Source organism: Oncorhynchus keta, chromosome 30 (genome assembly GCF_023373465.1).
Source record: "Oncorhynchus keta strain PuntledgeMale-10-30-2019 chromosome 30, Oket_V2, whole genome shotgun sequence".
NCBI lineage: Eukaryota > Metazoa > Chordata > Actinopteri > Salmoniformes > Salmonidae > Oncorhynchus > Oncorhynchus keta.
In genome coordinates this window covers 22716248-22829829 of record NC_068450.1, presented here as the reverse complement: position 1 = coordinate 22829829, position 113582 = coordinate 22716248, and the positions used below count along the sequence as shown (strand labels likewise).

The following is a 113582-nucleotide window of genomic DNA, read 5'->3' as shown; positions in this document are numbered from 1 at the left end:
CTAAGATCTCTCTTGTTCTAATTCTCTCCCCGCTATTTTCCAGTGTTTTACCCTGCAACCAGACGTTCTATTTTTCAAATGCAATTCCCATTGAAGTTCATTAGAGCTGGACTATTATTGCCCTGCCACAAGTATTTGGGTGGACATTTTAGTTAAAAGTGAGGTTGCTTGTAAGTTGTGTAATTGTTATTTGAACTGTATTGAGGTGGGGTGTACTAATGACATGTGGCCGAGAAGATTGTGGACATTTTTAAGGCCTTTGTGTCTATGAAGGGGGAGACACTCTACACAACTGTTATTATTCTGCCCTTTGTTTCATCACAGAAGCTTCCTTCTCAGCATAAGAGACTTGTGCGCGTGCTGCGTCCGCCTTGGCACGTGCTTTGATGGCTGCAGAACTCACCATTGAGGATCTGCTTGACTGTTTTGATGACCTTGATCTTGTAGATTGAGACTTGGTCCCAATGTGCTGAAGAGGCTCTTCCATCTCTCTCTGTTGAACACCTGGCTCTGGTTGTTGCATCGTAGACTGCTGGTCTTCCCTAGGATAAGAGGCTTTGTTGCCTGATGAACGTAGAAACATAACCACCGTGTGCAGTTATTCTTGTGCTTGAGCCCACTGTGATGATGTTTTTTCACTATTCTGCCCTTGAGTTGCGTTCCCATGCAAAACTAGACAGATAGCTAACAACTAAGTCTTCAATAAAACTCCCAAGGCGTGACTTTTCTTGAATGAATATATTGAAAACGTTTATGTTGTGAAACTGCAAAATACAGAAAAGAATATACTTTAGTATTCAATTCACACCGACATACTGTAGCTGTACATTAAACATTTGAAGTTGCATAAATACAAAGCACACGCTAAGGTACCATGCATCTGGCATGATGCCAAACCATATAGCTAATTGTTAACCATATGGTAATTGGCTCCTTTCATTACTCTAATAATGTATAACCATCTATGTAGAATAACAAAGCATATTACACTAGACACAGTAACAAAACTACAGTATTGTATATTTTACAATTCGTTTGCATGACGCATGAGCAAAGTAATACAGCTAACGACATACATTAAAGGCATTGCAATTTGTGAGTAAATGCAACCAACATTAATATGTAAGCAACTCTATCAATAACAAGATTATCATCATTAGCTAAATGCTTGACTCAAACTTACAAACAAATATTTTTCCAAGGCTGAAGCATGACAAGAAATAACTACATTGAAAGACCTGCACCGTAGCGTTGTTTGTAGCTGTTTCTATGCGTGCAAAACAAATTCTGTACTTCCTGTTTGCGTGGTCTTTCTAAGTACCAGAAAGCGCCACTAGGGGACAAATAAACACCATTGAACACAATGAAAATCCAATTTAACCATTGTAATAAAATAATCTGTTACCTTCTAACAGGATGGCAGCACAGTTATAGACCTATAACCATCCTGCCCTACCTTTTCTAAGGTCTTCGAAAGCCAATTTAACAAACAGATCACCGACCATTTCGAATCCCACCGTACCTTCTCCACTATGCAGTCTGGTTTCCGAGCTGGTCATGGGTGCACCTCAGCCACGCTCAAGGTCCTAAACGATACCATAACCGCCATCAATAAAAGACAGTACTGTGCAGCCGCTTTCATCGACCTGGCCAAGGCATTCGACTCTGTCAATCATCGCATTCTTATCGGCAGACTTAATAGCCTTGTTTTCTCAAATTACTGCCTCGTCTGGTTCACCAACTACTTCTCAGATAGAGTTCAGTGTGTCAAATCAGAGGGCCTGTTGTCCGTACCTCTGGCAGTCTCTATGGGGGTGCCACAGGGTTCAATTCTTGGGCCGACTCTTTTCTCTGTATATATCAATGATGTCGCTCTTGCTGCTGGTGATTCTCTGATCCACCTCTACGCAGACGACACCATTCTGTATACATCTGGCCCTTCTTTGGACACTGTGTTAACAAACCTCTAAACAAGCTTCAATGCCATACAACACTCCTTCCGTGGCCTCCAACTGGTATTAAATGTTAGTAAAACTAAATGCATGCTCTTCAACCTATTGTTGCCCGCACCCGCCCACCCGACTAGCATCACTACTCTGGACGGTTCTGACTTAGAATATGTGGAGAACTACAAATACCTAGGTGTCTGGTTAGACTGTGAACTCTCCTTCCAGACTCACATTAAGCATCTCCAATCCTAAATTAAATCTAGAATCGGCTTCCTATTTTGCAACAAAGTCTCCTTCCCTCATGCTGCTAAACATACCCTCGTAAAACGGACTATCCTACCGATCCTTGACTTCGGCGATGTCATTTAGAAAATAGCCTCCAACACTCTACTCTGCAAACTGGATGTAGTCTATCACAGTGCCATCTATTTTGTCATCAAAGCCCCATATACTATCCACCACTACGATAGTGGTATGCTCTAGTTGGCTGGCCCTCACTACATATTCGTCGCCAAACCCACTTGCTCCATTTCATCTATAAGTCTTTGCTAGGTAAATCCCCGCCTTATCTCAGCGCACTGGTCACCATAGCAACACCCACCTGTAGCACACACTCCAGCAGATATATTTCACTGGTCATCCCCAAAGCCAACACTTCCTTTGGCCGCCTTTCCTTCCAGTTCTCTGCTGCCAATGACTGGAATGAATTGCAAAAATCACTGAAGTTGGAGTCTTATATCTCCCTCTCTAACTTTCAGCATCAGCTGTCAGAGCAGCTTACCGATCACTGTACCCGTACACAGGCAATCTGCAAATAGCACACCCAACTACCTCATCCCCATATTGTTATTTATCCTCTTGCTCTTTTGCACCTCAGTATCTCTACTTGCACATCATCATCTGCACATCTATCACTCCAGTGTTAAAACTAAATTGTAATTATTTCGCCTCTATGGCCTATTTATTGCCTTACCTCCCTACTCTTATACATTTGCACACACTGTATATATAATTTTCTATTGTGTTATTGACTCAACATTTTTGGGGGTAACCGTGTTGTTGTTTTTGTCGCACCGCTTTGCTTTATCTTGGCCAGGTCGCAGTTGTAAATGAGAATTTGTTCTCAACTGGCCCACCTGGTTAAATAAAGGTGAAATAAATAAATAAAATAAAAACTCCATATTAATGCCCATGATTGGTAATGAGATGTTCGATGAACATGAGTCCACAACTTTTGGTCATGTAGTGTATGTTATACCCATCTAATTTTTGCCTGCTTGAATGGCAATAGCTCAGATACACATGAAAACCGAGCTGGTCATGGGTGTGCACATGACTGTAAGTCGCTTTGGATAAAAGCGTCTGCTAAATGGCATATATTATTATTATATTATATATTAAAACATGAAATTACCCAGGGAACAGGTAGAACATCGCTCAGAGATGCATAAAAACAATGGAACATTCAAAATGGGTGAACCTTTACTTTTAAGTACTATGGAAGAAGTTAGTACAATGCTCCCACCTACTGCAGAAGAACACAAACAAATAAAATTTTATTGGTCACATACACATGTTTAGCAGATGTTATTGCGGGTGTAGCGAAATGCTTGTGTTTCTAGCTACAACAGTGCAGTAATATCTAACAATTCACAACAATACACACAAACCTAAAAGTAAAAGAATGGAATTAAGGAATATATAAATATTAGGATGAGTGGCATAAACTAAAATACAGTAGAATAGAATACAGTATATACATATGAGATGAGTAAAGCAAAAATACGTAAACATTATTAAAGTGACTAGTGTTCCATTAAAGTGGCCAGTGATTTCAAGTCTATGTATATAGGGCAGCAGCCTCTAAGGTGCAGGGTTACGTAACTGAGTGGAAGCCACCTATTTATGGCTATTTAACATGGCCTTGAGATAGAAGCTGTTTTTCAGTCTCTCGGTTCCAGCTTTGATGCACCTGTACTGACCTCGCCTTCTGGATGATAGCGGGGTGAACAGGCAGTGGCTCGGGTGGTTGATGTTATTTTTGACCTTCCTGTGACATCGGGTGCTGTAGGTGTCCTGGGGGGCAGGTAGTTGGGCAGACCGCACCACCCTCTGGAGAGCATGCAGTTGGCATACCAGGCGGTGATACAGCCCAACAGGATGCTCTCAATTATACATCTGTAAAAGTTTGTCAGGGTTTAAGGTGCTAAGCCAAATTTCTTGAGCCTCCTGATATTGAAGAGGCGCTGTTGCGCCTTCTTCACCACACTCTGCGTGGGTGGACCATTTCAGATCGTCAGTGATGTGTACGCCGAGAAACTTGAAGATTTCTACTGCGGTCCCGTCGATGTGGATAGGGGCGTGCTCCCTCTGCTGTTTCCTGAAGTCCACGATCAGCTCCTTTGTTTTGTCGACATTGAGTGAGAGGTTATTCTCCTGACACCACACTCCCAGGGCCCTCACCTCCTCCCTGTAGGCTGTCACCTCATTGTTGGTAAGCAGGTCTACTACTGTCATGGGTGAATAGGGAGTACAGAAAGGGGCTGAGCACGCACCCTTGTGGGGTCCCTGTGTTGAGGATCAGCAAAGTTGGGGTCTTGTTTCCTACCTTCACCACCTGGAGGAGGCCCTTCAAGAAGTCCAGGATCCAGTTGCAGAGGGCAGGGTTCAGACCCAGGGCCCCGAGCTTATTGATGAGTTGGATGGTACTATGGTGTTGAATGCTGAGCTATAGTCAATGAACAGCATTCTTACATAGGTATTCCTCTTGTCCAGCTGGGATAGGGCAGTGTGTAGTGCGATGGTGATTGCATTGTCTGTGGATCTATTGGGGCGGTAAGCAAATTGAAGTGAGCCTAGGGTGTCAGGTAAGGTAAGGTGATATGATCCTTAACTAGCCTCTCAAAGCATTTCATGATGACAGAAGTGAGTGCTAGGGGGCGCTAGTAATTTAGTTCAGTTACATTTGTTTCTTGGGTACAGGAACAATGGTGGACATCTTGAAGCAAGTGGGGACAGCAGACTAGGATAGGGTGAGATTGAATATGTCCGTAAACACTTCAGCCAGCTGGTCAGCACATGCTTTGAGTATGTGGCTAGGGATGCCGTCTGGGCTGGCAGCCTTGCGATGGTTAACACGCTTAAATGTCTTACACACATTGGGCACAGAGAAGGAGAGTCCACAGTCCTTGGTAGCAGGCTGCGTTGGTGTCTCTGTGTTATCCTCAAAGTGGGTGAAGAAGGTGTTTAGCTTGTCCGGAAGTCACTCTCATGTAGGCCCTTTCTGCCTAAAATGTGAATGTCATATTTGAAGGTATTACTAAATAGATCAGTTGGTTGGTAAACACACAGAAGTTCAAAAAATATTTGGAACAAATACAGCCTTTCATGTAATCCAAGATAACTATTTAATACATAAAAAATGTAGGCAGTGACCTTATATATAGACAGGCTTTAATGTTATAAACATTTTCGGGAGTAAAGAGATACAAACAGGCTTGGGCTCTTCTTTATTTTCTATTTAACACAAAGGCCTCCAGTTGTTCCTGGGCAGAGTGCCAGCCGCTGAGCGACCTGCTGCTGCTTCCTCCTGATATTAAATTCCTCTGGCATGTACTCTGCCCTGGCTGACGCCAGGCCGCCACCAGGTCTCAAGAGTAAATATTTCCAGCTGACACTGTTGCTGTGCTGCTCTGGTGAGGTAATTCATACTTTTTTGTAAGGATCGTACAGTTAAAATATAGTTTTCATCATACTCATTTGGAGGCACATCTGTTTTGTTCATTTGTTTTCCTCTTTCCAACAAATACTATATTAACTGTTACTTTGTCACATTACACTGAATTATCTTTTATTGGACAATTGATGAACAGGAGTGGATCTTGAACCAGCATTACAAAGTGTCATAAAGGTCAAGACCACTTGGCAGACAGAGGTTGAAATAAACTTAAAGTTGGCTATTATGTCTCACTTTTTTGACCATGAGATTACCTTCTTAAAAATACATAATTTTCGTTTTTAATACTGAAAGAATATATTGTGGGGTTTACGGGGTTCCCAATCTTATTATATTACTAGCTTAAAGAACAAATGAATGGAGAGAGAATCATAGTTAATGCCAACAACAGCCATTTTAATGTTACACTGCACAAGGTAATGGGGAGCTGCACAAAACAACCTAACTAGCCATACCGTAACTCACAGTCCAGGGGGAAGTATCCCCCCAGAGAGATAATCACGAGAGAGCCAAATGGGGCTCTCCCCACTAGTTATATCCACACTAATTCGGGGATATTAACCACTCAAAGTTGGCCTTAGTGGGAGTGACCTACTCTGGCCCATGGTTTGCCCACCCTACCCCAGAAGGCTCGCTACAATATTTATTCAACATAACGTTTATGAACGCAGATTGGTTCTTGGTTTGGTTCTGCTAATTTATAATGCTACTGCTGCAGAGATAGGTTGACTAGACTCAACAAAATAACCTGATAAGGCTTGTGGCGGTATTTATTTGAGAGGGGTAAAGATAAAGATTTTGTTGGGCGCCAGGCAGGTATTAACCATGCCGAAAGGAAAAGAGTAGAATAAGAGAGTACCACTACCAGACCCACACACATCAGCAGAAGAGACTGCCTCGAGTGTAGCCTGAGGGCCCTGGGAGTGTGGTGTCAGGAAAATAACCTTGCACTCAATGTCGACAAAACAAAGGAGCTGATCGTGGACTTCAGGAAACAGCAGAGGGAGCACGCCCCTATCCACATCGATGGGACCGCAGTGGAGCAGGTGGAAATCTTCAAGTTTCTCGGCGTACACATCACTGACGATCTGAAATGGTCCACCCACGCAGAGTGTGGTGAAGAAGGCGCAACAGCGCCTCTTCAATATCAGGAGGCTCAAGAAATTTGGCTTAGCACCTTAAACCCTGACAAACTTTTACAGATGTATAATTGAGAGCATCCTGTTGGGCTGTATCACCGCCTGGTATGCCAACTGCATGCTCTCCAGAGGGTGGTGCGGTCTGCCCAACTACCTGCCCCCCAGGACACCTACAGCACCCGATGTCACAGGAAGGTCAAAAATAACATCAACCACCCGAGCCACTGCCTGTTCACCCCGCTATCATCCAGAAGGCGAGGTCAGTACAGGTGCATCAAAGCTGGAACCGAGAGACTGAAAAACAGCTTCTATCTCAAGGCCATGTTAAATAGCCATAAATAGGTGGCTTCCACTCAGTTACGTAACCCTGCACCTTAGAGGCTGCTGCCCTATATACATAGACTTGAAATCACTGGCCACTTTAATGGAACACTAGTCACTTTAATAATGTTTACATATTTTTGCTTTACTCATCTCATATGTATATACTGTATTCTATTCTACTGTATTTTAGTTTATGCCACTCATCCTCATCCTAATATTTATATATTCCTTAATTCCATTCTTTTACTTTTAGGTTTGTGTGTATTGTTGTGAATTGTTAGATATTACTGCACAAGCATTTCGCTACACCCGCAATAACATCTGCTAAACATGTGTATGTGGCCAATAAAATTTGATTTGTTTGTGTTCTTCTGCAGTAGGTGGCAGCATTGTACTAACTTCTTCCATAGTACTTAAAGTAAAGGTTCACCCATTTTGAATGTTCCATTGTTTTTGTGCATCTCTGAGCGATGCTCTACCTGTTCCCTGGGTAATTTCATGTTTTCATGTGTATCTGAGCTATTGCCGTTCAAGCAGGCAAAAATTAGATGGGTATAACATACACTACATGACCAAAAGTTGTGGACACATGTTCATCGAACATCTCATTACCAATCATGGGCATTAATATGGAGTTTTTATTTTATTTATTTATTTCACCTTTATTTAACCAGGTGGGCCAGTTGAGAACAAATTCTCATTGACAACTGCGACCTGACCAAGATAAAGCAAAGCAGTGGAACAAAGACAACAACACAGTTACACAAAAAAACGTACAGTCAATAACACAATAGAAAATGATATGTACAGTGTGTGCTTATGTAGAAGAGTTGGGAGGTAAGGCAATAAATAGGCCAAAGAGGCGAAATAATTACAATTTAGTTTTAACACTGGAGTGATAGATGTGCAGATGATGATGTGCAAGTAGAGATACTGAGGTGCAAAAGAGCAAGAGGATAAATAACAATATGGGGATGAGGTAGTTGGGTGTGCTATTTACAGATTGGCTGTGTACGGGTACAGTGATCGGTAAGCTGCTCTGACAGCTGATGCTGAAAGTTAGAGAGGGAGATATAAGACTCCAACTTCAGTGATTTTTTTTTCAATTCATTCCAGTCATTGGCAGCAGAGAACTGGAAGGAAAGGCAGCCAAAGGAAGTGTTGGCTTTGGGGATGACCAGTGAAATATATCTGCTGGAGCGCGTGCTACAGGTGGGTGTTGCTATGGTGAACAGTGCGCTGAGATAAGGCGTGATTTACCTAGCAAAGACTTATAGATGACCTGGAGCCAGTGGGTTTGGCGACGAATATGTAGTGAGGTCCAGCCAACTAGAGCATACCACTGTCGTAGTGGTGGATAGTATATGGGGCTTTGGTGACAAAATAGAAGGCACTGTGATAGACTACATCCAGTTTGCAGAGTAGAGTGTTGGAGGCTATTTTGTAACTGACATCGCCGAAGTCAAGGATCGGTAGGATAGTCAGTTTTACGAGGGTATGTTTGGCAGCATGAGGGAAGGAGGCTTTGTTGCGAAATAGGAAGCCGATTCTAGCCGACACTGAACTCTATCTGAGAAGTAGTTAGTGAACCAGACGAGGCAGTCATTTGAGAAACCAAGGCTATTAAGTCTGCCGATAAGAATGCGGTGATTGACAGAGTCGAATGCCTTGGCCAGGTCGATGAAAACGGCTGCACAGTACTGTCTTTTATTGATGGCGGTTATGGTATCGTTTAGGACCTTGAGCGTGGCTGAGGTGCACCCATGACCAGCTCGGAAACCAGACTGCATAGTGGAGAAGGTACGGTGGGATTCGAAATGGTCGGTGATCTGTTTGTTAAATTGGCTTTCGAAGACCTTAGAAAAGGTAGGGCAGGATGGTTATAGGTCTATAACAGTCGTGTAGAGTGTCTCCCCCAGCGAAGAGGGGGATGACCGCGGCAGCCTTCCAATCTTTGGGGATATCAGACGATAAGAAAGAGAGATTGAACAGGCTGGTAATAGGGGTTGCAACAATTTTAGCGGATAATTTAAGAAAGAGAGGGTCCAGATTGTCTAACCCAGCTGATTTGTATGGATCCAGATTTTGCAGTTCTTTCAGAACATCAGCTGTCTGGATTTTGGTGTAGCAGGGGGTGCTGGCCGGGCTAGGGGTAGCCAGGTGGAAAGCATGGCCAGCCGTAGAAAAATGCTTATTGAAATGATCGAGTATCGTAGATTTATCGGTGGTGAAAGTGTTTCAGTGCAGTGGGCAGCTGGGAGGAGGTGCTCTTATTCTCCATGGACTTTACAGTGTCCCAAAACTTTTTGGAATTAGTGCTACAGGATGCAAATTTCTGTTTGAAAAAGCTAGCCTTAGCTTTCCTAACTGACTGAGTATATTGGTTCCTGACTTCCCTGAAAAGTTCCATATCACGGGGGCTATTTGATGCTAATGCAGAACGCCACAGGATGTTTTTGTGCTGGTCAAGGGCAGTCAAGTCTGGAGTGAACCAAGGGCTATATCTGTTGTTAGTTCTACATTTTCTGAATGGGGCATGCTTATTAAAGATGGAGAGGAAAGCACTTTTAAAGAGCAACCAGGCATCCTCTACTGACGGGATGACGTCAATATCCTTCCAGGATACCCGGGCCAGGTCGATTAGAAAGGCCTGCTCGCTGAAGTGTTTTAGGGAGCGTTTGACCACGGACCCATCACGCACACAGGCAATGAGGCAGTGATTGCTGAGATCCAGGTTGAAGACAACAGTGGTGTTTTTAGAGGGCAAGTTGGTCAGGATGATATCTAAGAGGGTGCCCATGGTTACATATTTAGGGTTGTACCTGGTAGGTTCCTTAATAATTTGTGTGAGATTGAGGGAATCTAGCTTAGATTGTAGGACGGCCGGGGTGTTATGCATATCCCAGTTTAGGTCACCTAACAGTACGAACTCTGAAGATAGATGTGGGGCAATTAATTCACATATGATGTCCAGGGCACAGCTGGGGGCTAAAGGGGGTTTATAACAAGCAGCAACTGTGAGAGACTTGTTTCTGGAAAGGTGGATTTAAAAAAAGTGGACTCTTGAATTGTTTAGGCACAGACCTGGATAGTATGACAAAACACTGCAAGCTATCTCTACAGTAGATTGCAACTCCTCCTCCTTTGGCAGTTCTATCTTGTGGGAAGACGTTATAGTTAGGGATGGAAATTTCAGGATTTTTGGTGGCCTTCCTAAGCCATGATCCAGACACGGCTAGGACATCAGGGTTTGTGGAGTGTGCTAAAGCAGTGAATAAAACAAACTTAGGGAGGAGGCTTCTAATGTTAACATGCATGAAACCAAGGCTTGTACGGTTACAGAAGTCAACAAATGAGAGTGCCTGGGGAACGGCAGTGGTGCTGGGGGCTGAAGGGCCTGGATTAACCTCTACATCACCAGAGGAACAGAGGAGGAGTAGGATAAGGATACGGCTAAAGGCTATAAGAACTGGTCGTCTAGTACGTTAGATTCAAGGCATAATGTACATACAAGGGTATGGTAGGATGTGAGTACAGTGGAGGTAAACCTAGGCATTGAGTGATGATGAGAGAGGTTTTGTCTCTAGAGGCACCAGTCAAGCCAGGTGACGTCACCGCATGTGTGGGTGGTGGAACAAAAGGGCTATCTAAAGCATATTGGGCAGGACTAGGGGCACTACAGTGAAATAAGACAATAATCACTAACCAAAACAGCAATAGACAAGGCATATTGACATTAGGGAGAGGCATGTGTAGCCGAGTGATCATAGGATCCAATAGTAGCACTAGATTAGTCAGGGAGACAATACTGTAGTCGCTGCTATGCTAGGCGAGCTAGAGACACGGCGATTCAGACAGCTAGCGGACCGGGGATAGCAGATGGGCATCCGGCGACATCCCAACGGAAGAGCCTATTGAGACCTTGGCCGGCTACATCGGCAGACCAGTCGTGATGGATTGGTAGTAAAGGATACAGGCCAATTGGCAAAAGAGGTATTGTAGCCAAAGAATTGGCTGGTTGACCTCTTTTGCTAGCCGGGAGATGGGCCTAGCACGAGGCTAGCTCCAGGCTAACTGATGCTTGCTTCGGGACAGAGACGTTAGCCAGGAGTAGCCACTCGGATAGCAGCTAGCTAGCTGCGATGATCCGGTGTTAAGGTAAAGGATGGGACAAGACAAGACAAAGAAACACGTCCGACTGCTACGCCATCTTGGAAGACCCATGAGTTGGTCTCTCCTTTGCCGCTATAACAGTCTCCACTCTTCTAGGAAGGCTTTCCACTAGATGTTGGAACATTTCTGCAGGGACTTGATTCCATTCAGCCACAAGAGTATTAGTGTAGTTGTGTACTGATGTTGGGTGATTAGGCCTGGCTTGCAGTCGACGTTCCAATTCATCCCAAAGGTGTTCGATGGGGTTGAGGTTAGGGCACTGTGCAGGCCAGTCAAGTTCTTCCACACCGATCTCGACAAACCATTTTTGTATGGACCTCGCTTTGTGCACGGGGTCATTGTCATGCTGAAACAGGAAAGGGCCTTCCCCAAACTATTGCCACAAAGTTGGCAGCACTGAATCGTCTAGAATATCATTATGTTGTAGCGCTGAGATTTCCCTTCACTGGAACTAAAGGGCCTAGCCCGAACCATGAAAAACAGCCCAACAGACCATTATTCCTCCTCCACCAAACATTACAGTTGGTACTATGCATTTGGGGAGGTAGCGTTCTCCTGGCATCTGCCAAACCCAGATTTGTCAGTCAGACTGCCAGATGGTAAAGCATGATTCATCACTCCAGAGAATGCATTTCCACTGCTCCAGAGTCCAAAGCTTGGCACCACTCCAGCCGACACTTGGCATTGCGCATGGTGATCTTAGGCTTGTGTGTGGCTGTTTGGCCATGGAAACCCATTTCATGACGCTCCCGACAAAGCTCCCGACGTTGCTTTCAGAGGGAGTTTGGACCTTGGTAGTAAGTGTTGTAACCGAGGACAGGTGATTTTTACGCACTTACAAGCTTCAGCACTCAGTAGTCCCGTACTGTGAGCTTGTGTGGCCTACCACTTTGTGGTTGAGCCGGTGTTGCTCCTAGATGTTTCCACTTCACAATAACAGCACTTAAAGTTGACCGGGACAGCTCTAGCAGGGCAGAAATTTGAGGAACTGACTTGTTAGAAAGAAAAGCAATGCATGGCTCTGTTCTCGACTTTATACACCTGTCAGCAACGGGTGTGGCTGAAATAGCTAAATCCACTCATTTGAAGGGGTGTCCACATACTTTTGTATATATAGTGTTACAATGGAGGCTGCTGAGGGGAGGGCAGCTCATAAAAATGTCTGGAACGGAGCGAATGGAATGTCATCAAACCATGTGTTTGATAGTTTATGATTGCGATAAAGCCGCTCTCACTACACTTGAAGTTAATAAGAATACGACTTTCAGATCGCGAAAACGTATATCATACATAGTCAATACTGGCTGATGTCATAACGCGGGAGGTTGTCTTATCTCGAATGCGATATTCCCATCACGAAAAATGTGTAATTTAACAGAGGGTCTAACACATTTCTCCTCTCTGTGTGCCTCATCAGTCCAGGGTGCATTGCATTACCTTTGCGAATGTCAGACTACATTCGGCGAGGAACATATATCTGCAGGTTGAACATGGTGAGATTGTAGTCCCCTAAATTGATAGTGCAGTTTGTTTAGGCGATTTTAGAGATAACTAGCTACTTCACATGCTGATATTGACTTTGGTATTATTTTGTATCTACGTTTGCGAGCAAGCTTGCCAGCCCATGGAGAGAGCATTGCATTGTGGGTTTTGTAGTCGATTTAACTAACAACAGATTTCCACGATTTGTTTGCTACCAAACTTATTATAACGACCAAATTAAAAATGTGTTCACAAAAAAATATTGTTATAACATGTTAGTGTTATGTAACACTAAATGATAGGAATGAGTGGTTTTGGGTGGATTTTTCCTGGACTGTCCCCCGTTGTCTGCCCTGTTCCAAAATCTTTCTTTGCTATCTAGACACATCAAAAAAGTCTATGTTACACTGTTAGCGGTTACCATGTGCACAATAGCGCACTTAGCTACAAGTTTTGCTTGCTAAATGAAGACCAAAAATAATATGATGGGTATGCTCCCCAGCTCTAGGAGGCCTATAGCCTAGACCTAAATTGTAAGGCATACAGATTGTGATATAATACAAAAAAGTTGTTATTAAACTGAATTTATGACGATAATTATTGAAATGCAATTATAATTGTCCTTCTGTTGGCATGTCCATAAAAGTCACCATGTAGCCATGCGCGTAATCAGTGGTTTAATATGTTATTACGCACGGCGAGAGATATTTTGGGCGGTCTCTCGCTGTCGGCGGCGTGGCGACTTATCTCACCGACAAGGGCTTCTATGTAAACTGAGGCAAAACTAAAACAGATGAAACTCAGAGCACATTCACAAAAAATGCTGCCAGTTTTGATGGCTCCAGAAGACGCGGAATCCACGGGAGAAACACGCGCCTGCACATGCGGTCTATTCTTTATTTGAGTTATTTAAAGTAAGCCTGTCGATGCTTTTAATCAGAGTGCTACATTGCATAGGGATTTGTCTGGCTATATTTGATTGATTAAGTTACAATATAATATTATTGTACTTTTTCGCGATATTAATTAAGGCAGTGCTGTCGGTTTTCAATAGTGCCTTTTTGTGTAGAAATGAGGAATCCACATCTACTCAGCGATGGCTGGAAGACAATCAATGCAAAGGATTCAACTGGGAATAAAAAGTTTAAACGTAAAGGTCGGGACCCCAAACGAGTCACCAGTGATGAAGTCAAACATTTCCAATATGATTCAATAATGGACGACGATTCTATGGGGGAACTGATGGAAGAGACATGTAGAAACATTGTCCAAAAAAGACTACAGGACCCTGGTTCAGTTCTATCTGTGGAGAAATCCATTATTTCATCTGGAAACCCGAATACTGCTCTTGACATGAGGATAAATGCTTTACCATCAACAGTTACTGGGAAGCTCCCATCATCACAGTCACAGCCTTTATCCGAGTCAACACCGACAAGCAGAGACTCTTTTCTCAGCACATTCCCGCATGTTACAAGTTATGGCCATCAACAGTCATTTGGGACTGATCACACATTACAGTCCCGGATCGTCCTGTGCCAGCGCTCTGAGAAGTCCCTCTCCTCAGCCTCTCAGACAGCCTACATCAATAGCAGCGACCCGGTTGAATCGCCAAAGAAACGGCTAGGAGAAACGTCTGGCGTCGTCACTGAGATCAAAGCCGTTCAGCAGACACGGAGGCTACTGGCGAATGCCAGAGAGAGGACCCGGGTGCATACCATCAGTGCAGCCTTTGAGGCGCTGAGAAAGCAGGTATTAACACTGAATTCACTAAACAAACAATCCGTACAATGACGCCTCTTGTTCAAAATGTGATGTTCATGCTGAACTCCGAGTAACTTTTTGCACTTAAATGCCCATTTCATTATGCCACTGTATGGAGATATGGAAATTATTAAAATAACTGTGAATGTCATCATAATATATCATACTTGAGTATGAATGTAGGCTAATATATCCCACTTGAGTATAAATTGTATGGCCCCTTCTATAGATAGTTTATTAAATTAATTTTAGTGTCAACAATTTACAATTTGGTATTATTGACATTATGTTCAAAATATGTGCTCAGTTTGCTACATTAAAGATATGAGAAAGAACAGTCTGTAAGACATGTCAGTCCAAACAGTTGAATTGTCACTCTGATTCTTATTCTGTTCTACATACACAATTATTTGTCTGGCCCCCCAAAAACATGTTCCCCTTCTGCAGGCCTATGTAATAGTCTATTCATGTAATTTATATGCAATCAAAATATCAGTGAAAATCATATCCACATGACACCTCTCACAATGACAGAAAATTATGTCAAATGCATATGAAACAGGGAACAGGCTTTTTAATGACAAAGCTCTTCACACTCCAGGTAGTCCAGTTGGTCTGATACTTGTAGGTGTACTATGAAATATCAATATCAAATAAAACTAACTCTTAGTTGACCAAAACCAACATGGAATATCTATCCTTTGAAAACTAAACTAGAGAAGCTGTTGTGAACCATTTTTACTGGGTCATGTCATTACCAGCTGTTTTGGCACTTAGAAAGATATGTTGGAAAACTGTCACATGACATCACCTGACACCGGCAATTGTATCTAAAGAGCATGCATACCGTAGCTTAACTGAAAACTTCCTCAACTTGGTTCTACCATCCTCTCATATCAATCAGTATGATGGGCCTCCTTAGCCTAACCAAATGTTAACCCTATACAGGTGCCCTGCTACTCCTATGGACAGAAGTTGTCAAAGCTGGCTATATTAAGAATCGCCTGTAACTACATCCTGTCGCTAGCTCAGCTGGCAGACCTGGACTACACCCCAGATCACGGCAACATGAGCTTCAGAGAGTGCGTGGAGCAGTGCACCCGCACCCTGCAGGCCGAGGGACGCTCCAAGAAGAGAAAGGTAAATTGGATCTAGGGAAGAGGAGGAGGGAGGGTGATGCAGTATTTAGGCTACTGCCCTACGACGGTCTGACCTGAGATTTTATCCCGTGCATGTCTTCTTTGGCTGAAGGCCTCATGTTGCAATGACTAGGTGGGGTGAGACATTGACATGGAAATGGACTCCTGCAAGTGAAATGTATTCAAGCACACGTTTGGAGACATTGCAATAAGTTTATTTAAAGTTAAAGGCTATCAAAAGAAGAGCATGGCCTCTGAGGCATCAGTAGTTACAGAGAGGGAATGGAAAGCCAAGTCAAAGCCAACTTCTCCTTCAAATGTGTTTATTGCAATATAGCATATCAATAACATGAAACATATTTCAGTGGATTCAACTATGCTTATAAACAAGGCCGTTGATAAAGAGCAACCGGTGACCATACAAGGCCAATTAAATCATTGGTCATGGATATTTGACTTTAAAATAAAGCTACATGAATGGAGGTTTTCTTTCTGCTCATTTAACATCCTTCCTCCTACACTGTCATGTCACATTCTAACAAATCTATCAGACATTTTAGAAGGACTGGTAAATTGATGACATCATAGCATTGAAAACTTAGCAGAATCGCATTATTGATTTATTTTATTTGACATTTTGCAGGATGAAATCTCTTGACATGCATTCTCATTTTCAAGTGTCCAAATGAAAAAATAACTAAACAAACTAACAACACTTAGTCACAAGAATAATATGGCAACTACTGTCTAATAATAATAACAATGAAATAAGAATGAAAATAAAACTTATCTTAACAGTATAAAAAGTTGTTGTACAACTACTAATAGGCCTACAACTAATAAAAACTACTGCTACAACTGCTACTACAACTAATAAAAACTACTGCTACACCTACTAATAGAACTAATAAAACTACTGTTACAACTGCTACTACAACTAATAAAACTACTGCTACGACTACTAATACAACTAATACAACTACAACTAATAAAACTACTAATACAACTACCAATACAACTAATACAACTAATACAACTACCAATACAACTAATACAACTACTAATACAACTACAGCTACAACTAATAAGACTACCAATACAACTAATACAACTACTACTACAACTAATAAAATCTACTGCTACACCTACTAATAGAACTAATAAAACTACTGCTCCAACTGCTACTACAACTAATAAAACTACTGCTACAACTACTAATACAACGAATACAACTACAAATACAACTGCTACTACAACTAATAAAACTACTGCTACAACTAATAAAACTACTGCTACAACTACTAAAACTACTGCTACAACTACTAAAAATACGAATACAACTACTAAAACTACGAATACAACTAATAAAACTATGAATACAACTACTAATACAACTACAACTACTAATACAACTACTAATAGAATTAATAAAATTACTGCTACAACTACTAATACAACTAATAAAACTACAGCTACAACTACAGCTACAACTAATACAACTACTAATACGACTACCAATACAACTATTACAACTACAGCTACAACTAATACAACTAATAAAACTACAGCTACAACTACAGCTACAACTAATAAAACTACTAATACAACTAATACAACTACTGTTACAACTACTAATACAACTAATACAACTACTAATACAACTAATAAAACTACTGCTACAACTACTAATGCAAGTAATAAAACCTACTGCTTCAACTACTAATACAACTAATAAAACTACAACTACAACTAATAAAACTACAGCTACAACTAATAAAACTACTAATACGACTACCAATACAACTATTACAACTACAGCTAATAAAACTACAGCTACAACTAATAAAACTACTAATACAACTACCAATACAACTATTACAACTACTGCTACAACTAATAAAACTCCAGCTACAACTACAGCTACAACTAATAAAACTACTAATACGACTACCAATACAACTATTACAACTACAACTAATACAACTAATAAAACTACAGCTACAACTACAGCTACAACTAATAAAACTACAGTTACAACTACAGCTACAACTAATAAAACTACTAAAACTATTGTTACAACTACTAATACAACTACAACTACCAATACAACTAATAAAACCTACTGCTTCAACTACAGCTACAACTAATAAAACTACAACTAATAAAACTACTAATACAACTACCAATACAACTAATACAACTACTAATAAAACTAAAAAACGACTAATACAACTACCAATACAACTAATAAAACTACTAATACAACTACCAATACAACTAATAAAACTACTAATACAACTACAACTAATAAAACTACTAATACGACTACAGCTACAACAAATAAAACTACTAATACGACTACCAATACAACTAATACAACTACTGCTACAACTAATAAAACTACTGCTACAACCAATACAACTACTGCTACAACTCCTATTACAACTAATAAAACTACTGCTACAACTACTAAAACTACTAATACAACTAATAAAACTAAGTACCTATAATATATGCATTCATATTTACAAATATCTTCACATGGTGATGTTTCTATTAGTTAAAACACAGTTTGATTTTAATGCCCTGATTTCTATAGGTCAATTATTTCAATCATTTGGGCATTTGTATCCGGACGATAACCTGCTGCGTAAGTTCCCCTAACTTGCTAGTCAAAACCGGCAGATCTGCACTATCTACTAATGCAATACAGTGAAAACTTCCCTTTGACTGATCAGGAAGCTGCAAATAGAAAAACATGGGGCAATGTGACAGACAGAGAGATGGTATTTCTAACAATAACGACAACAAAAGAGGGAAGAATACACTCTCTCCAATTAAGACGGGCATTCCTTTGCCTACTAAGGATCCCATTCAATTAAATCATCATCAACTCTTGTTTGAAAGGGAACTGGGTGTTTTGCCAGTTTTTTTGTCCAGAACAGAATAAAAAGTGCCCCTGATGAATAAAAGGGGTGATTGATGCATTTGTGTTTTATGACACTGGGAGTCATGTAAACTGAGGCTGAACTTCCTCCAGCTCTCTTCTGGATCCACACATCTCCATGGCCTCTCTATAAATCAACAAGCTTTTTAATGCATGGATGAGACCCAAGTATGGAGAACGTTCATTTACACATTAACTTCTTCACACTGATCTATCAATTACTGTCCTTCCAGTTCTTAATCTGTCCCCTGTCAGTCCTCTCCTCCAGTTCTTCATCTGTCCCATCAGTCCTCTCTTCCTCCCAGTTCTTCATCTGTCTTGTCAGTCCTCTCCTCCCCCAGTTCTTCAAACTGTCCCATCAGTCCTCTTCTCCTCCCAGTTCTTCATCTGTCCCCTGTCATTCTTCTCCTCTGTCACTTAATCTCTCATTTATTCTCCAGATTCTTCTGTCACCCTCTCATCCATTCCCCCCCTTTTCCTCCCATCTTTCATGGTGAAACAACATTATAAATTAATCTAATTTAATCTATAATTGTGTAGTTAAATCAAGGTTAAATAAAACAATCTAATCTACATTTTAAACACACATTTCGTCATATCTGTAATTTAATGTTTTAAATGTCATTTAGCAACTCACCTATTGCCAAAACCCATAACATAACATAGTAACATCACACAATAGGTTGATTACCCTGAACTTAAAAACTGTAAACAAGTTGTTTTTCACTTAAAATAACTACTGTAAATCTATACATTTTGTAAATAGCAAATTACATCAAAGTTGATGCAAACATTTAAACACTTTTCTTAAAGATAAAAAAAACTTGTCTAATATAACATAATGATGAATTAGGTGTTTGTTCATAGATTACATATCCAACATAATTACATGCATACAACTTTTCCCTGCACTCCCAGTTCTCTGCTCCCTCTAGCTCTCTCTTCCTCACTGGGAGCTAATGTGTTTCCCTAGCATGAAGCACATTCAATAGCTGAGCGGTTGTTTTCCTGGCAGTCCCAGACACCAGATGTTCGTAACGCTAGTTGGGAAGTCCTGCTGGCGCCACTCAGGGCAGAGGGCAGGGTGAAGGCACGCGAGCTGGGGCCCAGAGAACTCACTCGCTACAGGAATTGGCACATTCCCCAGTGCGGTACTGGCACATTCCCCAGTTCTCCCCTGGCCATCTGTTCCAAAAAAACACTTTGAAAAAAAAAATACACTGATCATCACTCTCTCAGGATACAGCACTGAGCAGCAGCTGTTACAGAGGCCGGGGAAAGAGAGGGAGGGAGAGAGAGGGAGGGGGAGAGAGGGGTGGGCTCTGTGAAAGAAAGAAATCCCTTTGTCAGAGAGAGCCAGTGAGTCTAAGGGGAAACTTTCGAGGGGATAAAAAAACTTTTTCCCAATGCATACTTATTAGAGACATTTAGAACTTATTCCTGTGCTTGCTTAAAGCCCGGCACTCTGCTCTGAATTACCTTATTGTCTACTTGTTGGAACTCTTTTCAATAACATTTCAAATCTAGCACTTAATTAATACTTTATATTTCACATTTTATCAACATGTTATTTAAATCACTGTTTTGTGGATATTCACATGCAAACTGGAAGACCTATTTTCAGAAGTATTTGGAAAACAAGTTTTGAAAGTCAAGTCTTCAACGAACAAACATCAAGTCATAAACAAATGTTACAATTCCCTACCATGTGTTAAAGATGGGGAAGAAAGGGCTGTCTTTTTTGTAGACACATTAAGGAAAATATTTTGGTTGGTTTGCATCCAACGCTAAAGAGAGGGAGAAAGAATGTTGTTGTGTCCCACTCAGTTGTATACTACATCTGATCTGACCAAGCAGTTCCTTTACTGGTATGGGTTATATTCTTCTACCCCTTGTATTTACATAGACAACTCTGCACCTATGAAGTCATCGGATTTGCATGCTTTATTTTTACAGTTCTATTTGTACGCATCTCACCACCTCTTGATATGCACCCACAAGAGATTGTGTTTTCAATGCCTGATACATTCTTTTTTGTCTTTTATAGGAGTAAAATTCTCACAACATCGGTGGCGTGAGCCAGGCTTTATAACAAGGCCCTTGAACAAAAGAAATTCTTTACAGCTCTGTTATTGAGGTTATTCAAGGTCACACCTGGGGGAGACTACAACCAGTCACTTGGACATACAGTATGATGGACCTAATTTCATAGGCCTACTTGATACCTGTTGAGCTAGCAGAAATATCAAGAATCTCCAGTTATGGATATGTTTCTGCCTGTCGTGAGTTGGAATGAATGTCATTCGGTTGATGTTTGAACAGTTAAAAGTGGGAGACAGCATTGATGTTCTTTAAGCAAACAAGAAAACATGTCTGGTGGATGAAATCAGATTGTTCAATCATATGACAATTGGAGGCAGAGACAGCAGTGACTATAACCATTCATAACAGTGATTATAACAGTTTTATTCAACTATGAACCCCTATGCCTTTTCAATGACATACAGGTTGTTTTTCTTTAGTATGATTGGTCATTTCTGCTTGATGGAAGCTAACTAGTGAAAGCGCTAGTAACATATATTTGATTACAAGATAACTTAAAATGACATAGCAATGGTATTTTATTCAGCAACTGTTTTTATGTGTTGAAATATGAATTAAGTTACATGGGTTATTGTCTGCTACCTGAGCTCAGTATTTTAAAATATCCCAGATTGACACATTTAAGTGACCTCCCTTTCAGCTGGCCTTTTCTAATGACAAATCTCTGACTGTTGTGTGCTAATCAAGCACTTTTTAACCAAAAATAAAGGAACTGTTGTTAATTTATTTGAATGGATATGCATGATCATTAAACACCTCTAACATCTTTAAATCATTATCTCAACTACTGCCAACTTAAATCTCACACAACAATCACACGCGACACCTTTAAACAGCTTACAGCAGCTGTCAAACTTCCCTCAAAACAAAGTTGTAATTATGACTAGGATCATGAAAGAACGTCATTTCATTTTATATCTGAATCTACCTCGTGTATGTGTGTCTAAATCTTGATGTGTTCATGTGTTGTGTTCTCTTAATCCTAGACTACAATACATATTTTTGAGGCACGTCATAGAAAGGACTTGTCAAGATCACCACTGTTGGTGGCCTACAAGATAATCAATCAGTATTTTCCAGTCCATTTAATATAATTTGGTGACAGCTTAAAAATGTGTAATGGTAATTTGTATAGTCTATTTGCATAGGATACTGGATCCAAAGATGGATCCAACAGAGAGGATTGAATGATGTTGTTCTGCATTACATTACCTTGTGCCTTTTCAACAAAGTACTTACTTTACATTAACAAGTTACACATATTAAAATAACTTACTTTTCTAAAAGGGAACAAAAGTCACGATGTAATTGCAAATATATTCTAATAGATTAACTGAATGATCCTGTAATAAAGGGCCCATGTGCTGTATTATCAAGAAAATAAGTACTTAACTTTCACTTCTCATACAGAGGATAATTTGAATTAATAGTAGATATTTTATATAAATGCATAGTATATCTAACAACATTAGAAACAGGAAAACCTGGTTTTCAAGGTATTTACCCGAGCACATTGCTTTCACTGACAATCTGTTTTCTTCTAGCGTTGCTAAGCTTTGGAAGCTGGAAACCGTTCAGGCTTTTACAGTCCTTAAAATTGGGTCTGGAGCCGGAGAGGAAACACCAGTATCCTGTATATACAACTTCTGTCTGTCTGGAAAAAAAGAGGCAGAGCAAATGGAAAGCAAGCTGTGGCAGCCAGGAATCAATCTCATCTGAAAACAGTGAAAATATACAAAACCAACACATTGTTGAATGTGTAGATTTAATGTGTAGATTTAATTTATTAATGTTCCATTTTAAAGATAGTTTAACAATGTGCTCTCTTAAAAAATAAATGTCACTGAATATTCCCATCGTGATGAAGAGAACATTATGTATGAAATAAAAGGGGCCATGTTTGCTAGTTTGGGACCCTAGGGAAAACTTGACCTGAGCGAACATCCTAAACACACACATCAATTCTAATGTTAATCATTATCGACTATAGAACTAATCCTGTGCTGGTACAGGAGCTTGGGATGATGAAAACAAGTTTTTGAAGCCCTAATATACACTGCTCAAAAAAATAAAGGGAACACTTAAACAACACAATGTAACTCCAAGTCAATCACACTTCTGTGAAATCAAACTGTCCACTTAGGAAGCAACACTGATTGACAATAAATTTCACATGCTGTTGTGCAAATGGAATAGAAAACAGGTGGAAATTATAGGCAATTAGCAAGACACCCCCAATAAAGGAGTGGTTCTGCAGGTGGTGACCAGAGACCACTTCTCAGTTCCTATGCTTCCTGGCTGATGTTTTGGTCACTTTTCAATGCTGGCAGTGCTTTTACTCTAGTGGTAGCATGAGACGGAGTCCACAACCCACACAAGTGGCTCAGGTAGTGCAGCTCATCCAGGATGGCACATCAATGCGAGCTGCGGCAAGAAGGTTTGCTGTGTCTGTCAGCGTAGTGTCCAGAGCATGGAGGCGCTACCAGGAGACAGGCCAGTACATCAGGAGACGTGGAGGAGGCCGTAGGAGGGCAACAACCCAGCAGCAGGACCGCTACCTCCACCTTTGTGCAAGGAGGAGCAGGAGGAGCACTGCCAGAGCCCTGCAAAATGACCTCCAGCAGGCCACAAATGTGCATGTGTCTGCTCAAACGGTCAGAAACAGACTCCATGAGGGTGGTATGAGGGCCCGACATCCACAGGTGGGGGTTGTGCTTACAGCCCAACACCATGCAGGACGTTTGGCATTTGCCAGAGAACACCAAGAGTGGCAAATTCACCACTGGCGCCCTGTGCTCTTCACAGATGAAAGCAGGTTCACACAGAGCACATGTGACAGACGTGACAGTCTGGAGACACCGTGGAGAACGTTCTGCTGCCTGCAACATCCTCCAGCATGACCGGTTAGGAGGTGGGTCAGTCATGGTGTGGGGTGGCATTTCTTTGGGGGGCCGCACAGCCCTCCATGTGCTCGCCAGAGGTAGCCTGACTGCCATTAGGAACCGAGATGAGATCCAGAGGTCGCCAGAGGTAGCCTGACTGCCATTAGGTACCGAGATGAGATCCTCAGACCCCTTGTGAAACCATATGCTGGTGCGGTTGGCCCTGGGTTCCTCCTAATGCAAGACAATGCTAGACCTCATGTGGCTGGAGTGTGTCAGCAGTTCCTGCAAGAGGAAGGCATTGATGCTATGGACTGGCCCGCCCATTCCCCAGACCTGAATCCAATTTATCACATCTGGGACATCATGCCTCGCTCCATCCACCAACACCAGGGTGTATGTAGTGACGCCTCCAGCACTGAGATGCAGTGTCTTAGACCGCTGCACCACTCGGGAGCCCATGTATGATACTTGTAGCAGACTACTGTACTTTCCACTCCATCTAATGGAAGAATAGAATTACTGCAGGGGGAATTGAACCCCTTTGGTCTACTACAAAGGCAAATGAAAAGGGTTCTGATATGTTCCATGACAAATATACATTGTTTAAGCCTATAGTTTGATAAAGACAGGGTGGATGGGACATTTTATCACGCAAACCAGTCTCTCTACAAAGCACTAACTACCTGCATGTTAATCAACATGGTACAGATTGGTTTCCCACATTCTTGGGTGTAAAACAAGGAGATGCCTTATCAGACTGTTTGCTATGTTTATGAATGATTTGGCAAAATAAATTAAACAGTAAAATATTGGAGTAAGATATGACATCTTATATGCTGATGATATTATTTTAATGGCAGAAACTGAACAAGACCTACAGAAAATGGTATTATGTACAGTCAATTATCGCAAAAGATGGAGACGCATGATCAATCAGAAAAACATACAGATATTGCATTTTAGAAAACCGGGTACCAAGAGAAGTGTTTCTCAGGTGTGTTTTGGTGAAGAAATGCAAGGTTACTAGCAATTCTAAATATTTGGTCTTTATTTTGATGAACATATGACCTTTCTATACGGCACATCTGCCCGGGCCGACTCAGCAAGTAGAGCTCCTGGGGGAGTTCTCGGAAAAACAAAAGCAATCAAAGATATTGGTTATGCTACGTACTCCAAACTGTATCAGACATGCGTGTGTCCTGTCCTGGACTATTCAGCAGGAGTGTGGGGTGCTAAGAGGTATCTCAAAAATGAACACGTCCATAACAGAGCAGTACGTTATTTTTTTAGGTCTCCACAAGTTTGCACCTATACTGGAAATAACTGGGACATGGGCTGGGATTCCTGTGAGGTGAGATGGAAGGCGTTTATGGTGAGACTTTGGAATAGACTTTTGGATATGCCAATTGCCAGAATAGCCAGCAGCGTTTTTCAATGGGAGCTCTCCATCGGGGGAGCCTGGACAACTGAAATGTCTGACATTTTCCAACAGTCTGACTGTGAACAGTTGTACAAAAACCAAATGAAGTGAGACATAGACACTATTAAAACACAACTGATTATGCAATATGAAAATAAATAATTGGAGGAGATTAAATCATAAACCCTTTCATTAAGGGGGAATTTCTGTGTAAGAAATGTAATGTACAACCTCCCGAAAAGCAAGAGATCGCTATGTAAGATTAGGGATATTGCCTCCGCGTATTGAAATAGGTAAGATCAGGGATATTGTCTCTGTGTATTGAAACAGGTCGGTATTGTGGTGAAATGGAAGAGGAAACACCATTTAACTATTGTGACCTCAATGAAATAGAGAATTCTATTAATATGATCCTCTATGGCCCTTTCTACCACATTATGCACGTGTACTTATTCCAGAAAGCCCACCAGATATACCCTGGCATTAATGTGGCTCAGCCATGAGGAGAAAGCCCACCAAATATACCCTGGCATTATGTGGCTCAGCCATGAGGAGAAAGCCCACCAAATATACCCTGGCATTATGTGGCTCAGCCATGAGGAGAAAGCCCACCAGATATGCCCTGGCATTATGTGGCTCAGCCATGAGGAGAAAGCCCACCAAATATACCCTGGCATTATGTGGCTCAGCCATGAGGAGAAAGCCCACCAGATATACCCTGGCATTATGTGGCTCAGCCATGAGGAGAAAGCCCACCAAATATACCCTGGCATTATGTGGCTCAGCCATGAGGAGAAAGCCCACCAGATATACCCTGGCATTATGTGGCTCAGCCATGAGGAGAAAGCCCACCAGATATACCCTGGCATTATGTGGCTCAGCCATGAGGAGAAAGCCCACCAGATATACCCTGGAATTATGTGGCTCAGCCATGAGGAGAAAGCCCACCAGATATACCCTGGCATTATGTGGCTGAGCCATGAGGAGAAACTGTCCTTTGTGTATTTCCGGAATTCTTTAATAAAGCCTGGAATAAAAGAAAAATGGTGACTGATAATTAAATTATAAAAAATATTTAGCAAATGGCCCATACATTATAGTTTGTGTGTAGGCCTGCCTCCCATTTGAATCTTCTCTTTGTGCCAAAGAGTGAGAGGTCAAATACTTATTTTCCACCATAATTTGCAAATAAATTCATTAAAAATCCTACAATGTGATTTTCTGGATTTTTTTTCTCATTTTGTCTGTCATAGTTGAAGTGTACCTATGATGAAAATTGCATCTTTTTAAGTGGGAGAACTTGCACAATTGGTGACTGACTAAATACTTTTATGCCCCACTGTAAATATAATTATTACCGGCTCTCATCTTAGTCCAAGTCAAGTATTGAGAACATACATTATTATAATAAAAACAATCTAATAATTACATTAGAAAAATGTAAAAACACAACAAAATTCAGACACCTTGTGGACAAACTAAACATTCAACTTAAAATCGAAAGCATAAAAAGGGTAATGTTAATTATCTGTTGTTAGTCCATCTGTTCATTATTCACAATATTTAAGTGTTTGTACACTTTTTAGCATCAACTTTATGCTAAGATTTAATTAAGTAATTATCTCTTAATAAATACAAAAAACATTTAAGTTTAGCAGTGATAATACTTCCCTTATAGAAGGATTTAGGCTTGTCGTTTTCAACTGCACAGGGGAGAAGTGTACAGCTTCACTGTTCCCCATCATGTCAGCACATCTAGTCCATGCAGATTCAATATGCTGGCATGCACTAGAACATAGAAGAGTTTGCAGTCAAGTACCCAGATCCATAGACTCAAATCAACTTTTTGAATTCCAGGGTGAAAGGTATTGGAATGATAAGTCAGTGGAAGGTAGATCGTTGGTGTGTCGCTAGCTGCGCTGCGGGCCCAGATCAGTCTCTTTCAGCTGGGGCAGAAAGTGCAGTGCAGGCCCCCTGTGAGGTCTGATACAGTCCCTTCCTTCACCAGGCTCTGGAGGAGAGCCCTTTCACGGTCCACGTTGTGCATGTTCTGCCCCAGCATAGCGGTCATGGGTATATTGTCATAGTAATGCAGGGGCGTCTCCTTCTGGCTGAGGTTGTAACCAAAGCCTGCTAGGCTGACCTCATCACATAGGTAGGTGGCCAGGTTGAGGGCTGAGATGCCCATGGTGGGCACGTTCTGCACAAAGAGGAGAGCAAACAATGTCAAGTTAGAGGACAGTGAATACAAAATGTACACTGCTCAAAAAAATAAAGGGAACACTAAAATAACACATCCTAGATCTGAATGAATGAAATATTCTTATAAAATACTTTTTTCTTTACATAGTTGAATGTGCTGACAACAAAATCACAAAAATTATCAATGGAAATCAAATTTATCAACCCATGGAGGTCTGGATTTGGAGTCACATTCAAAATTAAAAGTGGAAAACCACACTACAGGCTGATCCAACTTTCATGTAATGTCCTTTAAAAAGTCAAAATGAGGCTCAGTAGTGTGTGTGGCCTCCACGTGCCTGTATGACCTCCCTACAACGCCTGGGCATGCTCCTGATGAGGTGGCGGATGGTCTCCTGAGGGATCTCCTCCCAGACCTGGACTAAAGCATCTGCCAATTCCTGGACAGTCTGTGGTGCAACGTGGCGTTGGTGGATGGAGCGAGACATGATGTCCCAGATGTGCTCAATTGGATTCAGGTCTGGGGAACGGGCAGGACAGTCCATAGCATAAATTCCTTCCTCTTGCAGGAACTGCTGACACACTCCAGCCACATGAGGTCTAGCATTGTCTTGCATTAGGAGGAACCCAGGGCCAACCGCACCAGCATATGGTCTCACAAGGGGTCTGAGGATCTCATCTCGGTACCTAATGGCAGTCAGGCTACCTCTGGCGAGCACATGGAGGGCTGTGCGGCCCCCCAAAGAACTGCCACCCCACATCATGACTGACCCACCACCAAACCGGTCATGCTGGAGGATGTTGCAGGGAGCAGAACGTTCTCCACGGTGTCTCCAGACTGTCATGTCTGTCACATGTGCTCTGTGAGAACCTGCTTTCATCTGTGAAGAGCACAGGGCTCCAGTGGCGAATTTGCCAATCTTGGTGTTCTCTGGCAAATGCCAAAAGGTCCTGCACAGTGTTGCGCTGTAAGCACAACCCCCACCTGTGGACGTCGGGTCCTCATATCACCCTCACGGAGTCTGTTTCTGACCGTTTGAGCAGACACATGCACATTTGTGGCCTGCTGGAGGTAATTTTGCAGGGCTCTGGCAGTGCTCCTCCTTGCACAAAGGCGGAGGTAACGGTCCTGCTGCTGGGTTGTTGCACTCCTACGGCCTCCTCCACGTCTCCTGATGCATTCATAAGTGACTAAAACATCAGCCAGGAAGCATAGGAACTGAGAAGTAGTCTGTGGTCCCCACCTGCAGAACCACTCCTTTATTGGGAGTGTCTTGCTAATTGCCTATACCTTCCACCTGTTGTCTATTCCATTTGCACAGCAGCATGTGACATTTATTGTCAATCAGTGTTGCTTCCTAAGTGGACAGTTTGATTTCACAGAAGTGTGATTGACTTAGAGTTACATTGTGTTGTTTATGTGGTCCCTTTATTTTTTTGAACAGTGTATTAGAAAACAGGCACGGCCCTCTCCTGTGCTACAGGTAAAGATTGCTGCTGGTTGCTAGCAGAACAATCATTTTACAGAAAAGGCATTGACACATTTTTTTACACCCACAATTTGAACAGTCAATATTGAGTCTCCTTTATCTTGCCAGGGGATGGCAAAGATAAACATTCTACCAACTGGGATGATTATGTGCATAGAATGTCCGACTAGTAGAGAACTCTTCCAAAACGGCCCATTATGTCTATACATCAAAGCTTTTTTTATTATTGTTCCTTTAATTTCAGTTTAGTTAGGGTATGAATCGGTTTTGTAAGTCTTCAGTGTAATGGTGTAACATGCACTGTTTAACTGGTGAAAGGTTGTCTGACCTGGTCCCAGCCCCAGAGGCGTTTCTGTGGGGAGGAGTAGGCTAACAGGTCCATCGCCATCTGCCTGATGATCTCCAGATTCAATAAACGGAACTTTGATAAGTCTACTGGAATCTTCTCTGGCACCTTCTGCCAGAAAAACAGCCAGTCCCAAAGGGACTGAAACAAAAACAAATCTAATGTTAGGTAAAGTAGTAGGCAGTGTCTGAACTTGCATTTCAAATCACTCAGCCATGTCTGTGCTTCTTATTAAAATTTCAACAACTATGCCTACACATTACCTAATTTCATTCTCTTTAAATTAATATTTTGTTCATGTTTCTGGTGGTGGGCTTTACAACTCACAACTTTTTGTCTGTTGATCATTGCTCTGATCCACTTGAAGTCTACAGCCTTGTAGACCACCGCCACAAACTGCAGCTCAGGGTCCACATCTTCCCAGACCTTGGGGCTTCCCTCTGGGTAGCTCATCCGGATAGAGGTCCGGTTCCCCACGTCTTTACTGTAGTTCCTCAAAGGACCACTATTGAGCCTGTGGTGCAGTGAACAGAATGTCAACGTGACACAGGTCCACTCATGTAACCAGTCACTCTTTGGATGAATCAACAATGATATACTATAACAGTTCTACCCTTCTTACTTAGAAATGTTATCATTATAGTGATGACTTCTGTTCCACAGAAAATCTCATCCTGTTGATAAGCAGCAGGGGACGGCAGGTAACCTGATGGTTAGAGAGGCGAGCCAGCAACCAGAGGGTTGCTAGTTCGAGTTCTGGGTCAAAAGTGGAAAATCTACCGGGAAGTGAGCTGGCAACCTGAGGGTTACTGGTATCAAATTCTAGATGCCATTGCCTACCATTGTGCCTTGAGCAAAGCACTTAACCCCCCCACAACAACTGCTCCCCGGTGCCTAGTGTGGCAGCTCTCCAAACCTCTCCAAAGCCTGTATATGTACATGTATGTGTGTCTTACGGAGGGGTTGGGTTAAAAGCGGAAGTTATTTCAGTTGGACCTTGTATGCATTTGACCAATAAAGTGACCGTAATCTTAATGTGCGACAATAAATTGCCGGTCAAAGGTGAATTCACTGCCTGGTCTAGAGATAAGCCATTTGAAAATCCAGGTACACAAAGCAGGTATAGTCTCACCTAATGACAACATCAAACTGGTCAAGCAGGGCGCCCAGCTCAAGGCCACGGAGGATTCCTCCATTTCCCAAGACCACACAGCGTCTGCACCCTTTCTTCAGCTGCTCTGGTTGAGCAGGGAGGAGGTTGAGGACATCCTTCAGTTTGCCATGCATGTCACGGAAACCGAATGGTGGGGGGTACTTGAACATCTCTCGAGTCAGCAGTGTGTCCCGCCACAGGAAAGGATCAGTCACATGACTAGAGCTCTGGAGCCTTGCTTCTACTCCCTTTCTGGCAAAGGCTGGTCTGCACTGGTTCAAAAGAACACCCCGTACAAAAGAGTGCACAAGCTGGAAAGATCATATAATTGTATCAAATGCACCACTATAAATAAACACATTAAAAGAAGCTATCTACAATTGATAAATCCATTTTTGGTCTTTTCAATTCATGATAACGACACATTGATTCTTGAAGAATAACTTGTAAATGCCTCATGAGCTTAGCTCAACTGTACTATACACCCCATCAGAACTCAAAATATAAGCTTGTTTTACTCCATTGTTTATAAACAAATACGGTATAGCCTCAAAACATATAATTTTAACAACATGAATGGTTAGTCCTTGCACCCATATGGTTACATTTCTCCAGCCCCATCCCTGTGTTGTTTGAACAGCAGATTACCCCTTTATTTTGGGGCTCCTGAAGTTGCGCAGCGGTCTAAGGCATTGCATCTCAGTGCAAGAGGCACTGAGATGCCCTGACCTTGGTTCGTATCCAGCCTGTCTCACATCCGGACGTGATTGGGAGTCCCATACGGCGGCACACAATTTGCCCAGCGTCGTCCGGGTTTGGCCGTTTGTAATGTTCACATTGTAATAAGAACTTGTTCTTAACTGACTTGCCTAGTTAAATAAAATGATTATAAAGTCAACGCTGAACGGTTACAAACATCGATGAAGAGTCTTACCTTTCGGTGGTTGGGATCCACGTGCCATGCCAAAGGCATCTGTGATTCAGTCTCAAACCAATTAAGGGTTACAACTGCCAATAAGATCATCAACCCAAGGACCAGCAAGGGCAACAACAAACGTCTGCAAGAATAATATGTTCACTGTTACACAGTGAACAATGCTTCTTTATATATAATATCATACATGATCATGACGTAATGCCTCCAGGACAAGTTATGTACAGTGTGCTTCTGAGCCAGGTAAGGAAATTAAGCTAGTATTTCTAAACAAATTTGTGGCTGCATGATGAAATGCCCATGAGCTCTTTCCTGACACAGGGTCATGCAAGCATTAGTAGCCTAATAATAACTGAGTAACAACTGAATAACTTATCAAGTAGGCAGTTGGAACTCTGTAAAACAGGGTTTCAATAGAGTCTTCATTTAGCTAGTGATTATTAATAAATAGGGTAAACAAGCTAACAATATGTACCTGTTGGAGCCACAACGCTTTGAAATCCTCATCTTGTTGTTGTCAGGAAGTTAATGTGCCTCCCTCTGTCCTTAGCGCTGATTAGCCTGTTCCTCATGGGACAGTTCCTACACCCAGTAGCAGGTCAAAGGTAATTCAGCACAGCCAATCCAAAACAGTACAGTATGTGTATGGGGTAAATCCATTAGAATTCAATCACTTTTTGAAAGCATCCCTTCGAATTTGAACGAAAGTTTCCATACGCATTTGCCCATTGTAGAAGTGCTCAGAAAGTGACTCTTTGGACCTCAATGCAAAAACATTCAAGAGATAAAGGTGCTCAAAGTTTACCTATTTTGCATACCCCACCATACCATCTGACATCCATATCTTCATCGCTGGAAAAAATAAACAGTTCAGATTTATATCACTTAAAAGTTTACAAACAATGTTATTCAACTATTTTATTATATATTTGAATAAAAATGTTTTTTTGTTATATAAAAAAAAATGCATAAATGTCATTTTTTTTGTGTCATATTCGCATATGCTGTAGCTTAAACCCTATTTAAAATCAGCTGAGGTTTTTGTGTTGTGCCTGCCGTCGGTTGAGACACAACACCCTCTTGAATACAGGGTGGGTGTCATGTTTTGGCTGATAAAATGTACTAAAAGGGGAATACAATTGAAAAAAAAATGTCTACTTTGAAATGGTACCACAAAGATGGTTGGAGGTCCACACATAAGAGAATGTTGACTTGAATGGGAACATCCGTTTTAAATTATACTGTCAATACTCCATAGGAAAAATATTGAAATATAGATAATAGAATATAGAAGACCACTTAAGTTTACATTCGACAGTGGGTGGACCAGCGGCCATCTTTATGCTAGAGATTACAAGTAAAACTGTCCATTCAATTTCAAATGGTGCACCAGCTAAATTGCAGTGGTCTTAAGGGATAAGTCCATTCTATGAATTATATTTATATGATTGAAATGACACTATATTGGATCACTCCAACATGGTATCTTTCCATTCGGCAGGATACATTCCGAGTAAGAATTTCAGATTAGTCCTGTGTACCGGGTAGTGCTGCGGGGGAGTGCCGCCGCACTCCTTCCACCTCTTCCTTTTCATGGCTCATTACAGAGAGGATTTACTTGGTAAGAGCTCTGTTAGAGTGTACAGTGCATTCGGAAAGTATTCAGACCCCTTGACTTTTTCTACATGTTGTTATGCTACAGCCTTATTCTAAAATGGATTAAATTGTTTTTCCCCCTCCTCAATCCATCTACACACAATACCGGATAATGTCAAAGCAAAAACAGATTTGTAGAAATTTTTGCAAATGTATAAAAAAAAAACAGAAATATAATATTTACATAACTATTCTGACCCTTTACTCAGTATTTTGTTGAAGCACCTTTGGCAGTGGTTAGAACCTGGAGTCTTCTTGGGTATGACACTACAAGATTGGCACACCTGTATTTGTTTTTTTTTCCCATTCTTCTCTGCAGATCCTCTAAGCTGTCAGGTTGGATGGGGAGCGTCGCTGCACAGCTATTTTCAGGTCTCTCCAGAGATGTTCGATCGGGTTCAAGTCTGGGCTCTGGCTGAGGCACTCAGGACATTCAGAGACTTGTGCCTAAGCCACTCCTACTTTGTCTTGGCTGTGTGCTTAGGGTCGTTGTCCTGTTGGAAGGTGAACCTTTGCCCCAGTCTGAAATCCTGAGCTCTCTGGAGCAGGCTTTCATCAAATCAAAGTTAATTTGTCACGTGCGCCGAATTGGGTGGTAGGACACACTGCAAATAGTCCGGGTAGCCATTTGATAACCTGTTCAAGTCTTATGGCTTGGGGACCAAAAGGCTTCTGTAGACTTGGCTCTCCGGTACCGCTTTCCACGTGGTAGCAGAGAGAACAGTCTATGACTGGGGTCTTTGACAATTTTTTGGGCCTTCCTCTGACACACGCCTGGTGTAGAGGCTCTGGGTGGCACGCACTACCCTCTGTAGCGCCTTACGGTCAGAGGCAGTAATGCAACCAGTCAGGATTCTCTCGATGTTGCAGCTGTAGAAACTTTTGAGGATCTGAGGACCCATGCAAAATATTTTCAATCTCCCGAGGGGGAATAGGTTATCATGCCCTCTTCACGACTGTCTTGGTGTGCTTGGACCATGTTAGTTTGTTAGTGATGTGGACGCCAAGGAACTTGAAGCTCACAACCTGCTTCGCGACAGCCCCATCGATGAGAATGGGGGCGTGCTCAGTCCTCCTTTTCCTGTAGTCCACAATCTCCTTTGTCTTGATCACGTTGAGGGATAGGTTGTTATTCAGGCACCACCCAGCCAGGTCTCTGACATCCCTATAGGCTCTTGTCGTTGTCAGTGATCGGGCCTACCATTGTTGTGTCCTCTGCAAACTTAATGATGGTGTTGGAGTTGTGCTTTGCCATGCAGTTGTGGGTGAACAGGGAGTACAGGAGGGGACTGAGCACGCACCCCTGAGGGGCTCCAGTGTTGAGGATCAGTGTAAAATAAGCAAGGAGATAGACCAGATGCTTTTCAACTTTCTGTGGAGAAACCGTACCCATTACATTAGGAAAACTGTTGTAATGAACACTTATGAGAATGGTGGACTGAATTTTCTGGACTTTACTACTTTAAATAATACTTTTAAGATCAATTGGATAAAACAATTCCTAAGAAGACCCACTTCTATCTGGAATTTTATTCCTCATGTCTTCTCTACCTTTGGTGGCCTTAACTTCATGTTGTTTTGCAATTATAATATTGACAAAATTCCAGTGAAACTTTCTGCTTTTCATCGGCATGTTCTCTTGTCATGGTCCTTAATTTATAGACAATTTGTCCCCACAAAGATTAATAATAATCAGAATATATTGTATAAAAATACTTTTTTGTTTTTAGAATATTGGTTCCGAAATAATATCCTATTGGTGAGCCAACTGGTAAATGCAGAGGGTCTTTTACTCAGTTGTAAACCATTCTTATCACTTTACAAGGTCCCTGTAACACCTAAAGATTTTGCAATTGTTTTAGATGCCATTCCCTCAGGTGTTGCTCTGTTATTCAGGAACGTGTCAAGACCTGACCCTCAGAGCCTACCTTCTATTAACCCTGTTGACTCATCCGTAGGAAAGATTTGTTTCTCTTTTGGTCCATTCAATAACAGAGCGATACATCCTTGTTTCAGCAGGTTGTTGTATACCTTATGTCATACCTTATTGGAATGGATTTATTGATAATATCTGTTGGAAAAAAGTTTGGATGTTGCCACACACATACCTACTTGTTAACAAAATTAAGGAAGTTTCCTTTAAAATTATTCAGAAATATTATCCTGCCAACCACTGTATGAATTTCTTCTTCTTCTTTACTGAAAACATCAACTCAAATTTCTCCTTCTGCAATGACCACCCAGAAACAATGTTGCATATTTTTAAGAAAACTGTGGCAAAACATCAGATTTATAATTGAACACTTTTATGAAGGTCTTACACGATTGTGGAGAGATGTAGATGTACTGCTTGGATTCTTTACCTACGATAGGAATAAGCTGAAACATTTTTATGTTTAATTCATTTCATTATTATTTTGTTCAAATTTCATATTCACAAATGTAAATTTACAAACAAAAAAACTAATTTTCTTACCCCACAAAAATAAATTGAACTGTATTTTAAGACAATTAAATACTCTACTAACAAAAAAAGCTGTTATAATTATAAGTGTATATGTCCCTCATATACTCTCTATATTGATTTGTTGTTAATGGAAGAAGAAAAAAATATGTTGAAAGATGCCTCCGGTTCCGAGTTGGATTTTCAAGTCGGACCATTCAAAACGATTTTCTCCAGTTAGAGCTTGTATTTTTTTCCGAGTTGCCGGCTTAAATGTACGATTATATGAACAAATAAGAGTTTTTTTTAGACGTTAAAAGGTTTGAATTTGTATTTTTTTAAATGATTTTCTAAATCGTTAGACAACCCCGTTGTACGCTTTTTATTGATAGCAAACGCAACCGTTTAGCTATATTTTCCAGTGATGAAGTATATCCATGTCTCATGATATGGCGGTGTATGCAAAATAAGTCAACTGAGCACCTTTAACTAATCCTGAATGTTTTAGCACGATGTCAAAAAACAATTGAATTCCAATGGATTTACCCTATGGCTTGACAGTTGGTTATCTACTGAAGCCCACAGCTAGATAACAAACGTTAACGCCCTAAAATATGTCTGGGAAGATCACGTATTTAACGTAACATAGGAAACGAAAAAGTCCAAAATCCAAGGCAACTTGTTATTCTGACACTAACGGTTACGCGCTAGCTAACGTTAGCTAGCTTTTATCATACTATCTATCACCAGCAATCGAACGTTGGATGCTTATTTAGCCAGCTACTGTAACTACTTACCCATCAGCGGACGTTTATAAGCAGTCATCTTGACAGTATAATGAATGTTAACGTTATCTGACGATATGTTATTTGATGTAGCCAGCAACACTAACGTTAATAATCATGGAAAGGACGTGGTTGTCACGAGTAGCCACAAAGTCATAATTATGACTAACCCCGTATATTTCTACAATGTATCTTCTTAAAACCGGATTTTAAAGATAAGCCTAATCACACTGCTAGCATTATGCCTAACCGTAAATTTACCCCAAAAAAGCAGTCTTCATACAATTTTACGACAGCCAATATAGCGACTTTGTAACTGTGGTAACTAGTGGGAAGTCGTACTAATCTGCATAACCAATGAGCGGGGAGCAGATTCATAATTGCTTCCGGTATGTGACCTATCCTTCAAAATAAAAGACCACCCATAGCTTCTTATACCTCAGTGACCCAGAATGGATGGTCTGTGGATGTACACACTTTCATAGAATTACATATAATAGCCACAGCCATAATAATAACCTATTAATTAATACATTTTAATAACAACCTCAGCCACGCTCAAGGTGTGAAATGATATCATCACCGCCATCGATAAGAGACATTACTGTGCAGCTGTATTCATCGACCTGGCCAAGGCTCTCAGAGCCTCTTGTCAATCACCACATTCTTATTGGCAGATTCAACAGCCTTGGTTTCTCAAATGATTGCCTCGCCTGGTTCACCAACTACTTCTCAGATAGAGTTCAGTGTGCCAAATCGGAGGGCCTGTTGTCCTCTGGCAGTCTCTATGGTGGTGCCACAGGGTTCAATTCTCGGGCCGTCTCTTCTCTGTATACATCAATGATGTCGCTCTTGCTGCTGGTGATTCTCTGATCCACCTCTACGCAGACGACACCATTCTGTATACTTCAGGCCCTTCTTTGGACACTGTTAACTAACCTCCAGACGAGATTCAATGCCATACAACTCTCCTTCCGTGGCCTCCAACTGCACTTAAATGCAAGTAAAACTAAATGCATGCTCTTCAACCAACCACTGCCCGCACCTGCCCCCTCGTCAAGCATCACTACTCTGGACGGCTCCGACTCAGAATATGTGGACAACTACAAATACCTAGGTGTCTGGTTAGACTGTAAACTCTCCTTCCAGACTCACATTAAGCATCTCCAATCCAAAATTAAATCTAGAATCGGCTTCCTATTTCACAACAAAGCATCGTTCCCTCATGCTGCCAAACATACCCTCGTAAAACTGACCATCCTACCGATCCTTGACTTCGGCGATGTCATTTATAAAATAGCCTCCAACACTCTACTCAACAAAATGGATGCAGTCTATCACAGTGCCATCCGTTTTGTCATCAAAGCCCCATATACTACCCACCACTGCGACCTGTATGCTCTCGTTGGCTGGCCCTTGCTTCATACTCGTCGCCAAACACACTGGCTCTGCTAGGTAAAGCCGAGCCTTATCCCAGCTCACTGGTCACCCAGTCTAATTTTGCCGCCTTTCCTTCCAGTTCTCTGCTGCCAATGACTGGAACGAACTGCAAAAATCACAGAAGCTGGAGACTCATATCTACCTCACTAGCTTTAAGCACCAGCTGTCTGAGCAGCTCACAGATCACTTCACCTGTACATAGCCAATCTGTAAACAGCCCATCCAACAACCTCATCCACATACTGTATTTATATATTTTGCTCCTTTGCACCCAGGTATCTCTACTTGCACATTCATCTTCTGCACATCTACCATTCCAGTGTTTAATTGCTATAGTGTAATTACTTCACCACCATGGCCTATTTATTGCCTTAAGTCCCTTATCTTACCTCATTTGCACACACTGTATATATACTTTTTCCCCTACTGTGTTATTGACTATGTTTTGTTTATTCCATGTGTAACTCTGTTGTTTTGTGTGTCAAACTGCTATGCTTTATCTTGGCCATGTCGCAGTTGCAAATTAGAACTTGTTCTCAACTTGCCTACCTGGTTAAACTTTAAAAAAAAATATATATATATATAATCTTTTATCTTTATTTGGCCCACCAAAGTGCTAAATACAATTCATACAAATAGGTTCCAATATCAACAGCTGCTTCTGGTATGGATACTACATGGCATGCATTGGTCTTCCTTTAGCCTTAGAAACCAAAGCTATTTTGACTCCACACCCAAACAGACCGTGTTATTCAAATGTATTCAAATAAAGAGGCCATACAATAACCACTTCAATATACATTTAATAGTCAAATACAAGACAACATACAGCAAATAAAAAAAACGGTCCCATTCCTCATTGTCATAACAATGGCACTTGCAGTGAACTGGTGCGTTCACTTCCTTCCTTTGAAATATCTAGACATGGAGGCTATGGGTACCTGATGCATTTAACAACATTTATTACAATGGCTGCTTCAGATCAAAGATCCCAGTCCCTCCTTTTACAACCTTACCCACCACTATGCAAGCTGAGGGAGAGACCAACTTATCACGGGAGCCTGTTGAGAGAGCAAAGATCAGACACCTCGTTAAACCAACAACTGATGAGGGGCAGACCATGTATTGCTCTATTTATTTTATGATGTATTACGTCTCCTGTTGTATTATGTGTACAGCCTACAGATGTTTTGTGTAATAATGCCTACCCAACATAGTGGCCTGCTTCAGGAACTTGTAGCTCGTCTCGAAGGTCATCTGTTGCAGTGGAGAGGAGTTGGACTGAATGGCGAAGCGGTTGAGAGGTTTGTACACGCCCTCAAAACACATGTAGTCTGCCACCAAGGATAAATGCCTGGGGTCCACCTCAATACCTGAAAAGGAAAGGATAGCAGAGACAGAGAGGAGATCACACAGCTCTCCAGAACCTGTTGTTGGGAAATGAGTAGATAGCTAAAGAAGTTGTGAGCCTGTTTCTACCGTAGACAGCGAAGACATCTTTAATTTCCTTCTCAATGACTCTCAGGGCCACCTCAATGCCGTACGTGTTTGCCATGGCGTGGACCTCATTGGAGTACAGCCGATTCACATCAAGAATCTGAGATTAAAACATCATAGAATAGAATGTATAAACAAAGATACCCACATTAAGAAATTATGTTATTACTGTATAAGTACTCTATACATGTGAAAGTTTGTGGATTTACTTCACTGTGGTTAAACAGCTCGTGCATGTTGATGCCCTCAGTTTTGAGCTCCAGCTCCTTGGAGCCATCTTTCTTAGTGACCTCACTGAGCAGACATCTGGTGATGCCCTTAGTCTCCATCACCACTGCATTTTGGGCCACGGCCACCACCAGCGACGTCAGGTCAAAGTGCACCTTGCTGACAGGCAGGATGAGCGTAACCTGACAAACAAAGAAATGCAAAAACTCCACTCAATCCACATTCAAAACATTTATATTCAAGTCAAGTACTTGGTTTCGTGAGAAACAATGTGGACCATCAATGAGGCAACCATTGGCTGAAATAAGTATTTTAGTATCTTAAACCCAGAAAGTATTATTCCAAAATCAGACAGAAGGGCACAGACTGGGGGTACATACCTCACACCAGAGACCCTGCTGGCTGTCATAGGAATAGCCCTCGATGCTGGAACTAGTTTCTAGCACAGTGTTGACCCTCATGCTGTCCTGTGTGTGTGTGCTTTTCTGCTTCGACCTCTTCCTTGCCCCAGCACCACCAGGCTCTTCAGTGGCCAGGTCACCGGGCACCTCATCAGGCACCTCTTCAGAGTTCTCCTCTGCCGGCTCCTCTTTTTCCTCCACCAGGTCCTCTCCCTCAGCATCCTCTCCCTCCTCACTCTCATAATCCACTTCTTCCTCCTGATTCTCTCTCCTTTTCGCATCCGAGGCGTCAGCATCTCCCTCATTCCCCACATCGTCTACAATCATGCTCTCCTCCTCCCCATCTCCACTCTCCTACAACAAAGAAGTGACTTAAACAAATTAAGATTGGGACAAAAGTAGCATAATTCTACATTTAAGTCACTTTGTTAATGATTAAGTCCAGGCTTTAAAGCCAAATGTAAAGTTATGGCTGAAAGGAACAGATGAATAGGGAAAAGTCCAAGCTTGTTTAACACACCTGTCTAGCTGAGGAGTCCCCTACATCCTGGTCATTATCTCGTACTGTAGCCTTGCGTGTTTCCACTGCGTTGATAGAGGCCAGCTTGGTATTGCGCTTCTTAATGGCCTCCAGTAGTAGGCGGAAGAATCTGGAAAAGACAAGGTAGCAAAGAATGCCTTACATTGGTTCAGACCGACAACACGGAAGTACATTTGTCGGACTCGTAACCGTGATCTGATTCACACACACACACACACACACACACACACACACACACACACACACACACACACACACACACACACACACACACACACACACACACACACACACACACACACACACACACACACACACACACACACACACACACACACACACACACACACACACACACACACACACACACACGGGTTGTGTTGGCAAGAGAATGTGTGGGCCCAGCGCTGGTTATAATAGCTCACCTGTTCTCCATGTAGTGGAGGATCTGATGGGGAGTCAGCATCTTGTCTTCCTGGTAGCGCTCTGGGGAAAGAAAGCGGAAGATGATCTTGAAGACGCGGTCCTTCTGTTGTTTGTTCTTCACCCGGAGTGTCTCCAGGACATCCACTTTGTGCAACACCTTTGAACAACAATGGACAGAATAATGACTCTCACTCACAATTCATTGAAACACAAGAATGGAGTGATAACCAAAATGTATTATATTTCTGTGGTAGTAACAATTGAATTACTTTGGGATGTAATGGTTCATAAACAGTAAGTAAATAGAGCCAATATAATAACCTCAGCTAGACACACGCGAGTCAGCTTCTTCCTTAGTGTCTTCACCCGCTTGATGGCTTTTTTACTGTTTAACACAGGAATACTCATCATCGGAGTCTTGATGCTGGAACTGGCAATCATCAATATTTCTCTAAGCCTGTGGGTGAAGGAGAAAATATTCAGCCACTAATGTCCAGAGTTTGTACATTTTATTCTGGCAAAGAGTCATTGCACCGTTATATTCCAGTGGAGACCATACTGTACCTTGGGATACCGAGGGTAACGTTCATCTCCCCCCTGCCGGCAAAATGGAAAGTGTTGAGGGTCATCTGGGTGGAGGGTTCTCCGATGCTCTGAGCAGCCAGCAGACCCACTGCCTCCCCTGGGTCACACAGGGCTCGCTGCCACTTCAGCTGCAGCAGATGCTTTAGTCTGCATAGACAGAGTGGAGACCATGACATAACCTAAGCACTCAGTAAAAAATACAGTAGCTACAATGGCTTCTAAAATGATGTACAACAGCCCAATCTTAGTTTCTACACCTAAAGTTTGTCATTTTTAGAAGACGTATTATTCTTTATTTTACCTTTATTTAACTCGGCAACTCAGTTAAGAACAAATTCTTATTTACAGTGATGGCCTAAGAACAGTGGGTTAACTGCCTTGTTCAGGAGCAGAACGACACATTTTTACCTTGTCAGCTCAGGGATTCGATCTAGCAACCTTTCGGTTACTGGCCCAACTCTCTAACCTGCCGCCCCTCTAAAATGTCAATTTACGTAAATGTCCATTTAGGTAAATACTATATGCAATATAGACGATCTGGATTGAAATCTCACCTTTGTGCATCAAGGTTCTTCGAGCTTCCCTCAGGTAACTGCTTGACTTGGATGTCCTTTAGATAGGACTCCACAATGCTTTCAAACGTCTCTGACACTGACCCAAATGAAATGTCAGGCCTGAACAGGCTCAGGCAGGGCTCAGGACAGTGTGAAGTCTTCTTCAGGTACTTAGATCTGCTGTCCTGGTCTAGAGAACTCCATCTATCCACCAACTAAGAAACATGGAAGGTAACATATTAGAATGTTTAACAAAACAGCAAACTACCAGAGTTTGATATGATACATTGAAAAAGTAGAACGACAAACAATACATCCCAAAAAACTGGTATATAGTTGTAGAGGGATATTTCATCTGATACCATTGCGGGGTTGCAGCAGTGTGACAACACATTACCTTCAGAGTGGCAGTATCCCTGCCATTGGCCAGGTTCTCTAGAGCCTGGCGCTCTGCCTTCTTCAGTTTCTTCTGGGAGAAGAGCAGGAAGGCCCCCTCCCTGGGAGAAAGATGCTCCCTCTTGGCTTTCCACTTCCTGATGGCTTTGAAATGGTTGGTGGCAGCCTGAGGGTCCAGTTTGGCCAGGACCTCATCCAAGCACTTGGACTTTCTGATGACCTGTGAGTAACAGGAAATTCTAAATGGGTGCTGCAAAAAGTCATCTTTAAAAAAAGAATGGATGCAATGTTTGCCATGTACGGTCTTGAAATAAAGACGTGCTTTCAGTCTCAATAAACACTTTAGAAAACAGGATCAGTTGACTTGAGCAGTGGCAAATCCTACCTCATAGTTGTCCTGTATGAAGGGAAACTGCCTTGGCTGGAGGAACTGTGTCTTGGGGACGTCCAGGCCATCCTCTCCATAGAGAAACTGGACCACGCTGCCATCACTGTCCCTCACAGTCAGGTCATACTGAACCACCAGGCCCTCCAGGTGTTTGATCACACATCTGGAACCATTCAGAAAGGGGGAAATTTAAATATTGTGTGAATCCCACAGGACTCGAAAGCTGTGTACTATATAGGGAATAGGGTGCCATTTGGGACGTAGACATTCACACTTCTGTAAAAACATTCAGACTTCTGTAATGCCAGCTCACCTCTGAAGGTACCCTGATCGACTGGTCTTAACAGCTGTATCTACCAGACCCTCCCGGCCAGCCATGCAATGGAAGAAAAACTCCTGCAACAATGAATCATGAACATTCAGAAACTTTCAATTATGAAGTGGAACAATAAAACACACAACTTGGGGCAGAGAGAAGTCATGTACCGGGGGCTTGATTCCTGTCAGGAACCTGCCAGACACAAAACCTCCAGAGCGGGGCGAACTTTCATACGGCTGGAAGCATGGCAGAGATTTCCCAGAAGGCATCAGGGGAGGACGTCGACCCTCCAGCTCAATCTGACCCAGCAGACAGGAGATCTAAAAAAACAAAAGAAACGTACTCATCAAGTTGCGATTGGTACACAGAGACAAAATGCATATCGGTTGGTGTCTTAATGGTTCGATGTCTGCTTGGTTCCTTAAAGGAGTACCTGCATGGTATTGACAGTGGAGCCTTTAGCCCCAGACTGCACCATCAGCTGGAGGTTGTTCTCAGGGAAGCTGCAGTGGAGACCCAGGGGCATGACCACCTGGCAGGAGAAACCGTACAGCAGTTAACAGTGTTTTCTGCTACCAGGAACTCCTATCAACTTTCCTATCAAAGTCCATTAGAAATATATGCAGAAACTTTAATCCAAAGCGACTTATAGTGATGTGTGCATACATTTTTTACGTATGGGTGGCCTCGGGAATCGAATCCACTATCCTGGCATTGGAAGAACCATGCTCTACCAACCGTGCTACAGAGGACCACTAAGGAATATATTCTTCTTTACAGTGATAGCCTGACATTCACACGCAAACAGATGATGACTACCATCTGATGGTAACCTCTTCACAAAACTGAAGGATGAGCAAATCAAACAATGCAAACTCCCATGTAGCTCACCTTGTTGATGTCGTTGTTGACCTGATTGGCCACCTCCTTAAACTTGAGGTCCACCATGTTGAAGTCTCTCTGGTCTGGGTTGAGGTGGGCGTCCTGCCAGCGGCCCCTAGCCTCACTCTCGTCCACGGTGTCAGGCAGGTTAAAGGCTGCCTGCAAGGCCTGGGTTACACCAGAGCAAACAACTGTTACTGCCACACTAATGCAGGTCATTCAATTTGTTTATTTGTTCCTGGAACATGGATCAACTGATTGATACTGGCATCTTTACCTTAGTCCCACACGTGACAGACTCTTTTATGATCTGCTTTCTCTGTCTGTTGGCTCCTCGTTTCACCAAGATATCCTCCACACCTGAAATGCATTCTATAAATAACTCTTCAATTTTGAGAGAGCCTTGTGATGGATCCATGAGTCTGTTCAGATAGATCTAGAACAACTGTTAGTATGTCCCTAATAGCACCCTATTCCCTATATTGGGCACTACGTTTGTCAAAAGTAGTGGGCTATATAGGGAATAAGGTTGAAGTTGGGATGAAGCCCATGCCTTACCCATAGTGAACCCCCGGTACAGCTGGAGGTAGGCAGTGAAGAGGCGAGCCAGGCAGCTGAGGAGTTTACCGCTGGTCTCTCCTCCATATAGCTCGTAGCAGCAGTGGACCAGGCCATATGCTGAGCTGCCATAGTGGGCCTTGTCCAACACCCCCACTAGCAACTCTCCCTGACGGAAGATCACCTGCAGGATCAGACAGTTAATGGCAAAGTCTAGGACTAGGTGTGCATTGCACAAAGTTTAAAAAAATGGTTTAACATACAGCTAATACAAACTATGACACTAATAATAAAATAAATCAAATCAAGGTGGGTACATGTGCAACATTGGTAAGTTGAGTAGTACTTTTAGTGAACAGTCTGACCTGGGAGTCACACATGGTTTCAGGCTTGTAGCCAGGAACACAGCGTGGAGACTCCTTGATCCAGGCCTTACTGGGGATCTTGGCCTTCCCTGTCAGGTTCAGAGGGATGTGGTTTCCTGGGATGACGTTCATCAGTAGTGTAGACACCACCTGAATGACAAAGGACACCTGTGTTATTACTTGTACAATTATGAATTATGACCTACTAAACCTCTCAACCCATGGGTAGGTCCTTCTGCACCTGTTTCCCAGTCCAGAGAGGGAATGGTTTGAGTATGGCGGGCGGCAGCAGCTTGACTCTGCCGACCTTGTCGGTCAGACCTCGGTAGACCAGCTCAGTGTACTGGTCACGGGAGAAGAAGCAGCCGCGGATGGTCATCCTAGTGCCTGACACCATGTGATCCTGGATCAGACCTGCCAGAGGCTTCCCATCCTGGGGGACATAGACAAGGCAGTGAGGCTGTATAGCAACAGTAGGTGTTGAGGGTGAGAAAACAGTAGCTTATCTTGCAAAAAAAAAATAATACATTTAGTAAGGCTGAGCAATGAGCATTCACCTTGGGCACAAGGTACTGCTGGTCAGTGCTGACAAGTGTGTAGGCCTCAGCCCTGCCCAGTTCACTCTGAGGGAAATGGGCATTCATCTCATCCCCATCAAAGTCAGCGTTGTAGGCCTTACAGTTAGCGTAGTGAAGCCTCAACACTTTCTCCCCTGGCAGGATGCGGGCGCAGTGAGCCTGGATGGACGGCCGATGCAGTGTTGGCTGCCGGTTGAGGAGCAGGACGTCGCCATTCTTGATGTGACGATTCACCTATGAGAATATGAACATTGCTCAATAGATGGCAAATATAATAGAAAGATGAAATGGAAGATTAAAATGTCACTTCATTAAAGATGATATAACTAGTGGGAAAGTATATGAGATTACAATAAAAAATGAATTAAGGAATCAAGGTTAATAAGGAATCAAGGAACCATTAGATAGGGAGAGGAAACGGCTGGTATAAGTGGTGTTAGAAAGATAGGCCTTACTATCTTCATGGGCATCATGTGCTGCCCGGTGCAGGGTGTGAGGAGCTGCTTGGCGATGGCCTCTCTCTGGGTGAGGTTAGTACTGCTCAGGATGGTGCGGGAGCCGTCCTCGTTAATGACCATGGAGGCCCCAGGGTGAACATTGGGCCCGTTCAGAACTGCCCGCCTCAGCTCCTTAACATTCCAAGGCGTCACAGGTTGGGGGTAAGTCAGCTTGGTGGCAAACACCTGTAGCAAAACAGATGGAGTTTATCATGCGAGCTCACACAATGCTCCAACTATCAATGGACATGCAGAATGCAGGCAAAGGCAATGACTTACCATGGGTACTCCAATCTCATTGGTCCCAATGTACATGTCAGGACAAATAACAGAACGTGCTGCATAGTCCACACGTTTGCCCATCATGTGCTTCCTGAACAAACCATCCTTCTTCTCTAAGATCTGAAAGAGAAAACAGGGACAGCATGAACAAAAACAATGTATGGGTTGGAAGATGAAAGTATACTGACATTTTTCACTCCCTTCGGCTAAAAGGCTGCATTTATGGAGCAGGTGGCAAGAGATTTCCATGGGAAAACATACCTGACGAATGCCAGGGTACTTCTCCGTCATCAGTTTGTCCATGTCACTGTCAAATACTATATTGACGTGACTCTGGAGCCGAATCCAGGTGTTGTAGAGTTTATCTGTGAGTGTGGCACCGGGGATCCCTGCCAGGAAGGCCTGGTCTGTCTGAGAGGGGTCGGCTTCCTGTACCTTTAAATTTAGAGTACAGAGGAATGGCAACACTTTACACACAATTGGTTAACTTTATTTCATGCAAAAGACCCAGATATATATTTCTAGGAATGTGGAGCCGTGTTTGTGTCTTGACTTAATATAATGTTTACATACCTTACATTACTCATCTCTTATGTATATACTGTACTCCATACCATCTACTGCATCTTGCCATCTTTATGTAATACATGTATCACTAGCCACTTTAAACAATGCCACTTAATATAATGTTTACATAACCTACATTACTCATCTCATATGTATATACTGTACTCGATACCATCTACTGCATCTTGCCATCTTTATGTAATACATGTATCACTAGCCACTTTAAACAATGCCACTTAATATAATGTTTACATAACCTACATTACTCATCTCATATGTATATACTGTACTCGATACCATCTACTGCATCTTGCCATCTTTATGTAATACATGTATCACTAGCCACTTTAAACAATGCCACTTAATATAATGTTTTTACATTACTCATCTCATATGTATATACTGTACTCGATACCATCTACTGCATCTTGCCATCTTTATGTAATACATGTATCACTAGCCACTTTAAACAATGCCACTTAATATAATGTTTACATAACCTACATTACTCATCTCATATGTATATACTGTACTCGATACCATCTACTGCATCTTGCCTATGCCGTTCTGTACCATCACTTATTCATGTCTTTATGTACATATTCTTCATCCCTTTACACTTGTGTGTATAAGGTAGCTGTTGTGAAATTGTTAGGTTAGATTACTTGTTGGTTATTACTGCATTGTCGGAACTAGAAGCACAAGCATTTCGCTACACTCGCATTAACATCTGCTAACCATGTGTATGTGACAAATTAAAATTTGATTTGACTTTGCTTTTGTTGTTTTTCCCAAATGTTCTGTACGTTTCTTACATTTCTTAAGACTTAGTGAGGTAAAAGAGAATCAAATCAAAATACAGTACGAGATGACAAACTAATAAAAGGTTAATTTATAGACATACATGGAAAAACAAGTGTCACCTTTGAACTTTTCATTCCCTCAAAATAATGTTTAAAGAGCAAATGCGACCCCACTCCATCAGTTCACATACCTCCTCCAGCTGCAACTCCTTTTCCTTCAGCTTCTCTCCAGCTAGAAGTGCTAGGAGCTTCTGGATAACGCCACTGTCCTTCATCACTGCCTGCATGTTAACCGTCTGGCCGTTAGTGAACATCTGGTCTCCCAGACGGTTAATGGGCCGATACCTGGGGAAAACAAGAGGGTTACTCTCATAAGTTACTGGAAAGCTTCACAACTAGGAGGTTTTTGTGATGCAATTCCAGACACCATAACTAACAGAAGCAAACAACTACATTCAAAACAAACCCACAAATTGTAAGGCTGTTCTCTGAGAGATTCCTCACCTGCATGGAGGGACCACCATAAGCTCCAGGAAGAAAAGGTCAGGGTAAACGCCACTGGGTGAGCTCTCCAACTCCTCCAGTCCAGAGAACAAGCACTTCAGGAAGAAACCTTCTTTATCCCAAAGTTTGGCGATGTGATCCCGTGCCGTGCTAGGGGTCAAGTATCCACGTTTTCCAGCCATCCCATCTTCTGAAAAAGGAGACGAGACCAAGGGCACTCATTCAAACTTTCCAATTCAGGACAACAGAGTTGCAGAAATGTCAACATCTTTTAGTCCTTTACCATATTACCAATCTTGAAGCAGAAGACTGAATGGTTTGCATTACCTTCATCGGGTCCCTTGATGGCACCATCTTTATACATAGCCGCAGGCAAGGTGACAATCAGTTTGCTGTTGTGCTCCCTGCGCACTTGTGATCGGCCACTCCTATTTTGGAATAGTAAAAATCAGCGTGAAGCTTCACACAGGGGACAGAATTGCTATGAAATAAATGGTAATTGGCCAGAATGGTATATACTTACCTGCAGTGAGGGCATTTCCTGGAGTTCATTTGGACCCTCCAGAAGAGTGTTATAAGCTTGTTCTTCTTCTCACAGATATGCTTGATCTGAGAACACAAAACATTACATTTCATCACATTGGCCTGAATTGTGATGTTCAGTTTCTATGACACATTCACAATCAGCTCTTACTGGTGAGCTGTGATCGTCGCCTGTCTTCCGTTTGTTGACATGAGCACAGTAGTCCTCTAACACCACCTGGATCTCAACCCCAGAAGCTTGGGCATTGCCTTCCAGGAACTGCAACAGAGATAGGGTCAAAACCAGTTGTGTGAGTGATTCAAACTCAGAACTTGGATGAATTTTATGAATCAAACACTATCAAATCAAAAGACATGCATACATTACCAGAAACAGGAGTGTGATTTCAGAGACATCATTATTTTTGAATATTACCACTCCTGTCTGTGTGATGCTCACCTGGTTCAGCACATGCTCCAGCTCATAGACCTCCTGTAGAGCTCCCACATCCAACAGCTTCAGCTGGTTCAGCAGGAGATGGATCGCTGCTCTGGGGCAGGACAGCATGTGGCAGTTCAGACATGACCCTCGGATCAGCAGGTACAGTTTCTGGTGCCAGAGTAGAAGTGAGAGAGGGTATTACTTTAAAAGAAGACTACCACACTGTAACTTGTAGCCTATCGACTGTGTTTTGGATCGTGTAGCAGTTTATCTGGAAACAGGCCATGTACTTGTAATAACTACTGGGATAAGCGTGTTCAATGTTGTTCACTTACATCAAACAAGAGTGGGTTGTATACGGGTAAGGGTAGCTCGATGTGCCCAAGGTGCCCAGGGCAGTTGTTGAAGTCTTGCATACAGGTGGAGCACACCTCTTTGGAATCAGCTGGGCCCAATGACAGGTCATAGAGGCCATTGGGGGCAACATTACCAACATTATCCAGGAATCTGAAGTTGGTTATGCTCTTGACACTCAACTTTCTGTGGAGAAATGGGAACATGACATGATAACGCTACAATGACTGAATGCAATATGTTATCAGTTAAAGAGTAGCATAATATCAATAGTAGCAGTACCACAAACGGACAGTCCAAGAACAGTGAACACTAACCAGTTATTAACTATAGTTAGCTAGTCCAACACACTCCAATCCAAACGCAAAAGTCATGCAGGGGCATGTTATTATGGCTTCAGAGCATATGCACTCATAACAACTTGTATTCTTACCTTATTTCTTCTGCAGTGTACATTCCAAATGTCATTCCCTCCAGCCGCCTCCATGGTACTTCTTTCCCAAAAAGCATACTTTAGAAATTCCAAGAAAAAATTGTTTCTATGAATGTATGCGTGCGTTTCTTACTTCAACTGTGTAAAATCCACATGCGCTACGAAGTTACAATTCTCCAACACGTGGGACATTCCTCTTCATGGACGGTACCATTAAGAGATAGGGGTGAAATGAAAGTACGTATTCTCATTCAACTGAAAATGTGAATACATAACCGGTTAATTGATATAAGTAATTACAAAATATGTATTGTGTCATTCACCATAACCAAAGCTACCTAATCAATCACATAATAATATCCGTTGGTGGGTGTTACTGCAGCTCCCCCCTATGAACACTTAAATCGTAATTCCTTACCATGAGCCTCCGGGGTTGTTTCCAAAATGGCGGCCCCCGGTAAACACGTAGGGCATTACATTTACAAGAATGGTCGCTTTCTTCTAAGTAATTTTGAACAATTCTGTTTTCGGAGGTACGTTTTACTTTACGCTGGCATTGCAGTGACAGCTGTTAATGTATTGGTTGTGTGTTTGTTCCGGTGACTGACAAGACAGATCATTATAATTTGCTTTGTCAATGAGATGAGGTCACATAAGTAACTGCTAGCTTGCTGTCAATGCACAACCGAACTATTTTCATGAACCTGATTCTAAATGTGTTTATATGATTGATTAATGCATCATTAATTTCAGGAACTTTGGATGGAGTGTAGTCGTTTGTCAACAAAATGCATCAACTGAAAGAGGTACATTTAAATCCAATGAATGGCACCCAGTAAAGTATCTCAAGCACAAAGAGACAGACCAGGATCATGTACTTCGTAGATGGTGTTAATTGTAGAATCCTTATTTTTCTAAATATATTATAGAGTCTGCAGAGGCAATTGTCAGTCCCAAAAAGAAAACGTGGTATGTTGTATTCAATTTATTTGAAATTACTCAAGACCGAGTTACCAATTTGATATTGTGACGAATAATAACCATTCTTGCTCTGACAGGAGCAAATGGGCTGTGCTGGAGGCTCTTGCATCCACTGTCAACAGGGTAAGAAGTCTGCATTGCATTTCCATGTATATTTTGACAGAAGTAGTAGTAGGCCATGATAGCCTAAACAATGCACAATCATCATTTTCAGGACCCCACTGCACCACATTACATGTTCCAGGATGATCCTTATCTTACTCCAAGGACGTCTGCAGAGTTTGTAAGTAATGGACAGGAGTTATTTGGAACTGTGCTGCTTCTTTTTAGCCAGTTTGCACTGATGTTTTTTTTGTCTTCTATTTTTTTGTCCTCTACAGAAATTATACTCCCTCTCCCAGGAGTCTGGCAGAATGGCAGCTAACCACATTGTCAACAAAAACCCGAAGTTCTTCCAGAAAGACTTTGCTGAACCACATATTCCAGTAAGTTTGGTTCTAGTGTGTTATTTTGAATGAGGAAATCTGCACGATGATAGATAGGTAATTGAGACTGCTGTGTGTATGTCCTACAGTGCTTAATGCCAGAGACCATGGAGCTGTGTATTGAGGAAGTGAGTGAGGCAGCGCTGCTGGAGCGCATCATGCTGAGGAAGGTGAAGGCTGCAGTAGACATGTACGATCAGCTGCTACAGGCAGGTAAGTCACCCACATTTCTATTAATTGTCATGTATTATTTACAGAGTACAATTGACATTGGGGGTGTATTAGGGGGGGGGTTCAATAAGACTGTGATTAGAAATGTTTGTTTGGCAAGTGTCTGCCTGTTCTCTCTATGCAGGCACCACCGTGTCTCCTGATGCTTCTAATGACCTGCTGGACCTTATTTGTCTCTATGGAGATCGTGACCCTGTGCAAGATGACAAGCCAGAGGCAGAAGATGTGGTAGGATATTATTTATGTGGCCTCTACTTGTTTATACTTTATTTTTTTTGCCCCTTTTTCTCCACAATTTCGTGGTATCCAATTGGTAGTTAGTCTTGTCTCGTCGCTGCAACTCCCGTACGGACTCGGCAGAGGCGAAGGTCGAGAGCCGTGCGTCCTCCAAAACCCAACCAAGCCGCACTGCTTCTTGAAACAATGCCCACTTAACCCGGAAGCCAGCCGCACCAATGTGTCGGAGTAAAAACCTGGCGATCGTGTCAGTATGCACTGCACCTGGTTTGCCACAGGAGTTGCTAGTGCTGGATGGGACAAGGACATCCCTGCCGGCCTAACCCGGACGACGCTGGGCCAATCGTGCACCGCCCCATTGGTCTCCCGGCCGCAGCCGGCTGCGACAGAGCCTGGACTCGAACCCAGAATCTCTAGTGGCATAGCCTTAGACCACTGTGCCACTCGGGAGGCACTGTTGTTTATACTTTATAGCTAGTTCTTCTGTTACAGCTCAGTGTTGTTTACCTCTGGACCTCTGTTGGTTTTCCCTCAGGCTCAGGAGGTGCAGGAGGAGGGCAGGAGGAGGAAAGGGAGGCTGCGGAGAGCCTCCGACTTAGTGAGGATAGTTTGGAGGTGAGTTGTTTGAGTGGCGTTACGTTTAGAGAGAAAACGTTGCAAGTAATGCCTTTAATGACATGCACTACCCTATAAACATATCACCCCGTCATGCAGGGAGAACAACAATGCAGAGAGGATCTTTAACCTTCTTCCAGAACGTGACACACGAGCATACTCGGCTTTGATCAGAGGCATGGTGAAGGTGCGTCAGATGTTGAATTGGACAATGTTTTCTACACAGTCGGTTTGTTTCTAAGGTGTTTCTGATTACATGTGTGCATTAAATCCCCAGTATGGAGCTCATGTGAAGGCATTCAATACATACACAGACATGCTGAACAACAGACTGACTGGTGAGTATATTTACAAAGACAACATGCCAAACAATACAACTTTATTGTCCATGCGAACAACTGAATGTATCTTCCTACTCTCATTATTCAATGAGAGAGAGAGAGAAACACTCTCTCTTTGTCTGCCATGATGGATGGCATTTACAATTCTGATTACTGATGATAATACTTCACGTGTGAATTGGAACATTTCTTGTCGATACCACCTCCAGCGGATGTCCACACCTTCAATGCTCTGATCTCTGCGGCACCAGAAGTCCGGGAGAGGTACACTGAGAAATGGGACCTGATTGTTGTAAGTGTATAGGAAGCAACTTACACTGTTGAACCTTTTCCTGTTGTCTAAGGACTGCCCTGTTTTTATGTCAATCTCATATCTTTCTCCTTTTTTTTCCTTCTCCTCCTTCCTGGGTTCTTAGGACTTACTAAATCAGATGAATGAGCAGAAGGTGAAGCCCAATCTGCTGACGTTTAATGCTTTGCTGAAGGCCCTTCGTCGCTGTGGCTCCTTAGCCAGGGCTCAGTCTCTGCACACGCTCAGTGAGATGAAGGCTATGGGCATTGGTGAGTAGGAAAATGCATCACTGACAGTAACACTCCTGAAGGAAATGAATGTCAGTATATGTGACTTATAGCAGTGTCCTAACAGATGATTTATTTTCTTTTAGCACCCAGTTTGGCTTCTTTTGACCATGTTCTGGGCATTTTCTACAAAGCAGGTGAATACCTACAGTACCAGTCAAAAGTTTGGACACTTATTCATTCAAGGGTTTTTCTTTATTTTTACTATTTTCTACATTGTAGAATAATAGTGAAGACATCACAACTATGAAATAACACATATGTAATCATGTGGTAACCACAAAAATATTAAACAAATCAAAACATATTTTAGATTCTTCAAAGTAGCCACCCTTTGCCTTGACAGCTTTGCACACTTTTGGCATTCTCTCAACCAGCTTCATGAGGAATGCTTTTCCAACAGTCTTGAAGGAGTTCCCACATATGCTGAGCACTTGTTGGTTACTTTTCCTTCTCTCTGTGATCCAACTCATCCCTAACCATCTAAATTGGGTTGTGGTCAGGTGATTGTGGAGGCCGGGTCATCGGATGCAGCACTCCATCAGTCTCCTTGGTCATATAGCCCTTACACAGCCTGGAGGTGTGTTTTGAGTCATTATCCTGTTGAAAAACAAATGATAGTCTCACTAAGTGCAAACCAGATGGGATGGTGTATCGCTGCAGAATACTGGGGTAGCTATGCTGGTTAAATGTGCCTTGAATTCTGAATAAATCACAGACAGTGTCACCAGCAAAGCACCATCACACCACTTCCTCAATGCTTCACGGTGGGAACCACACATGCAGAGATCATCCGATCACCTATTCTGCGTCTCACAAAGACACAGCGGTTAGAACCAAAAATCTCAGATTTGGATTCATCAGACCACATAATAGATTTCCACCAGTCTTATGTCCATTGCTCATGCTTTTTTGCCCAAGCAAGTCTCTTCTTACAGGTGTCCTTCAGTAGTGGTTTCTTTGCAGCAATTCGACCATGAAGGCCTGATTCACGCAGTCTCCCCTGAACAGTTAATGTAGATGGGTCTGTTACTTGAACTCTGTGAAGCATTTATTTGGGCTGCAATCAGAGGTGCAGTTAATTGGCCATTTCTGAGGCTGGAAACTCGAATGAACTTATCCTCTGCAGCAGAGGTAACTCAGGGTCTTCCTTTCTTGGGGCGGTCCTCATGAGAGCCAGTTTCGTCATAGCGCTTGATGGTTTTTGCGACTGCACTTGAAGAAACTTTCAAAGTTCTTGAAATGTCCATATTGATTGATTTATTTGAGCTGTTCTTGCCATAATATGGACTTGATATTTTACCAAGTAGGGCTATCTTCTGTATACCACCCCTTCCTTGTCACAACACAACTGATTGGCTCAAATGCATTAAGAAGGAAAGAAATTCCTCAAATTAACTTTTAACAAGGCACACCTGTTAATTGAAATGCATTCCCGGTGACTACCTCATGACGCTGGTTGAGAGAATGCCAAGATGCAAAGCTGTCATCATGGCAAGGGGTGGCTACTTTGAATAATCTCATAAAATATATTTTGGTTTGTTTAACACATGATTCCATATGTGTTATTTCATAGTTTTGATGTCTTCACTATTATTGTAGAATGTAGAAATAGTCTAAAGAAAATCCTTGAATGAGTAGGTATTGTAGATATTTTGTCTTGATTTCTATTAAACAGTTTCTTGATTGGTTTGAGGTGATATGTTAGGGGGAGAGTGGTTCCATGTTTCTGTTACTATCTTTTTCTCTCGGTTCTGTCTAGCGTCTCCTTCCCAAGGGCAGACTGATATCCTACAGGAAGTGATGACTGAGGTGGCAGGAAGGGCATTCGTTGCTCAGGATCCAGATGATGGTATTGCCTGTAGCATTTCGATCTTAAAGGCTGATAGTAGAGGTCCATACATCAATAACTTAATTGACCAAGTGATTCATGCCATTTTGAATGTAGCTTTGACTTTATTTTCCCTCCCAGTAAACTTTTTCTCCAGTGCCATGAGAATTGTAAGTAGTCTAGAATACATCTATATATGTTTTTGAATATTTTAGCATGTTTGTGGTGACTGTTTAAGACCTGATGTCTCTGTTCCCAGTGTCTGGATACCAAGGACATTGAGGCAGCTTACAAGGTGCATGACCTGCTCAGTGTGGGAGAGAACTGGAGGATGCTGGGAGATTCCTTCCAACAGAGTATCTATTAGTGAGTAAACCTTCTAAAAAACGCTTGCAAATCCACATCGGAGAATAGCATTTCTTCACCTTATTTCTGGTGGTTTTGCGCCAATACACTGTCACCTCTGACCTCTTGTTGTTTGTTCAGTGGCAGAATGTTCAACCTGCTCTGCATGATGGAACACATAGATGTGGTGCTGAAGTGGTACAAAGAACTGATTCCTTCTGTAAGCACTGACATGGCAACATTGACATGTACATTTTATTCATACTCACATTCATTCTAAGACTAATGTTCTGAACTTTTTTGGTCCATAGCTCTATTACCCCAATCCACAAGGAATGAGAGATCTGCTCCAGGCACTGGACACTGATAACAGATTGGACATGATCCCACAGATATGGAAAGGTGGGTTGGAAGTAAATGTACTGCCTGATTCATTAACTAGGTTTCCATCCAATTGGTAACAGATTTTCATGCAAATATTCCAGAATCTCCATAAAGAACATTTTCCCACCAGTGGTATGTTTCCACCAAATGGACTAAAAATCAGTTTGTGATAACGTAGAGCAAACAAAATATACATTTTTACGTACCGAATAAAAGTTCAACGTGTTTCCAATACTTTTGTCACCACTGTTGCGTTACATAGCAAATGTGCTCTACCCAACGGCTCGTTGATAGTGCGGGTAGACTGGTCTACATGAGATTATTTACATTTCTCAAATGGCAGTCAAGCATCATGTCACCAGAATAGGACCCTCGATATTTTTTGGAAAGGAGCATCAAGATCACACTGCACTTTCACCACCCTGTGAAGTTCATCATTTACTTCATCTGTAGCCTAATAAACTGCATAGTTTCCAGAGTCGTAGTGGGAGGACCACACACCATGTCATCGTGTGCCTCCAAATTTACTTAGATATGTTATTCTATCAATATTTGCCCAAAGCTGTTTCCACTGGCATTTCTTGCATAATTAATTTGAACTGAGAAAGACCACAATTGTCTTCATTCATTAAAGTACGCCGAAACTTCTTGTTGCTGTCGTGATTAAAAATATACGATATGACTTCACTCATACTGTGGATGGAAACATGTTTATAGTAGAGGAATGAAAAAGACAAAACAATAACCAACATGTGGATTGTCTGACATAAGCCGTTTGGAATCAACCTCTGCTTTGGTTTTCCCCCCACCCCACTCCAGACATCCGACGGATGGGGCATGACAACAAGTCTGATTTAGTGGATGAGCTGCTGTCACTCATGGCCAGGGACAAGCACAGCCCTGAGGTGAGGCAGACACCTAGCTAGAAAATAAACTTTTTACAGTAAAGTAAATGGTAGTCTATTCTACATTCTGACTGATCTATTGGGATTCATGCAGATCCAGGAGTCTTTTGCAGTGTGTGCGCTGGATGTTAAGAGCCTGTATGAGCAGGGGCAAGGAGCCAGGATGGCGCTGGAGTGGACAGCCACTGCCATGACCAACATAACCTCTGTCCTACTGGCAGCCCAGAAGAAGCAGCAGGCATGGTGAGTAGACCTGGACACAGAAGCCACAGAGTACTTAAGTTGGAGCCAATTGACATGAAACATTCAGTATTTTAATCCTTTTAAATCTAGGGATATGTTGAAGCTCTTCAAGACGAAAAACAGAGTTCCATCGTAAGTCTATTTTACATAGTATTCACTTACTGTTTACATTATATAGGCACCCTAGTTCTGACCCATCTATTAACTGTACTCTTGTAGTGAGGAGCTGATGGAGGAGTTCCTGGCCAGCATCAAGAGCAGCAACGACCCTCGGCACGCCATGGAGCTGGTACAGATCTCAGCTAGCTTCTGTCTCCCCAGCACCCCCAAACTGGCTGAGAGGGTACTGCAGGCGTTTGAGCTCTCTGAAGAACAGAAGTATGACTACGTAGTCGATTTTGTGTGTTAGCAACTCTTTTTGGCACCAGATGTCTTATGTCCTTGTTCCCTTTCCCATGTAGGTCTATTCTGTCCGAGCTGGAGGTCTCAACTGAAGTCAGCGAGTGATGTGAAGTCTTATACAGAATCCAGGACTTAATCTACAGGTTGAGCCAAACCTGACATCAATACCATTCTGAATGGCCACACTAGAGGTTGAAATGCAAAATATGAATTGAACAGTAACATTTAGCTAACACCAGTACTACAATTAATTCATTGTAAATGCAGAGACTGTGCTTTTGAAGCTAAGCCATTAGCTAGAAAGTGTGTGAAAATTGTGATTAAGTGTACAACAGACCACAGATTAATAAATATGTACCAACTCACGCAACAGCCTAAATTTATTGATATCCAATATTAACAGGGAGGAAATAGCATGACAATTGATTCTGCACAACATGATCAAATTGAACAAAGCAAGAAACACATTGTGAGCTGAAATGGTGAAAGAGGCTAGTGAGAGACAACTTACAGGACCACGGTTCCAGCTATCTAAACCAGTGGTTCCCAACTCCAGTCCCTTCAACAGTACACATTTTGTTGTAGCCCCAGACAAACTCACCTGATTCAACTTGTCAAGCTTTCAGGTGAGTGTCTGGGGTTACTGGAGTTGGGAACCACTGACGTAAACAGCACACCCAGTGAGGGATCTCATCCATTACACCTGCATCAAACGCATTAGTACTACTCAGTAAGTCATTTTCTTGTAGATGCTTGGGAAGGTTCTAAAGAAAGGGCATGTTTTAATACATTTCTGGGATACACCCATCAGTGGTATAGTGGTGCTTCAAAAAGATTTCCTCTATTCATAAATTAACTCCTCATGGAGAGGGCAGAGCTTGCTGTTGATGCAGATGGGGACACTCCCATGACCTGGACTCAGCTAAGGCGCCATGGTAGTGCCCAACCCCACTGCATTGGCGTATGCAGACAGGAGGCTGACCACCTGTTTCGTTTCTAGTGTGAGCCGGGCCTCTTTGAGCCAGTCCTGAGCCACCCTGCGCGACTCACCCTTCAGCTGGTTGACAAGCTTGGCGGCCAACTCCAGGTCTCCATGCTCCAGGCTGTAGGCAGCGTAGGAGAGCAGCTTGAATGTGTCGAGATCTTCGGCAGACAGCTTGGCGGGGGGAGCCTCCTGTGCCTTCTCAAAGAGCAGCATGGCCTGCAGGTAGGATAGGAAGTACTGGTAGAGGCTGTTGCGGGTCTCGTCAATCAGGGCCACACGGCGGGCCAGCTGGCGGATGGCGTAGAAGCGGGCGCGGAGAGAGGCCTCGCTGTAGACGCCTCGGCTGAGTGATTCTGAGGGCAAGGCAGTGGCCAGGGCCTGGGCAAACTCATCCTCGGCACAGCTCTCCTTGATCGCCTGCACGGCGCCCTCTAGGGGCTCGGTGGGGTCGTTTAGGGCAGCAGTCTTCAGAGTGTAGTTCAGAGCCTCCACTGAGAGCCACAGCTGATGGGCCTTACGGGCCTCCTCCTCTGCTATAACATGACCTGTAGGGTAACATGACTACACTTTAGTATCTCGTACAGAACCCACCACAAAAGCGTGTGTCTGTCTCACTCACTGTCAATGGCCTCCTCCATGCCCTTGAGCCTGGCGTAAGCTGCACTCATGTCCAGGGTGAAGCTGTCCAGTTGGTCCTGTGTCAGACGACGGTACTCTGTCTCCTTCTCCATCAACGAGCTGTTCAGGATCTGGAGACAATTAAAATCATGTTCATTCAGTATGATTTTAAGGGTTCTTAATGTTTGCATTGTTAAATATTAACAGGAAGTAGTTCAGCTGTAGCAGTGACAAGCACTCAAAACAATGAATAAACTGGTTTGTTGGATGGCTAAACTTATCTCCTGGATTTCAATATGAAGGATGTTTGATAGGCTGTGGTTATGTGTCACAGATGGGATGTTTAATATGGATATACTTGCCTCCTCTGCCTCGGAGCGCAGTTCCTGCTCCTGCACCTTGAGGACGTCACGCAGGTGGTCTGTGTGTGCTGCAGCCTGCCTACGCAGCTGGGTCCGCATCTCTGCTTCCATCACCTCCCGAGTCTCCTCTACCTGGTGATGGACACAGATGGGTCTCATTCTACTCGTGTGTCCAACAGAGCATACATTTAGCTAGATTTCCTTTCCTCGCACAGTAGGTTGTAGCAAAGTCCAGCCATCAAAACAGATGAAGGCTTCCCTGTAACAAGGCAAAGACCTTAGACAAATAAAGAAAGGCCCTTGAGCTAACCTTCTTCTCCTGCTCCAGACGCATCTGTTCTCGGTTGTGTTCCAGGGCGGTGGAGATGGCCACCTCCAGGGCCTTCTTGTCCTCCAGCTTCTGCTGCTCTAGGGCAGAGTCGATGTGGATCTGCTCCCTCACCCTCTGCTCAGCCAGCTCTCGGTTCAGCTGGTCAATGCGTCGGTGGGCATGAGCAATCAGGGAGTTGAGGTCATCTTGAGTCAGCTTCCCTGCTGGGAGACGGCCGAGGCCAGTCCGTGAATTTAAGAGCCGATTTATCCTGTGCCCCCCTCTCTCCATGGTTCTATGGCCTAAACCAGTTATATTTCCTTGCATCCTCTCATCTCAAAACTCGAGGGTGGGGGGCTTGAACCTTCTCCAATATGGTTGACAAGGAGAAGAAGAGTCGCAGAAAGACTAACTGAACCTAAGCATGTTATTGATGCTGTGCAAAGTTTTTCAAAGGCTTACTGCAAAGCCGAACTGTTAAAATGTGGGTGGGTAATGGGAGTAAGATGTAGGGGTGAAGCTGACTTACTGAGTCCCTTCCAGTTGGCCTGGATCTCTGGAGTGATGCTGTTCAGCTCCTTCTGGAACTGGGCCTTGGCCTCGTTCACCAGCTCGCTGTACTGGGACACAATCTTAGCCTCAGACTGGGCTGTCTGGACCTGCAGTAACGATGCACCATGATAGGTTAAACAGACATCTAACCAGAAAGACAAGTATGCAGAGTATGACGTAAGAGAGACAGTATTGATCATTCCATGTATGTGTCCAAAATAACACCCTATTCTTCAAGTAGTGCACTACATTTGACGCGAGTGGTGCACTAATATATATACACACACACAACAAAAAGATAAAAGCAACCATTTCAAAGATTTTACTGAGTTACAGCTCATAGAAGGACAGCCACTGGGGAGCCAGGCCCAGCCACTGGGGAGCCAGGCCCAGCCACTGGGGAGCCAGGCCCAGCCACTGGGGAGCCAGGCCCAGCCACTGGGGAGCCAGGCCCAGCCACTGAGAATGAGTTTTTCCCCACAAAAGGACTTTACGAAAGAGAGAAATACTCCTTAGCAGCCCCCCCCGACGATCCCACAGGTGACCAAGCCAGATGTGGCGGTCCTGGGCTGGTGTTGTTACATGTGGTCTGTAGTTGTGAGGCCGGCTGGACGTACTGCCAAATTCTATAAAAACGACATTGGGTGATGGCTTATGGTAGAGAAAGTAACATTCAATTCGCTGGCAACAGCTCTGGTGGAAATTCCTGCAGTCAGCATGTAAATTGCACTCTCCCTCAAAACTTGCGGCTTTGTGTTATGCGATAAAACTGCACATAGTGGTCTTGTCTCCAGCACAAGGTGCACCTGTGTAATGATCATGCTGTTTCATTAGCTTATTGATATGCCACACCTGTCAGGTAGATGGATTATCTTGGCAAAGGAGAAATGCTCACTAACAGGGATGTAAACGAATTTGTACACAAAATATGAGAAATAAGCTTTTTGTGGTTATGGAACGGGGATCTTTGATTCGATCTATTGAAAAAAATGGGAACAACACTTTCATGTTGCGTTAACTCTTTTTCAGCATATGAAATAGGTTGGAATGCAACCCATGTGTTAACAGTGTAAAACAGGGCCAGTTTACCCTGGTCACCACGCTGTCCAGATCTACCACCATGCTGTGAAGGTTCTCCTCTGCAGCGAGGATAGATGGCCGGGCTGCAGCAATCTTTAAGTGCTTGGCTCCATCGATCACTCCTCTCAGCTTGTCCAGCTCAGCCCTAAACACCAGAGATGCAGAATTAATCCCTCTTGCACAAAGCCAAACATAGAAAGCACAGAGTCATTGATCCTTTAAAAGTTAGTTTTCTGTTGTATAATTTTATAAAATAATATATACAGTACTGCAATAGTTTAAGGCAGGTGTGAAAAAAAATGGTGTAAAGAATGCTTTCAAAAATAAACATGTTAATAGATTATATTTATCAATTAACAAAATGCAAAGTGAGTTACCAGAAGAAAAATCAACATCAAAATCAATATTATTTTGTGTGACCACTTTTTGCCTTAAAACAGCATGAATTCTTCTAGGAACACTTGCACAGTTTGAAGAAACTAAGCAGGTAGGTTGGCCCAAACATATTGGCAGCCTCAGGTGCTTCTCTCTCTCTCTCTTCTAATCCCAGACAGACTCGATGTTGAGATCAGGGCTTTGTGGGGGCCATATACCATCACTTCCAGGACTTGTTCTTCTTTACACTGAAGATACAGCGAAAGTCATTAAGAACTGTTTGGGGTCGTTGTCATGCTGCAGAATAATTTTGGGGCAAATCAGATGCCTCCCTGATGGTATTGCATGATGGATACGTATCTGCCTGTACTTCTCAGCATTGAGGAGACCATTAATTCTGACCAAATCTTCAACTCCATTTTCAGAAATGCAGCCCCAAACCTGCAAGGAACCTCCACCATCCTTCACTGTTGATGGCAGACCCTCATTCGTGTACCACTGTCCAGCCCGTCGGCAAACAAGCTGCCTTCTGCTACAGCCAAATATTTGACTCATCAGTCCAGGGCACCTGCTGCCATTTTTCTGCACCCCAGTTCCTGTGTTTTCATGCATAGTTGAGTTGCTTGGCCTTGTTTCCACATCGGAGGAATGGATTTTTGTCCGCAAGTCTTCCATGAAGGTCACTTCTGACCAGACTTCTCCGGACAGTAGATGGGTATACCAGGCTCTCTCTTTGCAGTTGGTAATCAAGCCCACTACTGTTGTGTAGTCTGCAAACTTGATGATTGAGTTGGAGGCGTGCATGGCCACGCAGTTGTGGGTGAAAAGGAAGTACAGGAGGGGACTGAGCACACACCCTTGTGGGGCCCCAGAGTTGAGGGTTAGCAAAGTGGAGGTGTTGTTTCCTACAGTCACTACTGGGGGCGGCCCGTCAGACCAGGACCCAGTTGCACAGAGCGGGGTTGAGACTAGAGGTCGACCGATAATGATTTTTCAACGCCGATGCCGATTATTGGGGGACAAAAAAAAGCCGATACCGATTAAAATCGGCCGATTTTGAAAATGGCTTTGTAATAATGACAATTACAACAATACTGAATGAACACTTATTTTAACTTAATATTATACATCAATAAAATCAATTTAGCCTCAAATAAATAATGAAACATGTCCAATTTGGTTTAAATAAAGCAAAAACAAAGTGTTGGAGAAGTAAAAAGTGCAATATGTGCCATGTAAGAAAGCTAACGTTTAAGTTCCTTGCTCAGAATATGAAAGCTGGTGGGTCCTTTTAACACGAGTCTTCAATATTCCCAGGTAAGAAGTTTTAGGTTGTAGTTATTATAGGAATTATAGGACTATTTCTCTCTATACCATTTGTATTTCATATACCTTTGACTATTGGATGTTCTTATAGGCACTATAGTATTGCCAGTGTAACAGTATAGCTTCCGTCCCTCTCCTCGCCTCTAACCTGGGCTCGAACCAGGAACACAGACAACAGCCACCCTCGAAGCAGCATTACCCATAGCTCCACAAAAGCCGTGGCCCTTGCAGAGCAAGGGGAACAACTACTCCAAGTCTCAGAGCGAGTGACGTTTGAAACGCTATTAGCGCGCATGCCTCTAACTAGCTAGCCATTTCACATCACATCATTACACCAGCTTCATCTCGGGAGTTGATAGGCTTGAAGTCATAAACAGCAGAGCTGCTGGCAAAACGCATGAAAGTTCCATTTGAATGAATGCTTATGAGCCTGTTGGTGCCTACCGTCGCTCAGTCAGACTGCTCTATCAAATCATATACTTAATTATAACACACAGAAATGCGAGCCGTAGGTCATTAATATGGTCAAATCTGGAAACTATCATCTTGAAAACAAGACTTTTATTCTTTCGGTGAAAGACGGAACCGTTCCGTACTTTATCTAACGGGTGGCATTAATCAGTCTAAATATTCCTGTTACATTGCACAACCTTCAATGTTATGTCATAATTACATAAAATTCTGGCAAATTAGTTCGCAATGAGCCATGCTGCCCAAACTGTTGCATATACCCCGACTCTGCGTGCAATGAACGAAAGAGAAGTGACAATTTCACCTGGTTAATATTGCCTGCTAACCTGGATTTCTTTTAGCTAATTATTTTGGTTTAAAAATATATACTTCTGTGTATTGATTTTAAGAAAGGCATTGGTGTTTATGGTTAGGTACACGTTGGAGCAACGAGTCCTTTCTCGCGAATGCGCACTGCATTGACTATATGCAACGCAGGACACGCTAGATTAACTATTAATATCAACCATGTGTAGTTACAACTAGTGATTATGATGGATTAAGTTTAATGCTAGCAATTTACCTTGGCTTCTTACTGCATTCGAGAAACAGGTGGGCTCCTCGTGAGGCAGGTGGTTAGAGCGTTGGACTAGTTAACCCTAAGGTTGCGAGATTGAATCCCTGGGCTGACAAGGTAAACATCTGTCGTTCTGCCCCTGAACAAGGCAGTTAACCTCTTGAACCTCTGGGGGCAGTATTTCATTTTTGGATGAAAAAATATCTTGTTTAAAACGGGAACATTTGTCACGAAAAGATGCTCGACTATGCATATAATTGACAGCTTTGGAAAGAAAACACTCTGACGTTTCCAAAACTGCGAAGATATGGTCTGTGAGTGCCACAGAAATAATGCTACAGGCGAAACCAAGATGAAATATCATACAGGAAGTGAGACAGATTTGAGGAGCTGTGTTCGAATGTCTCCTTATATGGCTGTGAATGCGCAAGGAATGAGCATACACTTTGTCTTTTCCTCAAGGTGTTTGCAGCATTGTGACGTATTTGTAGGCATATCATTGGAAAATTGACCATAAGAGACTACATTTACCAGGTGTCAGCTCGGTGTCCTCCGTCGAAACTATTGCGTAATCTCCAGGTGCGTGCATTGTTCCATTTTGAACAGGTGCGTGCATTGTTCCATTTTGAACAGAGGAGAAACCAAACTGCCACGAGTGACTTATCATCGAAAAGATATGTGAAAACACCTTGAGGATTGATTCTAAACAACGCTTGCCATGTTTCTGTCGATATTATGGAGTTAATTTGGAAAAAAGTTTGGTGTTGTAATGACTCAATTTTCATTTTTTTCTTAGCCAAACGTGATGAACAAAACAGAGCGATTTCTCCTACACAAATAATCTTTTTGGAAAAAAATGAACATTTGCTATCTAACTGAGAGTCTCCTCATTGAAAACATCCAAAGTTCTTCAAAAGGTAAATTATTTTATTTGAATGCTTTTCTTGTTTTTGTGAAAATGTTGCCTGCTGAAAGCTAGGCTTAATGCTATGCTAGCTATCAATACTCTTACACAAATGCTTGTGTAGCTATGGTTGAAAAGCATATTTTGAAAATCTGAGATGACAGTGTCGTTAACAAAAGGCTAAGCTTGTGAGTGAATATATTTCTTTAATTTCATTTGCGATTTTCATGAATAGTTAACGTTGCGTTATGGTAATGAGCTTGAGGCTATGATTACGCTCCCGGATACGGGATTGCTCGACGCAAGAATTTAACTGACTTGCCTAATTAAATAAAGATATTTTTTTAAAGGAAAGGCAAAATTACCAATTGTTATGAAAACTTGAAATCGGCCGACCTCTAGTTGAGACCCAGGGCCTCCAGCTTGATGATGAGCTTGGAGGGTACTATGGTGTTGAATGCTGAGCTGTAGTCGAACAGCATTCTTACATAAGTATTCCTTTTGTCCAGATGAGATTGGGCAGTGTGATGGCAATTGCGTCGCCTGTGAACCTGTTGGGGCGGTATGCAAACTGAAGTGGATCTAGGGTGGCCGGTAAGGTGGAGGTGATATGATCCTTGACTAGTCTCTCAAAGCACTTCATGATGACAGAAGTGAGTGCTACAGGGCGGTAGTCATTTAGTTCAGTTATCTTCACCCTCTTGAAGCATGTAGGGACAGGGAGCGATTGAATATGTCCGTAAACACACCAGCCAGCTGGTCTGCGCATGCTCTGAGGACGCGGCTAGGGATGCCGTCTGGGCCAGCAGCCTTGTGAGGGTTAATGTTTAAAATATTTTACTCACGTCGGTCACGGAGATGGATATGGGGGTGTCGCAGTCCTTGTTAGTGGACCGTGACGGTGGTACTGTATTATCCTCAAAGTGGGCAAAGAAGGTGTTTAGTTTGTTCGGAAGCGTGACGTCAGTGTCCATGACGTGGCTGGTTTTCTTTTTGTAGTCTGATTTCCTGTAGACCATGCTACATGCGACTCGTGTTGAAGCAGTTTGTCACGCTTGGTCATAGTATTTTGTGTTTTCGTTATATATTTGGTCAGGCCAGGGTGTGACATGGGTTTATTTTGTTGTGTTTCGTATTGGGGTTTTGTAGGCATTGGGATTGTGGCTGATTAGGGGTGTGTCTAGCATAGGCTTGGCTGCCTGAGGCGGTTCTCAATCAGAGTCAGGTGATTCTCGTTGTCTCTTGGTTCGTGAACCATATTTAGGTAGCCTGGGTTTCACTGTGTATTTTGTGGGTGATTGTTCCTGTCTCTGTGTAGTTGTTCACCAGACAGGCTGTATAGGTTCTCGTTCCATTTGTTGTTTTGTATTTTTATAGTTATTTCATGTATTCGCTATTCGTCATTAAAGAACATGAGTAACCACCACGCTGCATTTTGGTCCGACTCTCCTTCAACAAACGAACGGCGTTACACCGTTGAATTGCGATTCCACGTTGTCCCTGTACTGGCATTTCACTTGATTGATTGCCGCGGAGGGCATAAATACACTTTATATTCAGCCATATTTCCGGACCTCTTTCCATGGTTAAATGCAGTTCGTGCTTTGCGCGAATGCCGCCATCCATCCACGGTTTCTGGATAGGGTAGGTTTTAATAGTCACAGTGGGTACATCGTCTCCAATGCACTTCTTTATAATCTCACTCACCAAGTCAGCATATAGGTCGATGTTGTTCTCCGAGGCTGAACGGAACATATTCAATTTCGCGTGATCAAAACAATCTTGAAGTGTGGATTCCGATTGGTCAGACGTAGAATGGTTCGAGTCACAGGTACATCCTGTTTGAGTTTCTGCCTACAAGACGGTAGGAGCAAGATGGAGTCGTGGTCGGAATTGCCGAAGGTATGGCCTTGTATGCATCGCGGAAGCTTGAGTAGCAGTAATCGAGTGCATTACCCCTTCGCGTAGTGCAATCAATATGCTGATAGAATTTAGGTAGCCTTGTTCTCACATTTGCTTTGTTAAAATCCCCAGCTACAATAAATGCATTCTCAGGATATATGGTTTCCAGTTTACATAGAGTCAAGTGAAGTTCCTTGAGGACCATCTTGGTATCTGCTTGAGGGGGAATGTACACAGCTGTGACTATAACTAACAAGAATTCTTGGTTGGTAAAATGGCCAAGATTTGATCGTAAGGAATTCCAGGTCGGGTGAGGACTTCAGTTCCTGTATGTTACGATTACACCATTAATCATTAAGCATACACCCCCGCCCTGCCTCCTCACAGAGAGGTGTTTATCTCTGTCGGCGCTATGCATGGCGAAGCCCGGTGGCTGAACCTATTCCGACAACATATCCCAAGAGATCCATGTTTCCGTGAAACAGAGAATGTTACAATCTGATGTCTCTCTGGAAGCAAACCTGTGCTCCAATTTAATCTACCTTGTTGTCAAGAGATAGGACATTGGCGAGTAGTACACTTGGGAAGTAGTACACTTGGGAGAGGTGGGCGATGTGCACGTCTACGGCGCCTGACCAGGAGACCACGCCGTCTGCGGTGCCTTTTTGTGTCGGCTTCTGGAATTAGATCCATTGTCCTGGGTGGTGGTACAAAGAAGATCCGCTTCGGGAAAGTTGTATTCCTGGTCATAATGTTGGTAAATCGACGTTGCTCTTATATCCAAATTTTACACCATAATTTGCAAATAAATTCATTAAAAATCCTACAATGTGATTCCCCCCTCATTGTCTGTCATAGTTGAAGTGTACCTATGATGAAAATTACAGGCCTCTCATCATCTTTTTAAGTGGGAGAACTTGCACAATTGGTGGCTGACTAAATACTTTTTTGCCCCACTGTATACCGGTACCCCAGCACATAAGACTCCATACCCCTTGTGTTTAGCCTCGCTCGTTATTTTACTGCTGCCGTTTAAATATTTGTTACTTTTATTCTCTACTTAAATAAGTTCAGGGGAAAAAAAGTGGTAAAGGATTGTTGGTTAGGGGCTTGTAAGCAAGCATTACACTGTAAAGTCTACATCTGTTGTATTCGGCACATGTGACAAATACAATTTGATTTGAAATATGCGGATTAAAATACATTTATATTGCAATACTTCTGACAGCCAACTTTCTAACTCCGCCCATAATTTAAGGACTTTATAGCATTCCCAAAAGGCATGGACTACAGAGTCATTGTTAGTCATTGTAATGTTCAATCTGGATAAGTAAATGTAAGTGGTGCGACACATCTGATTAATAAACCTAGATTCATTTAAACCATGCTGGTGCAACTCTTAGATTTTTTTTGTGGTCCACTGTAGATCACGAGTTATGCTTTTTCTTATTGCCATCATTTAATTTTTTCCACCTGCATGTTTTATCCTGAGATTTTAGGTTATCCTGAAAATATTTTTAGGGGGCATTGACTTTTCAATATTGGTCAGGTACAGCAGGAGATCTGCTAATACATTTAGTTTATATTTACTAATACCTGTTACGTTTGGTTCGGTCTAATTATTTCTGCAAGCGGTTCAATTGCCAAGAAGGGGGAGAGGGGACATTCTTTCTTGTGCCCATTCCTAAAGCAATTTCAGCAGAAAATGCATCATGTGTGTATATTTTTTCTTTAGGACAGTTATATATTTTTATACAATTCATTTCAGCTGGAAAGTTGAAAGCTTCCAAAGTTTTGAATAGGAAAATCCATTAAAGCCGGTTGAAAGCCTTTTCGGCATCAACAACCATTATTGAGATACATCTCTTGTTTTTTTAACTATAAGTTCATTTTAGTGAGCATAAAATAGTAAATACACCACTTCAAACTTTAATATCACCAAATGTATTATCAAATCGGCTGAAACAAAATAAAGTAGTGTATAGTAGTGACCACAACATAATGTTAATAAATTATCAAGCGGCTCTTACTTGGCCTTGAGGACGGCTGCTCCAGCCTCGTCTACTGATCGGCTGCGTTCACTCAGTGCATCTTCCAGGACTCTCCACTGGGTAGACTTCTTATCAGGGGGTGCCTAAAAAAAAACAAATTCACATCATGAATGATTCACAATACAAATGTTTGGATTAGGGCTGGGCAATATATTTAATTATTAAAATCACATTTATGCACATCCATATCAGGTATATTATATAGAAATAGCCATATTACAAAAGGCTGCAATATTCACTCTGCATATCTTTCCAAACATGATGCAGAGCGTAAAAAAATAATGCTGCTTTCAAATAAACAAACATACGTGTTCTGTATGATAACGTTTGTTCTTAGGGGTAGCCCCCTTTTAAATTTTCACATAAAATGAGACACCCAAATCTAACTGCCTGTAGCTCAGTCCCTTGATGCAAGGATATGCATATTTTTGGTATCATTTGAAAGAAAACACTGAAGTCTGTGGAAATGTGAATGAGGTAGAATATAACACAATAGATCTGGTAGAAGAAAAACATTTCTCTTCTTTTTCTACCACCATCTTTGAAATGCAACAGAAAGGTCCCAAATCTAGCCATCACCCTGCTTCTAATTCTGATGGTGTCAACAAGATGGCAGCAGTGTATGTGCAAAGTTTCAGACGGATAACTTGAAGAATGAGCAAACTACATGACATTTAGTGTGAAGTCACCCAGGTACATTTGGGCAAATCGTGAAGGAGACATTTACATAACATTTTTCTGCAAGAATATCGTCAAATCTGTATACTTGGACTTTGAATTAGCTTTTCCAGTATTAGTAGACATATTTTAAGTTCAACATTTGCCAAACATCCAGTTTTCATAACTCTTCATATTCTTATAATTCTTGTCCAAAAGGAAAAGGCTCACTGTCGCACAAGGTTAGCAGCTACATTTAGCCACAGATACAGGGTTTCCGGATACTCCCGTAAAGCCCAACTCATTGGCTATCTAGCTAGCTTAGTTTGTCAAATATGCACCAATCGGGTTCAAAGTTAGTCGATCAAGTGAACACCGGCAGCGTCATCAGCGTGCCATGAAAGCGTTGCTCTCTGACCAAATGTGGTGTTCTATAGGATATACTACACCCCTAATGATATAGTGAAGTCTGGTTACGTTCTAGGATCTCTGAGGAATGCATACAAATGTGAACGGTTTGAAACAACAATTAGGGTAAGATTTTCATAGATTCCTTTCTTAGAAAATTGAACGAGTGGAAATACAAAAATGATCGTGCATGCTATATGGACCTTTTTAGGATATGAAAAATGATTTAATCTAACAAAACGTCATGTTCTCTCTGGGACCCTTTGGATGACAAATTAGAGCAAGATTTGAGAAGTACACATTTCACCTTCAGATGTGAATTTATCAAACCTATTGTGGCAAAAAAATGGTTTTGTTGTTAGCGCTCCTCAAACAATAACATGGCATTTTTTTATAGCCATGATAGCTACTGTAAAATAGTCAGTGCAGTTATATTAACAAGAATTTAAGCTTTCAGCCGATATAAGATACTTATATGTACCGACGTGTGTTGTTTTTCTAAAATCTACGATCGAGACAAGGCACTGCATGATTTACAACCGTCCCGTTGACGGGACGCAGATCCCTAAAGATTTATTATCTTATTCTCTGAAAATAGGAGGTGCGAGTTGTGGTGGTCCAGATCGACTGCAGCATCTCATTTGTGCAATGCCCCATTCAGATAGGGACTGGGGAGGCATGTTGGGATGGAAAATAACTCATCCCTGCAGCATTCTCTCTTTGTCATGCCCAACAGCACTATATTCCAAGAGTTCACCCAAGCGTTTTGCAACATTGCAACTCATATCGGTTTTGCAAAATGTGAAAAAATATAATTGCAATATGATATTTTGCCTATATCGCGCAGCGCTATTTTAATGTAATGAAAAACTGCTAGACTTGAAAAGCTAGCAGAACTCCCTTTTCACACTTGAGAATATGTTCACCCCCCTCACCTCAGCCCCCTCCCTTGCCTCCGATGGCTAACAAAAAACATCTACAAAGGATTTGGATTTCATTTGGGCATCACAACAGTTTGGGTTATACTTTTTCAGAATGTGTACCCTTGTCCCTTCCTCTCCTCAGACACTGAGGCCTTCTTCAGTTTCATGGTCACAAAACAAACATTCGCAACAGAACGTGAATACGAGGCTAAAATCTTGAAAAATCTCGCCAGTTTTTTTTTATTTTTAAGATATGTCCCTTCCTCACCTCAGCCTCCATGGCCTCCCTTAGTTGGCGGGTGTGCTGGGCAATGGCCTGCAGAGCTGCCTCCTGAGCACCAATGGCCTGCAGGGTCACCTTGGCTGTGCTGCCCAGAGCATCCTCCAGATTGGATGACAGAGCTGCAACAGTACACACACACACACACACACACACACACACACACAGCCTTGTTACCTTGTTTGTCAATCATGATGCCATATAAGCAATCCCCATGTCAAACCTGCACTCCATAATGTAACAAGACCATGCATCAATGGCAATCTGCTGAAAATAACCATGCGTCCACTGTACTCATTGACTCATGTATTGCATTTGTCTTCATTGTACGTAATGTTTAAGCCAGAGTAAATGCATGTTGTTACGGTGTATCAGGCTCCACAACTCATAGCAAAAGGTGACAGGGAAAGATGAGACACCTACATGTCAGGAGGTCCTGCTCAGCCTTATCCTGCTCAGCAAGACGGGCAGCCACTTCACCCTCAGGACGCTCCTTCACTGCAGGCTCATGTTCACACTCAGTACATTTGGCTGCCGCTAGGGGAATACAGAACACACTCCGTACATTTTGCTCTGCAGACAAAATCATGGCCACAAAAACACATGCCCTACATTCCATTCACACATACATGTAGCGCTTACCTGCTACTACAGATTACACTGTACAGTCGTGGCCAAAAGTTGAGAATGACAAATATTAATTTTTACAAAGTCTGCTGCCTCAGTTTGTATGATAGCAATTTGCATATACTCCAGAATGTTATGAAGAGTGATCAGATGAATTGCAATTAATTGCAAAGTCCCTCTTTGCCATGCAAATGAACTGAATCCCCAAAAAACATTTCCACTGCATTTCTGCCACACCACAAGGACCAGCTGACATGTCAGTGATTCTCTCGTTAACATAGGTGTGAGTGTTGACGAGGACAAGGCTGGACATCACTCGGTCATGCTGATTGAGTTCAAATAACAGACAAAGCTTCAAAAGGAGGGTGGTGCTTAGAATCATTGTTCTTCCTCTGTCAACCATGGTTACCTGCAAGGAAACACGTGCCGTCATCATTGCTTTGCACAAAAAGGCCTTCACAGGCAAGGATATTGCTGCCAGTAAGATTGCACCTAAATCAGCCATTTATCGGATCATCAAGAACTTAAATTCTTGCTCAGGAATGGCAGCAGGCATGTGCATCTGCACGCACAGTGAGGCAAAGACCTTTGGAGGATGGCCTGGTGTCAAGAAGGGCAGCAAAGAAGCCACTTCTTTCCAGGAAAAACATCAGGGACTGACTGATATTCTGCAAAAGATACAGGAATTGGACTGCGGAGGACTGGGGTTAAGTCATTTTCTCTGATGAATCCCCTTTCCGATTGTTTTGGGCATCTGGAAAAAAGCTTGTCCGGAGAAGACAAAATTAGCGCTACCATCAGTCATGTCAACAGTAAAGCATCCTGAGAGCATTCATGTGTGGGGTTGCTTCTCAGCCAAGGGAGTGGCCTCACTCACAGTTTTGCCTAAGAACACAGCCATGAATAAAGAATGATACCAACACATCCCGAGAGCAACTTCTCCCAACCATCCAGGAACAGTTTGGTGACGAACAATGCATTTTCCAGCATGATGGAGCACCTTGCCATAATGCAAAAGTGATAAATAACTAAGTGGCTCGGGGAACAAAACATCAATATTTTATGTCCATGGCCAGGAAACTCCCCAGACCTTAATCCCATTGAGAACTTGTGGTCAATCCTCAAGAGGCAGGTGGATAAACAAAAACCCACAAATTCTGACAAACTCCAAGCTTTGATTATGCAATAATGTGTTGCCATCAGTCAGAATGTGGCCCAGAAGTTAATTGACAGCATGCCAGGGCAGTTTGCAGAGGTCTTGAAAAAGAATGGTCAACCCCTCAAATATTGACTCTTTGCATCAACTTCATGTAATTGTCAATACAAGCCTTTGACACTTATGAAATGCTTGTAATTATACTTCAGTATGCCATAGTAACATCTCTAAAAATATCTAAAGACACTAAGGCAGCAGACTTTGTGAAAATTAATGTTTGTGTAATTCTCAAAACTTTTGGCCACGGCTGTAGTATGGCATGAACAGGTATAGTAAAATACCCACTAACATGAACAACTCACTCATTCACAGCATATAACCTCTAAATACAACAAATTGCAGAGTAATACAGATACATATCATATGCATTACAAGCTAGTGAAATCTAGGATTAAGGGTTTTGTGAGGGGTAGTGATTAGTTTAGGGGCTAGAAGAGGACAGCATGAAGAGTCTTTATGCAGAGGTGTACAGTAAACAGAGGTGAAAGGGTGAGATGGCAAATAAAATCACCAGGAGAATAATGAACAGGAAAGAAAAACAAGTATTAGAGAAGAGCAGGCATAGAGCATGGAGCCATGCACCCTAGGACCCCCTATATTAGTGAAAGAGAGAGCGCCATGCACCCATGCAGGGGAGGCTGTATCCACCCGGTTCTGACCTGCCGGGACCCCCTTGAGGGCGGCTGGGGGAGGCACAGCCTCTGCCTCGTGGGTTCCAGGGGCTGGCACAGAGGGCACCTCGCCGATGGCTGAAAGGATTTGTGCCACTTGAGCAGAAGCTTCTGCAACAACACAGTGGAGCTCAACATCAGTGGACTGACTGGTCTTCTTGGCAAGGCCATGTTATGGTAACCAACAGGACATATGGAACTGGCACACAAGAACACAGCAGCAATACTGACTCATAGCATAGCTGTAGATAAGAAGGCAAAACTCTAAAGTAACACAGGCAAGATACCCATTATCTCACTCCAGTGATTTACACTGACAGACGAGATCGGTCACCTGATCGTCAACCGGTCTTCTCAAAGCCCACAGCAGACATGTGACCTGCATCACATTCCTCTACTTCAGTACTGAAGACTCATTAAGTTGAGATGATAGGAACTGAGTATTTCAACAGTCACGTCCTTCACTGGTTTGATGGGATCCCAATTTTATCAACACCACAGACAGACTCAAGGCCCTTAAACAAAAAATAGTTAACCTAGCTAAATAACATTGAAAGTTTTGCAGAGGTCTCATGACCACCTTGGTAAAGCCATCAGCTAATTAGGAAACTTGCCACATGTCAAGATATTGAACAATTAGCTAAGAAAGAAAATCATGAGTAAATGAAGGACTTTATCCAAAAAGATACCCATTTGAGGGGAAAACTAAGATTATATAATCACATAAATAGTTCTAAAGGCATAAAATACCATGTGATTATGCACTGTTCAGTGATTTAGAGGATGACTCTGCTAACCTGAAAAGTGTAATCATGCATCGATTGATAGCAAGAAAACTTAACAGTTCAAGTCCATTTGTATTTGTAAGAACAATGAAGTAAACCATCCCAAGTACACAACACAATTTCAGCAGATCATTTCAGTTCAACAACGGAGAGAAGACATGGGTTTGTTGTGAAAAATTTGATTCCAGAAGCATGCAACGTCTAATGGATGATATTCCCATTAAGCACCTGATCCCTCTTAATTGAATAGTCTTAAAAACAATGGTGTGCAAACATTCTTAGTACTTGACTCACAAGATAATATTTTTTCAACACCTCAGAGAGCATGAAGTACATCAGCTCTCTCAAGCACAGCTGTAACTCACCCTCTAGGGTCTCCTGAGGTGCTGGAGCAGGGGGTCCCTCAGCATCTGGCTGCTCTGCTTTCTTCTCAACCTCTTTGGCCTTTGGATGCTTCGAGTCTTTCCACACTTCAGACATGGAGGAAATCTGAACAGGTTCAACCTTTCTCTTCAGGACAGTAATAGAATAATAGTGTCAGGGAAGATTGAATTGAATGTGAACATCTGTACGTGGTTATTTTGTTAGATGAGCTAGCTTGTGTTTGACAACAAACTAAGTCAAATTTAATGACACGAATGACAAACTATGACTCCTCAAAATGTGCTCTAGAACACGGGTTGTTTGACTTACTGGTTTATTTATAACAGGTGGAGGTGCTGCTGGGCCGAGAGCCAGTCCAAACAGTTGATCTGAGTATGGTATGGATTTCTCAACATTGGCCCTGAATTTGGGATCCCAATTGGCATATAGAATTGTGCCACCAACTCCTCCACCCACAGTGAAGACACTGGCAGCTACAATCTTTCCTGCAGAAGACCTGCAAGTACAGTCAGATGTAAGATATTCAAAACACACAAGAAAGCAAACAAAGCAGCTGCCATTCAGAATGATAAAAGGGAATATCACATTGATAATGGCTTTAGTGCTTGTGTGCAGCTTTAGGGTAACTTACTCCATCTCTTAGATTTATTTACAAGCAAGGGTCAAGGACAGCTACCTTAGCTGATCTATCAATTAACATAAACAGCTCAATGCAGCATTTGGCCACTTAAGTAACTCAGCAGGAGGCAAGTCACCTACCCTGAGCCTCCTGAAGTGTAGCTACGACATTGCTGGAGGGGGTGAAGGGGGACACCATTCCCACACAGGCATTTCTATGGAAAGGAGAAGATCAGCATACACATGCACTATCCACAGGAGCACCACGTGTCTATTATGGGACCTATTAAAATAGGATACCTGACAAGAAAAGCTCATTAATCAGTTATTACATGTGTGCAATGGAAACATTTCCACAAACAAAAGCTACTTTCTTCAGGTCATTCTATGAACTAAGAATTTGCCAAGGTCATGTCCCCTTGATATGAATGTGCATTTGTCCTTTCTTTTTCAAGTAGCTAGTTGAAATTAAACGGATTGTGCTAGGAAATAGTAGCAGAGACCGCATTTCCCCTACACATTAGATACTTGAAAGTGTAGAAAAACAACTTGACTACAACATTTGCGTTATCACACATGTCCACAACATTAATACAAAAATGGATCATACAAAAACCGAGCCCCGCCTCCAATTCTACGGTGTGCATTGGTGCGCGCTCGTGTCACTCGAGTCTTTTTTATTCGGAAGGCAGTGCAGTCAATCAATAGAAATACGCCTCTTTCCACTACGTAATTACGTGATTTGCATTAAATTACAAGATTTGCGTCAAGTTACGTTCAGTAGCCTAAGTTTAGCGCAGCTTTCTTTCAATGAAGGCATTTAACATTACACTTTATGTTATGGCATTGAATTCCCACCTTTCCGTACACTATATGTTGTGAGGAGAGGTCGTAAAACATGTCTGAAGACGTAAACTGTTTATTTCTCCCAACAACAAGCACAGTGGTGTAGGCCCTGTCTCTGGGTCACTGAATGACCGCTCGGCTAGCATAGCTAGCAGGCTAGCTAGCTAGATGTTCCATTTAGAACACAGTGATTACTTACCCGCGCTGCAGAATTTGCCCCTTTCAAGCAGACACGCAGCATTGTTGTTGGTACTCCCTTTCTTCGTTATTTATGACAAACTGTTTCAATTCAGCAAAGCATGATAAAAACTGTCAATCTCAAGCATTAAAACACACGAGATACTTCCAAACACCGTTTCGCCGAGGGTGACACACAGTCGAAAGGGTGCGCATGCGCAATGGGTACGGTCATAGAGCTAGATAGAGGCCCAATTTTTATATCTGTGTCATTATGGCGTACGTGACAGCCCGGGCAGCACCATTGAAGTTAACCTCAATAGGAATCCCCACCCAGTTGACTACTCTGACTCCTGTAAAATGGCGGAAGCTTGTTTGGAAGCCCTCAATGGCGTTGCTCATGCTAAAATGGCCTTTTGGCCACTAGAGGCCTCTATTATTCTCTACGAGTACGCCCAACTGCGAAAAGAAAGCATTACGTCACGGATTCATAGCTCTTTCGTTTAAAGCTGAAGAACACATCAATATATATGCATCATATTTTTGGTTACCATTGGAACAAATATTTCACTTTTTTTTTTTTTTTTTTTGATTGCAAAGGCATATAAAGCAATGTATGACGCGTTCATAATGAGCCCTTTCCCACAAAAAATCTATGGTGTTGCAAAAGCTGTCAACATTTCGGGCTCCTGAGTGGTGCAGCGGTCTAAGGAACTACATCGCAGAGCTAGAGGTGTCACGCGGTCAGGGTATGAGGGGTTTGGCCGGAGTAGGCCATTATTGTAAAATAATAATACTTCGCAAGTCGCCTAGTTAAATAAAGTGTAATATTTATTTAAAAAAATCCCTATCATACTTGAAAAACAGAACTAGTGACATTGCAACAAATTATCTTTGGCAGAGGAATGTCGCGTTCAAAAACACTGGGAACTCGGAAATCTCTAACTTCCGACTTCAGTGCGTTCAAAAAATCTGGGAACTCGGAAAAAACAAGCTCCGACTGGGAAAATCAACCGCAATTCCAAATCGGAAACTCAGGCATCTTTCCAGATTTACGGACCTGAAGATCACTGACGTCATGAGTTTATTTTTTTTCTCCGAATTCGAAGTTGTCTTGATTGCAGCATTACTCCGCCAAAATGTCCTGGTGAGATAAGCAATTTCGTTATATGGATGCATATGAGTGTCGAATGCCATACTTATTTGATCGCACGTGGCATTCAGGTGTTTTGCCGAAAAATCTCTCCCCTACTCTTCACTCCGTTGACAGTTTAGCCTACATTTCACTGATCTTAGTAGCAGAAAGCATTTTTTCCAAAGCAGCTGTCAATGATTCCGTTAGGCTGCGTTTCATTTCTTTTTATGTCTGTTTGATCGAGGAGGAGACACTAGTTAGTAATGTCGGCATTTTTCGATTTGTTTAAAGTGTATTAATCTATAAATAAATATCTTTGCCAAAATTCGTCATCTCTCCCATGTCTTATTCGACAAGTCTGAAATGTGTATTGCTTGACTACATTTTACTCCCTCCTATAAGTTTAATATAACACACATACATTAATTATTAATTTCGGTTGCCTACGTGAAGTTTGTTCTATAGAAAGTACTTGACGCGTGATAAAATTAAGGAAATTAGAAGAGGGAAGGAGATTTCCGCAAGGCCATTTTCTTGCCTTTCGAAAACCTCCCCTACCCCCTTCTATCTTGGGAATGCAAGGGCTGGCACACTTCATATCATTTTGGTAGCTCTTGTTGACCAGTATTGTGTGCCACAGAAAGTATTTGACTCTAGCCACAAAATTAAGGAAATTAGAAGGGGGGGGGGATTTCGGGAGGCAAGAAATTGGCCTTGCCGAAATACCACCCCTTCTAATTTCCTTAATTTAATTTTGTCACTAGATTCAAATACTTTGTGGCACACATCAGAGTGAAATACTTTCTATAGAACAAACTTCGTCAGGATAGGCAACCGAAATGAATCAGTAATGTGTGTTATATTAAACATAGGAGGGAGTAAGATGTAGGCAAGCAATAAACATTTCAGTTACTAATCAAATAAGACATGAGAGAGATGATGAATTTTAGCAAAGAGATTTATTTGTAGACTAATACATTTCAAACAAATAGCCAAACCGAAAACTGTAGACATTAGTAGACATTAGGGAGATTTGGCACAACACCGGCAGCTTTGGGGAAAACTACTTCGTCGTAGCTGTTGTTCACACACGCATCTGCCCACTCATTAATCTCTCATGTACAGAAACTTTCGCAAGATAATTTTACTGCAGCGTAACGTGTTTAGCCACTCATAGTTTTTTGAATGTTTTATTTAACTAGGCCATTCGGTTAAGAACAAATTCTTATTTACAATAACAGCATACACCGGCCAAACCCTAACCAGGACGACGCTGGGCCAATTGTGGGCCGCCCTATGGGACTCCCGATCACGGCCGGGTTGTGATACAGCCCGGGATCGAACCAGGGTCTGTATTGACACCTCTAGCACTGTAATGCAGTGCCTTAGATCGCTGCAACACTCGTGTCCAACCTGATCTTGCCTGCATTCAATAATCAAGGACATGCATTTCCATTGTTAGAGTGGTCATTCAACTATCTTGTCAATATAATAGATCATCTTCGGTTATTTTGTCATGGTTAGTGCTGTCCGGTATCCTAAGGACATCCCTACCGTAAAATCTAACCATTTTACTTCAATGGGGCGAAGTCAGAGTTGGACATCCGTTTACCAAGGAACATTTTGTCATAGGCTGAGCCGAAATGGCAAACGTGTGGTCTTAACAAATGTTTGCTGGGAGATAACTGTAGTTACTTAAACTGTACAACCGGTACCTGGTTTCTGGGTTCAGGAATGGGAAATCCAGCAAATACCAACCGACAAGAAATTCCACATGAACATTTGTTGTTTATTTTAATGAGTAACATGTTACATGTCAACACTTTCAATTCTCTTTTCAAACTCCAACAACACAGATGACAAGAACAAGTGAATAGACTTGTTGGGGTCCCCTACCTACATGATGTTAATCTGTTAAAAAACACAGACAAGAGGCATTGACATGCTCCAACGATACATGAAAACGGAGTCAGCAGAGCTGCATAGCACATCGCTTCAAGGGTCATTCCATTATGAACAAAAAACTATTTCGTGCTGCAGGGTAAGAGAATGCACTGATACAATTAACCTTAAAAACCAAATCACATGCCTGAAATATAACTTTCTAAATACATCTGGGAATGATTGGCTTCAAGGCCCATATATAGAATTCTTAGGGAGTAGAGCAACTCCACATCAGATTGATACTGATCATGAATAAAGTAGACCATGTTGATAGACAAGATTGTGCAAAGAGAGGACAAAATGTATCCTACTTGGTTTCCTGGTGATTTCCTTGTTCATAACAGTTCTGAAACTTTTGTTTCTCCAAATGACTTTTTGGGGTGGGGCAAAACATCAAGATAGGGCATTAAGGTCTCTTCATGACATAGTAGATGATCAAAAATGCATTTAAACTATCTGAACAAAAGCCAGATTTAATCTATTATTTAAGCTATTATTATTGAGACTAGTAGTATTAGAAATAAATTTCCCCTTGCAACGGATATACCCTATTGTGTGTAGGTTTGGTTTACACTACCAAAATGTTTAATGAAAACCAACTACAAGGATCCAAGGACTGACGATGGACACATCAAGTATTTCTATAAGTTAAGTGCAGGACAGGAGGCAGGTTGGCAGACAAACATTCTGCTATTCCTGCTGCTCCAGTAGGTCCAGACCAGATGATCTAACTGGCTTCCTCTTGTAGGATGGCCCCCTGCACACCGGGCAACAGTGCTGTCCACCTGCCAGCCAGACAACAATGCACTGCTGGTGGAACACGTGGGCACAGGGCAGTCCCATGACAATGCAATCAGTCTCAAAGTTCTCCAGACACACAACACACTCTGTGCAGTGTATCATGTCACTGGGCCATTGGGACCAATCCGCTTGTTGCTCTTGTGCTTCCCTTTTCATGCATGGTACATCTCCTCCATTTTCAGAATGACAACATGAATCAGCGGCACAAGCTCTCTCTTTACCACAGCCATGTTCTTCATGCTCACTGTTTAAGCCTTGGGTCTGTCTTCCTGTAGTGTTTTGTATGTTGCTGTCCAGATCTCTGCCGCTGTTCTCTTCAGAGTTTGGCCCACAGACCTGTGTGCACTTGAACCTCCAGGTGGGCAGGTTGTTGATGTAGTCAATGGGGATAAGCGGGTGAAGCCAGAGATCGGGAAAGGCCAACCTCTCCAGAAGGAAATTGGGGTCATCGTCCCAGTCAGACTCATTGGGGAAGTTATGAAATGAGGTTATGGGATGGACCAAGTAGCTGGTGTACCAATCCCAGAGGCTGGACAGCCACTCCAAGTTATTGGGGTTCTCTTCTTCATTGTTGCATCTCCTCTTCTTCTCAAAGTAGTCGATGAGAAGCCCGTGTGCCAGGTAGGTGCTGAGGAACAGGGCGGGGTGGGAGGAGTAGAAGGTCCAGTCGGTCCTCACCCAGGAGGCGATGGTGGTGGTGTCTGCGTAACGCAACAGCTTGAGGCTGTAGTCATAGAAGCCCTCCAGATATGGCAACTGTAGGAACCCCAGGATAGGCAGCCAGGAGATGATGAGCAGGGAGTTGTAGGTCCCCAGCGTACTGATGAGAACCACGAAGCGCTTGATGGTGGCGCCCTGTGTTATGAACAGGTCCAACCAGGCCATGAGGTTGACCATCACTAGACTCAACACAAACAGGTCATTGACCTCTGGCTGAACAGAACGGAGGAAAGTGTCCATGGCCTGTAGGGAGATGAACTCTCCAATGCTGTTCCCATATCTGTAGATGCCCTCCGGCATTTTCAGGATGTACGATGGCAACTGTTGCACACCTATCTCTTCCAAGGAGGTTATATTGTCCCAGCTCTGCACATCTACAAAGATGAACTCGATCCGACCTGTGAACTTGACACTGAGTGCTGAAAAAAAGGCTGGAGGTTGTGCCAGCTTGGCAAATAGGAACATCTTTACTGGGTGCTTCTCACTGGGGTGCCACTCTTCAACAAGCTGCTGAGACATGCGGATGGTTTTTATACGGGACGCTACGTGTGCCGTCATCCACTTGAAGATGTGCTCTGTCTCAATGCGTCTGCCATTGTACTCTTTCAGCATAACCTTTCCTTTTGAAGCATAAGTCTGAGGCACAGACATTATAAGTGTGGATTTCATCCAACCCCGTTTACGACAATACCTGCAAGAGATAACAGGATCATCATCAAGGCTACTAATATGCAAATACTGATGTGGCCTATACCAGAATGCAACTTGAAGAATTACCATACACCTTATGGAACAGGGGACTGTGAAGCAACACGAACATAGGCAGACATGCATACACACACACATGATAACATACACACACGTACACATTAATTTTGTGTTGTAGATATGTGGTGTGGAGTAGGGACCTGAGGGCACACACCTAGTGTGTTGTGAAATATGTTATGAATATATTGCAATGTTTTTAAAATTGTATAACTGCCTTAATTTCACCAGTCCCCAGGAAGAGTAAGCAGCTAATGGGGATCCATTTAAATATATATATATATATATATGTTACTAGGCAAGTCAGTTAAGAACAAATTCTTATTTTCAATGACTGCCAAGGAACAGTGGGTCAACTGCCTTGTTCAGGGGCAAAACAGATTTTTTACCTTTTACCTTGTCAACTCGGGGATTCGATCTTGCAACCTTTTGGTTACTAGTCCAACGCTCTTACCACTAGGCTACTTAAATCTATTTAAGTATTATGCAGTTCAAGTATGCATCCAACTTACCTTGAGTCACTGGAGCAGTTAAAAGTACCAGTGCGAATGCCAAACTGAGAAACCTTTTGGACCATTTTACCCCAGTTGGCTTTGCTCAAAAGAGCATCTCTGTCTTGGGCAATTACCTACAGAAAGAGAAAGGATGATATGTTAACATTGGCGTTTAATGTAGGAATTGTATAATTTATTTCACTGCTTGATGTTTTGTGTTAATGTATCTTCATCCTCAATACATGTGAAAAGTAGCAGACATTGAGGAACAAAGTACAGTGTTTGAGTCAATACCACAATTACTTATTTTAAGTCTAAAAAATTTCAACAACATTTTGAACATTCAAAAATGTTCCTTCTGGAAGAGCTCCTACATTTCTGTTAAATTGTAGCTATGTGAGGTAATATATAAGATTCTGTATTACTTTTGGAAGAGGTCTAAAGGGGGCATGCAATAAAGCAATCATATCCACCTACCTGGACCAACCAAATGCCATCTTTGGTGTCCTCCACCAGCTCATAAAAGTGCATCTCCCCACTGAAGGTAGTGCTGGACTCAGACTGGGACTCAGCTTGCTCCTTTTCATTTTTGATGGCAGAGTACAACTCCCCTTGCATCAGGTCACCTAGAAGAATAAAACACAGTTATGCGAGGAGTACTGTTGCAGATCGTGATATGTGAGGAGTACAAGCAGATCATGATACGCGAGTACTAGCAGATCATGATAAGTGAGGAGTATGAGTGAATCATGAAACCTTCGAGACAACTATGACCCACTTTCTAGCAGCTTTCAGAATGACAAGTGCACTGATACAGTCAGACAGTTTTTCCTCCACCAATATTGATTTATTTGTACGGAATTTAAAAGAAACCAGAGTAGATCAGATCACTGTATTTGCAAGTGTTTTGATAACATTGGTTTGTCATTAAAAGCTTTACCTGACTTTTCAACTAGTTCTCTGACATCCCTCTTCTCTGCAAGCCCAGAGTATCCCAGTCCTCGACATTCTAGAATGGTCTTTAACTTATTGAAACTCAGGGTTACAGGATCAACCAACTGGGTGGCAAAAAGACCAGTTTCATACCAGACAACTGCTTCAAAAAATCTGGCTAAAACGAATAACACCATAAAATACAGTAGGAGAAAAAATAGTTTTAACCACATCTTACACTGTAAGAGGGTTACTGTCGTTACCGGTGTAAATAGCAGGGTCAGAACCCGTATCTTTTCATTGGTGTCTCCAGGTTTTGTTTAGCCTACTCGATGTAGCAGTTGTCACTCACTGCAACTTATGTTACAGTAAACAGTTAGGACAACTTCAAGGCTTATCTAGTTAGCTATATGTATCAGGGTACAGACGCTCAAAACAAGGCCGATTTTAGGCAAATACACTACCCGATGCCCTTAGGGCAAACTATTCGTTCTCGGTGTCCACCATTTTCACAAATAGTTTCGGTAGCTAGTTACATGCATCTTGAACGCTAGCAAACTAGACGTGAGAATTTCCTTAGCTAGCCAGGTATTTTCGGCCCTGACAGCACAGCAAAATAATCACGAGAAAAGCAATGTCACCGGAAGGATAAATAAAGTCCCCCACTCGTTAGCTCATTTCGCAAAACCATCTGATAGATTATGATGCAGTCTGGTGATCGCTGGAGTCCTGACGATCGTCGTCTTTACGGCCAGATCAGCTGGTGTACATAACAAAGTGACGCTATCGCTATCACTATACACGTCATAACAGTTTCCGGTTCCACCCCCACGTGCCGATTATATAACAATATCCTTGGTTCTAACTTAAAGTCCCTGTCGATAATTACAAAAACCATGGTGTCCCATTGTACCGTGCCGAAAGACTATGAATGACAGGAAAGTAGAGGAATTTAATATTTTGATGCTGTGGAAAAAAAATAGTGCTGCTGTAAATTATAGGGTTGTACTCTTATTGCTACATGACTATGGGCTACAGATTGTGCCTGGCCCCAGAACCACTAAACCCTATTCTGTTGCCATTAGATTATGTATGTGGTCCTATTGTGAAGTCATCACATCAGAAATTCTACCCCCAGAATTTGTCTGACCGTGCTGTGATGTCATCTGAATCCTTCTGGCCCAAATGCCAGTTCTGTATGGCTCTTGATACTGTTCAATACAGTATCAGAACCATCATTACAGAACTGTACAGATACCATTCATTTTGCTCATCTGGCCCAAACGGGATGTTTTTTTTTATATATCTGTTCACTTTTCCTTTGGATATGTACAATGTCATACACCCAATGGTGTCACAAACTATGTATATGACCTGAACAGAACTTTCATATTATTTCTAAGAAGGTCAACTGTGCAGTTATAATGTTCATTGTGTACTGCGTAAGAATGAGCATGTAAACACTTGAGTTGCATTCCTGATTTGAGTAATGTTACTTAGATTTCTGCAAATGAAAAAGACAAGAATTGATAGATTGACCTTTTTATTTCAGAGTTGAAACAGAAGGTCCACTGGAGTAGTAAAACATTGTTTAGGAACATTTGTGACATTTATAAAACATTTGGTTGATGAGAGAGTAGACCATTTACTATTAACTCGGTGTTTACTCCAATACTGGAGAGCTACTGTCCTTTAGGTTAACTCCACAGAAGGTTAAAACCCACAGAAGGGTAGCTCTCCAGGAATGGTGTTGGAGAGCCTGCTCTGACACAATATCCCCCATCTAAACTTGTGTAAGAAGTAACAGGTGTATAACATGTTAGAGCAGGGGAGGATCAGAAATAATAAGAATAATTCAATGTGGGGCAAGACAGGTTTGGGGGAAAGATATGAACATGTTAAGATAAAGTGAGGCACATCTTGATCAAAGCCTTTAGTCCTAGAATAAAAGGGTGAAGGCAACAACATGGAGAAAGATGGGTTGAGGAGCACAAAGTGTGGAATCATGCTTGAGCTTTAGAAGACATCTATACCCATTTATCCATATAAACAATATTCAATTTTTTACATAAAACTATTGTCATTTCAGTAGCACCTCATTGTAAGTGTATGGATATGTTACAAATGTATCCTTCAGGATTTGTTTGACTATTTGAGGTCATCAAATTCTACTGCATAATTTGAAATTATTTACAAATTAGAAAATGGAATCCTTTTCCTGTGAGGATGAGTTTCTGTTTTAGTGGCTAGGTATTGGAATACTTTTCAAGGTATCGGTCGTAGGCATCATAGATGGCTTGCCTGTAAGACAAACATACCAAATAAGTATTTCAGAATATTACAGAAAGACAACAATGGGCATCTGTCTCTTTGTGAAATTGTGGAACCATTTACTCACCGAAAAAGTCCCTGTTTGAAGAGGTAGGCGCTGACATGGCCACCGTTGAGATACCGCACCTCACAGCCTGGCCAGATCTCTTGTAGACTGCGCACACCGGTGCGTGGAATATATGCATCTTCCTTTGCCTGTATCAGAATGATTAGACTGGGATCCAACGGCACTGGAAAACCAAGACAGCCATGCTTGAGTGTTACTCAAATGAGCTAAACAAGTTCTACTGCACAACTACAGCATTTTTTGGGTCCCAGCTCTATAGGAATCTGTCAATTCTCACCTGAGAAGTTAGCGATGTGTGTGCACTCATCCATGACACCCTTCATGAAGTCCAGAGACTCAGTGTGGAGGGACTGGCGCTGCCGCCAAGTGCCCTTGTTGGTATGCTGCATGTTCACAGAGGAAAGCATCTGGTCTAGCCCATGATCGTGGTCCTGTCCATTAGCTCCTTCCCCGGCCCGGGAGTGCAGGGCAGAGGTGCGCATCCCCATGCGGTCCCTCTCGGGGGAATGCAGACCCAAGATGTCCGTAGAGAGATCCAGACCAGAAAGAGTGTCAAGTGAGCTCTTTAGAAACTCCTGACCCATCTTGAAGGAATCAACCTGAAATTAAAGGTTGTCTTGTCAATTATGAACCAATTGACTGCACTAATAATGTATCAATTATTAAAGAATTAACCAATCTGTAAAGCCATTTATGACAACTGCTGTAAAAAGGATTGATTGAATTGACATCAAGCTATAAAACAGATGGTACGATATGTATACCTAACATTATGTTATGGAATTAAGGTTTACCCCACAGTACTCCAACATTCTGATGATTTCCTGTTCGTACACAGAGTGCATTGCATACTGCTTCTCCAGTTCCCTCCAGTTCACAGCTTTGCTCAAAACACCCTGTAAAACACAAAATATGTATTGCATAGCACTCAACAAATTTGGGCAGTTTACTGATTGGCTTTTAGTTTTTAAAAATAAATTGAAGACTGAGAAATGGGCTTTGTAAATTTGAGATGGATAAAGGAATACTTACTGTTGTAAAAACATTGGAAGCTGTGGTCCAGGAGAGACAGGGAATCAGCGGTATGGGCTTTGGCCAGTTGGTTACAGCTAAGGATGCCATCTGTGAGAAGATGAGAGCTTCCATTGATTGTTCTATCTCCTTTAAGAATGAACTTAACTGATGTCTACTTTTGGTAACAGAATGAATGATTGTGTGGTGTGTACTTACATGCCCTCCCATTGAGATACCAGTCATGCCAAGGGGCCAGTAGTCCTCCCTCTCCAGCCAGTGGAGCAGCACTGCAGACTCCAGGATGAGTGCTGCTCCCATCACAAAGAGGTCAGACACATTCCTCAGGCTGGAACGACTAGACAAACAACAAGCATAAAGCACAAATCATAACGACATTGCCATGACACTCGAATAACGGTAGATGTTTTGAAAAAAACAAGACAAGGTTATGGGGATGACTCACACTTGTTCTTTTGGTTTCCGGTATCCATGTACAAGTCATAGTTAAGGAATTGGAATAAGAATATTTAAAAACAATTTACAATGTAAATAGTATATTAATACTTATTTTACTATTTCTCTAATTAAAAGGATATAATAAGGGTTTTCCAGGAGAAGTGAAGCCATTCCTGCCTCCTTTATCATGGGTCTGGCCATGAGGGTCCGCCTCTTCCAGAAGAACTGAAAATAAAGCTATTTTCTATGAGAGGTTGTACATCAAAGAAGGTTGATACCTGGTTTGTGCAGTTGATCAGGGGAAGCTATTAAATTTGATTGACAAATGTAGCTACCCTGTTAGTGCAAAGAATATTATGAAGCATTTAGTAGCTAATGTAACTTACATGATCTCCAGTCCCAGCCAAGTGAATACATACTGGCTTGTGGTTTTTCCACTTCTTTGGAACTATAAACTGGAACCTTAAAACACAAAAAAATAGGCCTTGGGATTAGTGTCTGCTTTGATATCAAAGACTAAAAATGGGACCCAATGCCTCTCTGCTTGGCTGTTTAGAGATGGATTTGTGGTGAGGCCCTGCGATAGCATCCTGTTCGGAGGGAGAAACTACCCTATGGGCTGTTCTGGCTCAGACAAGGCTTCTTACTTTACTTAAATCTGAGATCTGCATAAGGTGAAACAGCAACACTGGTCAACTTTTTGTTGTATTACTATATATTTTACAGAATTGTATTTTTTACAGGTCAGGAGGAGGATCCAGCATCATGGGAAAAATAAAATAAATCATAGTAGAATACTGTTTTTCTGTCAGTTTCACCGCTATCGATTCCAGCTTTGACAAAAAAAACTGCATAAAGTAAACTCAGAAGTAAGATCAAATTGATCATAGACTTTTCCCAAGTAATAGGAGACATGGTCTATTATTACTATATGGCAATCTGCAAAATTTGACTCATTTAGTGACAGTATTATTTCCATTACCTGGCTTTGATGGACTCTGATGGCAAGATACCAGGAACAATGTGCTCCAGAGGAGATATGAAATACCCATTGTGTATTTTGCAGTCAGACTGGTCTTCTACCTAAGACAACAGCAAAAAATTATACACAACTGCATGATGTTTCACCATAAAACAGGTTGAGTCAATGGCAATGTGCATATTGTTAAAATGTGAAATGGCTCACTAGGCTACAGACCAATGAAAAAAAAAATAGGAAAGGCACTAAGAGTTCAGACCAAAATGCATTTGTTAAGACTTTAGGGAGGGGTACCTTGTCAATAAACACAGGATAGTCCTTAGGTACCAGTTCCTTACACTTCTCTCTATTGCCAACAATTTTCCGTAACTCAAATATTCTGTGGAAATATGAAAAGGTGGTTAAATTTACACTGCCAGAAAAATAAGAATTAGGTGAAAATGTACCTAGTGATTGCCATGCCATATGACAGTGGGCATATTTTAGGCTACCTTTTCAGATCATCAGGCTTTCCCCAACCTTGGATGAAAAGCTTGGTGAGGAGAAGCTTTCTGTAAAGAACATCCAGCCGGCTCACACCCATTGACAAGGATCTCTCATCTGAATGATAAGCCAGAAAATAAACCCATTAGATTTCACTTAATGTCTACCAGAAACATTTATTCCTGAAAACCAGAAACACTGGCTCTCTCGAACCCCGTGGAGTTCACACAACAAGTGACAACAGGCACGTTTAAGAGTGTCTGAGATCCTTTGTAAGTGTAAATTCAGATTGCCATCCTAGCGTCACCTTCATGTTGGTGCTAACAAGCAGCCTAGATAGTGCTAAGAATCAATAGTCAATCCAGAAGGGGCTGGAAACTACAGTGAGCTTTGAATGGTCAATAGCAACGTGACATCCCAAAATGCAAGACAAAAGTTAAGATTTCCCCAATTTGGGTCCAGCCCTGTTCATGCTCTTTGGCCATACTTGCAGCACCCAACATCCCCCGGCCCACTTAATTGAAAATGAATGGGGCTCCGTTATTTCATAACGTCCCATGTTTTAGACCAGGGGTGGGCAAACTTTTGGGCCCCGAGGGTAAGACATTCAATGGAGGGCTGCATTTTTGGGGGGACCAAATGTTCGTTAAAAATCTATTGGTGGGGGTGACGCAGAAATCTAAGGCACTGCATCACAGTGCTTGAGGCATCACTACAGACCCGGGTTCGATCCCAGGCTGTGTCACAGCTGGCAGTGACTGGGAGACCCATGAGGCTGAGCACAATCGCGGACTGGGCGCATGCACGCTGACACGGTCGCCAGGTGTACGGTGTTGGCGTTTCCTCCAACACATTGGTGCATCTGGCTTCCGGGTTAAGCTGGCATTGTGTCAAGAAACATTGCGGCTTGGCAGGGTCGTGTTTCGGAGGACGCACGGCTCTCGAACCTCGCCTCTCTAGAGTCCGTACGGGAGTTGCAGCGATGGACAAGACTAACTACCAATTGGAAACCAAGAAGAAAAAAAAAATCTCGTCCCGCTGGCCGTACTTTGCCCCCCTTGTTTTAGACGAACGTCTAGGAGTGAGCTCTGCGACAGCCGAACACAAATGGGTTTTTACAACTAGGCTCAGACCAACATGGTAGTGTTGGCATTGTTTATACATTTCATCTTTATGTCGAAATAAACATAGCTCCAACTCCCATGTCACAAACTCAGTCCCAGAAAATAAAATGTGTATAGTAGCCTCAAATGTAACTCTATAAATGAATCGCGCCAAAGTTGGTTCCTGTTCCAGTCATGTCTTTGGTCACGTTCGCGAAGTCAAACAAAAACACCCTAATGATTGGTTGACAATAGAGCCTCCCACAATGCAGGCAACGGCTGCAGGATGAAGTTGGTAAAGAACATTTAGAGACACTTGCAGTCGACTGCAGTCTAAACTTCATGACCTTAGATCACATGATTTATGTCAAATTCATGCAGCCGCAAGTCGGACAATGGTTAAGTAATACAACACACGTAAAGCGATGACCAACGATGATTACTGACTTGACAAAAGTGATCCACTCGAACACGCCCAACGTTAGCAATCGCGAATTAACATGTCTTACCATTAAATTAATTGTTGTATGCCGACGTAACGCCTAAAGTAATCACGAGAGACAACAAAAAAAAGCACTAGAAAGAGGATATTATACCTCAAATTGAAACGGAGTGTGGTGGCCTTTCGCTGACAACTCAGTCTTGGAATTGTATGGTTATCGTAGAGGGCGAATTCCACTAACGCTGGGCTCCCCACGTCCCATCGTGCCATGCGAATTGTGAAACGGATGTAGCTATTTCTTTTTCTGTGGTGTTTGTAAAAGTCACTTGGAGATTGCTGCCACCTTTTGACAAGGAATAGTGACAAAAAATACATGTATACACTACTCATACAGAGTTTACTGGTGCAAAATAAACTGATGGATGTCAAAACAAATGATGTATTTTGATGTCCAAAAATGTTATGATGTGACGAATGATATAAATATAATTGGGTGTGATTTGACCTATTGGATACATTGAGGAGTGGCATGAACTCTTGTTGATTGTCCAGCAGGTGGCGGTAGTACTCAATATTCTGCCTGGGTTTGTGTTCACTAGCTAGCGAACGTTACATGTCAACAGAAGGCATCAGGAGACAGGAAGCTATTCGTCACTGGCTAACTAGTTGGCTTTGCTAACCTTACTGTTTGCTGACTGATGTACATTTTGAATTCGACACATAGTTGGAAATGTTACTTATGTAGCTAAGCACTTTTTTATTTTTCAGTCGGTCTGCAACACTCAGCCAGTTAGCTTACCCGAGTTGCCTAGCTAGCTAGCATTAGCTGGCTTGGTAAGTAGCTAGTTTGTTAATCGTCTTTACTACAAGCTACCATTTCTGTCACTGTGTGTACGTCGATAACTGATCATAACATGAATGTGTCAACGTGAATGTAGCCAGCTATTTCCACGAGCCAATGCAGTCCTATGTTATTGCCTCTTTCTTTCTGAATTGACTCTGGTGATTGTGGTTGTGCCTAGCTAGCTAATAATACGGCCATTGCAAGCTAAATCACAACTTTGTGATTGTATTTGTAGGGCAGTCATCAGCTGTAACAACTGTGAATACTTGTTTGACTCACATGTTTATTGTGTTTTGACTGTTTTGGGATTCTTTTCACAATGTATTCGCAATTCTGCTTGTTTCTGCCAGGTGTACAATGTCTTGTTGAAGTAAAAAAATATATATATATATTTCTCATCATACGAACATATGTTGTGCACCTGTCATTGCAGACGTACATAGCTATCTATAGTTGTAAACAGTCTGTGTTGTCTGTTCCATGTTTAGATTGCAGCAGCATCAATCATGATGAGTCCGACCCAATGGGATCTGCCCCCGGAGCTGTGCTGCCGGCCCATGGCCTTTGTGGCCCTGACTGGGCTGGATGTAACTTATAACGCCATCCATAGGGCAATATGGGATGCCTTTTGTGCCAACAGGAGAGCCGACAGGGTCCCCATCTCATTCAAGGTCCTTCCAGGAGACCATGAATACCCAAAGTGTAGGACCAAAGTAAGTGCTGCTTGATGAGGTTACCCACTTACATCATCTGTTCCCAAACACAAACATTTGGGGCGTATACACTAAAGCACAATGGTAGCAAAACTGTGTGCAATGGAAAACGTAAACAAGCGATCAGATAGTAGACGAGGCTACCTTCCTGTTTCAACCTGTATTCTTCAGTTTCATGCCTACAAGTGAATAGGACCCTGTTGTTGTTTTCTCAGAGAACCTCCTATGAGTGGTACATCCCCAAAGGGATCTTGAAGACAGGCTGGATGAACAAGCACCTGAACCTGGTGCCTGCCTTGCTGGTGCTGTTCTATGAGCTGGACTGGGATGATGCAGTTTGGAAGGAGAAGCAGTCTGAGTGTGCCACTAAAGTAGAGATAGTCAGGTACAGTAGTACTACTCCTCTTCACTGGTCATCAATGAAGATCTATAGTGGGTTTGTTGAGTTGAAGCAATGTATATCATGAATATGTCATGTCATTCACAGAACAAGCCTTCAAGGAAGAAACACCAAGGTTGCAGTTGTTTTAATTCAGAAGAAAACCCCTCTTCCTCCAGGTAATTGCATCTACAGTTATACAGATCATAGATGTTGATTGTACTGTTAGGTTTTATGATCAACATAGCCACAATATTACACCTGTAGGACTGACAACCATGTCAGTATTGTAGAGATTGTATTGTGTCATGCAATGTATGTTTAGGCTGCATACTTGGACTCTGACTGAATTTGTGCTGCTGCTGTCTGCCAAGGTGAGGACCTGGTGGCTTCAGAGAGGGCTGCTTCCCTGTGCAATGCCTGTGACCTGTCTGGGAAGTCTCTCTTCGTCCTCCCTCACACTGATCACCTCGTGGGCTACATCATCAGGTAAGTAATTCCTCTTGGTGGGACCCGGGATCAGATCAAAGGCCCTGAGCAAAATTACCGATAGCCGTGTTGACACCATCATATCTTAATATATGACATGTTTCAGTACCAGTGAAAAGTTTGGAAACTACTCATTCAAGGGTTTTTCTTTATTTTTACTATTTTCTACATTGTAGAATAATAGTGAAGACATACAAACGATGAAATTACACATGGAATCATGTAGTAACCAAAAAAGTGTTAAACAAATAAAATATAAGTAGCCACCCGTTGCCTTGATTACAGCTTTGCATTCTGTTGGCATTCTCTCAACCAGCTTCACTTGGAATGCTTTTCCAACAGTCTTGAATGAGTTCCCACATATGCTGAGCACTTGTTGGCCGCTTTTCCTTCACTCTGCGGTTCAACTCAACCCAAACCATCTCAATTGGGTTAAGGTTGGGCGATTGTTGAGGCCAGGTCATCTGATGCAGCAATCCATCGCTCTCTTTCTTGGTCAAATAGCTCTTACACAGCCTGGAGGTGTGTTGGGTCATTGTCCTGTTGAAAGACATATGATAGTCCCACTAAGTGCAAACCAGATGGGATGGCTTATTGCTGTAGAATGCTGTGGTAGCCATGCTGGTTAAGTGTGCCTTGAATTCTAAATAAATCACAGTGTCACCATCGCACCTCCTCCTCCATGCTTCAGTGGGAATCACACAGGCAGAGATTGACCTACTATTGACCTACATTGACCTACTGTGTCTCACAAAGACACTGCGGTTATAACCATAAATCTCAAATTTTGACTCATCAGACCAAAGGACAGATTTCCACCAGTCTTATGTCCATTGCTTGTGTTTCTTGGCCCAAGCGAGTCTCTTCTCATTAGTGGTGTCCTTTTGTAGTGGTTTCTTTGCAGCAATTTGACCATGAAGGCCTGATTCATGCAGTCTCCTCTGAACAGTTGATGTTGAGATATCTGTTACTTGAACTCTGTGAAGTATTTATTTGGGCTGCAATCTTAGGTGCAGTTAATTGGCCATTTCTGAGGCTGGTAACTCTAATGAACTTATCATCTGCAGCAGAGGTAACTCTGGGTCTTCCTTTCCTGTGGCGGTCCTTATGAGAGCCAGTTTCATCATAGTGCTTGATGGTTTTTGCGACTGCACTTGAATAAACTTTCAAAGTTCTTGAAATTTTCCACATTGACTGACCTTCATGTCTTAAAGTAATGATGGACTGTCATTTCTCTTTGCTTATTTGAGCTGTTCTTGCAATACTATGGACTTGGTCTTTTACCAAATAGGGCTGTATACCAACCCTACCTTGTCACAACACAACTGATTGGCTCAAATACATTAAGAAGGAAAGAAATTCCACAAATTAACTTTTAACAAGGCATACCTGTTAATTGAAGCTGGTTGCAAGAATGCCAAGAGTGTGCAAAGCTGTCATCAAGGCAAAGGGTGGCTACTTTGAAGAATCTCAAATATAAAGGATATTTTGATTTGTTTTACACTTTTCTGGTTACTACATGAGTCCATGTGTATTATTTCATAGTTGTGATGTCTTCACTATTAATCTACAATGTAGAAAATAGTCCAAATAAAGAAAAACCCTTGAATGAGTAGGTGTGTTGAAACATTTGACTGGTGTTGTATGTTACCCTTATCACGAAGCCTCCCTAGTATGTGTTATGTACTTATTTGCAGGCTGGAAAATGCGTTCTATGAGCATGCACAGACCTACTATTACACAGAGATTAGGAGGGTCAAATCCCACAAAGAGTTCCTCAACAAAACAACCCATCAGGTGAGACATGACAGAAATAATGTGTATGTTTTCCTGGTTCCCTATGATCTCCACACCCACTATGTTAATCAATGACTCCTCCAAGTCTCTCTGTGTCATTTTTATTTTAATGACTTAATTTGCAGCTAAGCTAATGCTGGTTATATCACTGCAATGTCATCAACTGGTGCATGTTGTTGTTGCAGTTGCTGTTTGTGAGACACCAGTTTAAGATTGCATTCTTCAGTGAGCTCAAGCAAGACACACAGAATTCCCTAAAGTAAGTTCAACACAGCTCTACTGGCTTGTGTTGTGTGTGTGTCTATATATGATTGGTCTTAGAATGCATCTCTCTAGTGCTGTCTGTCTGTCTGTCTGTCTGTCTGTCTGTCTGTCTGTCTGTCTGTCTGTCTGTCTGTCTGTCTGTCTGTCTGTCTGTCTGTCTGTCTGTCTGTCTGTCTGTCTGTCTGTCTGTCTGTCTGTCTGTCTGTCTGTCTGTCTGTCTGTCTGTCTGTCTGTCTGTCTGTCTGTCTGTCTGTCTGTCTGTCTGTCTGTCTGTCTGTCTGTCTGTCTGTCTGTCTGTCTGTCTGTCTGTCTGTCTGTCTGTCTGTCTGTCTGTCTGTCTGTCTGTCTGTCTGTCTGTCTGTCTGTCTGTCTGTCTGTCTGTCTGTCTGTCTGTCTGTCTGTCTGTCTGTCTGTCTGTCTGTCTGTCTGTCTGTCTGTCTGTCTGTCTGTCTGACTGACTGACTGACTGACTGACTGACTGACTGACTGACTGACTGACTGACTGACTGACTGACTGACTGACTGACTGACTGACTGACTGACTGACTGACTGACTGACTGACTGACTGACTGACTGACTGACTGACTGACTGACTGACTGACTGACTGACTGACTGACTGACTGACTGACTGACTGACTGACTGACTGACTGACTGACTGACTGACTGACTGACTGACTGACTGACTGACTGACTGACTGACTGACTGACTGACTGACTGACTGACTGACTGACTGACTGACTGACTGACTGACTGACTGACTGACTGACTGACTGACTGACTGACTGACTGACTGACTGACTGACTGACTGACTGACTGACTGACTGACTGACTGACTGACTGACTGACTGACTGACTGACTGACTGACTGACTGACTGACTGACTGACTGACTGACTGACTGACTGACTGACTGACTGACTGACTGACTGACTGACTGACTGACTGACTGACTGACTGACTGACTGACTGACTGACGACTGACTGACTGACTGACTGACTGACTGACTGACTGACTGACTGACTGACTGACTGACTGACTGACTGACTGACTGACTGACTGACTGACTGACTGACTGACTGACTGACTGACTGACTGACTGACTGACTGACTGACTGACTGACTGACTGACTGACTGACTGACTGACTGACTGACTGACTGACTGACTGACTGACTGACTGACTGACTGACTGACTGACTGACTGACTGACTGACTGACTGACTGACTGACTGACTGACTGACTGACTGACTGACTGACTGACTGACTGACTGACTGACTGACTGACTGACTGACTGACTGACTGACTGACTGACTGACTGACTGACTGACTGACTGACTGACTGACTGACTGACTGACTGACTGACTGACTGACTGACTGACTGACTGACTGACTGACTGACTGACTGACTGACTGACTGACTGACTGACTGACTGACTGACTGACTGACTGACTGACTGACTGACTGACTGACACATCATTAGTACTGTTTCTGATGCAGGTACTACAGGACTGCCTACAGCCTTGTACATGAGCTGAGAACCCACGAGACCAACATGCTGGAGATAAAGACCATGGCTGGATTCATAAACTACAAGGTGCTTTTGGATCATAATGAACTGGAATGCAGACATTGCGCTCCCAACATATAGACTGTGCTGTATACCCTGTTGAGTTACATGTGTAACAGAAAACCTCCTTTCAGATCTGTCGACTATGCTTCCAACACAATACACCTTTGGATGCCATTGCTCAGTTCAGGAAGCATATTGATCTGTGCAAGAAGAAGATTGGTAGTGCAGAGCTGGCATTTGAGCACACAGCATGGATGTCCAAACAGTAAGAAGTCAATACCCACTTCCCTACCATTCTTCCCTGATGCCATCCTTGATAATAACCAATCTCCACCCATTTTCTCACTCCCAGGTTCCAGTCTTTTGGTGACCTGTTTGATGAGGCGATCAAGCTGGGTCTGACGGCCATCCAGACTCAGAACCCTGGCTTCTACTACCAGCAGGCTGCCTACTACGCCCAGGAACGCAAGCAGCAAGCAACTCACCTGTGTGCCCATGAGGTACAGCAATGCATGTGTGACTCAGACAGCTGTCTTTCACAAGACTGCAGAAGCTTGAGAGGGAAAAATGTATATAGAGCCACTATTGCTGCACTTCCAACTGAGACTTACCTCATACTGGTGTGCCTCAAGGGTTTTATGTTAATGTCAGCGTTAATGTAATTGTGTGTCCATCAGGAGTGTGACACTAAAGACTTAGGGTGAGCAGAACCTCTGCATCATCAAGACAGTAGTTTTGTGAGAAGGTGTTAGAGTTCACAGTTAGCCATTGTTATGTAAATGACAGCGTGTCAGAAGGCCTCTATGCCCCCTCATGGCATCCCCCCCATGACCGTTATCACATGTTGATGGACCGTCACTGTATTTCCCTTTCGCAGGCCAGTGTGTGCTACCCCACCCCAGACCACCTGGAGACGCCCAGCGGGGCTCTGGACTTCTATGGGCAGAGAGCCTGGAGACAGGGCCACCAGAGTGAGTATGCCCTTCTCAACACTAATCTTTCAGCATTAAAAGTAGCTTTTACAGTGGGGGGGGAGTATTTAGTCAGCCACAAATTGTGCAAGTTCTCCCACTTACGATGAGAGAGGCCTGTAATTTATCATAGGTACACTTCAACTATGACAGACAAAATTAGAAAAAAAATCCAGAAAATCACATTGTAGGATTTTTTTATGAATTTATTTGTAAATTATGGTGGAAAATAAGTATTTGGTCAATAACAAAAGTTTATCTCAATACCTTGTTATATACCCTTTGTTGGCAATGACAGAGGTCAAACGTTTTCTGTAAGTCTTCACAAGGTTTTCACACACTGTTACTGGTATTTTGGCCCATTCCTCCATGTAGATCTCCTCCAGAGCTGTGATGTTTTGGGGCTGTTGCTGGGAAACACGGACTTTCAACTCCCTCCAAATAATTTCTATGGGGTTGAGATCTGGAGACTGGCTAGGCCACTCCAGGACCTTGAAATGCTTCTTACGAAGCCACTCGTTCGTTGCCCGGGCGGTGTGTTTGGGATCATTGTCATGTTGAAAGACCCAGCCACGTTTCATCTTCAATGCCTTTGCTGATGGAAGGAGGTTTTCACTCAAAATCTCACGATACATGGCCCCATTCATTCTTTCCTTTACACGGATCAGTCGTCCTGGTCCCTTTGCATAAAAACAGCCCCAAAGCATGATGTTTCCACCCCCATGCTTCACAGTAGGTATGGTGTTCTTTGGATGCAACTCAGCATTCTTTGTCCTCCAAACACAACGACATGAGTTTTTACCAAAATGTTCTATTTTGGTTTCATCTGACCATATGACATTCTCCCAATCTTCTTCTGGATCATCCAAATGCTCTCTAGCAAACTTCAGACGGGCCTGGACATGTACTGGCTTAAGCAGGGGGACACGTCTGGCACTGCAGGATTTGAGTTCCTGGCGGCGTAGTGTGTTACTGATGGTAGGCTTTGTTACTTTGGTCCCAGCTCTCTGCAGGTCATTCACCAGGTCCCCCCGTGTGGTTCTGGGATTTTTGCTCACCGTTCTTGTGATCATTTTGACACCACGGGGTGAGATCTTGCGTGGAGCCCCAGATCGAGGGAGATTATCAGTGGTCTTGTATGTCTTCCATTTCCTAATAATTGCTCCCACAGTTGATTTCTTCAAACCAAGCTGCTTACCTATTGCCGAGTCAGTCTTCCCAGCCTGGTGCAGGTCTACAATTTTGTTTCTGGTATCCTTTAACAGCTCTTTGATCTTGGCCATAGTGGAGTTTGGAGTGTGACTGTTTGAGGTTGTGGACAGGTGTCTTTTATACTGATAACAAGTGGAGGACAGAGGAGACTCTTAAAGAAGAAGTTACAGGTCTGTGAGAGCCAGACATCTTGCTTGTTTGTAGGTGACCAAATACTTATTTTCCACCATAATTTGCAAATAAATGTATTAAAAATCCTACAATGTGCTTTTCTGGATTTTTTTCCCCTCATTTTGTCTGTTATAGTTGAAGTGTACCTATGATGAAAATTACAGGCCTCTCTCATCTTTTTACGTGGGAGAACTTGCACAATTGGCGGCTGACTAAATACTTTTTTGCCCCACAGTATGTGTTTAGACTTGTGTGTACAGCTCAAATCAAATGTTATTTGTCACATACGCCAAATACAACAGGTGTGGTAGACCTTACAGTGAAATGCTTCCTTACAAGCCCTTAACCAAACATGCAGTTTTAAGAAAAATACAGGCGTTTAAACCAAGAATGCTGTTTTGATCAGTCTTTCAGGTTCTAAATATTGATTGAAATGTCTTATTTTGTATTTGCAGGTATCGATCCCCCACACATGGAGAAGGAGAAAGGAGGGATCCTGGCGCTGCAAATGAAGGAGAAGGATGTTCCCCACTCTGTTAGTCCACATTCACTCACTCATTCAGCACGACACAGCCATTCTCATGTTCTACTAACGCTGAAGCGTCTTTCAGTGCATGAAGGCGAGATTGCTACACAGGGTTGGGCCTGCGCATTCCATGAGTGTAGACCTATAGTAGGTTAATGGATAGCAAGCTCTCACCCTCATGGTAAATTGTGGAAGAAGGCCATGCCAGGTTTTCAGGTCAAAGGAGGTTCAGTTTTATGGTGTATGATGGTGAATAAAACCACTAAGCAGATCAAAAGTGAATTCTGGATTTGGATGATACTGCAACATCACAAACTGAAATGACCGATTTGCTCCATGAACAGTGAGGATGGAATATTTATTAACAGAGTTACCATATTGCCAGGTCTGTTGTTCAGTGGACGTTCATTTGAAAGGGCAAAGTTCCTACTACGTAAACAGAAGGTTCAGTCTTGTGGCATCCTTCACTAGTGATGTAGAGCAGTATCTGGTAATATATGATTCATTACATTTACATTTAAGTCATTTAGCAGACGCTCTTATCCAGAGCGACTTACAAATTGGATCACTTTTAGTAAGAATACCATGAGAACCGCACCAGAGTTTTCTGCAAAATACTGATTCTTCTTGGTTTAACTTGGTTTATTATGCCAAACGTGTGTGAGAGAGAGTCTCCCATTGTTCTGTTTGCTGTATTACAGGAGCTAATCATTGCTCTGCTCAGCAACGCTGTGGCTCAGTTCAAGAAATACAAGTGTCCTCGGATGAAGAGCCACCTGAGTGAGTTTTACCATGAGCTGAAGGGGAACAGTGCATTTGGAGCATATTGTTACCATAACCATCACTTTTGTGTGCGTCTACATGCACTTGTCAAAGTTTGTCTGTCTGTCTCCAGTGGTGCAGATGGGAGAGGAGTACAACCATGCCAAGGACTACACCAAAGCACTGAAGTAAGCCTGACTCAGCAGACACAGTGGGACAAAAGTAAAATGTGTTACTAAGTCAATTAGAGTATAATAACAAATCCCCACTGTCATTGGGCGCAAGCCTGACTTCCAGAAAATTACTGGACCAATTGCAACCATTGATGGCGACTAGATTATCGGCAGCGGATCTCCTATTATACCACAAACAGGCGCTAAAATCACTTGCACAGCTGATCTCAATTTTGCAACCAAATCGGCCATCGATTTACCTCTCCCAAAGTGAATTTCGGTGTTTACTCTTAGTCCTGTTTGCATCCAACATTTGTTAAGAAATTTCTCCCTCTTTTGGCTATTATCATCGGAACTATTGAGTCCTGCAATTTGAGGAGACTAAGGGCAATTTGTCTATTTGACAATCATTCTGTACAATTGATATAAAGTATTTAATTTCCTTGTTTACCATGGCAAATCTACTATGGCAAGGTAGCTTACCCTACACATTTTATGAATGGGAAAAAATCATGGTGTCTGATACATTTATCGCTTCCAATTTATGTATCCATTAATGTTTTTACTTGTCTGAAAAATATAGCTTATGGCCATTTCTTATCAAGAGGGGAAGGACGTATTTCTGAACTGTAGGCAACACATTTGAAACTAAATTATAATTGTTTTTTTAATCAAATTATATTGTATTCTAATAAAGCTATTTTAAAGTTGCACAAATTATATATATTTTTTTAAGTAAGGTATTTTAAAGCTTTAAAAAACACAACAACAGACATATAGCATACAGTTTTGTCTCTACGTCATTGTGATGAGCTTGTTCATGGTTAAGCTGGTAGTGAAGAGTAACATTTCCTATGTTGTGTGGATGGCAGAGATTATTGCTTTATTTGTAGAACAGTGTGATGACACTGAGTAGTGAACCTTTTATATGTTCCTACAGGACTACAGTAATGAGGCCTGTAGAGCTACTGTGGCGTATTAACTCGCTATTATTTTGGCAGTCAAAGCTGAAATATTATAAATGTGATTAGATTGAATAATTAAAAGAGGATCATTGTGAAACTTACCTACCTATGTTGGTCTGTGTCTATATGCAGACTGCTGGACTATGTGATGTGTGACTACCGTACAGAGCGCTGGTGGAGCCTGCTCACCTCCATCCTCAGCACAGCGCTACGGTGCTCCTACCTGATGGCCCACGTCAAGGACTACATCACCTACTCCATGGAGCTGGTCGGACGAGGTACAGGATGGTATAGTACAGGACACTCTTCAGCTGTACCCAGCTCTCCCCAGATGACATTTTCTGCTTCTATGGGCTACTTAGTCAGTTTAATATGTTGCTTATTTACAATGTTCAGTTTGTTTAGAGCCTGGCCATCACCTTATCAACAGCAGCAGAAGTCCATCGTCATTTACATTTTTCCTTAAGTTCCCTTTTGTCTATTTCTCCAGCTTCTACTCTACGGGAGGAGCAGAAATCCAGGATTGAGAAGAATCTCATCAAGGTCCTGATGGTGAGTTGAAGAAATGGCACCCGTCACATCACCCGATGTTCATGTGACTGTGTAGCCCCTGTTCTGTGGATGTTAAGGCTGAGCCTGTGTCTGTGTTCATAGAACGAGGTCCCAGAGGCAGAGCCAGATTGTGACCAGGCCTCAGCCAAGGCTGCCCAGGCCCTGTGGAGCGACCGCATGTCTCTGGCTGGCAGCAATGAGTTCACCATCGAGGTGCAGGACTACGTACCCTTTGGTTAGTACACTTCTACAGTATACCTACCGAGATCATTCAATTATGCATCAAGATCTTAAACGATACAAGAGAGATTCTGTGAACAGCTACTTAACATATACCACACATTTGTCTTTCCAGTCCAGTGTAAGGCCAAGTTCCTGTCCCCTAGTTTCCACGTGGATGACCCAGTCCAGCTGCATGTCTACCTGAGGGCTGACTGCCCTCACCCTGTCCGCTTCTCTAAACTGTGTGTCAGCCTCAGCAACCAGGTACAGACCCACTACATAACTCTACTACCCCACCACAATCCATGCAGGTACAACCACTCTCTGTTGACTCGGACTCTCTGGTGGCTCTCTGTCCTTCTTCAGGAGTATAACCAGTTGTGTGTGGTAGAGGAGCCGTGTAAGTCTCAGGATATCCTAGAGGCCTCCAGTCAAGAGAACATGTGCCTGGTCCCTGGCAAGACACGCATATACAGCTTCAAGTTTGTGGCTAAAACTGAGGATGTGGGGAAGAAGATAGAGGTAAGAGAAAAAGTGTGTCACTCAGGGTGTCCTAAACTGTGCTGTACTGGCATAGCAGACACAGATTTAACATAACCAAGCGAGATGAAGAGCATCACCCTTTGATCTATCTTATGGATTTGTGCACACTGTGTGTTTAGCTTTGTGTGTTTAACTTTGTGTGTGTGTGTGTGTGTGTGTGTGTGTGTTAGATCACAGCGGTGGACCTGATGCTGGGCAGTGATAACGGCCGCTGCGTCTTCCTCAACTGGCGAGGTGGGGGAGGAGATGCTGCCTCGTCCCACGAAGCTCTGCTGGCGGCCAGGTCCTTTAAGAGCAGGGGGCGTGTCCCAGAGCAGCATGTGGAATGGGACACCGTGTCTATCCAGGCCAGCACCATGTGAGTCTCCATAGTGTTCAGTTTAATCACACTATGTCACGTCACTGATTTACAAGATCCATGTATGACATGCTTCACTGTCTGCACGCCAAGGTAGAGAGACATTTTCCATAATGCACTGCAACATTTCAAGTAACGGGAGCTGTGATGCTGTACCTTGCCATTGTGTGTATCGCATTGTTTACTAAATCTCTGGTTAAACTAACCAGTTAAAACTAAGGTAATTAGCTCACAGCATAGAGGAAAATGTCGCCCTCAGTTTTTTCATACTGTCATAAGTTCAAAACATAGTTGAGTTGGTAACAGATGGTGTGTCATCCTAATCTGACAATGTGTTTTGTTCTTCAGGATAATCTCTCGCATTCCCAAGATCTCTGTTCAGCTGAGTCACGAGCCCCCTGCTCTGAACAACGAGATGTACCGCATCACTGTCTCCATCCAGTCCAACGAGGAGACACTGACCAAAGATGTCAAACTCACTGCCGGACTCAAACCAGGTAGGCAGCATTACACCACAACTGTTTGACACAGCACAGGATCAAATCAAATGGTATGTAGATGTAGGTAGAGTTATTAAAGTGAATATGCATAGATGACAACAGAGTAGCAGTGATGTAAAGAGGGGGTGGGGGGCAATGCAAATAGTCTGGGTAGCCATTTTACTAGATGTTCAGGAGTCTTATGGCTTGGGGGTAGAAGTTGTTTAGAAGCCTCTTGGACCTAGACTTGGCGCTCCGGTACCAGGGTAGCAGAGAGAACAGTCTATGACTAGGGTGGCTGGAGTCTTTGACAATTTTTAGGGCCTTCCACTGAAACAGCCTGGTATAGAGGTCCTGGATGGCAGGAAGCTTGGCCCCAGGGATGTACTGGGCCGTTCGCACTACCCTCTCTAGTGCCTTGTAGTCGGAGGCTGAGCAGTTGCCATACCAGGCGGTGATGCAACCAGGCAGGATGCTCTCGATGGTGCAGCTGTAGAACCTTTTGAGGATCTGAGGACCCATGACAAATCTTTTCAGTCCTGAGGGGGAATAGGTTTTGTCATGCCTTCTTCATGACTGTCTTGGTGTGTTTAGACCATGTTAGTTTGTTGATGTGGACACCAAGGAACCTGAAGCTCTCAACCTGCTCCACTGCAGCCGAGTCGATGAGAATGGTGGCGTGCTCGGGCCTCTTTTTCCTGTAGTTCACAACTTCAGAATCAGAAACTGCTTGACACAGGATAGAACAGGAAACAGACTTCTCAGAATGGGATTTAAATGGGAAATCTCAGTTTAAGGAATTCTATTTCTATGGACCTTACAGCATTGGGAAAACACTGACATACGTTGGTTAGGTACCACAAGCTTTGATATTTGTCCCACCACCTTAAGGTCAGGATGCAAACCTCACACAGTCCACCCATGTGACCCTGAACGGTTTGGAGATGTGTGACGAATCCCATCCTGCACTGCTTCCAGACATTGCCATTGGAGACCTCCAGCCGGGAGAAAAGGTACATCCCCCACCCACCCTCAGGCCTGCACAACCTCACTGTCCATCATGAAAAAAAGCATGGCCAATGGAGAATCTCCATTAATATAGCTTTTTGGGCCAGGACTAGGCTTCATCTGTGTCTGGGAAACCGGGCCCCCTTGTTTTGCTGAGATCTCTTGAGGGACATCAGCAGTGTGTTGTTTGTACTAATCGTTCTCTATTGAACAGGTTGAGAAGTGTCTGTATGTTCGTTGTGTCACCACTGGAGCCAGAATCTTCCTGTTCCATGTTGCCTATGCCTTGAGCACCAAGGTGGAGGGCAAAGACATCACCTGCAGGTGTCACAAAGTGAGTTTGTGCACTGAAACATCACTCATTGCTAGTTTCAGTATTTGTGACTTGTGTCCATAAATATGTATGAAATTAACTGTTTGTTGACAATAGCTTTCTTTTTTGTAGGATGAAACCGTTACCATAGAAACCGTTGTTCCATTTGAAGTTGCTGTGAAGTTTGTATCCACAAAGGTTTAACTTATTTTCCCTCTATTGATGTTGTTGGCATTGTTGTGCAAATGTAGTTTTGAGTGCAGTTTTGAGTGCTGTTTTAATGGTGTTTTGGGCACAGTTTTAATGTGGTGTTGAATGCAGTTTTGAGTGCAGTTTTTTTGTTCAATGTTGGTAAGTCAGTGCTTGTCAGTGCAGCGACTTCAGTGATAATGGATCATGTTGTGTTTCAGTTTGAGCCCCTGGATAGAGTGTATGTGGACATCCCCTTTCTGCTGATGACGGACATCCTGAGTGCGTCCCCTTGGCCTCTCCACCTCGTGACCAGCCAGCTGCAGCTGGCCCCCACCATGGCTGCCATGGACCAGCCCCAGTCCCAGGTGGAGCAGGGTATGACACCACCGTCTCTATGGTCTCGTCCCAGTTGGCACCCTATTCCCTCTGAAGTGCCCTATGGACCCTGGTCAAAAGTAGTGCACTATATAGGGAATTTGGGATGCACACTAAAGCTCCCTCTGACATAGCTCTGCAGGGGAAGCCTTAACATCTCCCATCTAAGACCATATATTCTAATGACCCCAGTCGTTGTAGTTTCAGTGTGTGTTAGTAGTTTGTAGCATAGAAACACACCTGAGTTCCTTGTAGCCTAACCTTCAGGTTTGGTTGTTGTTTTCCACCAGTGGTGCTGCAGACAGGGGAATGCGCCAGCGAGTGTTTCAGCCTTCAGTGTCCCCCTGTGCTCAACGGGACGAGCAGCGTGGCGTCTGGACAGTACCTCATCTCCTGGAAGAGGTGTGTCTGCTTGACTCCAGCCGGCCATTCTCCTGTTCTCTACTCTGACATTTTTCCTCCTGTCAAGCACAATGGAAAATGCACAAGGTCAAGACGTTTTCTTTTCCTGAAGCTTTAACTCATTACATTTGTATTGCTATTTCAGGAAATCTTGGTGTGCAGATGCACCTGTTGTGACGACTGTTGCCACCCTCCCCCATGTGATGGTGGAGACCATTCCTCTATATGTTCATGCAGGTACAGCATGTCTTGATCTGAATGATGTATTATTTTCACAGTTGAGTCTAAAAAAAAATTCTGTCCCATTCAGAGTTTCTGTCCCATTCAGATGTACATAACAATGGTTCCCTGTGTCTGGTGGTTACAGAGCTGCCGTCGTTTGGAAGGGTGCGGGAGTCTATGCCAGTGAGGTACCACATCCAGAACCGGACGGGGCTGGTCCAGGACGTGGAGATGTCTGTGGAACCCAGTGATGCCTTCATGTTCTCTGGCCTCAAGCAGGTAGGTCTCTGCAACATGCCCCCCCCCCTTGGTAAACACATCTAAGAAACTGTAAAGTAGCACAAACATATTACTCACTGGCTTTAAGTGCAATAGTTACTTCTTAAGGATGTCGCAGAATACAGTTCCCATGCAGGAACATCACTCAGCGGAATTTCAGAGCGACCACCTATAGTTTTTGATAAAACTCAAACTTTCATTAAACTTTCATAAAAATACACATTCAAGGTAGTGAGTTAAAGCTACACTCGTTGTGAATCTATCCACCAAGTCAGATTTGTAAAATGCTTTTCGGCGAAAGCATGAGAAGCTATTATCTGATAGCATGTACCCCCAAAATACTGCAACGTCACCTAACACGACAGATTTTGCGTTAGCCGGCGCTACCCAAAACGCAGAAATAAAATATAAAACATTCATTACCTTTGACGAGCTTCTTTCTTGGCACTCCTAGATGTCCCATAAACATTTATTTGTGTCTTTTTTTCGATTAAATCGGTCCATATATAGCCTAGATATCGATCTATGAAGACTGTGTAATCAAGGAAAAAACTGAGTTTGATAACGCAACATAATTTTTAAAAATTAAAAACTTTTGTAATGCAACTTTAGGTATTTGTAAACGTTAATAATCTATCAAAATGATCACGGGGCGATGTTTATTCTTTAGCTCCACGTCTTGAAATCATGTCCGGATATTTCTCAACCAAAACATCCTGTCGGAGACCGGAAGAAATCGGCTCCCTTGTTTCGGTTTGACCAAGAAACAAATCCGAGACAAATGACAAGACTGTTGACATCGTGTGGAAGCTGTAGGTATTGCAACCTCGGCCCCATTTAATGTGGGTCACTTTTAACAATTGGTTGAAGTTGTGCATGGATATATTTTCGCATTTTCAGTGATCAGATTTTCCTGCACTTTCCGATGAAACGCACGTTCTGTTATAGTCACAGCCGTGATTTAACCAGTTTTAGAAACGTCTGAGTGTTTTCTATCCACACATACTAATCATATGCATATACTATATTCCTGGCATGAATAGCAGGGCCTGAAATGTTGCGAGATTTTTAACAAAAAGCTGCGAAAATTCGCAGCCTCCCTAAGAGTTTTAACTGCAACCGTCATTTGGTGTTTATTTCTGTGCAACTCAGCGACGAGTCCACTACGAGCCTGATACAATCTTGAGTACTATTGTGAGATTCCATACAGCCTGAGACAAATTGAGTACAGGACAGTGAAATAGTTACAAGCAGACAACTCTCTACTACACTCCTTATTGTTGTCAGTTCAACATGCATGCCAAGGGTACAAAGGGTACAAAGCCAGAGTTCGACTTGACACTGGTCTGTTTTGAGGCTGGAGTTTCCACCATTATTTGTATTCCAATTTAAACTGCTGCCTAACAACACATGTAGTAGAGAACCGATGGTTTTCATTCAGAATTAGACTAGACTAGACCATACCATTTGAGGACCCATGCGGTCTCCAGTCTCTTGCTCTACATGCCCTTAGTGTCACGGTGTTTCCCCAGGTGCGTCTGAGGATCCTGCCTGGAGCGGAGCAGGAGATGTTGTATAACTTCTACCCTCTGATGGCAGGGTACCAGAACCTTCCCCAGCTCAACATCAGCCTGCTGCGCTTCCCTGCCGTGTCCGGACAGCTGCTTCGCCGCTTCCTCCCCTCACGCATCTTTGTCAAGGTACACTTCTTCTCTATTCATTCTAATTCTATGTTAACAGCCACTAGGCTCTTTCTAACCACATGGCATATTCTGTAGATACATCTCAGTGTTAGCTGCAGCGCTGTTAACTGACAGTAATATTGAGACATATTTACATAGAATATAGTTGCAAAATTAACCAACTTAAACTCGAAATTCACCTTCCATCAACCAGTGAAGTGTTCATATAATTATGTTTGAGTAGACTGTAGTGCAAAATCAGTAAACTACCCTAATACTTATTTTTTTAAATATATTTCAGCCCCAGGGCCGACAAGCAGAAGATGCCTCCATTGCAGCGGCTTGAGATCCATAACAAGACCCCACCCCTAAGTGAATACTAGTTTACCTGAAACACATCTCTCACCTATTGGGCTCAACTGGAAAATGTTGTACCACAGATGCATTCACTTTTTGACCTCCTGTAAATCACGCTTTTAAAAGGATGCTTAACTACAATAGTTTACTTTATAATCTTGATTGATCCGTAACTGATTAATATTGTAGCTTGCTGATCTAAAACCTTAGGCTTTTGTTATCATGTCATGTAGCTGTTACACGGGGTGTGTTTGTAAATTCACTCCGGCTATTTACTCCGATTTCAGAGCACTCTTGTCTTAGTGTGCCAGAGCGCAGAATAACTGATGGATTTCTGAACGAGCAACACACACTGAATATGATCAGTGTCAGTAAACGTAGACAAAAAGTGTAGTTAAATTGTTGCCAGCAGTAAGTTCGTCACCAACACTCTGGATAACATGAAAGCCTAACCAGCTCTGTTAAGGTGAGTAAAATAGTCAGAGTTAGGTGTTAGGCGTTCTCTCATTTGTGTCTGGAAGGAGCTAGCAAGCTAGCCAACTTCAGCCAGTTAGCTTGGATGCTTGCCATTGTGAGGTCAGAACACTCGGCTCATCCCTACTCCTCGGCCAGAGCAGAGCATCCAGTGTGCACTCTGAACACTCCGAGAGCGAAACGCTCTGAATTTACGAATAGTGCGCACTCTGGCACTCCAGTGAATTTACTAACACACCCACAGTAATTTCCCTCACATTTTACTTGATCAATGATGCAGTTCCTCATTAATCTTCAAACTAAAACATTTGAGTGAGTTATGAATGTGTGTGTGTCACTGACTGTCAAATGTAATGAATACAGTATAACTAAGACGGCATAGTATTAAAGGTTTTTGTGAAGATTGTACAGCCTCAAATGCCTTGTTTTAACTTGAACCAACTGTAATGATGTGATGTCATCAGGCCTGCCCTTGAATTCAAAGTTCAGGGATGTTTCAGCATTTAGACAGGTTAAATCCAACTCTGCTGTGGGTGATCCTTTCTACTTTTCCTGAGAACAGTCAGATAGCAGGTGAGGGCTAGTGGTTCAAGTAGTATTTAACAGAGTTGGCGTCATTTCAGGAAATATACTGAAATTCCAGTTCTCTTAAATGCTTTTAATTTCTAAATTGACTGGAATTTAAATGGAATTCACCCCAACCCTGGTATCGGATTTATGGGGAATGATACTCATCATGGGATAAGTCAAATATTTGCTTCCATCTGCCAATTTATTGGTGTGCCATTGGAAGTTCCCACCTTCAACAATGTTTGGAGTATTTGCTCAGTGGTAATGTGGAAGCAGGTATCACACATTGAGAAGAAGGGTTGCTCTATTGCAGGGATCGACAACAGGCAGTGGACGATGTAATTTGACACAGTTCTGGGCTATTTTTTTTTATACAGTACCAATCAAAAGTTTGGACACCTCATTCCAAGATTTTTCTTTATTTTTTACACATTTCTACATTGTAGAAAAGTAGTGAACACATCAAAACTATGAAATAACACATGGAATCATGTAAAACAAAGTGTTAATCAAAATATATTATATAAGTAGCCACCCTTTGCCTTGACAGCTTTGCATATTTCCCTGATCTCTGGAAATGTCTGCATTATCATTCTCACGTTGTGCCTTTCCACAGTGGAATCTGCTGTGTGACTATGCATGTATTGCTCCTTTCACCATAACAATATTATTTTTGAGAATGCTATCCGGATTTCTTATGTCTGGAATGATTTATGTTTTATTGAATTCTTATTTACAATGGCGGCCTACCCCGGCCAACTCTGTGCCAATTGTGCACCGCCTTATGGGACTCCTAATCACGGCCGGATGTGATGCAGCCCAAACCCAGGACCTCATACAAAAGGTGAAGGTGTGTGTTCTCAGTCTGATCTTCTAGGGTATCATTAGAACGGTCTACATGATGTGACTTGTCGAACTGGATCTACTGAGCAAACAGTACCACAATATGTAGCTTAAATGAGGAACCATTTAGACATGTTGAGACATATTCAATTATACAGTTTGATGTTAGGGAATGTTTACATCAGTTCAAAGTACAGATTTAGGATCTTAATTTGAGCCAATTTGCTACAGCAGGAAAATAATCCTGCAGCAACAGGAAATGTGAATTATAATTAATGGACATTTTTTGTTACAACAAATCAAGTCTGAAATTTTAAGGTGGAAATAAACTTTAGAAGCCTTTTTAAACATCGAATACACTACAAGTTTGCATTTCCTGCTGTAAAGGAAATTCTAAGCAGTGATCAAATTAAGATCCTAAAGTGAAAACTATATGAAGGATTTTTTTTAAATTACTTGTCCAAAGAAACATGAAAGGTTTGTCAAACTGGCTAAACTCAGGAAATAGATTGTTTTTAGTTTCAGACAGAAACTCTGTTGTTCTGCTGGGATGGACATTAAAATCTCAAAGGCACTTACCCTTTGGGCAAGTCAAGAGCACATTGTTAGAACTGTCAGGTAAGTGCAGTTGAGTGTCAGACAGTAGAGGTCAAGATTTTTGCCTTCAGCAAAAATGGTAATCTTGCGTTAAGCATACTGAGATGTCAGATAGGATTTTTGCCTTTGAAGGCAAGTGACCAAAGGGCAAGTGCCTTTGAGATTTTAATGTCCATCCTGTCAGAAACTAAAAACACTCTACTGCCTGGGTATAGCCAGTTTCACAAACTTTTTGCGTTTCTTTGGATGAGTAAATTATTTGGTATGTTTGCTAAGGGGATTGGTCAAAAGCAGGCAAAGCAGCAATCTCCTAAAATGGCAGAAAAATTTGCCCATCATAAATAAATTGATGTCTCAAAAGACAAAGTTGGCCACTGCAGGCCAAGTGAGTGCTCGCATCAATAAGAACTATCAAATCAAATTTATTTATATAGCCTTTCGTACATCAGCTGATATCTCAAAGTGTTGTACAGAAACCCAGCCTAAAACCGCAAACAGCAAGCAATGCAGGTGTAGAAGCACGGTGGCTAGGAAAATCTCCCTAGAAAGGCCAAAACCTAGGAAGAAACCTACAGAGGAACCAAGCTATGTGGGGTGGACAGTCCTCTTCTGGCTGTGATTATAACAGATTATAGTTAGATTATAACAGAACATGGCCACGATGTTCAAATGTTCATAAATGACCAGCATGGTCAAATAATAATAATTACAGTCAGAACAGTTGAAACTGGAGCAGCAGCACGGCCAGGTGGACTTGGGACAGCAAGAAGTCATCATGCCAGGTAGTCATGAGGCATGGTCCTAGGGCTCAGGTCCTCTGAGAGAGTGAAAGAAAGAGAGAATTAGAGAGAGCATACTTAAATTCACACAGGACACCGGATAGGACAGGAGAAGTACTCCAGATATAAGAAACTGACCCTAGGCCCCCGACACAAACTACTGCAGCATAAATACTGGAGGCTGGGACAGGAGGGATCAAGAGACACTGTGGCCCCATCCGAGGACACCCCCGGACAGGGACAAACAGGAAGGATATAACCCCACCCACTTTGCCAAAGCACAGCCCCCACACCACTAGAGGGATATCTTCAACCACCAACTTACCATCCTGAGACAAGGCCGAGTATAGCCCACAAAGATCTCCACCACGGCACAACCCAAGGGGGGGCGCCAACCCAGACAGGAAGATCACATCAGTGACTCAACCCACTCAAGAGGGACAGCATGAAAGAACACCAGTAAGCCAGTGACTCAGCCCCTGTAATAGGGTTAGAGGCAGAGAATTCCAGTCGCTTCCGGGTTGGAGCGAGCGGTCGCATTCGCACTTCGCTCTGCAGGTTGTATAACTTTTTCATTACATTTCATTATAGTACAACGGTTGATTTGTCTAATCTTAGCAATTCTTCTTAGCTAGCTACATAGCCGTCCTTGTATCAGAGATAATTGCATAATTATCGTATTTCGTCGCCCTAACGTAGCCTTCACTGCTATTCGCCCAGGAGCTAGCAAGCGCTAGCTAACGCACACAGATTAGCATCACTGTAGTGCTATTCACTCAACTGTACGACTTGATTAGTCTAGTGTTAGCTAGCTACATAGCTGTCTTTGTTTCCAAGATAATTGTGTAGTTTAGTGTGTGTAGCCTTGGAGTGATTATCTTAATTCACTGAGGTTCGCTAGCCAGCTATTTGTCGTCCTTAACGTAGGAGACTCTGCTAGCTAGCCAACAGCTAACAGCTAACAGCTAGCCAACAACAACCCGGTCGCATTCCGCTTCGCTCCACAGTTAGTATCACATTTTCATTTCATTTCATTACAGTACAACGGTTTGATTTGTTTGATCGTAGCTAGCTACATAGCCGTCTTTGTTTCAAAGATAATTGTGTAGTCTAGAGCGATTTCCTAGGTTAGCTAGCCAGCTATTGTCGTTCTTTTAACGCAACGTAACGTAAACAACACTGCTAGCTAGCCAGCTAGCCCCGATTAGCAGCACTGTAGAAACTATTACACTCAACGGAACGACTTGATTAGTGTAGTGTCAACAACGCAGCCACTGCCAGCTAGCCTACTTTAGCAGTACTGTATCATTTTAATCATTTTAGTCAATAAGACTCTTGCTACGTAAGCTTAACTTTCTGAACATTCGAGACGTGTAGTCCACTTGTCATTCCAATCTCCTTGCATTAGCGTAGCCTTTTCTGTAGCCTGTCAACTATGTGTCTGTCTATCCCTGTTCTCTCCTCTCTGCACAGACCATACAAACGCTCCACACCGCGTGGCCGCGACCACCCTAATCTGGTGGTCCCAGCGCGTACGACCCACGTGGAGTTCCAGGTCTCCGGTAGCCTCTGGAACTGCCGATCTGCGGCCAACAAGGCAGAGTTCATCTCAGCCTATGCCTCCCTCCAGTCCCTTGACTTCTTGGCACTGACGGAAACATGGATCACCACAGATAACACTGCTACTCCTACTGCTCTCTCCTCGTCCGCCCACGTGTTCTCGCACACCCCGAGAGCTTCTGGTCAGCGGGGTGGTGGCACCGGGATCCTCATCTCTCCCAAGTGGTCTTTCTCTCTTTCTCCCCTTACCCATCTGTCTATCGCCTCCTTTGAATTCCATGCTGTCACAGTTACCAGCCCTTTCAAGCTTAACATCCTTATCATTTATCGCCCTCCAGGTTCCCTCGGAGAGTTCATCAATGAGCTTGATGCCTTGATAAGCTCCTTTCCTGAGGACGGCTCACCTCTCACAGTTCTGGGCGACTTTAACCTCCCCACGTCTACCTTTGACTCATTCCTCTCTGCCTCCTTCTTTCCACTCCTCTCCTCTTTTGACCTCACCCTCTCACCTTCCCCCTACTCACAAGGCAGGCAATACGCTTGACCTCATCTTTACTAGATGCTGTTCTTCCACTAACCTCATTGCAACTCCCCTCCAAGTCTCCGACCACTACCTTGTATCCTTTTCCCTCTCGCTCTCATCCAACACTTCCCACACTGCCCCTACTCGGATGGTATCGCGCCGTCCCAACCTTCGCTCTCTCTCCCCGCTACTCTCTCCTCTTCCATCCTATCATCTCTTCCCTCTGCTCAAACTTTCTCCAACCTATCTCCTGATTCTGCCTCCTCAACCCTCCTCTCCTCCCTTACTGCATCCTTTGACTCCCTATGTCCCCTATCCTCCAGGCCGGCTCGGTCCTCCCCTCCCGCTCCGTGGCTCGACGACTCCTTGCGAGCTCACAGAACAGGGCTCCGGGCAGCCGAGCGGAAATGGAGGAAAACTCGCCTCCCTGCGGACCTGGCATCCTT

At 42.7% G+C, this 113582-nt stretch overlaps 8 protein-coding genes across 13 annotated transcripts; 3 read left to right on the top strand and 5 right to left on the bottom strand.

Moving 5' to 3' along the window:
• The first annotated feature begins 13498 nt into the window (after positions 1-13498).
• atoh8 (atonal bHLH transcription factor 8) lies at positions 13499-21482 on the top strand. The gene is made up of 3 exons (XM_035744030.2): positions 13499-14555; positions 15516-15707; positions 20701-21482. The coding sequence occupies exons 1-3, from the start codon at positions 13875-13877 to the stop codon at positions 20704-20706; spliced, it is 879 nt and encodes a 292-aa protein (XP_035599923.1). The 5' UTR covers positions 13499-13874; the 3' UTR covers positions 20707-21482.
• A 2988-nt stretch (positions 21483-24470) lies between these two features.
• st3gal5 (ST3 beta-galactoside alpha-2,3-sialyltransferase 5) lies at positions 24471-36395 on the bottom strand. Of its 3 annotated transcripts, none has more exons than XM_035744029.2 (7): positions 36083-36395; positions 31662-31768; positions 31187-31310; positions 30232-30563; positions 29427-29613; positions 29082-29240; positions 24471-27261 (listed from the first exon to the last, which is right to left on the bottom strand). In XM_035744029.2, exons 2-7 carry the CDS (start codon positions 31691-31693, stop codon positions 27004-27006), a joined length of 1092 nt encoding a protein of 363 aa, XP_035599922.2. In that variant the 5' UTR covers positions 31694-31768; positions 36083-36395; the 3' UTR covers positions 24471-27003. The 3 variants fall into 3 exon arrangements, with proteins under 3 accessions (XP_035599922.2, XP_052344010.1, XP_052344009.1); XM_052488050.1 differs by having other exon boundaries at positions 36332-36350; XM_052488049.1 differs by lacking the exon at positions 36083-36395 and adding an exon at positions 31992-32011.
• A 1902-nt stretch (positions 36396-38297) lies between these two features.
• On the bottom strand, positions 38298-49870 carry polr1a (RNA polymerase I subunit A). Its single transcript, XM_035744023.2, has 32 exons — positions 49633-49870; positions 49181-49385; positions 48864-49013; positions 48576-48683; positions 48405-48490; positions 48209-48309; positions 47882-48071; positions 47569-47722; positions 46269-46442; positions 46005-46127; positions 45684-45911; positions 45208-45462; positions 44892-45083; positions 44651-44800; positions 44286-44469; positions 44005-44087; positions 43737-43895; positions 43279-43377; positions 43013-43165; positions 42840-42922; positions 42524-42689; positions 42140-42358; positions 41743-41957; positions 41168-41335; positions 40925-41060; positions 40603-40760; positions 40157-40286; positions 39616-39990; positions 39217-39417; positions 38990-39107; positions 38719-38883; positions 38298-38571 (listed from the first exon to the last, which is right to left on the bottom strand). Exons 1-32 carry the CDS (start codon positions 49707-49709, stop codon positions 38474-38476), a joined length of 5103 nt encoding a protein of 1700 aa, XP_035599916.1. The 5' UTR covers positions 49710-49870; the 3' UTR covers positions 38298-38473.
• A 139-nt stretch (positions 49871-50009) lies between these two features.
• Positions 50010-57576, top strand: ptcd3 (pentatricopeptide repeat domain 3). 2 transcript variants are annotated; one of them, XM_035744028.2, is made up of 24 exons: positions 50010-50165; positions 50386-50438; positions 50562-50601; positions 50691-50736; positions 50828-50896; positions 50994-51098; positions 51188-51311; positions 51454-51557; positions 52102-52181; positions 52281-52368; positions 52459-52519; positions 52732-52814; positions 52939-53083; positions 53188-53238; positions 54864-54953; positions 55074-55102; positions 55192-55298; positions 55419-55497; positions 55589-55679; positions 56481-56566; positions 56661-56809; positions 56900-56941; positions 57029-57152; positions 57271-57576. In XM_035744028.2, the coding sequence occupies exons 1-24, from the start codon at positions 50077-50079 to the stop codon at positions 57301-57303; spliced, it is 1968 nt and encodes a 655-aa protein (XP_035599921.1). In that variant the 5' UTR covers positions 50010-50076; the 3' UTR covers positions 57304-57576. The 2 variants fall into 2 exon arrangements, with proteins under 2 accessions (XP_035599921.1, XP_035599920.1); XM_035744027.2 differs by having other exon boundaries at positions 57029-57187.
• Positions 57574-76673, bottom strand: immt (inner membrane protein, mitochondrial (mitofilin)). 3 transcript variants are annotated; one of them, XM_035744025.2, is made up of 14 exons: positions 76318-76673; positions 75414-75487; positions 74964-75150; positions 74636-74780; positions 73474-73596; positions 71395-71508; positions 70960-71093; positions 68683-68786; positions 61128-61263; positions 60016-60145; positions 59487-59707; positions 59177-59308; positions 58816-58945; positions 57574-58741 (listed from the first exon to the last, which is right to left on the bottom strand). In XM_035744025.2, the coding sequence occupies exons 1-14, from the start codon at positions 76357-76359 to the stop codon at positions 58134-58136; spliced, it is 2280 nt and encodes a 759-aa protein (XP_035599918.1). In that variant the 5' UTR covers positions 76360-76673; the 3' UTR covers positions 57574-58133. The 3 variants fall into 3 exon arrangements, with proteins under 3 accessions (XP_035599918.1, XP_035599917.1, XP_035599919.1); XM_035744024.2 differs by having other exon boundaries at positions 59487-59710; positions 76318-76671; XM_035744026.2 differs by lacking the exon at positions 73474-73596 and having other exon boundaries at positions 59487-59710.
• A 2525-nt stretch (positions 76674-79198) lies between these two features.
• Positions 79199-83885, bottom strand: rnf103 (ring finger protein 103). Its single transcript, XM_035744022.2, has 4 exons — positions 83095-83885; positions 82632-82780; positions 82173-82288; positions 79199-81586 (listed from the first exon to the last, which is right to left on the bottom strand). The coding sequence occupies exons 1-4, from the start codon at positions 83318-83320 to the stop codon at positions 80065-80067; spliced, it is 2013 nt and encodes a 670-aa protein (XP_035599915.1). The 5' UTR covers positions 83321-83885; the 3' UTR covers positions 79199-80064.
• A 728-nt stretch (positions 83886-84613) lies between these two features.
• abhd18 (abhydrolase domain containing 18) lies at positions 84614-90286 on the bottom strand. The gene is made up of 13 exons (XM_035744021.2): positions 90117-90286; positions 88426-88534; positions 88229-88313; positions 87938-88038; positions 87342-87417; positions 87096-87180; positions 86963-86990; positions 86716-86854; positions 86518-86607; positions 86280-86381; positions 85763-86084; positions 85486-85648; positions 84614-85388 (listed from the first exon to the last, which is right to left on the bottom strand). Exons 2-13 carry the CDS (start codon positions 88515-88517, stop codon positions 85334-85336), a joined length of 1338 nt encoding a protein of 445 aa, XP_035599914.1. The 5' UTR covers positions 88518-88534; positions 90117-90286; the 3' UTR covers positions 84614-85333.
• Positions 90287-90547: 261 nt separating this feature from the next.
• Positions 90548-108670, top strand: trappc11 (trafficking protein particle complex subunit 11). Its single transcript, XM_035744019.2, has 30 exons — positions 90548-90796; positions 91295-91519; positions 91735-91904; positions 92007-92077; positions 92273-92387; positions 94085-94184; positions 94370-94443; positions 95954-96050; positions 96158-96291; positions 96379-96526; positions 96904-96997; positions 98836-98915; positions 99608-99686; positions 99802-99856; positions 100939-101084; positions 101297-101358; positions 101461-101593; positions 101714-101844; positions 101947-102102; positions 102294-102481; positions 102830-102978; positions 103852-103973; positions 104183-104302; positions 104414-104479; positions 104692-104848; positions 105139-105250; positions 105396-105487; positions 105618-105751; positions 107284-107451; positions 107735-108670. The coding sequence occupies exons 2-30, from the start codon at positions 91313-91315 to the stop codon at positions 107777-107779; spliced, it is 3405 nt and encodes a 1134-aa protein (XP_035599912.1). The 5' UTR covers positions 90548-90796; positions 91295-91312; the 3' UTR covers positions 107780-108670.
• Positions 108671-113582: the final 4912 nt, after the last annotated feature.

Bases quoted from the DNA above. Each gene is read 5' to 3' on its own strand.
- atoh8 (XM_035744030.2), top strand. From the start codon at position 13,875: ATGAGGAATCCACATCTACTCAGCGATGGCTGGAAGACAATCAATGCA. The intron at 14,556-15,515 runs GTATTAACACTG...AACCCTATACAG, and splicing joins TTGAGGCGCTGAGAAAGCAG to GTGCCCTGCTACTCCTATGG.
- st3gal5 (XM_035744029.2), bottom strand. From the start codon at position 31,693: ATGAGGATTTCAAAGCGTTGTGGCTCCAACAG. The intron at 31,311-31,661 runs GTACATATTGTT...TTATTCTTGCAG, and splicing joins AAGCGTTGTGGCTCCAACAG to ACGTTTGTTGTTGCCCTTGC. The intron at 29,614-30,231 runs GTGAGACTATAC...ACTGCACCACAG, and splicing joins CAGTTTGATGTTGTCATTAG to GCTCAATAGTGGTCCTTTGA.
- polr1a (XM_035744023.2), bottom strand. From the start codon at position 49,709: ATGCTTTTTGGGAAAGAAGTACCATGGAGGCGGCTGGAGGGAATGACA. The intron at 48,072-48,208 runs GTAATGCAAACC...CTCCTTTTTCAG, and splicing joins CATCAAGGGACCCGATGAAG to AAGATGGGATGGCTGGAAAA. The intron at 41,061-41,167 runs GTACAGTATGGT...CTTCACCCACAG, and splicing joins GTTACCCTCGGTATCCCAAG to GCTTAGAGAAATATTGATGA.
- ptcd3 (XM_035744027.2), top strand. From the start codon at position 50,077: ATGGCGGCCCCCGGTAAACACGTAGGGCATTACATTTACAAGAATGGT. The intron at 50,602-50,690 runs GTATGTTGTATT...TTGCTCTGACAG, and splicing joins AGTCCCAAAAAGAAAACGTG to GAGCAAATGGGCTGTGCTGG. The intron at 55,680-56,480 runs GTGGGTTGGAAG...ACCCCACTCCAG, and splicing joins GATCCCACAGATATGGAAAG to ACATCCGACGGATGGGGCAT.
- immt (XM_035744024.2), bottom strand. From the start codon at position 76,359: ATGCTGCGTGTCTGCTTGAAAGGGGCAAATTCTGCAGCGCGG. The intron at 75,488-76,317 runs GTAAGTAATCAC...TCCTTTCCATAG, and splicing joins GGGCAAATTCTGCAGCGCGG to AAATGCCTGTGTGGGAATGG. The intron at 61,264-68,682 runs GTAAGAGCCGCT...TCTGGTGTTTAG, and splicing joins GCAGCCGTCCTCAAGGCCAA to GGCTGAGCTGGACAAGCTGA.
- rnf103 (XM_035744022.2), bottom strand. From the start codon at position 83,320: ATGTGGTTAAAACTATTTTTTCTCCTACTGTATTTTATGGTGTTATTC. The intron at 82,289-82,631 runs GTAGGTGGATAT...CTCTTTCTGTAG, and splicing joins ATGGCATTTGGTTGGTCCAG to GTAATTGCCCAAGACAGAGA. The intron at 81,587-82,172 runs GTAAGTTGGATG...TATCTCTTGCAG, and splicing joins AACTGCTCCAGTGACTCAAG to GTATTGTCGTAAACGGGGTT.
- abhd18 (XM_035744021.2), bottom strand. From the start codon at position 88,517: ATGGGTGTGAGCCGGCTGGATGTTCTTTACAGAAAGCTTCTCCTCACC. The intron at 86,855-86,962 runs GTGAGTCATCCC...TTGTTTGTCTAG, and splicing joins CGGAAACCAAAAGAACAAGT to TCGTTCCAGCCTGAGGAATG. The intron at 86,085-86,279 runs GTAAACCTTAAT...CTTTAATTTCAG, and splicing joins GAATGTTGGAGTACTGTGGG to GTTGATTCCTTCAAGATGGG.
- trappc11 (XM_035744019.2), top strand. From the start codon at position 91,313: ATGATGAGTCCGACCCAATGGGATCTGCCCCCGGAGCTGTGCTGCCGG. The intron at 96,527-96,903 runs GTACAGCAATGC...TCCCTTTCGCAG, and splicing joins CTCACCTGTGTGCCCATGAG to GCCAGTGTGTGCTACCCCAC. The intron at 96,998-98,835 runs GTGAGTATGCCC...TTGTATTTGCAG, and splicing joins CTGGAGACAGGGCCACCAGA to GTATCGATCCCCCACACATG.